Source organism: Populus nigra, chromosome 19 (assembly GCF_951802175.1).
Source record: "Populus nigra chromosome 19, ddPopNigr1.1, whole genome shotgun sequence".
In the NCBI taxonomy this organism is placed as follows: domain Eukaryota; kingdom Viridiplantae; phylum Streptophyta; class Magnoliopsida; order Malpighiales; family Salicaceae; genus Populus; species Populus nigra.
The window spans coordinates 4,819,524-4,944,701 of NC_084870.1; the positions used below are offsets into that span (position 1 = coordinate 4,819,524).

At 32.3% G+C, this 125,178-nt stretch overlaps 12 protein-coding genes, 1 long non-coding RNA gene and 2 other non-coding genes across 23 annotated transcripts; 8 read left to right on the forward strand and 7 right to left on the reverse strand.

Moving 5' to 3' along the window:
- The first annotated feature begins 7,716 nt into the window (after nt 1-7,716).
- Nucleotides 7,717-12,792, forward strand: LOC133679545 (uncharacterized). The gene is made up of 5 exons (XM_062102164.1): nt 7,717-7,942; nt 8,582-8,824; nt 9,527-9,612; nt 9,747-11,481; nt 11,860-12,792. The coding sequence occupies exons 2-5, from the start codon at nt 8,680-8,682 to the stop codon at nt 12,555-12,557; spliced, it is 2,664 nt and encodes an 887-aa protein (XP_061958148.1). The 5' UTR covers nt 7,717-7,942; nt 8,582-8,679; the 3' UTR covers nt 12,558-12,792.
- A 1,252-nt stretch (nt 12,793-14,044) lies between these two features.
- Nucleotides 14,045-15,054, reverse strand: LOC133679253 (uncharacterized). The gene is made up of 2 exons (XR_009836140.1): nt 14,463-15,054; nt 14,045-14,277 (listed from the first exon to the last, which is right to left on the reverse strand). It is a non-coding gene; the product is annotated as an uncharacterized LOC133679253 (long non-coding RNA).
- Nucleotides 15,055-19,462: 4,408 nt separating this feature from the next.
- Nucleotides 19,463-20,305, forward strand: LOC133679299 (metallothionein-like protein type 2). The gene is made up of 3 exons (XM_062101843.1): nt 19,463-19,634; nt 19,779-19,859; nt 19,954-20,305. The coding sequence occupies exons 1-3, from the start codon at nt 19,570-19,572 to the stop codon at nt 20,042-20,044; spliced, it is 237 nt and encodes a 78-aa protein (XP_061957827.1). The 5' UTR covers nt 19,463-19,569; the 3' UTR covers nt 20,045-20,305.
- Nucleotides 20,306-23,044: 2,739 nt separating this feature from the next.
- LOC133679438 (pentatricopeptide repeat-containing protein At1g07590, mitochondrial) lies at nt 23,045-27,631 on the forward strand. Of its 6 annotated transcripts, none has more exons than XM_062102040.1 (5): nt 23,045-23,279; nt 24,098-24,329; nt 24,448-24,852; nt 24,960-26,505; nt 27,111-27,631. In XM_062102040.1, exons 3-4 carry the CDS (start codon nt 24,526-24,528, stop codon nt 26,208-26,210), a joined length of 1,578 nt encoding a protein of 525 aa, XP_061958024.1. In that variant the 5' UTR covers nt 23,045-23,279; nt 24,098-24,329; nt 24,448-24,525; the 3' UTR covers nt 26,211-26,505; nt 27,111-27,631. The 6 variants fall into 6 exon arrangements, with proteins under 6 accessions (XP_061958024.1, XP_061958025.1, XP_061958023.1 ...); XM_062102041.1 differs by having other exon boundaries at nt 24,115-24,329; XM_062102039.1 differs by having other exon boundaries at nt 24,118-24,329.
- Nucleotides 27,632-32,563: 4,932 nt separating this feature from the next.
- On the forward strand, nt 32,564-37,042 carry LOC133679668 (methyl-CpG-binding domain-containing protein 5-like). Its single transcript, XM_062102336.1, has 3 exons — nt 32,564-33,049; nt 36,306-36,428; nt 36,527-37,042. Exons 1-3 carry the CDS (start codon nt 32,762-32,764, stop codon nt 36,758-36,760), a joined length of 645 nt encoding a protein of 214 aa, XP_061958320.1. The 5' UTR covers nt 32,564-32,761; the 3' UTR covers nt 36,761-37,042.
- A 4,552-nt stretch (nt 37,043-41,594) lies between these two features.
- Nucleotides 41,595-46,806, forward strand: LOC133679403 (triosephosphate isomerase, cytosolic). Its single transcript, XM_062101990.1, has 9 exons — nt 41,595-41,929; nt 42,087-42,162; nt 42,692-42,815; nt 43,329-43,413; nt 43,567-43,699; nt 43,969-44,063; nt 44,909-44,987; nt 46,320-46,402; nt 46,498-46,806. The coding sequence occupies exons 1-9, from the start codon at nt 41,891-41,893 to the stop codon at nt 46,546-46,548; spliced, it is 765 nt and encodes a 254-aa protein (XP_061957974.1). The 5' UTR covers nt 41,595-41,890; the 3' UTR covers nt 46,549-46,806.
- A 7,981-nt stretch (nt 46,807-54,787) lies between these two features.
- LOC133679740 (probable serine/threonine-protein kinase PBL9) lies at nt 54,788-58,301 on the forward strand. The gene is made up of 7 exons (XM_062102427.1): nt 54,788-55,003; nt 55,268-55,373; nt 55,993-56,318; nt 56,541-56,676; nt 56,770-56,912; nt 57,034-57,157; nt 57,283-58,301. The coding sequence occupies exons 2-7, from the start codon at nt 55,322-55,324 to the stop codon at nt 57,717-57,719; spliced, it is 1,218 nt and encodes a 405-aa protein (XP_061958411.1). The 5' UTR covers nt 54,788-55,003; nt 55,268-55,321; the 3' UTR covers nt 57,720-58,301.
- An 814-nt stretch (nt 58,302-59,115) lies between these two features.
- LOC133679741 (serine/threonine-protein kinase PCRK1-like) lies at nt 59,116-62,433 on the reverse strand. The gene is made up of 4 exons (XM_062102428.1): nt 61,707-62,433; nt 61,297-61,568; nt 60,833-60,955; nt 59,116-60,325 (listed from the first exon to the last, which is right to left on the reverse strand). The coding sequence occupies exons 1-4, from the start codon at nt 62,098-62,100 to the stop codon at nt 59,762-59,764; spliced, it is 1,353 nt and encodes a 450-aa protein (XP_061958412.1). The 5' UTR covers nt 62,101-62,433; the 3' UTR covers nt 59,116-59,761.
- Nucleotides 62,434-69,011: 6,578 nt separating this feature from the next.
- Nucleotides 69,012-69,914, reverse strand: LOC133680110 (serine/threonine-protein kinase PCRK1-like). The gene is made up of 3 exons (XM_062102933.1): nt 69,842-69,914; nt 69,221-69,615; nt 69,012-69,080 (listed from the first exon to the last, which is right to left on the reverse strand). The coding sequence occupies exons 1-3, from the start codon at nt 69,912-69,914 to the stop codon at nt 69,012-69,014; spliced, it is 537 nt and encodes a 178-aa protein (XP_061958917.1).
- Nucleotides 69,915-79,219: 9,305 nt separating this feature from the next.
- Nucleotides 79,220-79,600, reverse strand: LOC133680111 (flowering-promoting factor 1-like). Its single transcript, XM_062102935.1, has one exon. The coding sequence runs from the start codon at nt 79,598-79,600 to the stop codon at nt 79,220-79,222; it is 381 nt and encodes a 126-aa protein (XP_061958919.1).
- Nucleotides 79,601-81,290: 1,690 nt separating this feature from the next.
- TRNAK-UUU (transfer RNA lysine (anticodon UUU)) lies at nt 81,291-81,363 on the forward strand. Its single transcript has one exon. It is a non-coding gene; the product is annotated as a tRNA-Lys (tRNA).
- Nucleotides 81,364-84,160: 2,797 nt separating this feature from the next.
- Nucleotides 84,161-84,233, forward strand: TRNAK-UUU (transfer RNA lysine (anticodon UUU)). Its single transcript has one exon. It is a non-coding gene; the product is annotated as a tRNA-Lys (tRNA).
- A 2,947-nt stretch (nt 84,234-87,180) lies between these two features.
- LOC133679392 (expansin-A4-like) lies at nt 87,181-89,522 on the reverse strand. Its single transcript, XM_062101973.1, has 3 exons — nt 89,234-89,522; nt 88,700-89,018; nt 87,181-87,914 (listed from the first exon to the last, which is right to left on the reverse strand). The coding sequence occupies exons 1-3, from the start codon at nt 89,391-89,393 to the stop codon at nt 87,605-87,607; spliced, it is 789 nt and encodes a 262-aa protein (XP_061957957.1). The 5' UTR covers nt 89,394-89,522; the 3' UTR covers nt 87,181-87,604.
- A 12,611-nt stretch (nt 89,523-102,133) lies between these two features.
- On the reverse strand, nt 102,134-105,118 carry LOC133680351 (RHOMBOID-like protein 1). Its single transcript, XM_062103245.1, has 6 exons — nt 104,511-105,118; nt 104,256-104,419; nt 103,542-103,705; nt 103,174-103,433; nt 102,796-102,922; nt 102,134-102,339 (listed from the first exon to the last, which is right to left on the reverse strand). Exons 1-6 carry the CDS (start codon nt 104,807-104,809, stop codon nt 102,217-102,219), a joined length of 1,137 nt encoding a protein of 378 aa, XP_061959229.1. The 5' UTR covers nt 104,810-105,118; the 3' UTR covers nt 102,134-102,216.
- A 6,643-nt stretch (nt 105,119-111,761) lies between these two features.
- Nucleotides 111,762-117,838, reverse strand: LOC133680350 (telomere repeat-binding protein 5-like). Of its 4 annotated transcripts, none has more exons than XM_062103242.1 (11): nt 117,680-117,838; nt 117,527-117,593; nt 115,987-116,186; nt 115,019-115,874; nt 114,707-114,916; nt 114,547-114,609; nt 114,335-114,414; nt 113,881-114,122; nt 113,075-113,386; nt 112,785-112,848; nt 111,762-112,176 (listed from the first exon to the last, which is right to left on the reverse strand). In XM_062103242.1, exons 3-11 carry the CDS (start codon nt 116,065-116,067, stop codon nt 112,003-112,005), a joined length of 2,082 nt encoding a protein of 693 aa, XP_061959226.1. In that variant the 5' UTR covers nt 116,068-116,186; nt 117,527-117,593; nt 117,680-117,838; the 3' UTR covers nt 111,762-112,002. The 4 variants fall into 4 exon arrangements, 3 of the variants coding, with proteins under 3 accessions (XP_061959226.1, XP_061959227.1, XP_061959228.1); XR_009836297.1 differs by adding an exon at nt 112,517-112,623 and having other exon boundaries at nt 112,128-112,176; nt 117,527-117,838; XM_062103243.1 differs by having other exon boundaries at nt 114,547-114,582; nt 117,527-117,838.
- Between the last annotated feature and the right edge of the window lie 7,340 nt (nt 117,839-125,178).

The window sequence follows — 125,178 nt, forward strand, 5'->3', positions numbered from 1 at the left end:
CTAACTTCTTTTTACTGGGGGGCGAAAAATAATACTTCTCAAATAAATATCTTCACCAAAAGGTAGTATATATTATAATGGGTCATGGGATTTTAAAATGAAAATGAATTTTTAAATCAAAATATAGAAAATATCTTACAATTTCAAAATATTGAAACTTTACTAACAAATTAATCTGATTTTTACCTTATTATAATCTTCGAGTTTTTAATGCAGTTATTGTTTTGAGGTAAATTTAGGAACTGAAAAGTATACAAATTAACAGAAATTAATTGGTGCAGTAAAAGTACTTGAGCACAAAAGAGAAAACACTATTCGTGGGAATAGTGTGGTGATGATTTTGCCATTCTCCAAAAAAAAAAAAAACTCATTGATTTTGGTTTTGATTTTGGAGAAAAGATAATCTTTTCAAAAGATTTATTGATCATTATAAAGATAATTAGGGACAACTCATTCTTTTAAAAAAGATTCACAATTAAATGACATTATTATTTTTAAAAGCAAAATTCAATCAATTGACTTCTAGGGTATTTTCAAATTTTCTCTTTTCAATGACTGAATTAACTTTAAAAGTAAAATTTATTTAAGGGGATATCAAGTGGTTTTTTTATATATTTGTTTTTTAATAATTACCAAGTATAAAATGAGGTATTTTGATATTTTAATATATATAAAAAAAATAGTTGACAAATGTTTTGCACATGCAACAAGTAAGTTGCCTCGTTATATTTAGGTAAGTCATGTTATGGCTTATTGCGGTAAAAAAACAATCATACTTGGTGTTTTTTGATTCATCATGAATGGGTGGCATAAGTTGGTTTTTATTTTCTCTCTCATCTTTCATTTTTATGCTCGACCTTTTAAATTTTCACAATAGCCCTTCAATTTGTTTTTCTTTTAAATTTGGTTCTTGTTGTTTTAATTGTTATTTTTTTAATTCATTTACAGAATTGAAATCTGTTTTAAATTTTATCCTCCTTTAATTTATTTTTTGTTAGATTTAATCCATATTCTTTTTATTGCTATTTATTTTATTTAAAATTACTTTTAAAATTGGTTTTTTTAATGATTTTATCCTCTCTCTTTTTTGTATATGATTTTATCATTATTTTTTAATTGTTATTTCTTTACTTTTTAAAAAACATTTATTGAATATTTTTCTACGATTTCATCCTTCAATATTAAATTAGTTGAGAGTTGAGCTATTTTATTGAACTCGGATCTAGAATTTCACGAGTTATGAGTTTGAAAGATTGATTTAGGTTTAGGAGATTCGTCCGAGTTTACTTGTTTTTTCCTCCTTTTTTTAAGTTTATATTTTTTATTTTTATCTTTCAACATTTAATTTGATTAGAGATTGAACCTCATTATTTTTTTTATTTGCTTTCTATACGATTTTTTACTAATTTTAAAAGTTACCTGAGTTATCTCAGGTATTCTTATTTATCATTCTTTATTAAATTTATTTTTTTAAATATGTTTTTGAATTAAGTTGCCTTTTTTTATCATATAGTTAAATTAAATAAGGCTTAATAAGTCTATCAAGATCAATGATCTAGGTCTCGAATTGGTTTTGCTTATTTAAAAATACTATCATTACTTGAGCATCTTTTTTTACGTTATAAAGAATTTGATCTAACCCACAATGTAGCATAAGCCACCAGCCCAAATTTACTCGAGTCATTTTTTTGGATCATTTTTTTAATTGACTATTGTTTGCATTTTTGGTCTTTAATATTTGATTTTTTTAAGAAATAGACTTTTTAATTTGTTTCAATTTGTATTGCATAAGTGGTATCATAGTCTGTTGTCCCAAATCGATGATTTTGTAGGTTAATTATAGTTGACTCGAGACGATCAAATGTGTAACTATCTCAAAAAAAAAATTAAAAAAATATATCATCCAATATATCATCCAATATATCATTGTCTCAATAATTTAAACTTATTTCATCTGGCAAGCTTAAGATTTTTTACTTTCTAGTGTCTTTACATTTTTTTAGGATTAGAAAAAGATGACTCAACTTGCGACGCAGCACAAGCCAATTATTTAGTACTTTACCATATTAAGTTAAGAAAAACAAAAGGAGCTCAACAATTAATAGTTGCAATTGATGTAGCTCCTGATTTAATGGCATTGTGGATTTTGTACAGTGCCATATTTTATCCATGTAGTTTTTTTTTTTTTTGTCTAATTTGATCATTCTACATTGATTTTATTCATGATCGGTCTTGATAGCTTGTTCCGATAAGCTCAATGTGAGATTCTCACCAATTCAAAACAAATCTTATGGTTAAGTTGTTTCTCGAATTTGCAAAGAACTATTTTGATTTTCATCTTTCAAATGAATAGAACTAAAGTGACTATAATTGAAAATGAGCAAGAAATCCATGCCTTTTTTTGTCCATGAAGGAAAGTGGAAGAAATTTCATGCATGAAAAACAAGGAAAAGAAAGAGAAGAAAAATGTCATCGGAGCAACATTGAAGCTTCGTTTCATACTCATGTCACCTTGGAAAAATGGTAACGATGCGAAGCTTCTAACGACACCAATGAAAAGTGTATTTGGAGGTTGGAGGAGGTTGCTCATACGACTCCAAACTCGGTGACACTTCCCACACTAGTGCGCTAGCCTTTTTGGTCTCCTTGTTCAATTTAATCCATGATTTTTTATAATTGAGATCTCTTTACTTGAGTCCCAAAATCAATGCACCCCGCACAACCCAAGTCTTTATTTTATTTTTATAAGATCTCTTTAAGTGGGAATATATGTGTTTAAGGTAATTTAGTATCATGTGCTAGCCACGTGAAAAATACTAGTAGCAATTTGAACAAAAACCTAACTTTACTTAATAAAAAGATTACTTTTAAATTTTTTTTTCAAGGATTATCCGTGCTTAATAAATTTGATAAATATTATTCTCGTCTTGACCAACAGTTTAGGAACCATGACATATTTTACCCTGAAAAAATAAGGAAAAAAATAATTAATATTCTTGCGACGATATTTTGTTATATATATATATATATATATATATATATATATATATATAAAAAAAAAGTCTCCAAATTTATGATTGAGCCTTTTCTTTTTCTTTTTAATTCCTCCTCGAGGATTGCCTTGGTAAGAGTAAAACTGGGTGGCATATAAAGGTAAAATGGTTTTTAGTTACAAATTACAATGATTGCGTCCAACACAACCGAAAGCATTTTGAATATGGCGTTTGAGAAGATTAATGAATCGAGTCTCGAAAGAACCTGGGTGGGTCCTATCAAGTTAGTTTCCACTTTGGTAATAATAATAATAATAATAATAAATTAATAATAACGTTTGAGATTTCAAAACTGTCATCATTGAACGTTGCAAGTGGAGTCATAAGTATTATTTTATTTCAGTGTTATCAAAACCGGATCGGACCAATTGATTCAACCAGCGAGCTAGTGGTCAAAAGATTATAAGTGTTGGAGCTTGAATAGCCCAATTAATTTAATTTTATATAATTTAATTCGTGTGGACCGACAAAACCATCCATCTACTTTAAAAATTAAAGGGGCTGCAAGTCAATTTACAACTTTAACTTTAAAAAACCTTTAAAAAAAAAAAGTCATGGTTTTGAGTTTCACATGAGCCAAGAACTTAATCACTTCTCGTCACATGAGTGCACATTTGTCAACCTGGTGTGAAAAAGATTTGTGCTATTTTATCAATAGTTTTTATTAAAACACAGTATTTTTTTTTATTTAATTATTGATGTCTATGAAGTTAGGTTCAGATCATATTTGACAAGGTAATTAGGGCACTAAAATATATTTTATATGGCAAGAACAAATATATACCGACAACTATACACACAAACTTCAACAACGCTCGACGGAGAGAGTGACAGAGACTACACACTTTCCCTTAGCCGCCAACATCATGTCGAAAACAGTCACAGTTGAAAAAATGAAAAACTCCATTTTCATTCTGTTTTTAGCTTTCCACACGTTGAAGCTTTGAAGAACAATGGGAAATTGAAGAAGATTTTCCTTTTCTTCTTGCCGAGAAGAGTGCCATTTTTTCTCCATCTCTTATGCATCCATCATTCATGACTCGAACTCGGTAATTAGAGTGTTCGGTGATAATTATTAATTTATAAGCTATTTATCTCAATTTAATTCTTAATATGATGTGGAAGTTTATCCACACCACAAAGGTAGTTTTATGTGGAGATGCATCAAGTGAGTTTTACAGAAAAAAATAATAATAATAGAGTTTTTGCTTGTTTTGATCACCAGAAATTATTATACGGATCGGGTTTATCATCTAAAATAATATTATAAATAATTAAATTTATTCAAATCATATATTCAATAAATTATATTTAAGAGTGGTTACTTTTTGTTTAGAAATATATTAAAATAATATTTTTTTTAAATTTTTTTATATAGTATATTAAAATGATTCCAACACACCAGAAAAAAATAATTTTAAATTTTAAAAAATATTTTTTAAAAAAACACGGTTAAACTATAATGAAAAACTAGCATTAGAATATGGATTTGTTAGTATTTGATGATACAATTAGATGTATAATTATTAATCTTTTCTTTTAAGTTATTTTCTAAGGTGGTGCTCGAAGGAAAAACAAATGACGGGCCGGTCCAGATTTGGGCCTATAGAAGAAACTAGCATTTCTCAACCTTGCCGTTGGGCGGTCCAGCTTGGATTTGCCCACTGCTATTCTTACGAGTTACGTGGTTCTGGGCTGTTGATCGTTCCTCTTCGACTCATTCCATCCAAGCAAAAGCCAGGATTTCCTAAAATCACAGAGATGCAAGCTTATGACAAGCTCCAACAGTGCAACTCAGACAATCAATGGCGAAAATCAAGATTGCTGAAGCTCTATTTCGATGCGAGAATGATGATGCTGGCATGCAAACTCCACACACCGAGTGGACAAGGCATGGTATTTTCTTCGACAGGGATAAGCATTAAATGTTGAAGACTACACGGTCCAATATCTCGCCGTGTCAAATGTTGAAAAGGAGGTTAGAATCAGTCAGCATATAATGCAAAAAATATTCAAAGTCCCATATGTTTGTCAAATATAACTTACGGTTCAACGTTGTAATTCTAGTCTGTAGGGAATATTCAAAGCAATATTGTCTTGCTACACAATTATATAAGCTGGATGAAATACTGGAAAACCAGACAGCTTGCTGATTATTTGCTATAATGTTTTATTCTATGAATAAATCGTGTGTTATACTCTTTATTCAAGCGCTAACCAGGCTTCTTCAATGAATAATATGGAATGCATAAACCAAGCTTAATGTAAGCCTAGGAAGATTTAGAGGATACTTGGAATTGAGTTTTAATCCGCGTTTCTAAAAATATTGACTTTTATTTTTATGTTTTTTAATTGTTTTGATTTGTTAATATTAAATATTATTTTAAAATAAAAAAATATTATTTTAATATATTTTTAAATAAAAAATATTTTAAAAAATAATTATTATCATATAAGCTCGTGATAGCACATGTACCTGGGATTCTCTCTACAATTGTTGAATGACTGAACAAAAATCGAGGGACAAGAGAGGATGAACTGAAAAAACATGGTTAATTTCTTCAATATTTCTCGACTGAACATGTTATATTTGTGAAGGGGGGGGGGGGGGGATATTGTGCACAATTCTTTAATTAATTAGGCTAATCACTCGACTAGCAATCGTAATCCACAGCCTAACATGGATACATGAAGGAAGAAAGCGTAGCCTTTAGCAAAAAAACAAACAGAATAAAGGCATTCGAGAATGTCTCCAACATATTGACCTGCTTTATGTTAACTTTTCCGAGTAATCATAAACTCTTGTAGGCAAACTAAGGAACCTCAATTATTCCGTTCGCTTAAAGATAAAAAAAAAAGTGATAATGTAGGGGTTTTAACAGTATATTAACAGGCAATTTTTCTTTTCAAACTTGTTTTTTTATGATTATTTTTAAATTCAAACTTTAGATAGCATAAAAATGTAGGGGTTTTCTTAAAAAACAAATTATTTGTAACGTTTATATTATTTGAACAGACTTAATTCATTAAAGTTAGGTAATATGATATTACAAATAATAATTACTACAAAAAAATATTATAAATTAGATGGTCAGGATTTTTAAATCCTGTCAACCTGTAGATCCTATACTTATTTTATTTTTGTATTTGATAAGTTATGAATTGAAAATTTTATTTTTATTTTATTTAGAAATGTTTTAGTTTCAAAGTTATTATTAGTGAGTTTCATATTATGTTTCTTTAACGTAAAAAAAAAAAGAATTTATTTCTTTGTTGGAGAGCAAGGGAAGGTAACTGATTTACAAAAACATTTAGCTTCACCTAATATAACCAACTCTTTTGGATTCAAAAAATTTGAATGAATTGAATTTATAATTTGTAAAATATAAAAAATTATATTAGATAATATTATAATTCCATACTAAATCCAACTATATTCATAAACATCCCTGTAAAAATGTAAAAATATATCTATTTATGGACTATATATAAAAATTATTTTGTCTCAAAGGGTGAAGAGAAAACCTATCATAACAAAAATAAAAATAAAAAAGAAAATGAAACACGACAACCACTTAAAAAATGGGAATGTAACTACCACCTACAAATAAGAGAGAGGCAGACCAACTGCAACTAGAAATAAGTCAAAGTCAGACTCCGATTTTTATTTTATTGTTCCTTAATCCTTATCTTAATTAACAGTATCTCTATATTGGCGTGCCATAGTAAGGTTTGGTTATCCAAGCTAAGGTTTGGTTACCAACAAGCGTTCTTTCAGCTTGATTGGTAACACCCTCTTCTTTTACCATTTAAGGTTGAATGTTTCTAGTGTAAAATGTTTTTTAATTTTTTTTTTCACTTTAAAATATTAAATTAATATTTTATGTATTTTTTATATTCTTTATATGTCAATATTAAAAATAAAAAAATAATTTTATTATATTTTTGATTAAAAAATATTTTTAAAAAACAACCCGTGCAACATTATTAATTCCGTGTTAAAAATATCCTAGTAGTGATGTGGCCAAATAAAATAATCATGAAAAGTAAGTCTTGTGAGGTGTTCATTGAGTCCCTCCAAGAGTTCATTTGTTTGTGTGTTCAACCATGTAATTTACTATATAAAAAACATAAAATATAAAATGCATGCTTTTAACATGTAGTATATTGTGTTAATTATTAACTTCAAATGTGTGTTTGCTATAATGATATATTGTGTTTTTAAATTGTTTTTTATTTAAAAATATATTAAAATAATTTTATTTTTCAATTCTTTTTATTTTTATTTTTAACATCAACATTTTAAAATCATTAGAAACTATTAAAAAATATCTTTTTAATATTTTTTTAAGTTAAATATATATTTAAAATACATTTAAATATAATTACAACCGCAAAAATAAACAAACAAGTTACGCTGTGCTAATTAATTTAAACTCGGTTTTCTCTTTTCCATTAATTACCAAAAACTAAGATTAGCCGGATTAGTAATAACCCAACGGGTTATAAGGTATTTATATCCACGGATAAAAAAAAAAACAAGGATCTTATGCGTGTTCAATATTTGTGGCCATCCAACTCCAATCCTGGGCCCCAAGCTTATTTAAATGACTTATTATTATTATTATTATTATTATACCTGAAATTGGACCAGTCTTCGATAAACAAGACCTGGCTTGGCGGGTAAACTGCGTCTAGAACAACTTTCTTTTCTCCTTGTATACTATGATCCCTTTATTGGTACAAAAGGCCAACGACTTCTTGTTTCTTCCTGTACGTTAGATTAATATCTTGCCAAGTATATGCTGCCCGCTTTCATGATATTCTAAGCCTTCCATAACTGACTTCAGAGTTTACGAGCTATCTCTGAGCTCTTTCTCCTCCATCAGGTTGGTTTTTTAGGCTTTTCATGTTCCCATGATTGGTCTGATTCTTCTTTCTTTTTGTTGTTTAACATGTCAGAGTAAATACAAGAGCAGTCTGAGTTGGTGTTTTACAGCATAAAAGACTGACTTCATTAATTTTCTGAACACAATTGCCTTTGTGTTCTACACCTTGTATTGGGTATTCAAATAATCTCCCTTTTTATTTATGGATATGCCTGTTGAAGTTGAGGAAACTACATGCGCGTATTAAGTTCAGCTACCCTTGTTGATTTTCCAGTCTTAGAATCTTTTTGAACCTGACAGTAGACATACTCTCCACCATGTTAATTAGCTCTGTAAAGATGGGGTTCTGTTTATTGAAATCTTTTTGCTTGGAATAATTTGCGTGGAAAACTTGTTTGCAATTTTATATATATATATATATATATATATATATATATATATATATATATATAATTGCTATGGTGTCTGATGCTTATTCTGATCAAAGATGAAGATTTGAGAGGCTTTTGAGACGTGGATTTTTAGCTTGAACAGCAATTTCTCGACTTGTGTGCTTGGAGTTCGACTTCTAAATATTCACTAAAATATACTCATGATCATCTCTCTGTGTGATTTACATGGTTAGTAATGTTATTTCAGGATATCAAAGGTGTCTTCGTGGTTGAAATCAACTGTGGTTTGTGGGAGGACAGACAGCAGGAGGAGGATCAGCTTATATCTTGTCTGAGATTTTATTTATGGGGAGACAGTTGGAGCGCCAAGTTTCGGGTGTTGGATTTGAGGACTATCATCCAGGTTGCATGTGGGGAGTACTTCAAATTCTTGACTACCATTATTGGCACAGTACTAAAAAATCACCTCTGCGCAGAAAGCATGGCAGATGTAAGCCATCTTAATTTGCCTCATGCCCTCGTCCTGTCTCCACTTTTCCACTTAATTTTTGTCATCTTGACTGGAGTAAATAGAGAGTGTTTTTTATAGGTACTTGTAAAGTATTGGTTCTATGTTATTATCGAAATTGCAGAATTAGGTTCGTTAGAGTTGATTGATACTTGTCATGGTAGAAGAAATGAAATTGTCCTGTTTGGAGTTGGATATGATTTTATCTTGAAGACTCGAAGAGCTTTGGAAATCATTTTACGTAGAAGCTTGATGCGATTAGTTAATGGTCAGATCTAAGGATACTTATTCTGCACACACATAGTAAACTGTTGTTTCTTGATATTGAATGGCCCAGTCCTGTTTTATCAGTAAAACCTATTCGGTTGGCTGTGATGCTCTGATATGCAATGGTTCCACCTGATAAGTGGTATTCTCGCCACCAAACTGATACTACTAATAAATGACTCCATAATGGAGTGTATCCAGAGCCAATTCAATATAGTTTTTCTGACGACTGAGGTTTGGAGGGTTGAATGGCATTGGCAGCTGGTTCAACCTGGGAAAGATGTGTTCTTTCACCTAAAAAATGACATCTTTTTTCCCTCTTTTCGGAGTATCAGAAATCTATATCCTTGTCAATATGTGTAATGTGCTTTTCATCCCCTTTTATGGTCTGAGCAACCTTATTTCCTTATTTTGCAGGCTGCCAAAATCCAAAAACAATCTCTTTTGATCATTACTCTAATGAAGTACAGGAATATTTGAGTGCTGAAGCAGTCCCCTTACTGGTAAGTCCACTGTACAGATAAAATGCATGTGAATGGTTTGATATCGATGAGTGCATGTTACTTCTATCCTGAAAATTACTTCTTTTGTATGTAAAACTATGAAACTGAGAATAACTTGGTAATAAATTGGCCAGGTTGAACAGCAAACTACAACGACTAGCTCAACCAACAGAATTGCTAGAAAAGCCCAGATAAAAGCTTTAATTGCCAAGGAGAAATTTTCAAGAACACGGTCACAGAAAGCTGATCCAGTCCACCAATTAGAACCTTCAGAAAATAGCGTTGCTACAATAAATAGTGATTGGAGAAATCCAATCATTATTCTTCACAAAAGTGCTGATACTGCTGCCTCCAGATTTCAGGTTCCATCAGTGTCTAAGACAACTGAAGAACTAGTTGCAGACAATAGTACGTATCATCTGCCTGGCACTGTGAATGCCAATGACTGCTCAAAACAAAACCAGCTTTCTGCAGAGGATGCATTTTCCTTGGAGAACTGTGATAACTCATTAAACCTTTCACATGCTAAGCGTCTCAACAGAGAAATTTCATGCCCTCAGTTTAAGGAGAGGGTGGATTTTACGGAGATCCTTAAGGCAAATGAAAAGCTGTTGGAAATCCTACAGGATCCAGGCGTTCAGAACACCCATGTCCAGCAGACTTCCAAAGCAAAGGTAAGATTAAGGAGGTCAGGATCATTTCCTGCAGCTGACTGTTCACACATTACATTTGTTAGGCCTAGTACAATTGAGCACAAGCAGAAGGAAATTTGGTCCTTTCCAAATGGAGTGAAACCATCCATTGGGAATCCAGCACCAAGGTCTACTGCATCCAAGTCTTTGGAAGATTTTTATGGGAAGTCAATAGATTTAAAGGTTAGCAATCATGGAGTCACTTCTAGTGATCAAGAAACACAGTTTTCTTCTCTCGAGTCATCTCAGGGATTACATAAATACAAGTGGCATCTTTCATTTATGAGTCCTTTTAAAGGTCTTAAGAAAAAAATAAAGTATGCACTCACAGAAAGCAAAAGGGAGAGTGACCATGAATCAACAAATACAAGTCGCTACGAAGTTCCTTCTGGATACAAGTTTTCCACCGATGAGCAAGAGATGTCTAAGAAGTTGAAGGAAATCACAATTCATCAGGATGGTGTAGAAAATCCCACAAGTTTTCAGGAGACGAATAGTTTCGATAATGATCTCAGCAAAGCTCAAGCCCCACGCATAAGAAGAGGATCCTCTCTAAAGGAGTCACTGGATGGTTATGCTCGATTGTTTGAGTACAGTTTCAGTAAACAGGTCAAGTGGAACCAGTATCAATCTAAAAGCTTAAAATTGTCGAGTGAAGATAAATCTCAATCAAGTGGTCTGAAATCCTTCAGAAGGAGACTCTCTCTTCCAGATATCGAGTCTATATATCTCATTCCAAATGAGTCCTCAAGTGATGCGCTTAGTTCAAAGATGTCAACTACGACTGGAATGGACTATGATGCAAATGTTAAAACTGACATTCTTAATGACTTGGAGTCCGTAAGCACTCCTGAAGTTAGAAAACAATTCAAACGACTAGATACTGTTGAAGAAACTGAACTTCAGAGCAACATAGAAGAAAGAGCTGGCAGCATGGACAATAATGAATGTTCAGGTGGTCTAATGGCAAGTATGAACGAAGGAAGTGCTATTACAAGTGAACTAAATCAGGATACAATGGGACCTGAAAGGGGAGATCAGAGTTCTCTGAGTAATCAGGGGATTGGTTCAGCAATCACCTCCATTAAAGAGCATGAAGAACAAAGTCCGATTTCAGTTCTTGAGACTCATTTTCGAGATGATATAACTTGCCTAGTAGAGTTCCCAATGTCAGAAGGTATGGCATACTGTCTCCTCTTCCAAAATGCTTTTATACAAGCCTTAAAATTTGTCCTTTTTTTTTTTGCTGGGGATATTTTGTTGAACCAATACCATGTATTATTGGCTTTGCAAGATATGTGAACAGCATTGACTGCATAGATTTAGTGAAAAAACATTCTTTAGACTTGCTAATTTGACCACTCCTGTTATTCAAATTATTTTTCTGGAAAAAACCATCTGATAAGTCGAATGTGACAGACTGACCATAAAAGCTTTCTATAATGGAACTTGATTTCCAGAAAATGTCCATAAAAAACTCTCCCCAAAAGTATATACTATTCTTCTGGCAGTATGATTGTATTGGTAGTTAACTGGTTCCCCTAAATTGCATCAGGTTCAGAGCTGCATCCTGGGCACATTTGTGTTGATGAACCAGATTCTCCTGTCACTTTACAAGACAGGTCAACCGGAGATTCCTTGGAAGAAAGTCGCAGCTCTACCAGCCATGCGAATGCAGAAAATGCAAGCACAATGGTTGGTGCTCGATTCCTTCATTTTGAATTGAACAGGCCAGAAGATGATGCTGATTTCAATTATTTGAGAGATGTGCTTGAGGTGTCCGGCTTCATTGGGCCAGAGTCCCTTGGAACATGGTATTCATTAGAGCAGCCCTTGAGTCCAACATTGTTTAAGGCTTTGGAAGCTTATTTGCACAAAGGACTTGAATCTTCCTCGGAGGATGTTGCCTACAATTGTGATCACCTGCTTCTGTTTGATTTGATTAACGAGGAACTGCTCGACATATATGAGAGCTCATTAGCCTACTTCCCCAAGCTCTTCTCTTTCACTCAACGCGTCCGTCCACTGCCCAGAGGAAATAATGTTATTGATGAAGTCTGGAAAAGAATTAGCTGGCACAGGAGGTTAACCTCAGAAATGGAGGAATCAATAGAGGATATAGTAGCTCGAGACTGCGAAAAAGGTGATGGTTGGATGAACCTTCAATTGGATGCTGAGGATGTAGCACTAGACCTGGAAGATTTGATTTTCGACGAGCTTGTAGATGAAGTTATATGTTCATATACACGGTAGACAGTTGAGAGGTCAGATGAACCAGCCTTGCCAAGAAGCCGTTCTGCCTCAAGGCTGGCTCTGTACATAATAGTTTAGTTTCCTTCCAATTCATGTTTACTCTGCCTTTAAATTCCATGGTTTATTGATTGCCTCGAGAGAAGAATTAAGGACTGCCATTGTTAGCTCTGAAAAGTTTCCATGTTTGGAACAACTTGATTTAGAAATAAGACCATAAGACTACTATTATCGACAACCCTTGGATTTTCCAATAATATTTTCACATAAAAAATAATATCAAGTCAAGATATTTAAAATGGCATCCATTATTAGTAATATTAGTATGTTTTTTTCATAAATCCAATTTTAAAAAATATGTCTCAGATCTCATACAATACTAATTTTGCTATTCTCACCACCGCCTCCCTCTCTGGCTGCTCTGTTGTGTACTGAAGGACATATTCTCCAGGCTGCGCTAACATCCTCTCTCTCAAAGCAAACACCAGGGCAATATCTTGCATTTGTATTTTATTGTATTGTATTCTTTTCCATTCGTCTATATGGCTTTCAAAGTTGTAGAAACTATACCGCTAATAGAGCACAAACTGTTCGTGAGAATTACCGAGTGAAGAAAATAAAAATCTCCTATTCAATGAATTATGCAATTGGGGTCAAAAATAAGCTTTGAAGTTGTTAGGTTAGAGATAAGAAGATTATTAGTGATGAAGTCCGATTTTAGCCGAGACCTGGTGTACAATTATTAATCTCTTGTTTTTAATGATCTAGCCCATCTTTTCTTGGTCAATGAATTATACTTAATACATGTAAAAAGTTCATTTCTTAAAGTTTTGAGATTCTCTAATAATTAAATTAATATCATATAAAAGAAAATATACTTTTTTTTCCTGAAAAAATACCCTAAAAATAGATATATATTATTCATAGTAAAGAAAAATTGAACCTGTTTTGTGGAGTACATTAGTTTCTTTTATAGCTTTTAAGATCCTCTCTTTATGAAAAAAAAAAAAATTTACATATCAGTCAAATATTCATGTCTTGTTATAATAAAATACTTGTAACTTATTAGAGTAAAATATTTCTGATCATGAATTTGACGGTTCACCTAACTCACATAAGCTTGAGCTCAGCGCTTAGTTGAATTCAAAAACAGCGATTCTGGTAGTTTGTCAAACCAACACAGATTTAAGCTCAACACTTGACTAGGTTTAAAGATAACGGTATCTAAACTTTGATATTTGTTCCAAAAATGAGGATTTACGAAAAACAAAGAATGTTAATGCATCAATTAGTGTGAACAAATTAACTTCTTAAGGTTTGGGATGACTTTAGAGTTTTACTTTAACTGTTTGCAAATAAATTACATTGCTATTTGTTGAATCAAGATTGACGACGTGTATGAAGAAGTATCCAGTGTGTGCTGTCTTGGAAGAGGGGCTGAAAGTTGGTCTTAGGATGCTCATAGATAGTGGAGAATCACTGAGACTGAGTTTAGAAAATATTGATTGTTATTGATAAGTTTGATGGAGATACTGAATCTAAAGTTATAACAGCCTACTATAGAAAAACTTGCCTAGCAGAAGCTCGGTAGCAGCTGAATTCCTGGGTTTCTTCAGAAGTGCTTTTTTTTTGTTGCAACTCATTGTATAGACTGCTGGTGATTGAAGGTTCTGCTGGAATGAGTTTTGCTTCTCTTTGATTGTTTATCAATTGAAACATGGATCTGTAATTGCATCAAGTAGCTGTCAAGTTTATGTGCCTAATCGACATTCTCTTCATATCTAATGCAGATCCAATGATTTTCAAGAACTACCTCCCGGAAGGTTTCTACATGACATATATACTTTATCTATGATAACCCACATATATTTCCATATTTTTATTAGCATGGAAGAAAGTTTCACTTACGGTGCTTGCTCCTGCAAAGTTCAGTCTATAGCTTTTAACATAGAAGGCAGCAGAACGCACCATGACAGATTTTCTTGGTCTGTGTGCAGGTTTCTGCCTCTGGATGATAGCATTTGATGTTAATTGTTCCTCGATTTTTGTCTGGTCTCAGTTTTTGTTGAGTTTCCAATATATCCTTGGTTTCTGTTGTTATAATGGTATGATGAGCTAGTAACAGACAGTTTACTTTACTATGAGAGCCTCCCTATCTGAATAAGAGGAAGCCCCATGCCAGAAGCTCGCAGTAGCTGAGCTAGTAATGGACAGTCCTGCGTTCCAAGGTCATAGCAGAAGCTCCGAAAGCAATTTTGCCATCATCAGATGCAAAGGCATTGATCATCAGTAGTGGATTTCATCATCGGTCTCTGCCTCTAGTCTATATGATTCAGCTCCACTTCTATCTTAAGCACATGGACGCATTGCAGATCAAGAATATTGTATTGTGAACAGGGCCTCTAGTCTACTCTGCAATCCTGGGATTCTTTCCTCTATCTTATTACTAATCAAATTTATCTCTTTAATTTCTCAAAAGGCAACAGGAAAACATATAGAAATAAGCAAAAGCTAGCTTTTTTAAAAAATATACAATGCAAAAGGGAAAAACAAATCAGGCCTTTATAGAAGAGAAAAGAGTGGCAGACAAAATTTGGAGTTTGACGCGAGAATAATTCGCTGACAAAAGCAAACTCCACTATGGAAGGACACAGGGCATTCAAGCCCCACTGCACACTAGCAATGGAGATCATTGCCTCTCTTTTCTAAATCGTAGCATGCCTGTCAAATGGCTTGAGAAGCGCAGTGCCCAAAGCATCCACAAATCCTTGACTCTGTTTCACTTTTTTTTTAATCCAATTTGATTTTTTTTAAGTGATTTATATTTTTTTTATTCATTTTTTTAAATTTTTATATTAAATTTGATTTTTATTTTTTTTATATTTCTTCTAATTAAATTTTATTTTCAATTTAATCCTTTAAAATTTAATTTTATTTAATTTTTATATCAAATTTGTTCTTTATTTTATTCTTTTGATTGTTCTTTATTTTTTTTTAATCTTTTTCCCAATTAAATTTTATTTTTAAGTTAATCTCTTAGCATTTAATTTCAAAATATTTTTATATAAAATTCAATTCTTATTTTTTTATTGTCATTTCTTTTATAGTGGAGCTTTTTTTTTGTTGTATTTTTTTTCAAACTCATCCATCACTATTTTATTAATTTGTAATTTTACTTATTTATTTTTTAGAGTTTATTTTTTATGAGGTTGATTTCTTACTCATGATCAGAGTTAAGGATTTTAGAAGTTGAAGTTGAATTTGAATTTGGTTTATTTTAGATTCTTTTTAATTATTATATTTTCATTCTCATACATTTGATTTATTAGAAATTGATTTTTGAGTTATCTCAATCTTATACCATTAATCGTAGGTCAACGGGTTGACATAAATATTTTTTTCATTGTTTTTTTTTAAATTAGTTTTTTTTTTAATTTTATATTTAAGTTGTTTAATAATTAAGATTTTTATTTTTATTTAGTTTATTTTAAATGAGATTATCTCAGTTGTAAATTAGCTGATTTCATTAAATCTATTTGAATCAATAATCCCGAATTTGAAGTTGATGATATTTATATATATATATATATATATATATATATATGAAAAAAATTTAGCAGACCCATAGCGATGAGATATGCGAGAGAAACATCAAGGCCAGACATATCATTACATTACAGACACGCCAGTCTTTATGGAGCAAAAGTGAAGAGTGTGATCTCATAGTGGATTCTCGGACACGAAGTTCTCTGCTTCCATGCAGTACAGTAGCTAAGCTGTCTGAAGCCACAATTCCACTATCCTTCCGTTCCATAATTGCCCTACAACCCATTGTTGAATTAGACGTACGTCCTTTGTAAAGAAGACGACGATCCACCACAAGAAACAGACTTGGGACATCCAACCAAGTAGTAGCTTGTAACAAAATATAAGGACCAAATTGAACTAATATTTCTCACGAGACTCCACCAGCAGCTGCAATCGTCAAAGTTGATTTATAGCCTATTAATTTTTGCATTTCAATTTTTATTTTTATTTTTAAATCGTTTTAACGTGGTGATGTTAAAAGTAATTTTTAAAAAATAAAAAATATATCATTTTTATATATTTATTAATGATAAATATTTTAAAAAATAATTATTATTATAATCCGAAACAAGTCTGGCATGTGATGATCATACTCAATCGCGCAACTCGTTTGAATAGCTGGGGAAAAAAAGTAAAATCCAAGAAAGAAACAAGTTGGGTTTTTTAAGAATACATGAAGCTCCTCTTTGTATGTATGAGCTTCATTCATTGACCGAATTATAATTTTTGCTTCACCAATATGATGAAAGGACACTAATTAATTATATGTAAAGCAATGGTATCATCGGTGGTGCATGACTAAGAATATTTAATGAAGTCGATCTAGACATCTAATGTCTAAATCAAAAGGGAATATGTCAAATGTTGCTAGATGCTAAATAGGAACTCGTTAGTTTTTATTTTTTAAAAAAGCAATTTTTTTAAAAAAATAAATTCAAATTAATATATTAAAGTCAAAAATAATTTTAAAACATTTAAAAAAATAATTACACCGTATTCATATTTTTAAACGGCCACTAAATTACTCGATCTCCATAACATCATGCATCATGCTTTCTTGCTTCTCCCCGTTTACTTTCTTGTAAGGCATTCGATGAATTGGTGAGTAATTTATTAATTTCAATTATATGATAATGCTACGAGCGAATCCTTTTCATGTGGACCCACCAAGGTTCGATATTACCATAGTGGATGAAAAGAATATCTCCTTTAATTGCTCTTTTTTTAATAAATCTCTATCACCTGATTTTTCCCAAGGAGAGAAGAAAAAGGGACTCAAATTATCTATCAAGGAGTAGGAGTGGTCCTCTCACCTTGATTGGACCCCTCACTCACTCATTGTGGGTTAGACTTTTTCTTATTGGAGTTTTCGTTTTTTCTCTCTCTTTTTTCTATGTATTTATATACATATATATTTTAATATTGTATTTTTATTTAAAGGCCAGTAGACTGTTTGGTTAATCAAATAATTTGTATTTTTTACTTTGAATTTTGTATATAATTGTATTTTAAATTTTGATTTTTTTAAAATTAAAATAATATTTTTATTTATTTATTTTGCATAACAAGATTCATGTAATATTAATTTTAACCAAATAATTATTTTAAACACATTTTAGTATAGTATTGGAACCAATATTATCAAAAACGTGTTTTTGACTTGTAAAATCATATGATTTTACGAGTTAAAATATATAAAACGTGTAAAATCAGGTTAAAAACTTGAAAACTAGTAAAATCAATCAAACCCGATCAAACTCACGAAAAATCGATGCAACTCGTTAAAATTATTAAAAGCGGACCGATTTCATAATTTCAATGTAAAAATTACAAAAACTGCTAATTACTGCACTTTTCTTTCCCCATGAGTCCCCACTCCCTCGCCCGACATTCCATCCATTCCCTTTCCCCTTTCTCTTTCCCCTTCCCCTTCCCAAGGGTTTTAATTTGTTTTAATTTTGGAAAAAAAAGTCTTTTGTATTTGTTGTAATGCTTGTCGTTTTCATGCATGATAAATTTTCATTAAACAAAGAGATTACAATTACTTTTATTTTTGTTTTACCTGATTTTCGTAGCACAAAAAGTATTTAAAGCTTAAAAGAAAAAAAATCACTAGCAATAAATTATTTTTATTTGTATCGTTGTGATAGAGGCGCTTGAATTAAAAAAAAACACCTTAATTAAAATATTTTTACTTAATAATATTATTTAAAAATATTTTGATAAAATAGTATTTTTCATCTTATTATGCTTAGTAAATACAACATGTAAATATTATTTTTAAAGATAATTATAAAAATTTAATTGACACCGCCACATACTTTGAATCAACATCAATAAAATTAAATGTTTGGCCTAACAACCCAATGTATTTGGGCTTGTTAATGAGTTTTTTTATTCTATTTTTTTAATTTTTATTTAGGTGAAATATAAATTTATTAAAAAAAAATTATAAGGTCTAATTAACTATTAATATGAATCACTGATTTAATGATCTGTAACATAATATGTAATTTAGTTAAAATATTTTTTTACTTGTAATTTTATGATTTTATGATTTGAATTTACAATTTTATTTTATATTATAAATTTCATGTTATATTAAAAAAATTTCTTTGACAATCTTGATTCGAAACATTCTCTTAACCTGTCCATGAAGCTTTATATTTTAATGGCATCTTCGACAGTATTTTTCTATGAGAATTATGAGAATTAAGTATATTTATTTAGTATCATCAGTAACACATTATTATATTATAATTAAAAGCTTTATATTTTATAATTTAGCTAGATGAAGTGAAGGAAAAAAACACACCATTATAACCAGTAATTTTCATAATTAGTACATGATAATTAAAAATAATAAACACTATCAACTCACATAAAATAATTATTTTGAAAACTATTGTAAAACTTTAGTCTAATTCAACAGTCATATAAAAATTTATATCTTGTTTAATTTTTTATTCTGGTCTGTGCAACTAAATTTTTTTATATACCTGAATTTATATTTTTAGTCCATAAATATTTCTGTTAGTTTAGATAATTTATTTAAGTCATATCATTATTTAATTATGATAATTACATATTTAATTGTTCAGAGATATCAATTATCACAGGCTCTACTACTTCAAGCCAATTATATGAGATTTATAACTTTGATGACGGGCCGGAAATTAATGTAAATTAATGTGAAAATTGCTTTATAATTCGATGTCAAGCACAGGTTAAAAACAACCAGACGCTAGTAGCCTCAGATATAACCACGTGTATGGTGGATATTAACCGCCTTTTGCCTGAACTACACTATAAATAACAGCTAAGGGCAGAACCTGATAAATCATCCTGAGTACTTAGCTTGAGTTCATTCTTCTAAGTAAAGGAAATCCCTTAATTTCATCACACTTTCCTTCTTTTCCAACAGAAAATGTCTTGCTGTGGAGGAAACTGTGGCTGCGGCTCTGGATGCAAGTGCGGCAGTGGCTGCAATGGGTGATTCTTTCTTTCTTCGAAAAAATCAATTTGCTATTATTCTCTTTCATTAATTACTTCTTTGTAGTGCTGATGAGATTTCAAATGAATCTGACACTCAGCTTTTCTGTTTTTGTAATATCTTCCTCTGCATGTACATGGCAGATGCAGCATGTACCCAGACTTGAGTTTCTCCGAGACCACCACAAGTCAGACAATCATTGCTGGTGTTGCTCCAGTTAGGATGTACGTGTCAGTCAGTCACAGTACTGCAGATGAACTGTATAGTCTTAGAACTTGTAGGGGATTAAGGACTAATTACTAGCCACTGCTGCTGCAGGTTCTACGAGAGCTCTGAGATGAACTTTGGTGCTGAGAATGGCTGCAAATGTGGATCAAACTGCACCTGTGATCCATGCTCCTGCAAATGAGAGAACGTCGCCGCATGGCTCCAACCAAGCAGTTTTATGGAACTATAATAAATAAAAAGAAGTCTGGCCACTCCATGTTTGTCTAATATAGTATTTGCTGTAAATTAAAGTACAGTTAGCTAGCCATGGCCTCCTCAAATCCTTTCTACAGGATCTCATTTGATGGCTAGTAATCTGTAAGTGTCTTGTATTTCCTGCTGCTTTGTTGGTTCCATTCCAAGGAATTATGTATCTTTAATCGGAAGCTTGACTCTGCTTTTATGTTTGTTGACTTATTTCTTCTCTTTTTGATTCATTTCATAGACTTTTCGTTTGCTTTTACACTGTTGATTTTGTCATTTCTAATCCCAATGAGATAACAATCTAAAATTAATGAAGCAATTCCTAGCATTTGACTATCTTGGATAGCAATCATTATTATATACAATAATTCTATCCTCCGTTTAAGCAGAAGTACTTTAACCACGCATCCAAGACCTTAGCCACTCTCTCCCCCTTCGCTTTCTTATCCGTGGTTTTCCAAGCTCATATGACAAAACATAGCTTGCTTGATTAGGAGTCTTTATGTTTCCATGAAAACATGCTTTTCTTATTACTTGTTCTTAAACTGATCAAGATATATTTTAAAAATATATAATGTGCGGGTTTTCACTGTATTTATTGACATAATTTAAGATGGATTGCTACTGTAAAATTATCTTTTTACATCTGAGCTGGGAAAAAAAAGTGTTTTAGTTCTAAGAATAATTTAGTCTTTTCCAGTTATTCATTAGCTGTTAAGAGATTATTTAGAAATATGTTAGTATTTTCCATTTTATTTTTGCACAATAAAAATATAATTTTATTTTTAGAGTTGACAATTTATTGAACTGTTAACTAAGGGTTATTTAGTCTTTTATAAGACTTTAAAATAGTTAAAATATTTTTTACTCTTGAGGTCAAAGAAATTAGAGTTTTTAACCGAGAGCTTTGTTTTTTCTTTTTACATTTTAGAATATAGTATAAATACAATTACACTCTTAGAAAAGACGAAAACCAAGGCATGTGTCTAGGGGTGTTTGTGTACTTTCATGGTGGTTTTTTTGTGATTCCTAGTCTCCTTAAGGGTATTCTAGTATTTTTATGTTGGAAAATTATTATTTTATTTGAAAAGATTGTTGGCGCATGATGCTCACATGCAGACAGGTTGGTGTCGTCCTCGATGTTTGGGTGGTGCGTGTGGCGCTTTTCAATGGCTAAACTTACCCTTTCATTGTGTCTTTAGATGCGTCGTTGTGTTATCTTCCTTATGAGATGAGGCATGGTGTCGGATGATAGGAAATTTATTACCGGTAGTCATTTTTTTTCCCTTTTTTCTCTCTTCCAGAGAAAATGCACTTTTGTCCTCTTTTTTTTAGATTTGTCAATTTCAGTCCTTATATTTTTTATTGTTTATTTTCATCCTTGGTACTATTATAAAAGTTTTAAGTATTTTTGTTTAGTTCTTAAATTATAATTTATCAGGTTTTATTTTTTCAATTTAGTCCTTGTTCTTTTAATTTCTCATTTTTTTCCTTGGCTTTTTTACTAAAACTTTGTTGATTTTCAATTTTATCATTTAATCAAAGTTTATGTTGTTTTATTGTTTTTAATTTAACCATCATTCTTTTGATTTATTTTTCTTTTTGTTAAAGTTTATTTTTTTTTAAATTAACCTCCAATTTATTTATTTTTATCTTTTCTTTAGATTTTTCAATTTCAATCCTTATATTTTTTATTGTTTATTTTCATCCTTGGTACTATTATAAAAGTTTTAAATGTTATTAATTTAGTCATTGAATTACAATTTATCATATATAATTTTTCCAATGCAATCTTTATTTTTTTAATTTTTGATTTTTTCCCTTAACCTTTTTTGTTAAAGTTTTGTTGGTTTTTAATTTTATCCTTCAATCAAAGTTTATGTTGTTCTATTGTTTTCAATTTAGCCTTCATTCTTTTGATTTATTTATTTTATGCTAAAACTTATTTGTTTTTAAATTCACTCTCCTCTAATTAATTTTTATTTCAATTTTCTCTTTTATTTTTTTAATCATAATTTTTGTGTGTTTTTTTTATAATTTCATCATTCAACCTTTGATTTTATGGGGAATAACCATCAAAGTTTTTATTATTATGGAGCTTCCAATCTATTGACTTGGGTAACGAGGTTGACAAAAGCATGACTGGAAGCGAAAACACCGTCAAAATAGCTTCTTTCTTTGTCTCCGCTAGACTTGTTTTGTAATAGCTTGATTTTTTTCATTAACAATATTGTTTTTTTTTTACAAAAAAACTTAAAGTAATAAAAATAAAATTTTTGTAAGAATTTAAATGATTATATATGATTAAAATATATTTCTTTAGCCAAAACACTCCTTTCATTAATCATTTATTTATTTTTTTAGGTTTTGACAAAAAAAAATATTTTTTTATCAAGTGTAGTTTTTCATGTATCATGATTGGTAAGATAGTTTTAAGCTAAGAAAAAAATATCTCATTTTTTAAAGCAACTATAAAAGAATAAAAAAATAATTAATTTAAAAAACCATAAAAAAATAAGAATAAAAAATATTTTAATCTCATTGGATATTCCTATGCAATTCGTTTTTTTAAATATGCATATTAATTTTAATATAATTATGTAAAAAAATTGAAAACATAACCATAAATTTTTTTAACTTTGGTTAAAAATATTGGTATAATTAAATAATTTTTGAAATATCATTCTAATTAAAAACTTGGTTGATAAGCCATCTAAACTTTATAGGTAGAAATAATATTATGAAACCCGACTTGATAAGATAGATGAACTTAGTTCTATATTTTAGGTTTTAAAAAACTATAGTTGGGTTGTAGGTTAATCCAATCGACCTATAATTACTCCCATAACTTAACTCAAGACTTAATTCATGAATAATATATAGGGTAATATAAGTTGATCAAAATAAATATAAAAATAACATGGTTTTAAAAAAAATTTAAAACATCATTTGTTTATTTTTTAATTAAATCAGATTTTTACGAAAGTTAAACTATCCTTAAATTTAAATAAGCTCCTCCTCCTCCGCTGAAAACCCGTTTGCACTCTCTGCCTTCTTCGCTGCATTTCCAGCAGTAGCACAAGCACTTTACCACCAGCGCCACAAAAGCCATGGAATTGGACGCCCATCATCTTTATTACAATTCGAATAGAAACCCAATGGCAAAATTTTAGGTTCGCTCTTATCTCCTCAACTGACAGCTTTCCTAACAATTTCTTTCTTTTTCTGTCCATTTATCTTTGTTCTTGGATATCCTTTTAATTTCTGTCGTTCTCTCTTTTCCCTTTTTAGTGTTTTCTCTTATTAATAATCAGCCATTGGATGCTTGGATTACCATTACAATTGCTTTGTGTGTGTTTTGCGTCTATGCACATAAGATGTTTGATGTTTTTTCTAGCAGTCAAAAAATGTAGTGCAAATTATGTATTTGTTCTTGGAATTTATTTTTTAATAATGATCCTATTGGGATTCCCTGCTTCTGTAATCTCATTATTCATAAGAAGCGAAAACAGCTTGTTTCCCTCTGTGTTGCGCGCTTGCTTTTATTTTGTGCATTGTGACTAAATCTTAACTGATTTGATGGGATTCTGGGATATGTGAATTCGGGCTCTGACTGGGTGGTGGAAATGAGCTCATGTGGTGCTTTTACAGAGGAGAGAGTATTTATTGGGGTTGCCACCCAGCAAGGGCTTCTTTTAGTCATTATGGAATTTTCTGTGTTAAGTTTAACAGCTTTGAATGACGAAGGATCCTTTAGGGATTTAGGTATAAGTGAGAGATTTAATATGATAGGAGCGAACCTTCAGGATTGATTATGGCTTGTTACAAATATGTAACATATTGATATAGAATCACGCTTTGTATGTATCTGTTTCAATTTTAGCTATCGGTGAGCTGGTGCACAAACAGAACTAAACACAAATGAGAAACTTATGCGTGTCAATTTTGTAAAGAACTTGTTACCTAAATAGAGATCTTACCAATTTTCCAGTTACTGTTTCATTGAAGTAGGTTGATCGCATAACACCACAGAAGGGTCAAGGTCAAGCAGAAAACTTTGCAATTCCTGTTTCAAGTATGTTGAGTAAGCAACAACTGGAACAAAGGTTAATGCTTCAGTTATTTATGTTCCCTACCATTTGCTGCTGCAGCTGTTATGGAGGCAATGGTAACTGAGTTGAGTTTTATTGTCTGCATTAGAGGGAATCACTTAGCGTTATCTGGTAAGAAGATTTTATATTAGCTGCTTCCACTATCAAGTAGGATATATATCCTTGTCAAAATTTTGATGCTGGCTGACTTTTGGTTTTACTTTTATGCTGCACCTGTTAACCTTTTCAGGCGCTAGTATCCAATTGGAGAAAAGGAAAAACCTTTATACTCTTCTTCTAGTCCACTTGTCCTGAAATACAGAAAAGCATGCAGGCACTAGCTCTTTTGAGGCATCGCCGGTTCTCACAAACAATTAATCAAACACTTTTTATCCCCTCTTTATCTGTCTATCAAACACCTTATACTTGCTTCAACTTTCTAAATACCCACACAATTGATAAATTTCCCAAGAAAAGCTTAGACCCAGAAGGACCGAAGTGCTTATCTTCGAGAATTGAGAAACTTCCAAGAGGAGAATCAGTTGGATATGCCTTTCAAAGCTGGATGGGCGAGGGTTTTCCCATTCATCGAGGTGACGTTTTTCACACTATTAATCGCTTAAGGAAGCTCAGATTAAACAAACGCGCACTTGAGGTGTGTTTATTACTGTTGTCTTTATAGTTCTTTGAGAACATAACTTAAATAGCAATGTTAGTTCTTGTCTAAATGCTTTAACGAGTTACACCACAACATTTTATCAGGTGATGGAATGGGTAGTAAGGGAGAGGCCCTACAGGCTCAAGGAACTAGACTACTCTTATTTGTTGGAATTCACAACCAAACATCATGGGATATCACATGGCGAAAAGCTCTTCTTGCATGTCCCGTCTGAGTTTCAGAATGAGTTGCTGTATAACAATCTTGTAATTTCATGCTTGGAAAAAGGTGTCATTAGGCTTTCACTTGATTACATGAAGAAAATGAGGGAACAAGGTCATCCCATTTCATATTTGATTTTCAACCGCCTTATAATCCTCCATTCCTCACCTGGCAGTAGGAAAATGATCCCGAAAATCCTTGCTCAAATGAGGGCTGATAAGGTGGTTCCCCATGTTTCAACATATAATATCCTGATGAAGATTGAAGCAAATGAACATAATATTGATGGGTTAGTGAAGGTATTTAATGATATGAAGAGATTTAAAGTTGAGCCGAATGAAGTATCTTTCTGCATATTAGCTACCGCGCATGCAGCGGCAAGGTTGTATACTGTGGCTGAAGCATATGTTGAAGCTGTGGAGAAGTCATGTAGCGGAGACAACTGGTCAACACTTGATGTTTTGATCATATTGTACGGACATTTAGGAAAGGAGAAGGAACTAGAAAGAACTTGGGGCATTGTACTAGAACTGCCTCATGTTAGGTCTAAAAGTTACATGGTTGCAATTGAAGCATATGGTAAAATTGGACAGCTTAGCCGAGCTGAAGAGCTTTGGTTAGAGATGAAGTCAATACATGGGTTGAGATCAACTGAGCAGTTCAATTCCATGTTATCCGTGTATTGTAAACATGGGCTTATTAAGAAAGCAACTGGGAATTTTAGGGAAATGGAGATCAATGGGTGCAAAGCAAATTCCATAACTTTTCGACATCTTGCATTGGGTTGTTTAAAGGCTAACTTGGTGGAGGAAGCCTTAAAGACTCTAGAAATGGGGAAAAACTTGACAACAAGCAATAGGGTAAAGAATTCAACCCCATGGTTGGAGACTACTCTATCAATAATTGAACTTTTTGCAGAAAAGGGTGATGTAGTTAACGTTGAGAAGTTGTTTGAAGAACTTGCGAAAGCAAAGTACACAAGGCATACATTTGTATTCAATATTTTAATAAAGGCTTACGTGAAAGCCAAGATTTACAGTCCAAATCTCTTGAGAAGGATGATTTTAGGGGGTGCTAGGCCAGATGCTGAGACATATAGCCTGATCAAACTTGCCGAGCAGTTTCGACCCTGATTTTGATATGCTCAAAAAGAATTGACAACAAGCAATAGGGTAAAGAATTCAACCCAGTGGTTGGAGACTACTCTTTTAGTAATTGATTTTTTTGCAGAAAAGGGTGATGTAGTTAATGCTGAGGAGTTTGAAGAACTCACAAAAACAAAGTACACAAGGGATGCTTTTGTATTGAATATCTTAATAAAGGCTTATGTGAAAGCCAACAATCCAAATCTCTTGAGAAGGATATTTTAGGGGGTGCTACCTCAGATGCTGAGACATATAGCCTGATGACAGTTTCGACCTGATTCTGGTATGCTCAAGTTGTTATTGCTGTACTTCTACATTTCATTCATTTTCCTTAACAAAAATTATAATTGTTTATTGTATCAATATTTGTGTGTGGAAACAAAAGGTGAAGGACATGAAAGAAATCGGGTGTGATCTTGTAGATAACAAGAAATAGTGTTCCTTCTGTATTTCTCGTCAAGTGTGTTCTATTCACAACAACTTGCTTTTAGAAATTAAATATGTTTGAACTTGTAGGACCTCATTTGCTCTCATACTATGCATCTCTACAAGTGCCTTTCACCGATACGTTCTTTATGCTAAATCCAAAAAAACAAAATATATAGTATAAGAAAAAATACCCCATGCGATTACTCCAGTTAACATTTGGTTTCATTTTTCTTCTTTTCGTGATTGTTATGCCCAGTGGAAATTCAGTTATTGCAACTTTTATTTTGATTGATTATAATTTGTAAGAAAAGATAGCGTCTCTTAAAGGGCTCAAGAGCAAACAACCTTCGAGCTGAATCACCCATGAAAAATGCTGTGAAATGTTCCTTTCTCTCAGCCATGGTTTTCTCTTTATGAATAATTAACTTGGGTTTGACTTTGATATTGTATTGATTGTAGTGACCGTCAGAAGATTTCATTGACGACAGTATGACATAAAGGAATAGTCCAGTGGTGGTGGAGAGATAAAACAAGAAGTCAATAATGCTAAGGGACGGTGGTGCAAGTGATGACTCCGAATATTTTTTTTGAAGGTCGGATCATTCATAAAGTTGCAGCTATAGCCAACTTACCAGGGTGCTGCCTGCTGCTATGATGCTTCTACCATGTTTTCTGCAGTTGGAGGCCGTCTGATCCTCTCGATGGGGCTGTGATATGATTGTGGGCTGCAATTACTGCTGTTTCCTGTGTTTTTCATCACCACAAGTGCTCTGAGCTGCTGCTATTGCAATTATTTATTTGTTGCTGCCGAAATTTTGTTGTTGCTATGTTCTCTTCTACAAGGGGAACTTAATGGTTCTAATCTGCTTTGATAGCTACCTGTGGTTTTCTGCTCTCATTGATATTATGGTTCGTCTAATTTCTTCTGGAATTCTTTCACCCAGTTTTGCTTCTCGTAATAAAAATTATGTTTTGTTTCTTGTGTTATCGAAACAAAAAATAATATAATATTTGCTAATTAGATTTAGTGTCAGAAGTAAACAAGTTTAATTGCCCCCGAGCGCTCCGTTCCGAGAATTGTATTTATCTAATTTTAAAAACTTTTATTGGGGAAAATTTTTTGATACATGAACCTGTCTAGGTACAGTAGTGCTGTTTGTTTATGTATTTTTTAATATAGAAAAATAATTTTTTCATTCATAGCATGACTTTTTTAATAAAAGCTTTTTATGATTTTAAAAGCAAGTTTCACTAAAAGAGAAAAAAATATGCCTTATAAAAAAATAAAGGAATAATTAATTTGAGAAAATTGTACCAAAACTTCAAAAAACCAAGATATTATACTCATTGAATATTTATGAGAAATTTGAGAAAAAATAATATTAAATTCATGTATAATTAATTAGAAAGTAATTAATAATATTATCATTAAAAACATCTAATCTCATTTGAAAAGCATGATATCATTGTATAACAAATATTAGTCAATTCTAATAATTGAAAATTTAAGGTTGAGTTTTTCAACTTTTCAAAACCTAATTTTCAACTTTTTTTTTAATCTAAAAAACATATTTAGATGATTAAAGATCCAAACAATTTTCATTGAACTCTTCTAATTCGTTGAACTCAAGATTTTTTTTAATGATTAGATCAACTAAAAGTTTTCTATCTCTTTTTTCTTTACTGAAGTTTTTTCTCTTCTCTTATATCGGTTAGGGACTGAAATGTAGAAAAAAACAAAATTTTATGAATGAAATATAAAATTAAGAAAAAAACAATAATAGAAATGTAGAAAGAAGCACCTCTTTCTTATTGTTAAAAAAGAAAGAAAAGCTTCTTTTTTGATTGTTAATCTCAATTCTTATTTTTTCAATTATTTTTTTTTAACGGAATCTTATAAAATCGAACCAATATAACTTGTAAGGATGAACATACAAAGAAAAAAAAATTAATGATTAAAACGCAAAAAAAAAAGGGATAAAAAAATGCTATGAATAGTAAGGGAACATGTCAATGAGTATAAATGTGACAGCACAATAAATTTAACAATTGGACTATGCAAAATAAAAGACAAACAATTAAAATTGAAAGGATAGACAAAACATGAGATGAGATGAAAATAGAATTGAATTTGGTAAAAATATATAATACATTATGATTAAATTTTTATTTTGTTTATTTAATGTTGGACAAAACATAATAAAATCTGGAAAAGTTTATTTTACCCTTGCTATGTATAATTATATATTTGTAACAATAATTAGATATTTTTATTTTTATTTTAGTTTATATTGAGTATTAAAATTTTAATTTAAATAATTTAAAAAAAACACAAATAAAATAATAAGTTGTTTTGTTTAATGCATTTATTTATCAATATAAACTAGAAATTATATAATAAATTATAATTTTCTGTGGCTACTAATTTTCTTCAGTATTTATTTGATGGAATGACAAAGGCAGTTTCGAAGAATAATAACACACATAAAAAAAAACATTTCTTAGAATAAAATATTGAAAAATACATAATAGACAAAAATAAAAATTTTTAACATGCATCAGTAAAGAAAAAAGAAAAGAAAAGAGCGAAGGTATTACTTAGACACCAGGCTTTGAACTAAGCCTCAGCTTGAAATTAAGCCTACATGTGCTGGGCAGGAATGAAGCCCGAGATGGACTAGCCGTTTGGAATACGTGTCATCCAATGGTATCTTCTTCAACCTTTCGTCAGTTTCTATATTTGTCCACCAAATTTCTTTGAAAATGCTCCTTTCAACACCCACAATGGTTTTTTTACTGTTTCTTTCTTGTTCAATTCTCTTCATTCACATGGGTTTTCTTTTCTCCCCCTTGCTGATAACTAATTACTGAACATTCTATTTTTATTTCCAAGCATTCCATAGATCCTCAACAAAGGTGTTTGAAAGGGCAACTTTTTATTAAGAGAGAAACCATGCCCCTACTGAAACTAGATCCTTGCATGAACCAGCAACGAAGTTTTATGCATGGTGAGGAAATTGAAAAACCAAAATAATTATAGCTGCGATAGTTTTATGGAGTAAAAAGTCCTGCATATTTACACGATTCAAACCATGGATCTTGTCTTTGAAAACATAGTTCGTAACACAGATCCTCCTAATTTGGCAAGACTCACTTGTTCGCTCTGGGTTGTCCTTGAAACTCATTACAAAAGTACAAATCATTTAGCGCAGGAAACACACTCAAGCGTTCCAGAGAGAAAGAAGGATTACTGAAAAGAACCAGCAAACCTCATTTTTGAAATTCAGAAAAAAGAAAAATGAACAGCAACCTTACGTGTGGAATTCTCTTATGACTATACTTGGACCTTTAATATTATATTAAAAAAACCATTAAAAACCTTTAATATTATTTGAAAAGCAGTATCATCGTATTGTATGATTCTTAAAATATCATTTTAATTGTTTTATATAAAAATAATTTTATTTTAGCATATTAGAAAATCTAAAATAAAAAGAAGGGTCACCAGACAAATTCTCGGTGTGCTTGGACATGATAAGTGAGGCCAATGCACATAGATTTTACAAAAAAATTATACTAGACAGGTTTGGGTTTGACAAGTCATACCTATATACTTGGTTCTTTACAAAAAAACCCAAGCACACATAGTTTTTATTTTTCAAAAGAAACCAACAACATATTATTTCCTGCAATAAATTTTGATCATCTTCAATAATAAAAAAAAAATATCAGTCCAATTGAGACCTTCAAAACTTAATTTTCAACATTTTTTCACCTATAAAATAAAATAAAAAAGTATTTTTAGAGACTTATAACCCCTTCTAAAAACTCAACATCAAATTAAATTTTTTATTCTTCAATTTATTTTTTTCAAGTATGTTTAGGTTGTGTTTGGTTAGTGTTCTATGATAGAAAGAATAAATATAAAAAAGATAAAAATATATTTGGTTGGAGGGATAAAAATAAAAATATAAAATAAATATATCTTTGTTATTATCAAGACGAACCTATTGATAACAAAATTGATATTTTTTATAACTGAAATATAATCAGTCAAAAATTCTCTCTTCTTTCATTTTCTAACGATTCTCTTTTCTTTGTCAATTACAAGAGACTGGGATGTAAGAGAGAAGAAATTCTATGTCTAAAATATAATTTTTTTTTTAAAAAAGGGACAAAGTGTAGAAAGACACTCCTCTCGAATAATAATTAAAAAAAACAACCCTTTTTTCCACTTAATTTTGTTTTTTATTCATTTAGTTATTTTTTAATTGAATTTTATAATAGTATTTATTAATAGTAATCTCTGATATAATGAATAAATAAAACTGAATTAATATAACTTGTAAGGATAAAAAAAGAAATAAAGTTTAATTATAAAAACATAAACAAAAAAAAAACAACCAAGAACTAAAAAAAGTAAAAAATATATGAACACTAGGGTGAATAGCATGAGTTTACATGAACAATGGTAAAATAATAAATCCCTTATCTATTTTAACTTTTCATATGTAGTGTATAACTAAGAAAATAATCACAAAAAAGATTAACTTATAATATAAAATTAGTATATTGGTTCGTACTCTACAGCGGGTCAATATCATTTAAAAAAAATATAAAAATTTTTTAAGAGCATAGAGAATGTTTTAAACCCCTTGAATTTGGCAGTCATGCGAGACTCAAGCGAATGGGGTCTGTTAGTCAATCCAGACTCAAGAGATTCAGGTCTGATGGCCATGCCAAAATCAAGAGTCGTGGGCCTGGAGCCATGTCAGATCCACGCCTGGGTCTGGCACCGAACATGATTGCCAAACCCAAGGCTCTTGAGCCTGATATTGTTGTCAGACCTAAATGAACAACAAACAAACAAATGATAATTGTGCATTTTAGTTGTCAAGAGAGAGAAAAAAAGAAAAAACATATGTCGACTATACCAGACCCAAGAGCCGTGAGTTTGGGGCCATGCCAAACCCACACCTGAGTCTGACAACCTTAGCATACCCTCGCCTAGTTCTGGCAATCATGACAAACCTCAACGCCTTAGTCACTTGTGCCTGATTTTGGCACCAAATATGATTGTCAAACCCAAGGCTCTTGAGCCTGACATTGTTGGCAGATCCAGGAACCTTGGGTCTGGCGTAGTACCTAAACTCAAGTAGCTTAGGTCTGACATATTTGTCAGACCCAAGCAAAAAACAAGCAAATAGAGAAAAATTATGCACTTTAGTTGTTAGGAAAGGGAAAAAAACACAAATAATTGATTATTGGCGACAATTCAACCGTGATATCTCTACACACACCGCACCTTATGGAAAAAGACATGTCTGTGCATCTATCTAAACGATATATGACCAAATTTAGGCACCGGAAGATGTCTTACACACCTCCTTAACAGAGTGGGCAACGCCCACTCATTGAGACGTGTGAAGTACATACCAACAGCTTTTTGAATAAAAAGTAGAAAAGAGAATGCGAAAAATACTAAAATACCCATCGTGGTCCTTTTAATTGTACACCATACATAAATAAATTTCACTGTCACAATCCTTAGTAATCTATGTCTAGAGCTATAGTAAAACCCAATGTTATTTAGCTTTTTTTATAACTAGATATGGACTTGCATTATTTTGTGGGTTCACATTATTATTATTATTATTATTATTATTATTTATACTTTTAATAAAAAAAATGATGTTAACAAAATATTAAAAATATTTTAAAAAAAAATTATTGATTATAAAAAAGTTATATCAACTCAAGCTAATACCTTACCAAAATAAAAAAACACAAAAAAAAATAATCACAAACCTGGTTAAAAAAAAAAAACAGCAACCGAAAAGTAGTGTGCTAGGAGAAAGTCTGAAATAGTGTTTCTCCGAGACCAGTTATATATAAATTTTTTTTTTAAAAAAGAGAGAGTTGAATATGGTGCGTGCCTTGGTTCGCTTCGGGCCTTGGATGCAGATTTTTTTGGATTGTTTGCTCCTGCCTATTATTTACTTTAGGTTGACTGGGCGTGATCCTTTATTGAATCCTTTTTTTCTTTCACCAAACCGAAAAGTAGTGTACTCGGAAATACTACGTTCATTCAGAGTCAAAATCTTCAAGCAATGTCAGAAACAGCAACTCCGGCTCAATTTCCGGGCACGGACCCGCCTGTACCCAATCAAGATGATGCCCTCTGTCAAAACGGCTCAGTTATCGACCCCAACACCCGCACCACCGCCGTTGAAACCCTAACCAGACCGAACAACAAAGGCAATCAACAACCGGTGACGCCTGTTCGAGCGAAGAGAAGATCATCAGAAACGACCATTGAGACGAGTTGGTTGCCGCCGGGATGGGTTGTTGAAGATCGGATTAGGACCTCTGGCGCGACAGCTGGCACCGTAGATAAGGTTAGTTGCAGTTCGTTCTCAATTAATTAGCATTTTTTTTCATCAAATTAGATTTTCTCTTTTCTGGGGAGATAAATGCATTAATGCTTCATGCTTGCTTAATCTTGGATATGAAAAAAAAAAAAAAACTGATAGACTCAGCTCCTATCTTACAAATATTTGTAATCTCATAAAACGAGACTTATTACAGCATTATCACTAATTTATGAAAATACTTTTAGGTTGTGAGAGCTAGAATTTTGTTGTAAAACTTTATTTTCAAACATTGAAGCAGTTGGGGATTTTTATTTTCTCTACATTCATTCATCGTAGCTTGCATCTAATATGAGAATATAAATGCTTGCGTATTGTAGTTTTAAGGGTTTCTGTAGTATGGGGCGTTTGTCAAAACTTGAGTTGGGTCAAATTCAAATGGTGTTTCAGTGTTAGCCACTTTGAACAACTATATTCATGTATTTAAGGGATAATAAGTAGTATTCAGCTCTGTTTTAGCTACCAACATATGTTTGATGGTGGAACAGCACAGCTCATGACATGGCTTCATGGACTTCTTCCGTAGTCATCAAATGCCTGTTAGTAACTCCCTGTGTTCAGGCTCTGGGATGTTGACCAACTCGCACATGCACGCATGCACATACTCACAGGATTTTTCTCCTATAAAATAAAGTAAAAGAATGTGCTAATATAGGTGACGAGGGTTCCCAACCATTTAGAGAAGTAAAAAAACTACACATAGATGCGGCGTTCTTTCTCCACTGATCATGGGCTAAACATGATTACTTATTCAGTCATGATGTGCCAAATCTTAACAACAAGCAAAGACGAGGAAATAGAGAAACAGGATAATAGAGGTCTGGAGGACAATTGATCCACCGATTCATGTGGATTGTTGAGGAAACAAAGACATAAGAGAAGACAGAGGACATTAGAAGAGGGAATGAGAAATAAACATGGAAAGGTGTGATGGAGACGAATATAGCGGTGAAAATAGGAACGGATATACATGTAGACTTACACTTTTATATGTTTTTCTAATAAATCATTACATTGAATATAGAAACAAATATTGTGTTTTAAAGGCATTGGTGATTTTAGAAAGTAATTGGCAATTAACTCCAAGGCAAAGGCAGATGCCTAGAGGGTAATATAAGGCCAAAAATGAAGGTGCTATTTATTTTTATTTTTTTTCTCATGGCCAGAAGGCACTATTTGTTGTTGAAAATTCATTTAAACTATCTTTATGAAGTGGATCTTTTAGCCTGTCATTATCTTTTTTAGTTTCCATTCATAGCAACTATAGTTTTTTTTTTATCTACTATATCTGATTACTTGTGACTAAATTTAAGACAACAAACTATATCTTTACCTAATTTTTTGTTTATAGTTTTTATTTTTTTAAGATTGGATCAATGTTTGAAATAGCTTTTTATTTTTTATTTTTCAATTTTGGATCTATCTGCTTAAATGCAGTGACATCTGGAAAGTCATTTATGGCCTTAATTGCATCTTATTTCTGAAAAGTTTGTTAAGTTCAAAACCTCTTTGGTATCTACCTTTGTAGAGGTTGAAGATACCGCCTTACAAATCAAAAGTCCTAATCAAACAAAGATATTCTTAAAATCATGGAGAAGCATATCTTTGAGGTCCTGAAAATCCAGTATGTAACTATAGAAAAAGCAATGAAGATGGTGTAGTGTTTTTCCCCTATTCCAATTGCTTCTGCCATTAAACTTGTAGCAATATAACTTTAGAGTCAAAATATAAAATGTCTCTAATTATTATAAGCTTTGTAGTAAGAATTTATGCCTCAGCCATAGCCATACTTTTGTGATTTCTTTTAGCTTATATTTAAATGCACAAATATTTGTTGTCTGTCGGCAACATTAAAAGTTATGTTTAGAATATCATATTTAAAAATCATGTAATCAATGACACATTGATATTGTGGAGCAAATAAAGAAATAATGTAAATATTTTAAACAAGTCTTTTTTTTCCCCTTACCATGCTTACTACCAAGTGGATTGAAAATTTAAAAACAACCTTGAAGCTTGATATATTTCTCTTTCTATTCTCAACAGCTTTAATTATCTATTATAATATCCTTTTCCTTTTCATTTGATTTTAGAGTTCTCTTTCATAGTTTCCATAGAGTTATATTTTTATATTTACTTTATTCTCCATGTCAATATTGACTGTAGATGAAAACTTATAGAAAATAACTCTAATGTTATACATATATTATAGTGTAAATATACGTAAAAAATCTTATAAAATCCTTCCCAGGTATTTAAGCATTTTTATTATATCCTGCATGCAAAGCACAGATTAATGACTGTACAAATAAAGTAAAAGAATGTGCTAATATAGGTGACGACAGTTCCCAACTATTTGTAGAAGTAAAAGACACTACCGAGTGCACTATCTATACAACAGATGAACAACATACAAGATTACCCATGAAACTTTAGAACTCCTCTTCATTAGTAAAGAAGTCTTATTCTGTGTGCCAATTGCCAAAAGTGCTGTGTTTAACCCAAACGCTCTCTGAAGAATATCTTCTCGTTAGATTGCTCTCTGAATTCACTCATTTTATGAAACCCAAAATACTGCTAAAAGTATACATATCCCACATGTCCTTTTTTATTGCACAAAACTCACAATCTCCAAGCATTTAGCTCTTCATCAACTAAATGTAAGATGTTGATAAATAAAGCTGCCTCCCTGCATGCTAAAAAAAAACAGAGAAAGAAAGAAAAAAAACTCTTTTGACCTAGATTTGTCCAATTTTCTAAGAATTGTTTATGGTTAGAATTGTTCCTCAAGCTGTCCTTATGGGAAAAAAAGGAATAACACACTTATAGACATGACATGATAGAAAAAAGCAAACTGTTTCTGTTCTCATTTCTCAAGTTCAGGAATGGTTGGAAGAAGCTTCAGTATGCATGGCCAGAATTAATAATTCAGAGCTATGCTACTCTTGAGATGAAGAAGCATTTTGAGAGTGATTAGATTTTGCTATTGTCTTTGCAATGTCAGATCTTACTTTTATTGTGTGGCTAGATTCAGTGTTATGATTCCATCACATGACATCACATAACTGTGGTTTTAATCTGTGTTTTTTTATTTCCTAGAGTAGATGTTAGAAGTCTTTCGGTAAAAGAGAGAATTGTATCAAAATTACTATTTTGACAAATGGACTATTTGTTTTGATAGTAAAATTTCAAGCATCAACTAAATGGTCTGTATCTCGTGCAGTATTACATTGATCCTGCCTCAGGTCGTAAGTTCAGGTCCAAGAAAGATGTTCAATATTATTTGGAAACTGGAACTTTAAAGAAGAAGGGAAAATTGACTGAGAACTCTGATGCCAATACTAATGTGAGTAAGAAATCTCTGTTTAGACTAAAGGATCGGCCCCTCCATTTCTCTTATGACATTTTGTTTTTCATCTGAACTAACTTGTATAATTTCGGAAGTCTGCAGGGAATTTAAAGGGTGATAAAAACAAGTCTGGCGCAAACACAAGTTTTGCTCTGAACTTTGATTCTTTTAATGTTCCTGATAGGACCGAATGGGTTCTTGCAAATGCAAAAGAAGATACCTGGACTCCCTTCATTGATGGTAAAAAGGTACCTCTATACGATAAGGAACAGTGGGATTTTGCATTTGCATCTCTGACGACAAGCAGTCATGGTAAAAGAAAGCGATGAGACTTGAAACTTGAAAGCGTGTGGAATGTAGCCCGCAGTATTATCGAGGGACAATTTTAAAGAGTCTGGGAGTCTTCATTTTCCTTTTTTTGTGGCCAATTATTTTACAGCTTTCTGTTCATGAAATTTATCCGGTCTAGCTCTAGCAACAGTCATAATTCAAATAGTTATTTTTTTTATATCATAATTCTAGTCACAGTAAATCAAATAGTTTTCTTTATCAAATCGATCCGGTCTAGTTTAATGTCACAGGCTCACAGCAATTCAAATAGCTTCTTATCAGATCTTGTCTAGTTCTATATTGGCTCCTGTTTGTGTTTTCTTTTAATTCAGTGTTTCTTTGCGGTGGCTCCTGAAAATCTCTCTTATATTTGCTACAGCCCACCAGCGGTTGCCTGTGGGCACTAAGTCAGCGCACTCTGCGCAAAGGTGCTGCGATTAGGATTTAATTTGTGACGAAGAAGGTATCGGCATTTTGTATATGCTTTTTAATATTATAAAAGGTTAAAATTGAGAATCGAAAAGATGATGCTTTTATTTTATAAAATAAATTAAAAAAATATAAATTTATATATTCTAGAAAGAGTTGTTAATGCCAATTAAAGTTAAAATATGTTAATCTTCATCGACATTTTACCTTGCAGTGTAGGTAATTTTTTGTTTTTGTATTTATTTTTATATAATAAAAATAGATATTTACAAGAAAGATAACAACTTTGGGTTGTATTTAACGATAAAATCTATAATATTTAAGCAATAACTACTGATATTTATTTTATAAGCCATTTTGAAAGAAAAAACAAATAAAAATAAATATCACATTTGGACCCACTAAATGTAATTAGAATATTTCTACTTGGGTTTAAATTATATATTTTTTAATTCTTTTTATCATGTTTCTTTCTTCTCTTTGTTTTTACCCCTTTTCTATAAATAATTAGTAGTTACTTCTTGAAGATTCTAAAAATTTATGTGTTTCATAGGTTGTTTTAGTAAAATAATGTATAAGTTTCAAAATTATTATTTTTTGTTATAATAATATGATAGAAAGGCTTGGCTTTTATTGTGCACGTAAAGACCTATCAAACTTTAAAGTGAAAGAAAAGATAATAAAAGGGCTCATTGAACTTTTAGTCAAATTTAACCCAACCCCTGACCTTTTATTTTCTTTTTATTTTGGTCCCTTAAACTATTAGGTCTCAGTAATCGACCTCCTCTGCTAAAAACATACGGTTGTTAATTGTTATAGCTGGTTCTGGTGGGGTTAAAAATATACGTAACAAGAACCATATAGTAGGAGGTCAATGGTAAGAGTGTGAGATTAAAAGATTTATTTTTTATGTTGTCTCAAGTTTGACTCTTATAATTGCTAATATGATGGTCACTGGAGGTTTACATGGTCATTAACTTTAGAGTCCATGAGATTAATTGAGGTACGCGCAAACTTTTTCAGATACCTATATTAATAATATAAAAAAAATTCGTAACAAGGCTATAATAACTTAGACCATAATAACTTAGACCAGTATTACAAAAAGTTCTAATAGCTGATTCTTAATATATTATTTTTTTAATTATTTATTATTTTTAGCAACAGATTTTTCATTTATAAATCCGTTGCTAACATTAAAAAATTAATATATACATAATCCGTTGTTAATTCATTGCTAAATCAACATCCCAATTATTTATTCCGTTACTAAAATCTGATGCTAATGACCCTCATTTTTAGTAATTTTTAGTAGTGAACAGAAAATGAATTTTCCAGCTTCGACTTGGTGCTTTCAAGTCGGGGACCGATGGCTGCGAAATCGTTGCTAAAAACGTCTTCGATGGCAACTCCATCGATGATCCCAACAGACAACTTGGATCAACTTCGACAACTGCAACACCTAATTCATCTGACCACCTTGCTGCAAATTCATCCAGCTCTTTGACAGAGCAACGATCCACTCCTCTCACACCTCCAAACACTTTACTGCCACACATATATACTCGCAGGTATAGCCCGTTCAGAAACACCCTCGTGCATCTAGACTAGCAAATCTTGACACCTGCTCCCCCTCTGGAACGAAAAGAAGACTCAATTTCAAAGACCCCACAGCAGGTTTACGTACTAAAGACCCTGCTCCTTTCATGCATGTGTCAATCACTCCTTATATATCCAGTATTGTTTTTGAACATTATTCACAACATTCATTAAAACTGCGACTGTTGCTTATGCTGGTCTCTTTAAGTTCTTCGCCTCTTTTTTTCAATACAGCCATCCCGGTTCACCACACACCGACAATCCTACCGTTGAAGATGAAAATATAGTGCAAGATTCAGCTTCAGATTCCCAGATTGCATCTCCGCAAGCATAGAGACAGCGAGGATCGCCAACATCTCACACTTAGATGAATCTTTCTTCTCATCTAATTATGTTGTTGCGCTTTCTTTTTTTCTCTGCAAAAAGATACTCATTAATTAATGTGACAACTCCTGCTGCTATCCCATGGACTACGACTCATCCCTTTTAAATATTGCATCAGTTTTCCCTACTGCTCCCCATGCCTTGACTCTTCTGTGATACAACTAAGATCCCTCTGTTTATACTCTTTTGTTTTCATTGGTTTAGCTTTTTCTTGGCTCACATGGACGTGTTCATCAAATTAATTTGCAGGCAACTCTCACTCTTCTAACTACCTTCGTTGCTCTAATACCTCCTTTCACCGTTACTTTCTTGCAGATATGCTGCTTTCCAGTCTTTTTTGCGTTCAGTGTGTTTTTCTTTTGTATAAACTGTACGTTGACCCTGTCCTCCTTGCTATCTGCTACATCTTCTGTGACCCTATGCACACCGCTTCTTTTTATTTTGTGATTCGTTCTTAATTATCTAGCTTTTCGGATTTCCAAGACAGCCCCGCGTTAATGGTCTTCAACTTTTTGCTTGGCCTATGTAAACAGCGAAGGCTTTGACTGTAGAAGACCAGCGCTAGCAGAACGGATGCACCTCATCTAGTTACAGTACAAAAAATAGAGCTTTTTTTTTTCTATAGCCCTCTCATAATTCAGTACGGATTCACACAATAAATTTATCAAATTAATTCTTGGAAGAGAGAAACACAAAGGCTAGTTTTTAGGGATATTTTTGAATTTTTACATGGGATATATTTGTTATCATAAAATTGGTGAGGAATATATATATTTTTTCCTTTCTTGATTGTCTAATGTAAAGTGTGAAATATCCTTGAAAATAGAGGGTAAAGTCCGAAATACTCTTAACTACCCATGTGAAGTCTAGCTTTTTGGACTTTTAAAATCTTATTGTATTGTTTTAATTATTTTTCTGTATTTGTTTTAAATTTTTTTATGTTTTTTTTTTAATTTTATTCTTTATTTTTTTTTTTTAATTTTATTTTTATGTCATATTTGGTCTTCTTTTTTAATTGATATTTATTTTTCTTTTCACTCTTTTTCTAATTGATTTTCTTTTCAATTTCATACTTATATTTTGTTTTAATTTGTTTCTCATTCTTTTCATTATAATTTCTTTCGGTTTTATTTATTTTTTTAATTTATTTTTTTTGGGTTCATCCCTCATTGTTTGATTTTATTTGATTTTCATGTCAAATTTTATCCTTATTTTTTCAATCTTGGTTTTTAATTAAACCCGACTCAGGAGTCGATCTCAGGCAAGTCCTAGGTCCCGAATTGAGTGAGTCGGCCAAGGTTACCCAAATCAACTTAACCTAAAAAAATTCAACAGGTTTTTAAAAATTTTCACAAAAAAGTTGCGTCTTTATTTTTTTAATCATGGTTTTTAAACCCGACCCTAAGGTCGATCCCCGGGCAAGTCCAATGTCACAGGTCGGGTGGGATGGCCAAAGTTACTCGAGTATCTAAATTTTTTATTTTATAAATACGTAAATATGACATTATTTTGGTCAAAATTTTACAAAAAAAAATTCAATGGGTTTTAAGACAAGTTTCAAAAAAAAAAAAGAATTTAACAAAGAAATTGAATCATCATTTTTTTTATCATGATTTTTAAATCTAGCCCGAAAGTTGACCCCAAGTATCTCCTAGGTCACAGGTCGAGTAAGTTGACCAAGGTTATCCGGAGCTGCTAATTTTTTTATTCTGCAGGAATGACAAAATTATATTTTTTTATAAAGATTTAACAAATAAAATCAACGGGTTTTGAAAAAAATTAACAAAAAATTTAGTTCTCATTTCTTTGATCATGGTTTTTAATTAAATTTTTTCTTGGTCCCTTAGCATTTAGTTCATTGAGGATTTTGCTTCATAAATTTTTTAGATTTGCTTTTCATAATGTGGTACCGGCCTCATAACCGAGGTGACAAGTTTAGAAGGTTAGCTTTAGTAGATTTCTATTGTTTTAGTGTTTTTTTTTTAAATTCTGTTTTCCGACATTTGGTTGGTTATGAATTAGTCTTTGTTATTTTTTTCATTTTGTTTTCTTTAAAGTTATCCTAATTTCATGTTCTAAGTCGCAGATTTGATGAGTTGATCCAGGTTAATTAGGGTCTTTTTATATTATCATTTCTTTTTATATCCCAAGTGTTAATTTTTTATTAATTTGGTTTATTTACTGTCATTATTTTTTTTAAGTATTACTAGATTAATTGAGATTATTAAATTTAGTAGACTCAATTCTATGAATTTTTTCAAATCCTGAGTTTAACATAGAATTTTTTTTATTTTCAAAAAAAGAATAGTTCAACCCGTGATATACAATGTAGCGTAAACTATCTAGTTTGAATTACTAAAACAAAACCTATTTTCTTTTATCAATGGAAAATCTTAGTACCTCTCCAAATCCGAAGGAAAAATAATCCTTTCCTCCATTGTCCACCCTAAAATAAGAAACACAAGGAGAGGATGGAAGAAGTGAAACCCGCCCGATTACCATTTACTGTAGGGTAGAGGAGTTCATAAAGCAAAATGAGGGTAAATAAAAAAAAATAACATCAGACAAAACTTGTGCCACTCACCTCAATAGGTTCAGACACGATAAATACAGGCAAGGCACTGGTTGTGTCAAGCAGACTCGTCCATAGTAAGCGTCTCTCTCTCTTTTCTCGATTTTCTGTCTCGTTTTCATCGCTGAACACAATCGACTCAACTATGGTCAGAAAATTCTTCGTCGGCGGCAACTGGAAATGTGTATGCTCACTTTTATTTACTTTACCATTACTTGTTACTGTTGCTTCTTTTTTTGTATCATAATTTGTGATCGCCATAAATACTTAGACTGTATTTCCGACATGGATTTTGGGTCTTAATTGAGATTAATTTGCTCTTTTTTTTGTCGGGGTTGCAGAATGGGACCGCTGAGGAGGTGAAGAAGATTGTCACCGTGTTAAATGAAGCTGAGGTTCCATCTGAGGATGATGTCGGCAAGTTTTTTTAAGTCATATTTACAACTCTGCATCAATTACATACATTTAGTGAAATCTGACTTTGTTTGGAAAGTAGAATTCAACTCAACTTGAATTTGGACTTGTGATTTTGTTTGAACCCCACGTTACTGTTTGCAATCTAAGTTGTGATTTGGGATCATTGAATTTGATGCATTGGTAATCCATAAATCTTCTCGTGATTTTTCCTTTTAAAAAAAAAAAATGGAAGTGAACAGATATTTTGAATCTTTTGGAACAAAAAGAAGGGCACAATTTGATTTTATACACTGAAGCCATGCATGTCAGCGGCCACGCGTTGGCCTAAGCTTCCATTACCTAACTTCATTTTATATTTAGGATTTAAACCAATATGGAGTTCCTTTATTTACTTCATTCCTAAATTCATTTTATATCAAGAAGTTGCTGTTTTTCTTTGTGAGCTGTGAGCTGTGTGCTGTACTATAATTTTGTTCACATTGCTCTAGTTTTTGATGGAGCAGCGGGCCTTTCTTTTTTTTATTTGCAGAGGTTGTTGTGAGCCCTCCATTTGTGTTTCTTCCTGTGGTAAAAGGTTTATTGCGACCTGATTTCCAAGTAGCCGCCCAAAATTGCTGGGTTCGCAGAGGTGGTGCTTTTACTGGAGAGATTAGGTATGCCAATGCTCGTTTAATCTGTATTTGGGTCAAACCATAAAGGTGCTGGTTCTAGTCTTGAGACTGTGACTACCAATTGCCATTTCATGTAAAAGTGCTAAAGATAAGGACTATCTCCATTTCCCCCTTCTTAATGCCCCATTTCTTTGGGACTGTGACTACCAATTGCCATCGCTTTATGGGCTAATATACAATATCATCTGAACAGTATTTTTATATATCTTTGTAGTTATCAATGTCATGTCTGTGACTAATAGTTTGTTGTGTTTGGATGGGAAAGAATAGTCCCAATTGGTTGACATGTGATGGTTACAAGATATGGTATAACAACGTTGTATGAACAAGTTAAATTTTAAGATGATCTTTAGCTAGAGAGGGACAGGTTTTATTTTTTGTTTTGAATATCTGTTCCTGAGAACTTTTACTTTTTAAGTACTAAGAATATATTTGATCTTTTTATTCTCATTTTTGTTGCCTGACTGGTGGGAAGTCTATGTCTCTTGTGGACAGCGCTGAGATGCTTGTGAATTTGGGCACTCCCTGGGTGATTCTTGGCCATTCTGAACGAAGATCTCTGTTAAATGAGTCAAATGAGGTAAACTATATGATATTGATGTGCATATCTTATACACTAAACATATGTTGTTTAGCATGTACAACTATACCTTCTATTAAGCTTTTTCTTTATTGGTGTTTCAACTGTATATTTGTGTATTTTTAAACCATATTCATATGCCTGCATCTGTAGTTTGTTGGAGACAAAGTTGCTTATGCACTTTCTTTAGGCTTGAAAGTGATTGCATGTGTCGGTGAGACACTTCAGCAGAGAGAGTCAGGATCTACAATGGCTGTTGTGGCTGCACAAACAAAAGCAATTGCAGGTAATTCCCTATTGTTGAGGTAACAGTTTGTCATTTAAAATTTTTGGTAATGTTGGTTCTGTATCGATTCAAGAATGCTTACTTGTAGGCCATGCTTATAGAGAAGTTATTGCATAGCTAGTTTGTAATGATGCCTTGCATTAGTAGAAAAATAGGTCCTTCTCAACAAAGGGAAAATAAATCTTTCCCAAAATACCTTTTCATTTACACCTCGATTTAAATAACTAATCATTCTTTCTTTGTTTTTATTGTGTCATATTCTCCTGCAGCTAATGTTTCATATTGGGACAATGTTGTTTTGGCCTATGAGCCAGTTTGGGCCATCGGTACAGGAAAGGTTGCAACACCTGCTCAGGCTCAAGAAGTAAGTATTATATCGGTTCAGTTGTCCTGCCAATATTTACACTTGCAAATTTGCTACACTTGAGCTCTTGTATTCTCTACAGTGTCATTGACAATTTTTGAAGTTGTTTGTGTGAGATTGTTAAATCAACAAAACTATTATTTATATCAACATAAAATCATTGGCTTCTGCAGTCTTTCAGCCAGAACTGTTATTTATATCATCTGTTTTGTGAGATCAACAATGTGATAGCTGAAAGATTATACATGTTATTGTAATGCTCCCCTAGCTGAAAGATTATACATGTTATACTTGAGCTCTTGTATTCTCTAAAGTGTCATTGACAATTTTTGAAGTTGTTTGTGTGAGAATGTTATATCAACTAAAACTATTATTTATATCAACTTAAAATTATTGGTTTCTTCAGTCTATTGGCCAGAGCTGTTATTTATATCAGCTGTTTTGTGAGATCGACACTGTGATAGCTGAAAGATTATACATGTTTTTGTTATGCTCTCCTAGCTATGTGATCTTCATCTAAGCAGTCTATATGATGGACTCTGGTTGAATGATGATAAACAGCTTAAATACTTCTTGACATGCATGTGTCCGTAAGTCCTTCCCTCTCTCAATTTCCCTAGTCTTTTGGAACAAAGTCAAGCCGCTTAACTAAATAGGCTATAGGTGACATGTACCCAAATTCTTGTCAAGTCTAAAGCCTCTGCTAGCGCGCGCGCACAAAAAACAATTGTTCCATAAATTATTTTACTAACCCACCCATACCATTTGTTTTGTCCATTTCAATGCTAAAATAATCTATCTGAATCATTTTTCATATTGTTTACATTATTCATTGGATATGCCAGGTCCATCTTGAATTGAGGAAATGGCTCCATGACAATGTTGGTGCTGAAGTTGCTGCGTCAACTAGAATTATCTATGGAGGTAACTTTGTCTATTTTTCACTCATTATGAGAACTCTTGCTGTTGTTAGATGTGTTATTGGATACTAACTAGAAAGTTTCCCACGCATTGTTGTGGATGTTTGGCCAAAGTCCTTTTTCTAGACAACTATTGCTCAAACTATGTTTTCTTGAGAATTTTATGGTAAAATTCACACAAGACATAATCAATGGGAAAATTAATATTTATCATATGGTAGCTTTAAGTGCAACTAATCATCCTTGGTTTTTATTGAATATATATATTGATGCTTGAAATTAATAGGCTTTGGTTTGGAATTTTCAAAACCTAATCTTGTTTGGTTCAACTTTGATTAATGACTATCTTTTAAAATAAATTGGTCTTAATTTGAAATATCCATTGGAGTCTTTAAATTTATCAATTTTGAAACAAAGATCTTAAAAATTTGCTATTATTTTTCTTGTTATATTTTATTTTAAAGTTCATTTAAAAAGATTAAATGTATATTAAGTTATTTTCAATTTCAAAACCCAAAAAATAAAAAATAAAAATCCCAAAACAAGCCAAAATCAAATCCAAGATGTTTTAAAGCTTAAAAAAATGATCAAAGTCCAAAGCTCAAACCCAAGACTGAAGTTTAAAAACAAAGTCAAAGCTCAAAATGCTTTCCAGGGCATAAAAAAGAAAGGGAAGCTGAGTAGAGAAAGGACAGATGGTAAGTCATGATTGAAAACTATCAAGCTCTTGTATATACAGTAATGTTGGTATTATTATTAATGTAACAATAAAATTATAAAATGGCAATAAGGGCTCTCATTGGAGACAGCAAATAACTCTCCAAATAAATATTGCTTACTCGTCAGAAGTTCAAATATCGAATAATAATTCAAAACAAGCTGTTTTCATTCACTGTCTAGAGAAAGTTGCCCCTTCCTCCAATCTCCCAGGACTAAATTATCTTGCTAAGCCCACCCTCTTGTCCATTCTTTGCTTGAATTGCGAATTGTGTTCCTGTGCATGCTTAGTCCATTCTGAACTTCTGGTTGTTAATTGTCACTCTCTCAACACTTCTTTAAATAATGGCGAAGGCAAAGGTCTAAAAAGAAGGTCTGAACTGAACTTTAACATTTGAATGAGACTGGTCCTCGCCATTATCATGTTTTATATAGCAAGTATTTAGTTAAGTTCTGTATTTGAAAAATTACAACAACTTTGATCTGGAAACTGAAGCATCGGCACCCTACTATTTTCATTCTTCTTATCATCTTTTTTACTCTTTTTTTAGATTGGTAAACTTGAGACGATTAAACTCTTGCTGCAACTGACTCATGCATCATCTGCACATGTTTGTAGGCTCTGTAAATGGAGCAAACTGCAAAGAGTTGGCAGGACAACCAGATGTTGATGGATTTTTAGTTGGTGGAGCTTCTCTCAAGGTGACTTGCTCGCTTGTTTTCTTATAGCTTCACCATTCTTTCTTATTTTAATACTCTGTTGTTTGGCTCTTTACCCATCTTTTCATTTTTGCCAGCCGGAGTTCATTGATATCATCAAATCTGCAACAGTGAAGAGTCAACTGTGAAGAAGATAAATTGGTAGAACTGTCCTGCTTGGTTTTTCTCCTGCGATGCCCTTAGTGCAACTAGCATTTCTGTGTTCTGACCACTCTGGAACAGATAGATACCTTCTCCGTTATGGTTCCAAAACATGATAAATCAAATCTGTTACCAGATCGTGGTCTGTACTCCTTAGGATTTGCAGCGTTATGTGGTTTTGATTCTGATTCTTGTTTTTCTTGGATTTTTTTGGTTATGGTTTAAGTTTTATATTGAGTTATTAATTGCAGTTTTTTATTCGGCAGTAAATCTTTATCCTACAGCCATGTTACGCAAAAAGCATACCTGCTGATTTTCGTGGCATTGATTATTTGCATCTTGACTATAAATATATATTCCGGGGCTTCATATAGGATTTGAAATCATAGAAACTTACTTTTATACGTTGTCCTGGTTATCCTGGAGGTGAGATCATCAGTCCAGTTGTAAAGGTAATATCAGTCCAATGTTAGAACTCGAGGTGTTAGCTATTATAGTCGTTGGGCATCAGTTTGAATGCTGTAATGCTAATCGAATTCCCACGTTGTTGGCTTTGGGTTTTAGCAAGGTACTAGATTATTAGTCTGCATAATGAACGGGCTGCATCATGACCATGAAAAAATATAGACGTTGTTAATGACCTGATATGATATAATTTATTTAACAGGTTTAAAATTAATTTAAATAGCTAATAAAAATATAATTTAACTTGATAAATATTCAAGATGATATTATTTTTTTATAAATATTAAAATGTTAACATATATGATTGATTTAAGATGAGTTAACTTATTAATCTGCCTATCAAATTAAAAAATTATGATAATTATATAATTTTTTAATAAATTAAATGTAGAAATAGAGGATTAAAAAAAATAATTTTAAAAAATATCCTAAAGCATTTATAGTGCCCGTCCATATCGTTTCCAAGCCCAGTCACAGAACTGCCACTCTTTTGACTAATCTCTTACTCATTATTCTGTCTGTGGATAAAATAATCATACCAATAAATTCCACATATCTTGTCTCTTTCTTATGATCACCTGTCACTAAACTCAAAGCCCTAGATTCCACATATCTCTTTAGGGTTTGAAATCCTGGGAGACAAGAAGCTCCTCCATCTTTTGAAGTTTTAGTCCACATTATTATTATTAATTCCAATCTCTACATAATCATGAAGTATAGATACTTTAATCCGATGTTCTTAGGTATGTATTGAATACTTTTCATATGTATTCAGACTAGTAAATAAATATATCCAGATGCTTTGAAAATCGTGCATATTTATTAGCTCAATTTCAATTGTTCTTTGTTTATTACTTTTTAATAGTTTGTCCGTATTTTAATTTTACAATATCAAACTAAGTTATTTGTATGTATAAAATACAAGGACCAAATCGTAATGATTATTGCTGAAGAAAATAAAAAATATATGATCTTACGATTCTTATTACAAGTCTCGATAAAAATAATTTGTTATTTGGAATTATATTTTAAATAGTTTTATTTAGTTTTATTTTAAGTAGTTTTATTTAGTTCCAAACTTATATATGTTGTTGTTCGGAATTTTGAGTTGAAAAATTGATTTCTTAATGTTTTAAAGTTACTTGTTAAGTGTCATGGTTAAGTGTTGTTAGTTGAAAATAGATTTAAAATGTTTTTTTAGTTCAAAAAACTCAATTTGGTTTTTTGACCATCTCTATGATGGCCGCTAACAAATAATGCATTATTTATTTTGTTTTTAAAAAAATAAAAAAAAATAGATGATATATTTTAAAAATTAAAAAACTAGACATGTGATGGCTTTTATTTTTTTGGTTAGTGAGGCATGCCACCCCTATCCTCTTAGCCCAAGAGTCAACAATTTTCTATGTTTTTTTTTTATCACAATACCCGTTGTCTCTCCTATAAATTTATATTTATATAAATTTATATTACAAAAACATGATTACTAAACATGGTTAAGTCCATGATTTAAGCTATAGGTTGAGTGAGTTAACCTAGTTTAACATGTGTCAATCTAAAACATCATTTTAATTTAAAAAAAACATTAAATCAACATTATTTTTTATTAAGTAAAGTCATTTTTTTGCTGAACATACTAGTTTGTAAAGTCTACTATATCACATTGGATCAAATCCTGACTAATTTACTTTGAAAACTGGCTTGATTTAGAAGCAAAAACCATAAATTACCATGTTAATTTAACAAACTTTGTTAAATTTAATAACATTGCTAAAAAGAAATTCCACTTCAACATGCAAGCCACATACTACTCACAAAAAATCTAGAAGGCATAAGTGATGTATTTTTGACCCTAAACACATTTTATCGTTCATTAGAACACTGAAATTACATATCAACACTTGACAAAGAAATTGATAAAGCTTGCAATTTAGGGTGAAATTGTCCTTTTCAAATAATATAGTAGTCGTTGCAAATTTGCAAAATTAATTGGACCGTTCTTTTTTATCATAATAAAATAAAAATTCAGCGTAGATTACCTATCTAGTTATATCTATACAAGTTTAAACACCAAAGTTACTATAGATTTTGATTCGATCTATAATAATCTCTTCCCAAAGGGTGACTTAAGACGCTAATTATAGTTAACGCAGCTTAAGAGCGGAGCCGGTCCAAATGGGTCCTATTATTTAGCAAGACTTTTCAGCTGAAAAGTCAAATAAATTGGATAATTACAACTAAGCTTTGTATTATTGTATATATTGTTGCTGTATTAATTACTTTATTAGCATGTTTTAAAAGTAGCCTACTTGTTTATAAAATTATTTCATGGAAGCTTCTACACGTCATTCTTTCTTTCTTTATTATTTATTTTTAATTTTAGTGATAATGGAGGCTACAGCACTGACCATGGTCCAGGGCCTGTCGTTGACCGTATACTTAGCGTACGCAACGCAAGCCATACATCAACTCACACGTCACTAATTTTTGTTTGCAAAAGTGAAGTTTTGGATTACACCCGCAAAGTCCCTCGTTAGGCACGTCACCACTCGCCAGCTTATTTGGTTCCAGATTTTTTATTACAAGATTCACCCTAAGAGTTTTCCAATTAAAAACATTATGTGACATTATAGATAATATATTTTTATATGATAATTTATTTATATTTATATTTATATTTTTAAAACAAAAAAAACTCAGAATCTCGTATTTTTGTTGTATTCAGAGTTAGTTTCAATGCATGAAAACTCCCTGATATAAAAACAAATCCCATGCAAGCAAAACGACAATGCCATGCCTTGGCAATTCACATGGTCACAATACATTTATGAAGTGATTGTCACTGCGGGATGCTTTTAGGCTTGCAATAGACGCTACAGACTGGGTATTTGAATGTATAATATCGGTTATTTTTTAAAAATATATTTACCCAAAACTATATAATAATAATATCTTATTATTATTATTTTAAAATTATTTTTAATATTAGCATATCAAAATAATAAAAAAATATTAAAAATATTAATTTTATACAAAAAAAATTCATTTTTCCAAGAACATTGTTTAAAACACAATTCCAAATGGTATCGGAAGGAGATCATCATATTACAGGAAAAAAGAGAGAAAGTTATCGGTTAGTACAATTATAACAATAAAAAGATTTTTTTAATTGAGGTTGGTTTTTTATTTTTAATTAATTTTCATTAATTTAAGCTCAATAATCACTTAATCTAGGTCTCTATAATTTTTGTATTTTCAGATATATATATATATATATATATATATATATATATATATATATATATAAATATAAAAGGTTAAAATAAGTTTTTTTAATGGTATTGAATGTATTGACAATATTTATATATTTTTTTAGCATTGACCAAAAATAAAATTAAGTTGACTCGTGAAGAAGCTGGCGCATGACTAGTATATGAAGGCAAAATATTTCTACCCATTGCCATCTTCAAAAGGTGGAAGTTTCCATGAAAGACGGTCTTTCTTAATCACAGCCTTGGAAAGACGTCCTCTAAACCATAAAGGGCTCTGTATAGTTCCTGCGTGCGATATTTCATCACAGCACAACACGTGCGAGGTAGAGCGTAAGTTTATAATTGCATCTATAGAGAGGAAAAACAGAAAGGATCACTTCTTTACCATTCTCTGCTTGCCCTTTTTTAGGTTCCGTACAATTCATATAATATTTAAATTATTATATTTGTACAAAGAACTTTCTCCAATCAATTAAAAAAACAAGTGTGCATTTTCAACCAATATATGTTTTTTTTGAAAAAAAATCTCTCATGATTTTAATAGAATTTGCAATACGGTGCAAACTGTATTTTTTAAAAGTTTTAATTTTTTTATTAAAAATTATTTTTTTATGTATTTTGAATCGTTTTAATACAGATCTCAAAAATAATTTTTTTAAAATAAAAAAACATCATTTTAATACATTACGGCATGAAAAACATTTTGAAAAACAACCGCAATCACACTCCTGAACAAGCTGTGTTTATTTTTTAATAAAGATAAATTAATTTTATTTTTTTAACAAAACACAATTCATTGAATAAAATAATCTAGAACTCCTCCACAAAATGTATAATATGTAATGTATTTAAATTTCACTCCGAGAGCTTTTCACCTATGAATAAAAAATATTTAAGAAATTATATGTTTTTTTTATTATTCTACAAAACAAAAAAAATATTACCATATATGATGGTGCAACACCAATTTTTGCAATGTAGGGACACATTATACATCTATAACTTTAAAAAATGTAGTTATGGTTGTTTTTTATGCCGAAATATATTAGAATGATATTTTTTATTTTAAAAAAATTATTTTTAATATCAACATATTAAAATAATTCAAAACACAAAAAAAAAATTAATTTTTAGTAAAAAATTTGAATTTTTAGGGAATATTTCCCAAACTCCTCTTAAACGATCACCAATGATAATTTTTTAAATATAATCACTGATATGAATAATTATTGTAAGTAATCTCACTAAAAAAAAATCCAAGGACCATCTCATGAAATTTTATTTTATTTAATGTACTTTTATATGATATTAAATCTTTTTTTGAAGGGTTGGATTTAAAAAACCTTCCCGTGGTTCTGAAAGAAGGACGGAAATGTGACTCTCGGCTTCAATTTGATATAGAAACTAAAATTACACTGTCAACGTATTAATTAAAGTTAGAAGGACCGCCGTGCACGGGAGATTATTCCTTAATATAGATTGTACTAGATCCTTCGCCAACATTTGTCACGAGTTTGATTCTTTTTTTATATATAACGTAAGAAATATATGTTTAACCTATACTAATATTTCTTCTAAAACAAATTTAATTTGAAATAACTCGATCATGTTGAAATGTTTAAAATCAAATTAAATGACTAATTAAAATATATTTTAACTTAAAATAAATATTTAAGTTGATATTTTTTAATAAACATTAAGACAATAATACATTGAATCGATTTTGATTAACTTATCAATTTACATACTAAGTTATGAGATCATAATAATCTCGTAAAAAATAAATTAAAATAAATTACAAAACCTAATTTCTCATAAATCTAATACTGAAATATGAAACTAAAAAGGAATAATTACAAAAGGATCCAAGAAAATAACATGAATCAACTTAGGTTAATCTTTCAAACTTGCGACCCGGGTCATGAGACCATGATAGCCCAACAAAAAACAGATTAAAACAAGTTATGAAACTCAATTCTTAATCAGCTTAGTGTTAAAAAATAAAAATTGATTTTTTAAAAAAAAATGACACAAAAAATGACTCGAGTCAACCGGGGTTAACTTGCCAAACCCTTGACCGAGTCATGAGATGGGGGTAATCTCATAGAAAGCAGACCAAATCAAATTACGAAGTTTAATTCTCAATCAACTCAATGTTCAAGGATAAAATAAAAAAAAATCAACTAAAATAAAAAGAAAAAAACTTGAGTCAAGTAAGTTAACTTGTTAAACTTGTGGTTTGGATCGTGAATATATAATAACTTTATAAAAAGTAGTTTGAAAAATATTATGATGTCCAATATGTAATAAATATAATATTGAATAATATATTAAGATAAAAAAAAAATAACTACAAGAAAAAAACACTATTATTTTTATTAGTGTTGTATGAAGAGAGGTAGATTAAAAACTCTTTCCTCGTTAGTTTTTTGTTATTTTCAATAACAAGAAAAAGAATGTTTGTTCTATATTACGTTTGAAACATAATGTGTTTAACTTAAAAATAAAATAAATTTAATGGTTTTTAGTAATTTTAAATGGTTTCAATGTATTCCTATAAAAAAATTATTTTAATATATTTTTAAATATGTTTTTTTAAAAACTCCTTGTATGGCAATAACAAATACATCAAAGGAACAAGAAAAACTTGGCACGTAGTGTACATAACTTGGCAAAGTCTATGTTGATCTGATTCAACTACTTTCCGCAATTTTCTTTCTTTATTTCTTTTTTTTATTCGAAATGTTTAAATTTCTGTATCCATACGCGGTTGTAAACAGAGCTCATTGTAGTAACAATTATTTTGTAAAATATATTTTTAATATCAGTATATTAAAATAATTTAAAAATTTTAAAAAATTAAATTAAAGTGAAAGAATGAAATCAAATCAAATCAATTTTTTTTCTTAAATATTTTTATAATATAAAAATAAACAAGCCCGAAAAAACAAATCTATGTTAGATATGGTCCGTGCAAAACTGTGAAGCTTTAACATCACATGGCGGACATGAACCAAAGAAGCAAAGAAACCAACTTGTGCTGTGGACGCTTGTTTTGGTGCGCAACTTGCATTTCACCCATATCGTCACGGGGTGCCTTGCACGTGACCAAGGAACCATCATCGTGCCTTCTTTCACGAACCAGAACCTCTAAATTTTCTTTTCTTTTTCTTCCCGATAAAGCCTCAACGTATAAAATTTATGAATAAATGTGTTAATATTTTTCTTTTTAGTTTAACATGGGTGTCCGGATTAGATTACACGCACCTCGACTAATCTTATAGATCCTGAAGTTAACGACCATATAAGCCTCCAGTGACCATCATATGAGCAACCATATGGCTCGAACCTGAGATCACAGAGAGTGCAAATCTCTTGATTCCAATCTTATTATTGGGCCACTACCTAGATGATTGCTAATATATTTTATTAAGATTCTAGAATATGCACAACACAACGCAAAACGAATCATGGTGATTATTGCCAAACCCTGGCTATAAATAAATAAATAAATACATATAAAAATATGTTTTAATTTTAGAGTGAATTTATATTACTTTAAAATAAAATTTTTTAAAAAGATTTATTTTTTATCCAAATTATTTCTATTTATATCTTCTCGGTTTTGAAATAATAATTAAACACTATTTAAAAAAAAACATAGCTAATGATTGCTAGTGCAGCAAGAGTTTATCTAGAAAAGAGAGTTGCATTAATAATTGACTACAGGGGTTAAATAATTAAGATTTAACTTAACAGATAATTAATTTTAATTGTTTGCTTGATTATATGCTGATTAATCCATGATCTCCTCTGATATCCTGTACTTGTTAAATATTGACTAGATATTGTACGATTCCATTCCATTAATAATAAAATAAAATAAATAAATCCAAAGAAAGAAAGAGGCGAGTAGCCAGTGAAAGTGCCGCTGACTGATACAGTGAGAGGCTGCTGCTGAATTCCAAAGCCGCTGCATGTATACAAAGCCATGCCAAGCCAAGCCAAGCCAGCTACAGTAAGCAGCACAAGCTTAGCTGTCTGTGGACTGTAGGATTCAGTCAGAGAAACAGAATCCAATGGCTGAGAGTTGATCCTTGAATGGTATTGGTAGGGAGCAGCCTCCCTTTAAAGGCTTATCTTCTCTGACCTTACTCTCAACTGTATCCCACTCCTAGAGTTAGAGAAATAAATAAATAGGAAAAAAGAATGAAAAGCATTTCAGTATTTTTTTGAGAAAAATAAGTATTTTCCAGTTAATTTTATGTTTTTAAATCACTACATTATTGTACTATTTTAGTTTTTTTTACCGTAGTTTTTCTAGTTTATTTTTATTTTTAATTTTCTAATATAAAGATTATAATAGTTTTTTTGATAGTTAGACATTTAAATGGTAGAAATGGAATATTTTAAATATCTTACTATAATTATATAATTACAGTATTATTGAATTTTTAAAACTTTTATATATAACAAAACCTGTAATTTTTCCCCCATGAATGCGTGAACAAGATGGCAAGACAAACTTAACATAACGTTGTGCTTAAAAGCGGGACCAGCCCGCCATTAATGCTATCCCTCTATCCTTTCTTATTGCCTCCTACCAATCAAACACTAAAGAGCTTAGCTCCGACCTGGTCAACTCACCCTCTCCCTCTCCCTCTTTTCTCCACTAAAACAAGTTGCTGAGTTAAGAAAACAAGAGGTGGGCTGTTTTGTTCTCTATGTTCTGGTTTATGGGTTAGCTTTTAGTTTTTTATTTAGAAACAAAAGTTGCTCTTTGATTGGTGCTTTTCTTTCTCTGATTTTTCTTTCTTTTTTGCAAAAAAAGGGTGCTTTTGTTTGAAAAAAGGAGTATTTTTTGTGTGTTTTGTTTTCAAACCTAGATCTGCTCCTTTTGCTGTACTTTCGAAACATCGTTCCTTTCAATGTTTGTAAAGCTCAAGTCTTTGATTTGATTGATCTGTAGGAAGGCAGAGAAGTTTCAAAAGGGTAGCTAGCTTGGGTTCTTGATTTAATTTTGATGGGGATTTGCTTGAGTGCCCAAATTAAAGCTGAGAGCTCATGCAGCACAGGTATTCTCTCTAATTCTCACTGTTTTTCTATTGAACCCCACGAGCATATATGTTTCTTGCTTCAGTGGTTATGGCTTTTTCTTTTTTAAGTTTGATTTCCCTCAATATTTTTGTGCCCCCCCTTTTTTTACTTGATTAGGTTACTGTTGGTTTTCCATTCATTACCTGATCAGGTTCTGAATATAATTAATTATTTTCTGAAAGGTGAGTTGGTTTGAGCTAAAATGAAGTGTGGGTTTTGAATCCAAATGTGGTATGTTCGCTTGGAAGTGGAATTGATTTTTTTATTTTTTTGGATAACTAGGTTTTTACTATTTTTGGGTTCGTATAGTTTTGTTGAGAACTTTAATTCTGTGAAATTGGACAAGTTTTGTGTTCCCGATTTGTCAACGGGGTCTGTTTGGGTTGCTGGCAAATAACATGAAAATAAATGGAGATAGAATCTTAAAGGCTTTTCAGGTTCACTTCAGTATAGGCAAAATGATCAGCTCAATCAAGGCTTTATCTTTACATAAGTAATGTCACTTGTTGTTTTACTAAAAGTAGCACTGGAAATTGTTTAGTGATATGGTGGCGGCAATCAATTTATGTAGAGTTTATATTTTAACTTGAGATGCAGGGTTGAGTTCAAAGAATGTTAGCACATATGGGACTGATCTGAGCAGTACGAGTAGCAAGGTCTCATCTCTTTCAGTGCCACCCACTCCTCGGAGTGAGGGTGAGATCTTGCAATCCTCTAATCTGAAGAGCTTCAATTTTTCTGATCTCAAGATGGCCACCAGGAATTTCCGTCCTGATAGTGTCCTAGGAGAAGGTGGTTTTGGTTCAGTTTTTAAGGGATGGATTGATGAGCAAACATTTGCTGCTGCCAAGCCTGGAACTGGAATGGTTATTGCGGTGAAAAGGCTTAACCAAGATGGTTTCCAAGGTCACAAGGAGTGGCTGGTGAGTTCATTTTCTCGTTCCTTTCACTTCTGTATTAAGCGGGGATATTTTCTGGAGTCAGAAACAATTAAAATTGTGACTGTAGAGTTGGATATCAATAAAATCCATTATGCTGGTAACTCCAAATTTCAGCAAGTTATTTCCTATTTGGGGTACATAATTAAGCCAAGTTTATTCTAGTTTCGGGTTTAGAGGCTCACTTATCCCGTGCTTTTACTGTAGGCGGAAGTAAATTATCTGGGGCAGCTCTATAATCCTCACCTTGTGAAGCTGATTGGCTATTGCTTAGAGGATGAACACCGACTCTTGGTGTATGAATTTATGCCTCGAGGCAGTTTGGAAAATCATTTATTTAGAAGTGAGTTATTCTTGTTTTATCTCGAAATTTTTTAGCCAAAATGGATGTTACCAATAATTTGAAATTTACACCTTTAAACTGTTGCTGCCCCAGGAGGTTCTTATTTCCAACCACTTTCTTGGAACCTCCGAATGAAGGTTTCTCTTGGTGCTGCAAAGGGTCTTGCATTTCTTCATAGTGCTGAAACGAAAGTGATATATAGGGACTTCAAGACTTCTAACATTCTGCTTGATTCGGTATGGGCGATGGGTGAAGCAGATTTTCATACCCCATGATATGGTTTTATTTGACGATTTCAGAAAATCTTTTCACATTCTATCTGTGCTTCTAAGAATTTCTTTTGCATTATTTTTTCAGAAATACAATGCAAAACTTTCTGATTTTGGGCTGGCCAAAGATGGGCCGACTGGTGACAAGAGTCATGTATCTACCAGGGTTATGGGGACCTATGGTTATGCTGCTCCAGAATATCTAGCTACAGGTATTAATCAAATTCAGATGCATTTTCCCAGAGCTTAATTATAATTGTCCTGTCTAATACTTTTCTGTCAATTTAGGCCATTGTTTTTTACTCATTTCTGATGGCCACTCTTCTTTCCTAACTAGGGCATCTAACTACCAAGAGTGATGTCTATAGCTTTGGAGTTGTTTTGCTAGAAATGTTATCTGGCAGGAGAGCAGTTGATAAAAATCGCCCATCTGGAGAGCACAATCTTGTGGAATGGGCTAAACCCTATCTAGCAAACAAACGCAAGATCTTTCGCATCCTAGATAGTCGTCTTGAAGGTCAGTATTCAATGGATGTTGCCTATAAGGTCTCTACCCTTGCGCTACGTTGCCTATCCATAGAAACCAAGTTTCGACCAACTATGGATGAGGTTGTGACAGCATTGGAGCAGCTCCAGGATTCCAAAGAAACTGGTACTGCCAATGGCCATGTGGGCAACAAGCCCCGAATACGTAGACGAAGTGCCAATGATGCAACTGGTGGAGGGAGTATTGCTGCATATCCTCGGCCCTCTGCATCCCCGCTTTATGCGTGAAATAGAATCATGGAACTTGACTACAGCAGCATCTTTTCATTTCTTAATACAGTGCTGGCAGTTTTGCAACTCACGTGGGGACCTTGGCACCAGCTCACGTATATTCATCCAATGATTGTATAGTTTCTTGTTTTGGCTAATGTATTCAAAGTCCTGCTGACAAATTTCCAGGTCGGCCTGGAAGAGGAGTGCTTTCGATGATGCTTGTCTTTTAGATTGCAGCACTTGGAAACGGCTTCGGAGTTGAGAATCTGAGAGAGGCAAGAGCTTTGGGACCATATATAGTTAGCTCCCGTTTCCTTATCCCAGCCTGGCTTGTTGTACGTGATGTATTTAATGTTAGTATTCCTTTTTTTCCTTTCCATATGGATCTGTCAACAATACCTTTAGATGTGTTGCAGTCGGTCGTTTGATTTTTTTTTTTAAAGAAAACAGAGAAGCTAAGATATGTTTAATGTTCGGTGGATCACTTCATCTAAGCTGTGATTATGTGCCAGTTCAAAAGCTGTGAATGCACCGTTGTATTTCTCGTGACTTGTACAATGCCTTAACAGAAAAGGGAAAGCGTTGCTCTTTTTTTTTTTTCCCGGCTTTTTGCAGAATTAAGCGCGAGATTTTCCCCTAGTTCTGCAACAAAAAACACTCCATCGTATTATTTAATTCTGTAATATAGCAATCGGATCATATGATAACATTATTATCGAATTCGGTAGCCATATAACCAAATCACATAGTTAATGCACTCATGCTGTGCAAAGTATGGCTAAAATTTGGAAAAAAATCTGAATTTTGGCAAGCATTATAGAATACACCTGGAGAAGTGAAGAAAAAAGGAGAGAATGGAAAGTTGAAGATAATCATGTCAACCACACCTTAGACTTCACTAGGAAAGTTGGGGGGAAAAACAAGGGGGCACACGTGGATACTATTGCTATGTGGTTAAAGTCCATGAAGCTTTTGATTTTTGAGCTGTGCAACAGTTAGTCCAACATGGCAATATCAGATAGTGCATGAGAGCCCTGAATTTCAAGGTTGTGGAAAATCTGTTTTAATGATGATCACGGGGCCCATGTTCTTGACACCCTAACAAAGCGCACCAACGGATGGCTAGATTGCGCCATATATTATGCAAGATGTTGTGAGATCAATGTAGCTCTGTGTCACCCTTCCAGGTTACTTGTGCTACTGTGCAATTGCCCATTCCTGAAGCGGAAAATCTGATGTGTAAGTACTTATTTCTCTAATAAACAGCAAGCTAAATGATTGGCAGCTATATGTGCTCATTGAGGAAACCATGCTGCATGTCTTTCGTCAATGCCTACGATCAGACTAGACATGCTCACCAGATCAGGGAGTTGTCTAATGTAGTTGGGAGGAGTGGGTTCAAGCTAATGTATTTGATCAAGTTATCGGGAAATAATATAAATGTGTGTTTATCTGGGGAGATAAAATGAAAATGTCATGCTTGATGCGACAATGAAGAGACAAATAACAATGATCCGCAAATTTGAAAAAGTTTTTTTATACATGGTAGCGGACCAGGTTGGGGACCGGGGAGAAGCGGGCTTGATGGTGCGGGAGGAATGAAACCGGCCGATCAGCCAGATAGTAATTCTGCAGAGTGCAGTCACATTTAGAGCCTCTCTAGAAAATACGCAAGAGTAGCTCTGCCAGAGGATCCCAAATCAGTTCTCACACGAGAAGACAAGGAAAGCCAAGGAAATGGAAAATAGAAACCTCATAGACCATAGTGCATCAGATATCACCATCCATCTTTGGGCAAAACTACATCCTTCAGAGGAGATGTGAATTTGTGCCTTGCAATATCACATGCATGCCACGCAGCTTTGAAGGCACGACAAACCTATATTACAGCCATCTTGCAAAAATAAAAAGATGATCATTGCCCTTCCTATTGTTTGGATTGCATGTGAAATATTCACCTTGTTATTTACCCCCCATTCATTTGCCATTCTCCTAGGGAGTTAGGACGTGTGCATATTTCTATTTACTGGTAGAAACTGAAATCTTATCTCGAAGTTCTAAGTTCTAACCAATCGTGGCGTCCAGTTTCTCCAATCTAATTTCCCAGTGGATCTATTTCTCAAGCTGACCATTTCTCTTATGTAGAAAACTTTTTTCCGGTAACTGTTCCCCGGTTTGGTAGACTCGGCCCCCGTCTCCCCAGTGGCCTCTTCCTTAACTTCCTCAATTTCAGAGACAGGTTCAGGGATCCCTTCATCTTGAGATGAAGTCTCACTGATTATGTTTCCCAATATCTCTACTGCCTCACTCATTTTAGGGCGGGACTTGGGCTGCTTTGCTAGACATCTGTTTGCCAAGGCTGCTAGTTTCTGAGCTGATTTGATGCAACACTGTCCTTCCAGTCGTGGGTCTACGATAAGGTGGAACTTCTTTGAATCGGATACAAATGGTTTTACCCATTCCAAGAGCTTTTGCTCACCCCGAGGCAGGTTTCTCTCAACTGCTCGCCTTCCTGTTATAAGCTCATACATAACCACCCCAAAGCTCCATACATCACTCTTAGCAGTAAGCCTGCCAGTCTGAACATACTCTGGAGCTGCATAACCCACTGTGCCCACAACCTTTAAAAATGTAATTATAATGCATAATTAGAGAGTAACTAGTTCTGCTTAACAGTAAAATTATAGGATTAGTTAAAAAAAAGAAGAGGCATGCTGCTTTTGTAGAGATCAACTCAAATTCTATAAACTAGTGTATTAATGGCACTTGAGCAGGTATAAATCTGCTAGAAGATATAACCACCAACAACATTACAAAATTTCCACTTGTATGATATTAACTAGGTACAATGGTGCAATACAATAACACTAATGTATTTCTCCATGTGTGATCAAAACCTTTCAAACAGGAACAGGCATGAAAATACAGTGAAAGACCGGGATGCTCTTGATATTATTCTCATATCATCAAGTTTCATCAACAAAATCTACATAAAATCAATGTCTTTCCATCTGCAAATCTCTTATTTATTTATCTTTCTTGTTTGAACTGATTCATCTTAAATACTCAACCAGGTTTTTTTTTTTTTTTTTAAAAAAAAGAACATGGAAGAGGAAGGAACTACTTACTGATGTTGAAACATGACCGAGTCCTTCAGGAGGTCCCTGTCTAGCCAGTCCGAAGTCCGAGAGCTTTGCATTGAAGTCCTCGTCTAGTAGAACATTAGACGCTTTAAAATCTCGGAATATTAGCTGTTCCAATGCATGGCAAACCATAAGCACACAAACAGCTGAGAAAACAATGCAATACATTACAAACCACGGCAGACACCTGACAGAACTCGAGGGAAAATCTCTAGAATTGTCAATTAGCAAGGATCACATCCAAATTTCATAAATAACGAAAATCTATAGAAAGCATGAATTCCCATTATTGTAAATTTTAAAAACACCAACAGATTAAAAAAAAAAAAACTCAATTCACGGATAGACAGTAATTTGAGCATGGCAAACAGAGAAAAAAGAAAAAGAAAAAGGCTTTGAAAGGTTTACGATTCTATAACCAAAGCAACACAACATTATATATATAATACCTGAAAGTCCATTTCTTCATGAAGGTAAGCCAACCCGCGAGCTGCATCTTGGGCAATTTTTAATCTTGTCATCCACGGAAGAGTTGTGGGTAATACCCTCGCTAATAAATGGTCTTCTAAGCTTTTATTATGCATAAGCTCATAAACCAAAAGCCTTTGAATCCCTCTTTCATCATCTTCAGCACAATACCCCAATAATTTAACAAGATTTGGATGCTTAACCACACCCAAGAAATTAACTTCATTAATCCATTCCCTATGCCCCTGTAATACTAGAAGAAAATTATCCAAAAACACACAAATTTCATTAATCATTTAGCAAAAAGAAACCCCATTTTTATTTAACTATGAAGTTCGAAATTAAACACTGTTAATTACTCAATTATAACAAGGAAGGCATGCCTGGAAACCGTGACGATTCAACTGTTTTATAGCAACATCCATCTTGGAACCTGATTCACGATCAGCTGGAACTTTAACGACGCCTCTATAAACGCAACCAAAGCCTCCCTCCCCAATAAGCAAGCCTCTACTGAAGCCCCTAGTAGCAGATTTGAGTTCGGAGAAACCGAAGACTCGCAAATCATTAGCTCTTCTCTGACTCAGTAACTCGAAGAGCCCAACCGAGTCAGACAAGTCCCTAGAGGAGTAGCAGTAGCTGTCTGAGTCAAGCTCGGACCGCCTTGTATCAAGACTGCTGGACGCCACGCTCAAGGACCTGGCCCAGGATACTCTGGATACCTTCGAAACCGGGGCGTCTTCATCTTCCCTTCTTTCCCCGTTTGAGAAATGAAAACACTTCATGATTCCGAATCCAAAAAAGAAAAGAAAAAAAAGAAAAACACAAGTTTTTAAGGAAATGAGGGAGATGGAAGGGGTCAAAAGGAGAGGGTGAGAGGAGGAATGGCTAAAATAGTAATTTGGTAAGGCTTTTGAAGGGAAGGAGAGATAGATGGGGACGGACCCAATTAAAATGGTAGAAAAAAGTGAGGAAGTGGATCACGAGAAAGAGCGCAGGAGGAGGACAGAGAGAGATCAGTGGTTGCTGAGTCGTCGTTGTTCTGTCTTCTTCTTCTTCTATTTCTGTATGGCCAACCATTTTTGAGGTTTGGTGTCTTCTCTTCTCTTTTTATTAGTTGAGTGAGGGGTTTAACCGCTGTTTATTTTTTTATTTATTTATTTTTAAGGATCATGCTTTGTTTTTTATATTATATTGTATTATATTGTATTATCAATAGCAATAATTTTTAAACAAAATAAATAAAAGGACTGAAGCTAAAGTCCTTCATTGGTTTTGGTTTTGATACATCCGGTGGTCCATCTTGGATCCACTGTACTTTCGAAATGGACAATTAAAGTTATTTTTTTTTTATGGATTTTATGAATTGATTTAAATTACTCTTTTTTAATTAAAAAAAGTTACAAGTATTATCTATAGAAATTATATTTCTTTATGTTATAAATTTTGATCAAAAGTTCAGATTTTTAACTTTTAATTTATAAATTATGATTTATACCACATTTATTTTTTTTAAAAAAATAAGTCGGTTTTTATCAAATATATTTCTAAATTTATTTTGGTTGGAACACTTTAAATTGTTTTAGAATTGTTATTTATTTTTTACTTTGATGATGTTGTTTCTACAAAACACAAAACATACATATAAAATCAATATTTTTTACTTTAAAGATATAATTTTTTACTCACACCCTAACAATTTTAACTTATTTTTATCACAAGATATTTATAAAAATGATTTTTGAATTATGAATTAAAGTCAAAATTCATGTTAAATAGACATCAAATCTTTGATATTTTGAGTTCGAAACAAGATGGGTCTCTCTCTCCGATTCCAACGTCAAAATTATGAGCTCAAGTGTGGAAAAATAACTGGTTAAGATTTCAATTAAGTATGGCTATTGATAAAATTTAATTGATGGGTGTTAACTTTAATGGAAATCGGTGTTATATTTAGATTTTATTTGGAAATGTTGTTATTTTTTAAAGTGATTTTTATTTAAAAATATATATTTTTTAAAAATTATTTTTGATATTAATGGATGATCTAAAAATAAAAAAAATATTAATTTAAAATAAAAAAATAAAAAAAATTAAAATTTTTTAAAAATACTTTTAAAATGTAAAAATAAACAAAGCAATTCTATTCCAAAATTGAAATGTCAAACACCTAATTGCCGTTTTTAGACTTATAGGCTTTCTTTTAACTCATTAATTTTTTTTTTAAAAAAGGTTTAGTTTAAATAACGTCTTTTGATTTTTTATTAAAAAAATTTGGAGTTCGATGCTTCCTGGCTTTATACCAGGTCGACTCTACCATTGAATTTTAAAACTATAAATAAAAAGAGTTTTTTATTTTTATTTTTTTATTTTTTTTATGTACATCTTGAGTTAATTCCTCGCTTAAATGAGTAAGAAGTATTAATTTTATAACCTACCACTATTACTGTGGAGTTTAAACGTTTCTTTCTTTAGAGTACCGCCATTGTCACAATCTTTTAAATTTCTCTTACAATACTGGTTAATATAAAAAAAATAGATTAAACTAAGAGATTTATCGTTAATTTTAGGATTTATAAAATTAATTAAAATATACAAAAATTAGCTTGAACATCCACATTAAATTTTTAAAAAAATATATAGTTTAATCTTAATTGATGTACAAATTGAAATGAGAATTTCTTTACTGTCCAATCAATAATAATAATAATATAATGTTTTCTAGGATGGGACGCACCTTTGATTTTCGATGGCTAAAATGCACCATCCTGTATATAGACCGACTCCATTTTGCGCAGCCGTACAATTTTAACATGGAGGACAATTTCAAGAGCCAATGGGTTGTTGTTGTAAAGAAAGAAAGATATGAAGAAGAAGAAAGATCAACCATGTCTTTAATTAAAATGTTGCTTTTGAGAAGGTAGGTAGCAACCTCGTAAATTAAATAAAATATATAATTCTATTAATTAATTATGCTGTTTATTCTCATTTCTTCTTTCCAATGAAGAAAAACTATAGTTAAGAATTTAATTTTAAATGGAGAAAAGTAGCAGCATCGCAAATTAAATAAAATATGAATGTCCAATATTCAATCCCAAGAAAGAACTATTGTTCTACATGATATCAAGTAAAAAAGTGAAAGGGAAACGAAAATGTAAATAACTTGAATGTAGAGAAAAGTTGCAGGAAAAGCAACGAGGGAAAATAAATTATAAGAAAGTTGTAAATCGCATAAAGAAGATCGTGTTGAAGGGATATGGTATCTTTTTCAGTAATTAGATGATCTATTCATACTAGTACAAGGTTCAAATCATACTTGAACTGCAATTCTTAACTCTATAAAAATTATTCATAGTAACTAGGATTCAGAACATGAATTATAATATAGTTTATATCCTAATCAACACTTCTCCTACATAGAAGTCATATGATTACTAACTATCTTGTGATTTTTACCAATATAATATGCTACATAGACCATTATACAAAGCCTGACTTGATCTTCTAGTCAATCATGTAAACCCTTATCTTTATGGTTTATTGCCTTTTACCGGTCAAGATTATCTTTTATTTCTCGTGGATGATCATGACTTCCAATTCCCTTGGTCAATCACTTACTAACATCCCTAGTCGATTTAAACTATTCCTAGTTGATTTTATTAATGATGATCGGTTTTATCCTTTCTTTCTCTATTTGATCATGAATAACTAATGTTCTTATTTATTTGACGCATGAATATTTAATTTAGTGTAAACAATGACTCCATAGTTTTATTTTATTTTATAACAAATGAAGGAATATCCCATGTCATTTAAATACTAGAATTGATCAAACAAGTCCACCATCCATGACGTAAAAAATGAGCATTGCTTACCTAAAAAAATCAACTAAGCTCTTTAATGTTGTCTAACATGTCAATCAATCAAATAATTTCAAACAAGCATGCTTTAACCATTTAGACGTGATGTTTAGAATTTCAATAACTATATCATAATCTTGATATTAACTCTTCAACTCTTCCCCTTTCATATGAAACCCTCGAATCTTCTTTTAAAAACTTATAGCTTATTAAAATAAGAAAATAATTAAGAACGCTATATCTCTTTCTTCTTTTTAAAAACACCAAAATGACATCCTCAAGCTCTGGTCTATCAAAATCCATGCTCGTTACCCGTTTCTAGAGTTGTGCAGATTACTTAATTCATGTCAATTGGTCGATAGTTAGTGTTGCAGCAAGAAACATGAATGAAGAATATATCGACCTAATTTATAAAGAAAAGAAAAGCAATAAGAAGAAGAAGATCACCATTCTACTTTGGATATCGACAGAGAAAGACTTTATTTGTATGATGACCATGTAAACCTCAATATATGAAGAAGTCAATCCCAATATATCATAGACTTTCTTTGCATGATGACAATGTAAACCTCAATGCATGAAGAAGTCGATTCTATTATAGCCTAGTCTAGCTCTATTGATTATATTAAATGGTTAAACAAGAGGCAATAAAGCTTTAGTGAATAATGAAAATGTCATAAGCTTTTCGATATCATTCAACTATCTAGAGTCACTACTAAGCTCAATAAAGAACTATCGTTTACCATTTCTCTCTTTTGCTCGAAATCAATAATGTCTTCCTATTCATGTATAGGATACAAACTATCAAATTATATAATTTCACCTTAATAGGAGGTCTATACCCATCAAATGAGGAGTTTTGTGCTTTCATACAAATGTTAACTAGTTTTTTTAAAGACTTAACATTTGGTGCACTTAAATTCAGTTCACTGATGAAAATAGAGAAATAAAAAATCAGCTTACCCTTTCATAAAGAACATGTGGCCTTTTTAGTATATTGTTCTAGGTCTAAAAAGCCAACCAAAGCATTTTTTAAGATGGCAATAACATTGGTTGAGGGTAGAATAGTTGCTCTAAGACCTTTTATGCTAAATCACATGTATAGAGCATTCGAATAATTCCGAGAAAGTTTTTAAGATCACCTTTTTATGATACAAACAAGAAACCATGGGCCCAGACAACCTGCCTCGACCCAACTATCCATAGGCTTAGGTGCCATGTCGAAGTCCAGCGCCCATAGGCCCAGTCAATGTGTCTTGACTAATTTTGGGCGCCAAACAGGCTCAACTATGTGACCCAAGCTCAGTATCCCATGAATCATCCATAAAAGAACAAAATTAATTTATAAGGGTGGAACGCCTTTTCATCCCCTCCATAAAAGAATAAAATTCATGGGTTATAAGTATCTCATTAATTATACAGGTAAAAAGTTCATTCTCTATATACATATTTTTACAGAGCTTCTCTTCCTAAAATATCATTGCACATTCTCTCTCTATATAGATACTCATTTAAACTTGTGAGAGTCCCATGATGTATAAAAGAAGACTTTTTACGAGTACTTAGCTTTCTATATTAGGCTACCACTCTTTTTAGCTAAGAAAAATAGATCATATTACAAGAATTAAATAATGAATCTATTATCCAACCACATAAATCTTATTTCTAAACGCCTTGAATTTCCAATAACTTAATAATTCTTGTTCATCAATAACTCAACAAAACATTTGTACAACTATATGCGATGTGGATGCATTTAACGAAAGAGTTTGGGGTTTCCATGTCTGAAAACTTTAAAAATCAAAACCTGAAACATAACTTTACTTTACTTAATATGTACCATCTATCTATACTGTACAAGGCGTCTTTGAAGGAGTTTGGGGTTTCCATGTCTGAAAATTTTCAATTTATGATTTCTTGCATTCTTTTTATTGAATAGATTTGTTGAATTTGGAAATAACTATGAAATGAGGTAATTTGGGGTTTTGATTTTTGATAGATTACGAATTTACGATCAATGATTTCTAGCATTTCCTTTTCATTGCTGGATTGATTATAAGCGTAGTGTCTTTCTCATGTTTTTTTACGCAAGTACAGAGGAAGAAGGGAAATTTTCCTTTTCTTTTGATAATTTTTAAGATTTTATTATAAACTATTAATGATTTTTTTTAATTATCTTAAAATACAACAAATTGAATTAGTTTTGGTTAATGTATTTTTGACAAAAGTCCACTTTATCTAACTCATCAGATGACATGGCAAGGCGTAATTTTAAAATTGGATGGAAACATGACAAATTAAGGACCATATTAGAAGGATTGTTTTAGCGGAGAGATCATATAAATTAAAATAAATGTAAAGGGGCCAGGATAGGAAAATGTCAAAAGTATAGGGCCCGTATGGTTTGTCCCCATACTGTTCATAAAGTTACTTCAAGATATTATAATTATAGTCCCTTCAAGTTTATGTAATAATAAGAGAATACTTGCGATACTATAAATATAACTGCGTATTAGTTTGTAATCACGTAAAGATGGTTTTTTACGGCTTAAATTTTTTTTTTTCTTTGAGGTAATTTTTTTATTGAAATTATATTTTTTTTTTGTAATTATCATGATCATAAAAAAAGTAGCTAAATTGTGAAAACATAAAATAATTTCTTATGGTGCATTAAATCAATCAATTTAACACTTCATTGATGAATGGCGGGTTGCGTTTATTTTTCACCAACTTTTGTGTTTATGGTCAAGTGTTTATTTTTCACCAACTTTTGTGTTTATGGTCAAGTGTTTATGGTCAAATAAACGCAGCAAGGTGTTTGGTAACAAATCAAATTATATTTTATACTGTGAAATCCGCTAAAAAATTAATTTTGAAATACAATTTTCATTTGCTTTTTTAATTGAGTTTCATAAAACTCTGTTTGTTTTTGCATTTCAAAAATGTTTTTTAAAAAAATTAAATTTTTTATTTTTTTCTTTACTTCAAATTGATATATTTTTGTTGTTTTCAGATCAGGTTGATGTGTTGATATTAAAAATAATTTTTTAAAAATAAAAAATATTTTTAATGCATTTTCAAGTAAAAAGCTCTTTGAAAAGCAATCACAACTACACTTTCACCAAACATTTTATACATATTTTTTGCTACACATAAATTTCAATCATAATTTTTATCAAACACGTAGTTAAATCAAACTAACCACAGCTAACTATATTTTTTTAAATTTATTTTTTTTAAATTAGAATCATAAAAATTTCCAAAAAAACAAACATGACCGGAGGATATTATTTGAGATAAAAATAAATAAATAAGAGTTAAATACCATCTAAATTCTCAAGTGACCACTTGTTAAGATTCCATAAATTATTATTCTTAAAAAGGATTAGATTAGAATAAAAGATGGATAAGAAAGCAAGTACGGGTGCAGGATGGTGATGTTAGCCTGTCAGTGTTGGAAAAGGAGATTAAGAGGTCAAGATTGACCAAGGAGGCCCTCACCATATCTGTACGACGTCGCAGAGATCTGACTCTTTATCCGCTTGTTGTGTCTAGTCACACTGTTTGTGAATTGTGATTCGGACCCGTCCCACCCAAGCATATTCTCTCTCTTTCGTACACTGCCGCTGTCATCTCTTTCTCTTCCAGCGTCTTTGAGATAAAGTTAGATATTGATTTTAGAGTTTATTTTTTATATATATTAAAACAGTTTTTTTTTTAATTTTTTTTATACCAACATATCACAACCATATAAAAACATAAAAAAATAATAATTAAAAATTAAAAATATTAAAGATTTTTAAATGCATTGTCTAGAAGCAAAAACAATACCCCCCTCATTTAACAAGATTTGGATGCTTAACCACACCCAAGAAATTAACTTCATTAATCCATTCCCTATGCCCCTGTAATACTAGAAGAAAATTATCCAAAAACACACAAATTTCATTAATCATTTAGCAAAAAGAAACCCCATTTTTATTTAACTATTAGAAGTTCTAAATTAAACACTGTTAATTACTCAATTATAACAAGGAAGGCATGCCTGGAAACCGTGACGATTCAACTGTTTTATAGCAACATCCATCTTGGAACCTGATTCACGATCAGCTGGAACTTTAACGACGCCTCTATAAACGCAGCCAAAGCCTCCCTCCCCAATAAGCAAGCCTCTACTGAACCCCCTAGTAGCGGATTTGAGTTCGGAGAAACCGAAGACTCGCAAATCATTAGCTCTTCTCTGACTCAGTAACTCGAAGAGCCCAACCGAGTCAGACAAGTCCCTGGAGGAGTAGCAGTAGCTGTCTGAGTCAAGCTCGGACCGCCTTGTATCAAGACTGCTGGACGCCACGCTCAAGGACCTGGCCCAGGATACTCTGGATACCTTCGAAACCGGGGCGTCTTCATCTTCCCTTCTTTCCCGTTCGAGAAATGAAAACACTTCATTATTCCGAATCCAAAAACGAAGAAGAAGAAGAAAAACACAAGTTTTTAAGGAAATGAGGGAGATGGAAGGGGTCAAAAGGAGAGGGTGAGAGGAGGAATGACTAAAATAGTAATTTGGTAAGGCTTTTGAATGGAAGGAGAGATAGATGGGGACGGACCCACTTAAATTGGTAGAAAAAAGTGAGGAAGTGGATCACGAGAAAGAGCGCAGGAGGAGGACAGAGAGAGATCAGTGGTTGCTGAGTCGTCGTTGTTCTGTCTTCTTCTTCTTCTATTTCTGTATGGCCAACCATTTTTGAGGTTTGGTGTCTTCTCTTCTGTTTTTATTGGGGGAGCGAGGGGTTTAACCGCTGTTTATTTATTTATTTTTAAGGATCATGCTTTGTTTTTTATATTATATTATATTGTACTGTGACTATTGTCAATAGTAATAATTTTTAAACAAAATAAATAAAAGGACTGATGCTAAAGTCTTTTTTTAGTGGAGAAGTACTATTCCCCCTTGAAAAGCAAGTCTGCGTATTGGTCTGTCTCAGGAAACGTCTGCGCCATAACATTTATTAGTGGAGAAGATGGCTGCCTACAGACCAATTTCTTCCCAGCTAAACAGCTGTTGTATGCTGAGCTGATCCTCCTGTCCTGTGTTTCGTATTTTTTGTTTGTATACAAACTTCAAGAATGTTAGTTGTGTCCTAGAAGCTACACAGGACAACGTCACGTGTCACTCTTTATAGAGAAAAAAAATTGTTACATAGATGCATTTGTCTTGGAATCTATTTGTCTTAGTCTTTTAACCTATTTTTTTAATCTAAAAAAACATTAAAAAGCTTAGATAAATCAAAGCCTTAGTTTTATGTCATTGACCCGATTGACTAATAAAGTAATTAAGGTGATCTTTTTTTCTCAATCCATCTCACCATGTTTTTTCCTAGTTGAAAATTGTCACGTTGCTTCCAATAAATGTATGTATATATATATTTTTAATCAATTTATATCAATTATGCCTCGTGTTTTTTGTTTTTTTAACTCAATCTTGAGCAGAGTAGATAACAGCCTTATAAATTAAATAAAATATATAATTCTCTAGGTTAATTATGCTACTTATTCTCGTTTCTTCCTTCCAATGAGAAGAAACTATAGTTAGGAACTTAATGGGGAAAAGTAATAGTATCACCAATAAAATAGAATATGGGTGTCGAATATTCAATCCCAAAAAAGGTATAATGTTCTAGATGATATCAGGTAAAAGGGAAAAAAGGAAACGAAAACATAAATAACTTGAATGTAGAGAAAAGCTGCAGAAAAAGCAATGAAGAAAAATAAATTATAAGAAAGTTGTAAATTGTATAAAGAAGATCGTGTTGAAGGGATAGGGCATTTTTTCAGTAATTAGATGACCTATTCAGAAATAGAGTTCAAACAAGCACACAATTACATTCTATGTAACTGTGATGAGCTGAGACCTTTTATTCAGTAAGTGTATATATGTGTAATACTAATTAAACTTTGTCAATAATATACTGTTAATTATATATTATAATATATTACACTCATTACCACTTGCAGGGAACATCGACAATAGTTGTTGTTCAATAACTCACAACTGATCAAATCCTAGATCTTTCAGTTACAAGATGAACAATTTGTCACATGATTCAGAACACATGTAAGTACTATCACAAACTCATTTTCACTTGCAAAATTATTGTATGCATGTCATTACATGATTCTTATTTACTGTTCATTGATGTACATTTTATACAAGGTTTATCAAATGAGAAGAAATGCTACTAAGTCATTGTCTTCACTAAGCCTGGGCCTTGAAAGAAAAGTTCAGTGCAATAAAGGGTATTTTATCAATGGATATGTTTTCCATACTGAAAAATACTAGTATGGAAGAAAGACATACAACAACGGTGTTTGTGTTAAGGGATCGACTAGTAGTGAGTTAGAAGTTGACTACTATGGTAGATTAGAAGAGGTCGTCAAATTACAATATCATAGCGAGCAGAATAGAGTATTTTTATTCAAATGCTATTGGTATGACACGACTGACAGAGAAATCAGAGTTGATCCGCACTATAGTTTGGTCGAAATTAACTTAAAAGCTAGACTCCGCAACGTAAATGATGTCTTTGTTTTCGCAAAGCAATGTCAACAAGTTTATTACACATACACCTCTTTTTTTAGAAAGGATCGATTAATAGTGGATTGGTTGTCCGTTTTAAAAACAAAACCCAGGGGTCGTGACGAGCTTGTTCAGGATGAGAATGAAGACACAAGTGTGCGAGATGAAGTCTTTCAAGTTAGTGAGTTGGTTGAACCATATTGAGTTGCTCCTTCGATTGACTTGGAAGAAAAGTCAAATTTTCATGTTTTCGATGATAGTCTTGTTAATGTTGACGCAGAGGAGTTGAATGTTGTTTTGAGCTCTAGCGAACAGGCAAATGTCGATGAAGATGATGATATCCATATTGAAGATTGTGATGAAGGTGATGACTATTCAATTGACGACGAAGAAAAAGAAAATTCGAACTAACTATCAAAATGAAACCCTGTGTAAAACATTTTTTTATGTAATATATATTATGGATGATATATTTTGTAACATGAAATGTTTATTTTATAAGTTTATGTATTGTTTAAGCATTGTTGTTATTATTTTGTGATATGTACAGTTTATCATTTAAGTGTTTGTAGGAAGGTAAATAGGCAATACAAAGATAATCTTTCATGCACAATGCCACTATTACCGACGGAATAAGGTTCGTCGACATTTCACAAAAAGTTCATCATTAATTACTTTAAATTCCACAATTATCGATGTCAATACTGACGGGATAAAATCCGTCGACATTTCATAGAGAGTTCAAAAATAATTACTTGAAATGCCACAATTGCCGACGACCCTACCGATGGAATAAGATCTGTCAGAATTTCACAAAGAGTTCGAAAATAATTACTTCAAATGCCACAATTATAGACATTTATACCGACAGAATAATCTCCGTCGGTATTTCACAGAGAATTCAAAAATAATTACTTGAAATGCCACAATCACCGACTATGTTGCTGACGAATTCAATTCCATAGGTAAGTTGTCGACGGGTCAATATTACCGATAAAATCATCGACGGACTGTGCGAATTCCAAAGGGTAGTGCATTAAATGCATCTCTGACCGCGTCATGTTGCCGACGGAATTACCGATGGACCGTGAAAAATATGGAGGGTAATTAAAAATGTTGGTGCGAAATTCAAAATTTACCACCGGATTTTCAAAGTGTCACCGACGAAATAAATTAAAATAATATTTTTTTAAATTTCATCGGTGAATCCGTCGGTAAAACTGCCCTATAAATCCTAGTGACCCCCCTTCAGTTCATTTTTTCATTCCTCCGTTCTTAATTTCCCCTCTTCTTTGATTTTTTTCCTCTCATTTCCTTCAAGATTTCTGCAAAGGTTACTAGTTTTATTGTTGAATCTTCATCAAATTAAAAGGTATGTGTTTCCTCTATTTCATTTTACTTTAAGGATTTTTTTTTTATTTTAGCTATTTTTATTTTAGGTATATTTTTTGTTTTGGTGTATTTTTATAATGTAGATAAAGTAATGAAATAAACACATTATTAAGGTAAGTATATTTCATTCCTAAAGTCTATATTTTTTTTTTGAATTTTTTGAATATATTTTATTGTTGTATTGGCATAATTATTGAATAATTTATTGAATTGTAATTGTTAATATTGAATTTACCTTAGAATTAGTAATTGAATATGTTGGAATAATTAGTAATTTTACTCTATTATTGCATGATTTGTGTTTAATTATTTCCATTGATTTTAATTGTTAGTCTATAGGTTTTTTTTTGAATTTTTTGAATATATTTTATTGTTGTATTGGCATAATAATTGAATAATTTGTTGAATTATAATTGTTAATGTTGAATTTACCTTAGAATAAGTAATTGAATACGTTGGAATAATTAGTACTTTTACTACATTATTGCATGATTTGTGTTTAATTATTTGCATTACTTTTAATTGTTAGTCTAGAGTTTTTTTTTGAATTTATTGAATATTTTTCATCGTATGTATTTATATAATGTTGAATATGTTGTTGATGTTGAATTTACCTTGTAATTAGTATGAATGTTATATGTATAGATATTATTTTATATATACAATATTAGTATAGATAGAGTCAATTGGTTGTGGCTTTTGTCAATATTTGCAGGTTTATGGATTTGGGTAGTATCCAGTATAGGGGAGGTGCTGTTGAATTTTTTTTAACATTCGAATTTAATTATATAATTATTCGTATACAATTGTATAGATGTGTCGAATAAAAACCACAGCTCGTCGCTCATGTATGGTCTCAGTTAGTTCTTCTAGCAACGAGGATGACGTATCCTTAGGTGCCTCTCAAGAAGAGGCACCTACGCCACCTGCAACGTCAACCAATGCTGCCCCTTCCAGTGCGGGTTCACAGCGCAGAGGTGGCGTGCCTTCGCAGCGGAATCAATTCATCCGTAAGTACGAGGCACAGTGGAAGTACGACCTTTCAATATAAGTTTGTTAAGGTTTTAGTTTTTTCTTTTAAATTATAACATAATTTATGAACAACTAATCAATATTTCATTAATTTAATTTATTTTTAGGTTCACAAACATTGAGGTCGCCCGAGTAATATCATCGACGTTTAAATCATCGATGGAGATTCCATTATTTCAATGGAGTCAGGTATCCAGACATCCTGAATGGATACCTCAAATCGATGTATGGTTTAACAGATTTGAGGTTGGCGTTAATTTCTAATTTCCAACTTACTTCTAATAATTTATTAATATAATTGTAAATAAATTATTATTTTTATTTATCTAATTATTTATACACAGCACAAATTCTCCTGGGATAGAGCGCATGACAAAGTTGTGAGGAGGGTGTGGGAAAATCACACTGCAACTAGGTAACATCGAAAATAATACAAGATTTTCTTAGAAAAAAATTTATGTTTCAACTTCTAATTTCTCGCTATGGAAGTAGGTTGCGTGATTTTTGGTATGAATCACAAAAAAAAAGCAAAAAAAACTACGAGAGATAGGGGTCTACAAGGCTAGAACGATGTGGCGGTTTGGAAGGATTGCAAATCGATATACATCCCGGAAGATATATGGCCGCACTATCTTGAGCATGTGACATCTGAGCGGTTCACACGATCACAGTCCGGTGCTGGCAACCGGAATCGGCCAATTCATGGATCAGTGACAATGCACATCGGCAGCTCCGTTTCGTTTGCTGCACATGCGAAATGGATGGTAAGATTAATTTAAATGAAATATATCGTTAAATTAATTTGTTGTTAATTAATCTTTTTTCATCATAGGCTACATCTCTTGGACGTGAGCAGAGCCCGATAGAGCTGTTTGTGGAGACACACGTTCAGAGTCAAGACCGCCAAAAAGGGGCGTAACAGTTCGTTGACAACCTTGCTCAACACTTCGTGGTATGTTTGTTCAACCATTTTATTTTGTAAGTTATTATTTTTATTGAATTAAATATGATGATTACTTTTTTCTATTTTCAGGAGACCTATAATAGCCGGTTGAGGGAGAGATATGGGGACGATACTTTGACCCTTCCGGAATTCGATCCGGATTTGTTGATGGAGATTGGATCATCTGGTTGACCTGATAAAAATTAGGTTTACGGGCTCTCCAACACTACGGCTGAGAGCTTGCGAGCGGCCCGTAATGTTTCAACTGTTGGGAGCTTCCAATCAGTATCGAGCACCCAATCTAAGGAGTTTGTGGCCTTTCAGCAACACACGGTTCAACTCCTCAAAAAATACGACCACCTATTAGCAGCGTATGCACAACTCAAAGTGGAACATGCACAACAAAAAGCGGAGGATGCACAACGGTATGCACAACAAAAAGCGGAGCATGAACAATTTCGCGAATTTGTCATGAACATGGCATCACAGAGTGGTGATACATGTGCGCTTCCTCCTTTTTGGCCGTATAACAACCAGCCTCCTCCTCTTCCTCCTCCTCCTCCAGCTCCACCATTATGTTAATTTGTAATGAATATTATTTAACTTTAATATTTTTTAAAACACATTTAGTTTATAATGAATATTATTTAATTTTATTTCTTTTCTTTTTGATGTTTAATAAAAAATTATTTGCATAATTGGTTTTTATTACCATTAATTTATATAATTTTATATTATGTATTCTAAATAATTTTTTAAAAACACATTTAAAAATAATCACAGAGGGTTTTACCGACGAAATATATCCATTGGCATTTGACAGTAGCTGCCACAGTCATCGATGAATTTACAGACAGATATATTCGGTCGGTATTATGCACTTACCGACAAATTTACTGACGGACTTAATCTGTCGACATTTGACAGTACCCGCCACAATGACCGATGAATGTATAGATAGATATCTTCGGTCGATATTCCAAACACTCACTGACAATTTTACCGACGGTATGAATCCATCGGTATGTCACACTATCACCGATGAGATAAATCCGTCAGTATATTTCAAGCGAGAAACTTTTTTTTTAGCGCGCAATTTCTGTTTGTAAAACCATGGGCAGATGTTTTTTTATTTTTCCGACAGATATAGCAACGGACTCTGGTATTACTGATGAAAGGAATGCCGACGGACGTAATTCGTCGATGAGGACGTCGGTAAATAAATTACCGATGAAATCTTAATCACATACCGATGGAATATTATCGTCGGTAAAACTGTAAAATCTTGTAGTGTAAACGATGGCCCTCATTATATGAAAAAGTGTATTTTTTTCTTTTGTTCGCATTATAGACAATTTAAAATTCACGGGTTCTTCTTAATTATTTGATCATACTATGTATCAAATTCCACTTTGATGTTTCATGATAAATCATACCCAAAACATTTTTCGAAGTCGAATCTTTGAAACTGGTGTTGGAATTGCTAACAAAATGATCCAAATAATACCGTTGAAATCCAATTAGCTCGGACCATTTTTAATCAACACATATTCATCTAATAATATACATATACCAGTATGACCACATTTAATGCATTGTTTAATATAATCTGAGAACTATAACTACTTGTAATTAGTTTTTTCTTCCACTGGAACAAAACCTAAAGGAAATTATCCCACTATTCACATCAAAACTAACTACAATCAACAACTACCCAATAAGATTTTGTATAGGTAGGTATCATCAACATTTATCAGTTGCCTATAATATCTTTAACCCTCAATTACAGCTTCAAATATTATTGTAACATCATCAAAATATCCATTATGATCCCACTAAACAACTATATTGGAATTTTATTCTTGGAAAGACCACAACAATCTAGGTAGAATTTTAAATGACTCCACTTGTGAATTAAAAAAGTCGTTTGAGAACCTCGTAATATGAGATATTGCCATATTGCATACTTATTGTTGCTTGGATGACAAAAATGTTTAATCTTATTTAACTATCACAATTATAGAAACCTTTGATGCAATAAATTTTAAATCAAGCTAATGATGGTTTTCTCTAATGAATGCATTGACATATATTTGAGGACCAGTCAACCCTGAAATCTTGAATAAATCTAAATTTTTACCACCCTTTATACATGTACCACTTGTTTTCTAGTGCATTCATAAGCATCAATTGGATAAAGCTCCTCAAATATCCTGATTTGTTATAAAATTCAACATAAAACCACAATTGATCTAATTTAAACCTAATTAATGTAATTTATATCATCAAGTGCTTCGATTAATACCTAATTATTTTAATTGGATAAAATTCTTGTATTATCCCTATTAGTCCTAAAATTCTACTTAAAATCTTAATTTGATCTAATATGAACCTAATTGATGTAATTTATAACATCAATTTCTTCACTTGATACCTACTTGCTTCAATTGGACAAAATTCCCCAATTATCCCTATTAGTCCTACTTAAAACCCTAATTAATATAATTTAAACTTAATTAATATAGTTTATAACATCAATTGCTTTGATTGATATCTAATTGGTTTGCTTCATGCCTAAATACTTTAATTGGATAAAATTCTCCTATTGTTCCAAATAATCATAAAATTCAATATAAAACACTAATTGATGTAAGTTATAGCATCAATTTATATCTAATCGATCTAAATTCAATCTAACAAAAAAATCCAAACAATAATCACTTAAATCCTAGAATAATCACAGAGTAACAACCAAATTTATAAAATTAAGAGTGAAATAGAGTGTTTACCTTGATTTGTTGAAGAAGAAGCGATGAAAGTTGAAAGTGACAGTAATTTTTAAATAAAAGTTTTGTATTTTTCAAAACATTGCAAATTATATGGATTGTGCTATCTAAAACAACATAATCTATATTTTTTAAAAACTAAGTTATAATGTTCAAAACAGCATAACCTGAAGTTGTGCTATTTTTTTGAAAATTTTAATTTGTCAAAAAAAAAATCTTTTTAACATGTATTAATCTCTATAGTATAACAAAGGGCAGCTGAAGATTTTGGTTATGAAATGTAGTTTTGATTTGTTTTTTTCTTTTTAGGATCATAACATTTTAATTGAATCCTTTTTTTATGTTATGATATTTCAATTCAATCCATACTTTAATTTTAGTGTAATGTATTATTAATCTAGTAGGTCGAATCAATGACCTCAAGCAATAGTTATAAATCAGGAGTCCATAACCACCATGGTAACAAGGAGTGAAGACTGCAGAACTACGGAGAATGTCGTCCCCACCCACAGCAACAAATACACGTACATACAACTGTAAATTTCAGGGGCTCGTGAGTGTTCAAAGTTAGGAAGATCATGATCGATCCTCTCCTGGAACCTATGGCTATGGGTACAGACTTTAGAGCCGTAATAATAATGATCTGATGTGGGCTGGTGTGTGTGTACGTACAAACACGGGATCTGTTCCATTGATTGAACATTATATAACAGTCTCTGCATGAAACTTCACCTTCTACTCGTAGACCTCTAGGTCCTCAACATGACTTAAACAAATAAAAAACCAACAAGTACTTCACCTCTTTCTTTTCTTTATTTAATTTTTATTATTGAGTATATTTCTTGCCTTTGATGGTTGGATTGCAATCGAGGAATCCTCTCCTTGAGCAGTTCAAACTTGATGCAGGTGTTTTACACAATCTTAATTATAGATGTAATATACAGTCTTCAGCTAACAATATTCACAACAAATTAAATAAGAATACAAAATTATAACTATAACAAGAAGCAGAATGACCAGCAAGAACAGGAATTAAAGAGAGGGAAGAGGGAGTTTCATGAACACTAACGCAGACTAGAACAAATTACATTAACCACACAACATGCGCACTCTCTCGAAATTCCCATCCCCTAAACAACACGCATTTTGCTTAGGAAAAAGAGGGAACCATGAAATTAAATCACTATTTATAATACTTAATTAAAGTCCTAATTTACATGTTATGGCTACGTACCAGCGCCTGCTAGACTAAAACAGTTATATAACCTTTTCTGTTGTATTTGAAAAACTGTTATGATGAAAGACAATACCGATACCTTAACTCGCTGCAGGATCTCGAACTTCAAAGAAAGATCGATTCTTCACGACAATATCATACATGTGGAGAGATTTGAAGCTATCGAAATCTCTAGGAAGAGAAATGAGATGGGCCGAGTTGTCAGACTTGTGAAATTGCAGAAGGTTGGGCTGGTTGGAGTTATAGTAGCGAGTCCAGCCAAGTTCTGCTAGTCGCTGCTCGAGTTCGGTGTAGGAACGGATCACATGGTTTGCTGGGAGATAGACAAGGATCCTGGGTCTAGCCCCAGGAGCCGTGGCTGTGCCTGGATGGGGTGGCTCCTTCTGCTCGAAAGACTCTCTTGTAGGATTTGTTATCAGGCGAGCCACTCCGTTCTTGTCAAATATCCAAACACCGGACATGGCGAGCTGAGAGAGAGAGGGAGGGAGGGAGCGAGGGAGATGGCTAGAGACGTAGAGCGAGATTGCAAGATGGGTGCATGTTCTGTGTGTGATGTATAAACATATACTAAGAAGTTGGGAGGAGAGCATGTGACTAATGTGATTTAGTTTCTTTCTAAGACGACCACGATAAGCTTAGATTAGTTAGAATCCTTGAAAGACAGAGAGGGAGAGAGAGAGAGATGCAGACCTAGGAAGCTGGAAATGAATAGTGCTGTACAATTACTACAAGGCCCTCTTTCAGTGCACTAGGAATTGATCAAAGATTTGTAGTACAAATCTCTGATGCTAGCAGATTGACCCCTATTTAGGCTAGTTTTACACCAGTACTCCACAACCCAGAATCAATGAATAATATTATTGAGTTCCTGTCATTATATTACAAGATTCAAAGCAAAAATCTAATAGAAGTATTTAGTTTCTTAAGTTTATATATATATATATATATATATATATATAATTTATTCAATAAAGTTATTTAATATTTACGTCTTTATTAATGGTTACGAGTTTTACATCCCTATCATATAATTTGAGTATTATGAAATTTGAGGTAGGATCTGTAAAAAAAATAAACGTCTAAAATTATAATGGATCATAAAGCTTAACGAAACATTCAAGATGTAATTATGGATCACACCCTTTTAGACATATCAGGTGACCCATTATATATTTTACTAAATCTGAGATGGTCAATCCAACCTTCTAGAAGTCTTATTAACATAACAAGCATATAACACCGATCTTTTCATTGGATCTAAGATGTCTATAATATCCAACAAGGTAACAACTTCAAATAGAAGACTTTTTAGGATCCCATCTAGACTCAATCTTGTACTTAAAAAACAAGACTTTTTAAGATCCCATAAAACTTGGATAGATTTTACATTGGATAAATTTTCACCATAGACCTGTGTCTCTAAGTAGTTTAAAATTATAGGTGACAAACACATTAACTAATATACTCATACTCTTGTATGGACACACCAAGTCTCAGTAGACAACCTTAAACCCAAGGTAAGGAAATCAACCTCTCTAAAAGAAAATAACACCTTATTTTTTTCAAATCTTTATTCTATAAACAAACACAATACAACTTTAAAGGCTCATTTTCTCCATCACCAATACCAACTTAAGCATTAAAGGGTCTTGTAAACTTGATTTGCAAGTGATTATGATATTCAAGTCCAGCATTCTCAACTTTTCAATTCATCAACCAACTTTAAAAGAAAACATAATCTTTACAAGGATTTTAATGAAACTCATTGATCATGCACTATATTTTTTTTTTAATCATCATCATTAATGCAGGTTTTTCAGGAGTGCTTCAATTAGATAATGTAAATCATGATGTGCCTATTATAAATCTAAGGAAAATAAATATTAGCTTAGAGCTATCGACTAATCAAAGTCTCAATAATTGCCTATAAATATACGAACAATAAGGTAACAAAATACACACACACCAATATGATAAGGTTGTTTAAGTAATTTAATTTTCCTTCTTATATTTTCTATCCATTTGTATGGACGGAGGCCATCGCGCAGGAGAGTAAATCTTAAAGCAAGACTATCTATCAACAAGGGCACTACTGGCATAGATTATTTTCGGATGGGTACATTAAGTATGTTATTTACAAAAACAGCGAAAGCCGTCTTAGCTCAGCTGGTAGAGCGCATGGCTTTTAACCATGTGGTCGTGGGTTCGATTCCCACAGACGGCGACTATTACTTACGTTGTCGATAATTTTTTAATTCTTCCTTATCGCAAATATCGATTTTGCCGATGACTAAGAGTTTCCATGTTACTCTTCCATTTTCGTTTAGAAAAGTCAACAAATATTAAAACTCAACTATTAAATGATTGAATAAATAAATCCCAATGTTTTAGGTATAAAATATATTAATTTCAAATGATGAATTACAATAATAGTGTTTGGTATGGTTCATGCAATCAGATTAAATTAAAATTTACGAGTAGTTTTATTATAAGTATCTATAAATCCTAACAATAACTTATTATATAAAGACTCATATAATTTTGTAGAAGATCTCATATTTTTTTTACAGTTTTTTTTCCTACTATAATAATAATTCATCAATTAATATCAAATGTATATTAACAATAACATTATTATCTATTCCATTCCACCGGACACTATTAATAGTCTCCATGTGTTTTATGCAGAATTGTTACTGAGCAATTTTCTTTTTTTAAAAAACAAAATTTGTCTTCGATCTCATTTTTTATAGCAAGAAATTATTCTCATTGAACCTCTTGTTCTTATATTTTATTTACAAGGTGTGGGAGTCTGGAGAACCTTAATTGATATGAAAACACTTAATTATTGGTAAATACGAGTGAATTAATAAGCAAAGGTTGTATTAATTAGTGGGTGCTGCTAGCTTGCCTAACAATTAATTTTGGCTTAAAATTTACCCTTGTGACACGTACTTCTCTCATTCACGATGTCTATTATATTTTTTAAAAAAGAATTTCAAACTAGGATTTATAAATCTGTTTTCAATCTTTATAATCATAATTTCATCTGACCTTGTTCAAGATTTGCAACAAGTTGTGTTTGATTCTGAGATTAAACATTGAATGCTAATATAGTGTTTGAAAAGGTGGGGAATGGGAGAAAACAAACAGCGGAGAGAAAAATGTAGGGATTGTTTAATTTTAGAGAATGGTTCTTCATTTTATATCTCTATTTTTTTTCATTTCCAGTTCTTATTTTCTATGGAAAATATTGTAAAATCGGTGAATATGGAATTTTTTTTTTACTTTGAAAATTGAAAACATGTTCAAATAAAAAATATTCAAGATTTTATAAATTTTGTACTTATATATGGAAGCTTGTTTAATTTTTATTGATTTTTTCTTATAACATCATACTAATTAATTTTAACATATTTTATTATCTATATGAACAAGTGATACGATTCATAATATTGTAATTATTGTTTTATGATCAACAGAAGAATAAAAAAACAAATGGAAACGTATTTTAAAAAAGATTGATGTGACTTGTACATCTCTTAAAATCCTAAAAAGCGGAAATAACCTCTTGTATTAATAAAAAAATACATATAATATGAGTTAAAAAAATTATATAAACAATAAAAGATATTTTTTTACCTAAAAAAAGATAAAAACACGTGTTTTCTATAAAAATAACATGAAAAAATAATAATGAGAGAAGTTGAATATATATATATATATATATATATATATATATATATATATATATATATATATATATATATATATATATATATATAAAAGATATTTTTTTGAGAATGATTATAAGTTGGAGAATTGAAAAGTCGTGTTTCCTAATTATCTAATTTGAAAAAAAATCTTATTTTTCATTTTCTCTGGAGATACTTAAAAAAACAAAAAGAGTTATTTTATACACGAATTTTCTTAGGAAACTTATTATGATTTAGTGCTCCCATCAACTTTTACTTTTCTTTTTAGCTATAAAAATTATTGTTGACACTTTAAAATACTATCAAGCGATTGGATATTTTTAATAATATCTAAGAGGGTGCTTCGTATTATAGTAGTGATTTTAAAAAAATATTTTATAAAAATTACTTTTAGTTTAGGTTGATTTGGTATTTATATATGTTTGGTTAAAATTATGGTTGAATTTGAGATTAAACAAAAAATAGTTTAATGTGTTTAGTTAAGAAATTGTTTTTTAAATTGAGTTTATATATATATATATATATATATATATATATATATATATATTGTAAATTTAACTATTGCAATTACATCATGAAATAAATAATATTTTATATAAAATATTTTTTATTGTTTAATTAAACTATTACAATTTCGTCACGTATGAAATACATCCGACAATGCTATAGTTTTCTTGATTTTTTAAGCGTGCAACAACATTAAGTAAAATATAATTAGGAATAAAATAGGGATTGCGATCAAATTTTGCAAATGTTACGTCATCAATAAAACACAATTAAAAATAAAAAATAAAATTTAATTTTTTTATTGGGTCAGGCTCGGTTCAATATATTTAGCTTTAGATTGAACCCGGTCCGACCGGAATCATGCACCACTGTTCATGTGATGTTTATGCGGTGAACTTTAAAAGCAGAAGCTACCGCGTAAACAAACACCTTATTTTTATTGTGGTTGCTTTTCAAAATGTTTTTCATATCGAAATGCATCAAAATAATATTTTTTTATTTTTTAAAAATTAATTTTAAGATCAACGCATCAAAACGATCCAAAACATACTAAAAAAAATTTAAATTTAACAAAAAAATAATAATAAATTTAAATTTTAAAAGAATACGTTCAAACAGTGTTCCCAATCACAATATATATCAATATTTTTTTAACGGGTCTCTTGAATGCACTCGTTAAAATATGAACTGTGGATCAATGAGGATTGAGAGGGAAAAAAAAAAAAGAGGAGGAGCACGGGCAGCATAGATGATTTGCTAATGGGTACATGAAGTATGTTATTTACAAATACAGCAAAAGCCGTCTTAGCTCAGCTGGTAGAGCGCATGGCTTTTAACCATGTGGTCGTGGGTTCGATTCCCACAGGCGGCGACTGTTACTTACCTTGTCGATAATTTTTTAATTCTTCCTTGTCGCAAATATCGATTTTGCCGATGACTAAGAGTTTCAATGTTACTCTTCCATTTTCGTTTAGAAAAGTCAACAAATATTAAAACTCAACTATTAAATGATTGAATAATTAAATCCCAATGTTTTAGGTATAAAATATATTAATTTCAAATGATGAATTACAATATCAGTGTTTTGTTTAGTATGGTTCAACCAATCAAAACATCTTCCTCTTCAAGTTTTATTTTATAAACAAACACAATACAATTTTAAAGGCGCATTTCTTCCGTCATTAATATCAACTTTAAGTATTGAAGGATCTTTTAAGCCAAATAAATAACTTGTTTTGTATGTATTGGTGATATCCAAGTTAAGCATTCCCAACCTTAAGTGATTGTTTAGTGTTGTGCTTGTAATTGATTAAAAAAAACAAGATTTAAACTTTTGGTTTGTCACTAAAATTAATCGAGTAAAAAGTAATTTTATTATACAGTAGTATGATTTTGGCATGGGTCGAAGTTGCATACCAATTAGATTAATGGTGGGCTTCGTCCCAGTATAAGGCTTGGGTAGTGCAAGGATGGACATAAGCAACGTGATAGAGCAAGTCCCCATTTCTTATTTCTTGGATGCCTTAGGAAGATTGGCTCAGTGGGCTCGGACCAAGGTATGCTCGCACTCCTTTCACTTGGTTAGTCTGTCATCACTTTTACAAGTCGCAACACTTGTAGCTCCTACTACTTTGATTCATCTTCGAGAACCCTATTACATCTAGAGCAATAGAAAATTGTCTTTGCTGTAGTGTTATCATGGAAACCTCATATACAATTTTCTCTTTTAGAATTTGGGTTCTCCTCCTCTTGTTAAAAAGTCAGCATAAAATCACTCATGGGACTATCACTAAATAATTTCCTAAGAGCTTGTTTTTTTTTTTCAATCTATTTTGTCAGATTTCTGATTATACATGGGTTGACAGCATTGCTGATATCATTCTAGGAGTAAGGCTAGGGTGGCTCGTCCAAGGTGATTCACCGTTCAAGAATCAAGGTTTTAATATATATATATATATATAAAAAAAAAAGCATGTTACTTATTCATGGACAAACTCTAGCTATAGGCTTCTTCTTCAATCAGTACTCTAGCACCAAAGTTACCACATGAAGGCACATAATGAGCGCATATCACGAGGGATCATTTGAGCCCCACAGCCGAACTGTGCAAAAAGAGGAGGAAATTTGTGCAAGGCAAGGTATCCAAAGTGGTGTTCGTTTTTCCTTTTTCAGGTTGTAGGGATCCGAAGGTCTATCTTTTGCGTCGTAAAATGGACAAAAGACGCAAGAGAGCAACAAGATTCTACTCACATGTAACACACAGCATTCACAGACCCAACCCCACTCTCCATGTGCAAATGTGTTTTGCTTAATGCAAACGCGTATTCAGCCTTCCTGTGACGTGACTTTACATGTTGCTGCACTTGCTGGTAAAGAACTTGTTACTCGAAGGAAATGGGATTCACACCTCCATAAATGTTGTTCTGTGACTTCTGTCCTCTCCTGCCAAATGGGTACAAGATCACATCTTCGAATCCCAAAGTTACTGGACATGTTTCTAGTTGCTGGTATCTATTACTAACGGGCTAATTGATTATGTTCCAGCGGAGGAAGTTGATTATGATCCTGATGAAGGTGAGGATCAGACCCAGATCAATTAAGATCCCTTGGATATGAGTTCGTCCCTTCCAAATAGTCGAGCTCAGTTCCTACAGAAATACCCTGGCTAATGGATAGTTAAGTGAACTGGTGCTTTCTTAGATTCTTCTCCCTTTCGTTCCTTGTCTTTTTCCCTGCTGTCCTTCGAAAGCCTTGTACCCGGGTTTACACCCAATTTCCTCAACAGAACATAACGCAATAGCTTATTCTTGGATGGAGCAAAGGGTTAAAAAAATAATAAATTAAAGACATTTATGAACTTTCTCTTAAATCTGGGAAGCCTTCATTTGTCCTACCTGTGTTCTATGCGATCATGTGTAATTCTTGTATTTTTGCAATTAGTTTGGTTTCCCTTCATTTATATATATATATATATATATATATATATATATATATATATGAAAGGTTGGATTTTGGTAAATGACGCTCACCCGCAAAAACCAACTATACGGTTTAGAAGGGGAAATGTTTTTCCTAGTCACTAGTTAAATGTCCCACGCTTCATTATATATCAAATCTATTTTATTAAATATATAAAAAAATCAAGAGTAGGGAGAATATTTTAGTAATATTATTAAACTTAACTAAATGAATTAATAATGACTTCTCGTAATTTTATTCGAGTTTTTAATTAAACTGTATAAAAATTAATTTAAAAAAATTAATCTAGATAACAAATAAAAATATGGTTTAACTCGAGATTTTTTAATTAAAATATTAAGTTTTTTTGTTATTTTTTTTTTAATTACACATGCTGAAGATGCTAATGTTTTATGTAATCAAAATTTTTATGCACACTTATATCATTGAATTTTATGGAAATGATATTCCTAAATATCATTGATTTTATTATGATTGTTTTTAACTTTTTAGTTTTTTGCACTTAAAACTATGCGAGATACGTATATATGTACATTTATATAAAAATATAAAAATATTGATATAATATATTTTGAGTTGGATTTCACGGCAGAAAAAATGTCTTTGATTTCTTTTTAAATGAGCATGTTAAAGCTGTGGTACCACTTGTGTACTAATAATAGATGTACACATAAAACAAACATTTAGATGATGGTTCCTTCGTATGCATCCTTTATTCCTTTTGTAAATTGCCTCATCGCAATGTCCCAATCATGCTTTATTTGAAATGTAATTTGTTTATTTTTTTCTGGGCAAAAAAAAAAAAAAACAAGGAACACAGGAACTGTTAACAACATGGAAAAACAAACCAAATATCCTTGCAATTGATCAACTACTATAAATTACTACAATACACTTCTCAAAACGTATACCATCATCATACATTACTTACTATACGTATATATATAGTATTAGTACCAGCGGGCTAACCATCGTTTGCGCAGCCGCCTCCGCCTCACCACATCTTGAAAGTCGAGAAACACACCATTCAGAGAGTAAAAAAAAAGAAAAACAAACAGTCCCCCAATTTTCACCTTCCATTTTTGAAGTCCCTACTAATTATAGCCTCACCTTTTACTTTCACATCCCCAACAACAACCCACCGGAAAAAAAAGAGCCGAGAAGGGTAAAAACGGAAATAAGAAATTATGGCGGGAAACTTGAATTTATAGGTTCTTGACAGTGGGGATAGACGGTGGTAGTTAAATAAAAAGTAAGAAAGAATTAGACCCTGAAATTCTTGCCGGTAAAAGTCTGACCAAACTGCCAGTGGGCAGGGACAATGTTCCATGATGTGGAAGAGCGTCTGTCACTGGCCCTGACCCTGAAAGAGAGTGACTGACCAACCAGAACGGCGTTTGACTGCCAGTTTTGACCCCAGTTACGGCTCATGCTCATCCAACCAGTCTTCGAACCTTTCACGCTCACCTGCACGATATCCCCTGCACCCGCCACGTTGCTGATCAATACCAAGTTGAAGTAACGGAACCCGTTTATTGTGAACCTTATGCCTCCTCTCTTCCGGCATGGCACGCTGCATTGCACGACATCAGCACTGTCGGGACATTTTCGTAATTGCAAAAAATAAAAACATATAAATTATAAAAAGGTTCAAGCCTAAGCATATATCCCGGGGCGTGATTTTAGCAAGTAAACACAAACTGTGATGGGCAAGGGTGGATTGGTACTTTTAGCATTAAAGATGGGCAGTGAGAGTCAAGACAAACCGCAGAAAGTGACCATAAACTGTCCCATGGCTAAAATAAGCAAAAAGACACAGCACAAGTTGTTGAGGTCTAACAAACCCAACAGGATTTGTGTGATTATACCACCAGCCTGAGCCTATCCTGTTCGGGTCACAATAAGACTTTAAAGATAGGAACTTTGTTGAAAAAAGCGATAACGTCCCACCAAAAAAAGGGTGGGTTCCGCTCATATTCTGGATCTCCCTTTACCAACATTTTGAATAATTTTTTATTGCTGTAGAACCATTAGGGTTTATTGGGCCAAATTACATCTTGGCATGGAAGTTTTTCTTGCTAGAAGGAGTCCTGTATATCCATATATATGGAGAAGAAATGATGTTGCAAAGGGGATGACGACTAAAATGAGTGGTAAAATTAGTGTATATATTTACAGAGTCCAATGTATCCAAATTCGGATGTTCATCGAAATAAAAAACCAAAACTCTATGTAGTGTAAAGTTAGAAAAGAAGGTGGTAGTGTTGTTTTCCGAGTGTTAACTGAAAGAGTTCGAATCTAGAGCCATATGTAAGCAGGGCAAGAACAGAGAAAAACAGAGTTTAAAAAGTCACTGACCGGCGGTAGGCAACAGGGACGATACCGGCATGATACTCTGCGATCTTAAGGAACATGGGCATGGCGAGGTCGAAGTGGGGGCGAGGAGGGTTGCACCAGCCTCCATTGTCGCTAGGAAGTGCATAATTTGGTGGGCAAAAGTTGGTTGCGGTAATTAAAATAGATGGACTGCCTGAGTGGCACCATTGTGGGTCATCTGCGCACTTTATTTCAAAGCAAGCACCGCAACTTAACCCGTTGTTGAACAGCGCAGTGCTTAGAGCTGCAGTGCTCACTCCATACCCTTGGCTGTATAGATTTCCATATCCGCAAGCTCCTCCTGAGCACAAATACAGATTAATTACTCTTATTAACATCTACTGGTAGCTAAAATTGTACGTGCACGTAGCAGCTTCATTTTCAGACCGATGCATCCCACATTATGAGATTTCAAGTCCAAAACAAACTGTTAAAAGCTAATTAATCGAGATTAAGACCTAGCTCAATTGATCGGGTTTAATTAATGTGGGTAGTAAGATAGATACAGATACATACCCATGGTGCCAGAGGCGTCAGCACCACCATAGAAGGTAGCATGAGCAGTTTGCCAAGCACCCCCACTGTAAACACCAGGGATTCTAGCTTCACTCTTCCACATCAATGACATCATTATCAGTAGACTAGTTGTAAAGCAAAGCAAACTACTCATTGCCATTTTCCCTCTTCACTACTACAGAAACACCCTTCTACTTTAGTCAGAAAGAGAGAGGAAAAGGGGAGACAGAGGGAGAGGGAGAGGGAGAGGGATAATGGGAGGGTGTGAAGGGCTCAGGGCATGGGAGCTTCACTACTTAAAGAGGAGGCAAGGCAGGCTAAAAGGGCACCACTTGGAATTTTCCAACAAAACCATCATTAATCTACTTCTTCGTGTGTGAAAAAAAGAGAGGAAGACAGCAACAAAATTAACTCCTCCAATCCCTCTTTCTGGCACGTATCTAATACTCTATCCAATTATAAACCTCATACGCATATGTGTAGCGTTTTCCTCAAATTTGGAAGCCTGTCTCCGAATTGACTGGAAATTATATTTTACAAGCTCTTAATGCTAAACTTAAAAAAAAAAAAACTAGTGCTAGTGATTTCTTTTTATTTACCGGTATAAAATCAGGAAAAAAAAAGAATAATAAAATAAAATAAAATGGGGTTTGCTGGCGAGCACTGTGTTATTTAAATTCGATGATAATACATATGTTAGTCCTACTATTTGCACACCATGATACATAAATGCCCTTGATGGCTACTGTATTATATGCTGAGTTAATAGGGATGTCTCTGGAATCCACAGACCGAGTTTTTTTTATATATGCATATTCTATTTATTATTTATAAAATAATGAAATTCATATATTATTTATCAAATTTTGAGTATCAATTATTTTATTATTATTTAATATTCAATAAAATATTAAAATTATATATATATATATATATATGTCTGTGTGTGTGATCTTAATATTTGTCAAAAAATCATCTTAACCAAATAGTTTAAAGCTTTAAATTAATATAATTTATATTATTATATAACACATTCTCCAATTAAAAACTTTTTAAACTTTAAATTTGCACAGGTTCATGTTAACTTGTGTCTAATTTTTATTAAATAAATAAGGATAATGAGATTTGAAATCGTGACTATTTGGCCTTCAAGACTCTAATATCATGTTAAATAACCATCATAACTCAATAAATTAAACTATTAGATAAATTCTCAATATATAATTTATATTATTTTACGTATCTCAATTAAATTTAACAATATTTATATTTTATTTATTATTTATCATATAAAAAATTAATCCATTCCTAAATTGTCATCTCAATGACTTAACGTGACATCAGTGAAGAAATCAAAAGGATAGTACGTGGAAAAAGTAGCCGTAGTATTATTAGCTTAAAAAGGTACAATTCCGTACATGATATAAATGTAATGTAGGCGTTTGTTTCCAAGGTCACATCATGTTTTTTTCTTAAAATTAATTTTTTATATTTTAAAATTATACTAATGTACTAATATAAAAAATAAATTAATAAAAATAAAAAATATTCTTTTAATATATTTTAAATAAAAAAACATTGTAAAAAACAACTATTCACACGGTATCGAACACCACATGTTAGATAGCATTGCGTCAAGCAGAAGTCGAGGCGTGATCAGCGGTTGTGATTTCCAGTGGAGGCCTATAAGAGATTTGATGGGGTCGGAGATGGATCCAGTCCAGGCTAAACCCCATTAAGAAAAGCTCAAACCTAGCTGCAACACATTGTTCATCTCTTATTTCCAAGTCCAGTGAGAGACAGAGAGGTATAGAAAGGCGAACATGAAGCATAATTTAATCCCAATTCCAGGAATAATGATCCAAATGTCAAATTAACTTTAAGAAATAATACTACTGCTAGCAATTAGCATTATAATCTTCCTCTGTTGTGGCCAAAGAGTCTGATCTATATTTTAATGGTGTTTAGATTTGTTTTAAAAGTGCATGTTTGCTGGTATGTTTTTCCTTTTATTTCAATTTTGAACCATGTAGTTGTTAATATGATAATCATTGGAAGTTTATATGGTCGGTAATTTCAGGACCCATGAGATTAGTCGAAATGTGCGCAAGCTGGCCCGGACACCCACGCTAATAAAAAAAAGTGCATTTTTGTCTTGAAAAAAAATATTAAATTACTTTTTGTAATATTTTATGATGGTTCTAAGTATTTATATTGAAAATAAAAATATTATTTTATTACATTTTAAAATAAAAAATACTTTTAAAAATACATTACACGTCATGTTAAGCACGCGCTATCTACATCAATGCTCTTGTTTTAAGTTGTGTCATTTCATCAACTTTAAACCTATTTTACGTGCCCACTAAACTACCTTTAATTATTAGCTGCGGAGATTATCTCCGATAATTTGAAATTTGGCGGAAAGAAGGAAAAAATTAGGTGGAGTTAAAGTTGACTTTAAGATCAACCAATTAGTAACTTTATGGTTAAAAATTATTTTTAAAAAAATTTATTTTTTTATTTTTTATTTTTAAATTATTTTAATGTGCTGTCATCATAAATATTTTTTTTAAAAAAAATTATTTGAATACACTTATAAATAAAGAGTATTTTGAAAAACAACAATTAACACAATTTCAAATATTATCAAACTATATAGTTTAAGGGTTTTTTTTTAATTCCCATCAAATTAATAATTTATGAAAATATTACATTTGGGTAATCAAACTTTCTCTTACACTGATTTCTTCTTGTGCTAGGTGTTTGAGAAAATTTTATGGTGCTATAAAAATAACTAATGTAATTCTATTAGTTAATTTCTAAATGCACTTAGAAGAAAGAGACAAGATAAAAAAAATTTAAAATTCAAGATTCACTAAAAAATAATAAGAATATCTTTATTTAAAATTTTTTTCTCCTAATTATATCAATTTTTTAAAATAAATATAAAAAATAATTAATAAAATATCACTACGAGGACAGTAAAATTATTCAAGTGTTAGCTAAATGAATTTTTATCCTTTCTTTTGTTAAATATGAAAGGGAGCCGGACAATTTACCGTGTAGCATGTCATGTGGAATTATGATCCAGTACATAGATCCATAAGTCCACCATCCCCATGTGCCATCTATTGGCAATTTGTTTTTTTTTTAAAAAAAAAAAGTTTTGGACATGGACCAATTACGCTGGTCCACGTAAGAGGGACACGTACGGTTTGATCCACACGGACCAGCCTGCCACTGGGTCCATGATTGCCTGCGATCAAAGCGTGCCTGTTTCGCAACCATCACCCGCCCATGTGACTTCCAATCATTTTTACTTGATTCATAATCTCCCCTGACCCCTAGTCAACAGTCAACACCTAAACTAAACAAAAGGGTTTTTTCCCCGTTTATTGACTAGTGATTTAATTAATTAAATAAATGTTGTTTTCTAAAAGTATTTTTTTAAAAAAAATATTTTTTTATTTTTTAAAATTTTTAATATGAAATGAAAAGAAATTTAAAATTTTTCAAAATTATTTTTCTGATTTAAAAAACAAACATGCTCCAAGTTTAATCTCCAAGAAAAAATTGATATTAAAAAAATAAAAGATGATAACTAATTGTAACCGAAAGTCCAATCTATATATCTAACTTCAACTACACTTTGATGCAGTCAAATCCTACAAAATTAGTTGAATTTAGATAGTATATTATTTAATTAGATAAAATATGTGTTTGACCATGCATTGACTTAAAACTTGCAGGTATGGGGTGTTAAAATAAACTCCTTCCTCACGGGTGAACATCTTCTCATAAATTCTCATATATATATATATATATATATATATATATATATATATATATATATATATATATATAAACTTATAATTCTGAAGTCATGAGTAAAACAACGATGAGTATAGTACTTAATGATCACGTCTCTTCATTCAAAATAATTTTTAGCTTCAATGTACGTTACTTCAGCGTTTGACAATCTTTTACATATATTTTTTTTTTGATTGGTAGAAACTTCATTCCTGAAAAATATATTTTACTGGTTTAGATAAACGAGTAAAATTTTAATTATTTCAAGCTCTTATAAAAAATACACGTCCTAACTCAAACTTGAAACCTGCTATGCAGATCTCAAACTCTTTACCATCACGCTATGTTCCTTGAAGACTGACAATCTTTTACATGTTTATGAACTTGAACCAAGTTAAGCTAGTTTTTTTATTTTTTTTTATATTGTTATATTAAAATATTTTTTAAATTTTAATATCAACACATTAAAACAAAAAAATATATAAAAACATATTAATTAATTTGATACATTAATTTTCAGGACATAAACAGTATAAACAATACTTTAAAAAACAAGTTAGACAATAATTGATGTCTTTTTAATGTTGTTATGCGAACAACTTTGATTTAACAATGGGGGTATCTGGTTTTTGTCTAATTAAGGTGGTTTATTTTGTCCTAAATCACAACATTACATGAAATATAAAGGAGAATCTCTCCTTGGAATGTTGCTATTTGGTTGTTATTAGGTTTGACGCATGCATTTTTGGGTATCATGCTTTCAAATTAATAATCTTTATTGTTGTCCTTTTCTTTTTGGGTTAATTATTTGCATTTAACTCATTAATTTGTTTGTTTGTTCAACTTTTTGATTCATTGTGCTTAATTTTTCAATTTCATGTATTATTTTCGGACTAAACTTCCCTTGAATTTCTAACAACATGAAATTCAAAACCTTTTATTTGCATTTATAAGGTTAAAAATCCGTTAATTGTTGCTAGTTAGGAGAATATGGTTAAATATTTTAAAAAATTGATAGTTATTTTTTTTATTAAAAATTGATTTCAAAATCAATATATAGTTGGAGGTTTACTAGCATGCATGATATGTCATGCTACCATTAACTTAATATTCTCCTCTCCATTATGCACGAAATTAATCTTCTAAATGTTTTCAATTTCAAATGTTATTAGAAAAGCTTGTCAATCTGGGATTTCTAATTAAGAGTGAATGAGCTTCGCCAATCTGGGGTTTCTAAAATCAAGTGGCTTTAGTTCACTAAGTTAAATTTAACTCCAATAAAATAAGGTAAACACATAATTAAGAACTTTAATTAGAAGAAAGGAAAACAAAAAAAGTAATTAACAAGTAGATTATGGAATGAGACAACGACGTGCGGCCTTAATGTTATCGTGTGGTCCAAATTAAGCTAGAATAAAATAAAATAAAAATGGTTAATTAATTTCTTGTGATACGTACCAACTATGATATTGTCGACTTCTCTTATACGTGATTAAACATGCAACGTTAATTTGTACCTAAACGTTTGAATATATATATATATATATATATATATATATATATATATATATATATATATATATATATATATATATATATATATTAGATTAACACGGATATCCGAGTCAGCTTGTTTATATTTCGACTAATTTCAAGGATCCTGAAGTTAAGAACCATATAAGCCTGTAGTGCTTCTAAGATTTATGAGACTCGAACTAGTGATCTCTGTGAAGCAAACTCAGGGTCTTACCAGTTAAACTAAACTACACCGGTACACCCCTTATAGTTTTCTTTTTACTTCAAGGGCTGTGGTTGTTTTATGCATGCAATGATTATTTACGGTGTTTCACTTTATCACAATATAATAATAATTATTTTTTAAAATATATTTTTTAAAAATATATTAAAATAATTTTTTTTATTTTTAAAAAATTATTTTTAATACAAAAATATTAAAATCATTTGAAAAATAATAAAAATAATAAAATAAAAAATAAAAATATTTCTAATATCTTTAAAAATACTTTTAAGATGTAAAAACAAACTCCTTTCAGTAATGCTTTTGGTAATGGCATCTGCCTCTTCTGCTGACTCTGAGTTGCAGTTTCTTAACGAGGACTTTGAATGTGCCTAATCTTGCTAGTCCGTCTTCCACACATAAACCATCGATCTCACATGAGATCTGAGTATTGTCATTTTTGTCAAGGAGAAATTTGGGAGCGTTAACGTTGTCATAGACGAAGCCACCAGTTTAGGCGTGATTGTTGAAGACGATCACTTTTGCCTTGAACTGGCTTGCAAATGTGGTCTAATTTCTCAAGCTCCTTTATGATCATGTGTCCCCTCTCCATCAACATACCTTTTTTTCTAGGAGGGGTCAAAACTAAGTTTTACTATTTTTAACTTTAAAATTTAATTTTTCTTCTTTTTTACAAAGGCATGATATCATATGCTGTGTCACATAGAGAGAAAGAGCACAAATCTGGGTTAGGAAAAGGATCCCCGGGCTCAGCAAGATTGATTGCATTTGGGCATAGAAAACTTGGCGAGGATATTGACAAGAAGATGCGCCCTTACAATCCTCAGCTATGATCTATACATACACATGGTCGACCTTCACTCCCATGTGATCTTCTAAAATATTGTACCACTAATATAAATACTTGAATGCATATCCTGAAATTAATGTGGAGGGCTGTGACCTCATTTGTTTTAACAAAAAAAGAAAAAAAAAGAAGAAATTTCCTTCAATTTGGATCATATTGGATGGTGAGGATATATCTTTTCTAGTATGAACAGATGTTGATTTCTTTATGCTCATAGCTAGAAAAGTACACGAATACTTGAACGGTACAAAAGTGTGTGAATCCAACTAGCAAGATTGAGAGAATCCCACATCGATGCATTGGTGAAGCACTGGAACAAATTATGCAGATGTTGAGCTGTTGGGTTACAAAAGCGAACCAGACGAGCTGATTTTCTGGAGCAAAGCCTTTCACTTTAATTAGAATATATGGACAGGGACATGACTCCTTCCTTTACAGAGCCAGTTTGACTAAAGAGGTAGACAAGAGTGTCAGCAATGTCGATGAGTACTGATTCTTCAAAGATTGAAGACATGAAATCTATCATGGAAAATCTAACTGCTGTATTCTGCATTCTGTGGTCAAAAACCAGAAGGCATGGCCAATGGGGTCACCAAACTTAATCTGCAGCCTGCCAGGCTCAAGTCCAAAGTTTTGGCAGAATCAAGATTAGTAGATTCTTTTTACTGCTCAAATTATTATTGTGGCTTAGACAGTTTGAGACCAGGGAAAACAATGTTGAACTGTTCGTCAAATTTTAAATCATTAATCCTTTCCTTAATTCTAGACAAGGGAATTTGATTTGGTGAGATTTAAATGGGGTTTTATTTATTTATTTATTTATTAGTGTGTTATGATCAGTTTATGGGTCCACACGATTAAACATGTTGGATAAATTGATTGACAGATGTAAAATTATGTTTGATTAGTATTTTAGGATAAAAAAATAAATATAGAAAATATAGAATTATGTTTAATTGAGGAAGCATGACAAATTTTTTTTTTTTTTTGTCTCAAGGACCAAAATGAAGTAAACTTATGTTTTTTAAATTGTTCCTAGCATGTGAATTGATAATAGTTCTTTTCTAAAATTATCCCTTAAAAACAATAGCAATTCCAACTTCATTTCTAATCTTTAAATTTCAAAGAGTTAAACCTAAGTTCTAGACTTGAAAGAAAAACCAATACATAAAATGACAAGGAAAAAATTAAAATAAAATAAAAAAGAATATGAAAAAATCTCAAAAAAAAACTTGTGTTGGACTCTTCCCTTGCCTTCTTTTTTTATAGTAGATCTTAAAAGTTAAAATGCTTAAGAATTAATTCTTATTATCATAAAGTAAAAAATTATTCAGATTTGTAACATACAATATAATGAATAAAAAAAAAATTCATGAATCAGATCCAAATTCAAATCTCAATTGGCAATTGTGGCCTAAAGTATTATTTTACTATATATTGAAACCCATACCCAAGCCTAGCTAATTTACGGGTGAGTTTAAACCCAAAACCTACTTCGTCTAAAATATATTTTTTATAAAAATTTGGGTGTGTTTTGAGTTTAATTTTAACTTTTCAATTACTCACTTTATAAATATATAAAAAAAATTTGTTTTTTTAATGAGATAGAACTCTTTAAAAGGTTTTAAGTTTTATCAAAACATGCCAAACAAAAATTTTTTTAGATCAATTTCTCATTCATTCATAATTTATTTAAAACATATTAAAGAACTTATGTTAAAAATTAAATTCCAATAAAATTTTAACCTAAAAAATAAATAGACTCCACTTTTAATTTGATCTCAAATATACTCAATAATCATGTTTTAATAAATTTTCCAACATCTTCATATATTGAAGCATTTTTATGCCAATTTTCCCTTTTAAACATGCCCATTGATCATGTTGTAACAAATTTCCCAACATCCTCGTACGTATATGTGAAGCATTTTTATGCCAGTTTTCCCTCCTAAATGTGAAGAAAATTAGAATCCAAAACAATAATTACAAATTGAAACAATAAAGATCTTGGATAGCAAGTGTACTGACGTTAGCATACATGTTATGATGGAGAGACCCTTGCCCAACCTAATTTACTTAGTCTTTATCACACTGTTAGTTGAATTGTAGGGACCAAACAAATTAATCATGCATTCTAGTTTTGATGAAACACTGCATGCTTGGAGAGATTGGTTTCAGCTATACTCCATCTCTATGTCAAGCTTTTATGTTTCTGAAGCAGGCAGAAAATGGCATCATTCCTGAACATATATAATTTGCCCCCAAGTGCCCACTAGCACCTGCATTAATTACGACTGATCTATTCTTTTCCGAAGCCGTAAAGTAATTCCATTTCTTTAAGCTCAAGCCTAACATGTCTTGAATTACGCAGTCAAGTGTGTAATATTCCTTGATTCCTAGATCCCATCACATAATCTGAGATCTCTAACTAAAGATTCTAAGATTTAGCTGCTGGGACGTCTCCAGGACAAGATGTAAAGTTATAAGCAGATTGTTGTTGTTGAATTAGAATTATGTGAGCAGAAGGAAAATGAAGCAATCATTACTCGACGTAACTGCAGGAGTCACCTCCATTAACGGGCTTGTAGACTCTTTTGCACTTCGGCAAAACAAGAGAAGGCAAGATTTCAGTTTGAGTCCACTTTATCAATCACTTCAATTCAAAAAAAGAAAAGAAAAAGACAACCACAAGTTCACAACAACCAACTTAACTACCCATCATGATGTTTAAAAGAGCAAGATCTTCCGAGCTCCACAAGGAAAATCTAAATGGGGAGGAGGAGTAGGAAAGGATTTAAGGCATAGGAGATGGTGCTGTCAATGATGAGGAGTCACCAGCCACATGCATGCAAAAGACAACATGTCCAACTCGCCATCATTTGCCCTCTTCATTGGGAAAACTTGATTTTTGAATAAAAACTTATTCCTCCACGGCTCCACCACCCACCGTCGTGGGTGCATTCAGAATTATAATACCACCCACATTTTTATTGACATTTGTTTTTTTGTCTCGTGGTGCAATTTCTTAATTATTTCTTACTACCACTTTGCTTCACTCTTCGAGGAGTATCGTAGTCTTTTTTCTTCATTTTTTTAAAGTTCTGGAACTAGAAATCTTATTTCCAAAGGGAATGAGGAGTTGTTTGAGACGAACTGAGAAAATCTTTATTCTTTTCAGCCCGGGTTAAAATTCTTAAAATACACACAGTATTTTTAACAATTTGCTGGCCTAATTCGTGATTGTTCGAGAATTAATCGCCTAAATAGAACTCTGGTATTCCATGGATTCCCCATCACAAGACGTAAGACAATGTGTTGTGCTCGTCAAAGACATACATACAAGCAATTCTCTGAGGCAAATTTGAAAACCCAAAAAGAACTATTATTTGCTTCCTCATCTTCGTAACTCCTTTTTTTTTTGTTTAACTTGTCAAAGAAACATCATGGAGACAGGGCCGAAAGGGCAGGCCCAGACAAAAAAAGACAGGTTTAAACCTGACCCGAATCAGACAATTGTTGTCCGGTCAAGCTTTTGTGCCAGAGGCTCAACGGACAAAAAAACATTAGAGAATTGCTTGTAGAGAGAAAGGAATAAGGCATCGGAGCGTCATTGTGGCTCTGCATATTATGACTAATCTAACAATATCAAGAAAAATCATTATTAAAAGTTAGGAGAAGCTACAAGCATCACCTAAAAATTATGGGCTTTCCCACGAGTTAAACCCAATTTCTTTATTTTTTTTTTAATTTAGTCCTTAATTTGTTAACAACTCTTCTTTAATTTAATCTTGAAATTAGCCTAATCTAACAACATGTAAGCAAAAGAAGAAGAGAAGGAAAAACAGAAAAAAAAATTGTGTTGTCATGCATCTACTGGAGCCAAACAAAAACCTATCACTACTACATGACGGATGCTTTGATTCTTCATTTTATAAGCTATCAAAGACATCATATAAATATCAATGTAGCACCTACCTTCCCACCATGATGCCTATCCTATCTCACAAATTGACAATACGATATATTTATATGAACACTTGATTTACAAGTTTACAAGTTCTCTATGCAATAAAGGTGATTATTTTTCATGATTACTCCGCACGGTATGTTTGTGACTTCACTCTACACTAGATAATTTTATGTAACTGAAGGTGTATAAATACTTAAGGTCAGGTAATAACACAGATCACAATACAAATAGACACAACAATCACAATATACATTTCCCAAGTTCTCATTCTCTTTGCTACATATTCTATTTCTTCTACGATTTATTAACTTAGGTATTTCCAGTAGAAGACTTGTTTTGGAGGAGTTCATAAGCCATAGACCCAGCTTGATTTAAAAAAAAATTCCTTCAAAACTCATTGCAACAGTTGTGGAAAGGTCTGGGGTTTATTTTGAGGTTTTTTTAATTTCATCGCATGGTATGTTGAAAAAGAAAAAGAAAAAGAAAAGAAGAAGAGCTCCCAAGGTCATTGAGTATTTCAAACTCGGTTTCCATTCATGGAGATGCTGGCGCCTAAAAACAAATGAATAATGAAAAGAAACATAGGACGTGATGCTATTAAAGGAGTGAAGAGAAAGCAAGGAGTCCTTGGAAGGATGCACAATGCGCCAGACTGCCAGTTTTAATCAGTAACATCCTGGATAATGAATAAGGCACCAAATCGGAACAGTTTTAGTGTCTGATGGAAATGTTTTACAGGCATCATTTCCCAATTTGTTAGATGCTTTGAACGTTCGTTGGGGGAACTGTAGTTTCTACTGCGGCAATTGACACTATCCCGTCATATGAATAACGAAATAGAGATTTGGGATGCTTCCAATACTTCTTATTTTGTGTCAGAAGATACCAGGATCTAATACTGATAAACATGTCCAAGAAGCCAATACTCTGGCTGCACAGTAGTTGGATCAAGTGATGATTCCGCACGCACGACGGTAATCCTATAGCAGGCCAGGCCAGTGGCATATGATATATCATGGTACAGAGGACGACCGCGGTGCAAAACATAGGGATCACACTGGTCAATCTCCTCTCGATAACGCTGAAGGAGTGAGTTCCTTCAATGTTTAATCTGCACTCGACGCCTCAACTCCAAATCAAGAAATTGCTCAACAAGCGGATGCCTTCTATAAACTTTCATTTCCAAGGTCCCTTCATAAGCATATGGACGACGGAACAGAGGAGCCGATAGATGGAGTGGAGGTGGGTGTCACCTTTGAGGTGCCACTGGAGATGCATATGCTTTCCTTTCATAAGGATCACGACCTTCTATATACAACCTGTCCCTGGAAAAAGCACAGTGCCTCTCTTATTCTCGATGTCGCTTCCTAGTCGTGTTAGGGTCCCCGGGTGTAAGTTGTTATGCTTTGCGACGCTGCTTCCTAGTCCCCTCTCTGCCTGTAAATGAATGGGTTTCTGCTCTGGAATTACGGTGCAAGCATTTCACCTTGGATCCCTTGCTGGCAGCAAGGGAAAGCTCACACAAGTTGCTCACCTATTGAGCAGTATAAGATGTATCCATCGCTTATGGAAAACAAACAAGGATGTAAGAAATGAAAGAAACGTTATGGATTTGATGAAATGATTATTTAATGAGAGTCACAAATGAGAAAAATAAAGCCTTTTAACTTATTTCAGATCAGGAATCAAGAGTTCCACACAAATCAGAAAAGAAGAAGAAACTTGGGTCTGTCCTAACAGCTCGGGGAACTTCTCTTGATCTGCATTTATTGCGGGCTTCGGGAAAGGAATGCATTTATTGCAGTGCAAAACTTCAGTGATACGATAGTGCTTACAGAGTTACAGAGTTGTTCTTCAACAAGACACGGCAATTTCTACGAGGAAGAAATTTATCAAACTATATGATCGAACATCGCCAAAATAATAACTAAAAAAATGAAGAAATAATAAAAAGCTTATGAATCTAATCATCTCCAAATTTTTAAATTGCAACATAAATATTATTGGTGCAGTGATAAATACATATACAAAGGGGACTCGCCAGTTTCTGCCATACTTCAAAATCAACGGAACGAGCAGAGAGAGAGGAGATTGTTTGCAGCTGCAAAACTTTTAGGCTGGGCTGGGAACTTGCACAGGGTAATTCCTGAAACACATCCCATGACACTGTACCGACCACGCCACCAGTAGTAACTGGTGGAGGCATATTAAAAGCCACTAACTGTACGACATTCAAATCAAACAAGGAAAGGGTTCTTTTGGTTGCGGTTGATATCATTCTATCGCGAGTATTCTAACTCAGAATTTCAGAATTTAGGTCCCCACCACTGATGGTTAACTTTGTGATGCTCTCTAAAGAAGAGAAGAGGAAATGAGGTCCTGATTTCAAGGCCTACTCTTGTCATCCAAGGAATCAAAAAGAGAATTTTTGAACTACTCAAAGTATAGAAAATCCATGAGATTGGTACTGTTAGTGGCGACCATAGATAGATTTTTTTTTTAACATTTGCATAAATGAATCATATGTATATTAACAAATTTGTTAAACAACATAGTTCAAGCAATCTTGTTCATCTCTTGTTTATATATGCAGATCAACTGCAAAGTTGAGCGCACAGCATCTGAACTTTGGAAGAGTCATTATTAGACAAATCATACATGTTGCTTTTCCCGTTGCTCAAGCACGTCAACTTCAATTGACTTCCAAGTTCCATCGACTAGAAAAACAACACAAACACGAACACAGGAATTAAAAGGCACGATACAACAGGAATCTTTGCACAATGCACCACATAGATAAACACACAAACACCAATACACAGTCAGATATATATCCACTTTAGAAATGATTTTTGTCAGTTTGAAAATTTATAATGTCATTAATGAGAATACAAAGCAGGAGCCTTCCATGCTATTCTGTTGAAAGGCTATGCGCCCATACCTAAATTCTCATACCAATATATGTTTGGTTTCCAATATTATAAATGGCCACAAGCAGTAGGAGGATTTTAAACTATTTTTTTTTCAAAAAAAAAACTTTTTTAGCTACAGCTTTATCCACCAAAGTTTAATCCGACACTTATCACTATCAAGAAACATATCCAAATAGAAAACTAAACTGATGAAGAGAATACAAGAAAAGGAAGAGGTGTGGTGGGAAGGGGTATAGTTACCTGACAATAAACTTGCTGTGATTTGCAGCTCCATAACGAAGTAGGGACGCAGCTCAAATAATGACACCATGAACAGTTATTATTCACATTAACTCCTCGAAACAGTGCTACCAGACCAAGAGTAAATCTGAAATAATTGCATTATGCTTGATAAGAAGACTTCTAAATTTAACGATGCTTTACATCTGAAAGCAAACTCAAATGAACCCATTACATACGGTGAACAACACAGCTAGAGATGCATTCTCTCCACATTTTGTTGGTAACTTAATAGGGGACCAAGCATGGTAAATACAATACCTCTTTTAATCATAGAGATGCAACCACCAACATTTACACAAGCACATTTCAAAATCCAAACAACGAAAAGTAACTTACCCAATGATGAGTACTATCAGAGATATAACCCACAGTACATACTGATATGTCTGGTGTTTAGATTGAGCTGGGGGTGCAATGTATCCTCGAGGACATGTTTTTTGGTTAATCCACTTAAACTGGGGGCGAATTAAGAATACAAAACCCAGAAAAAACCCGGAAAGAAATCCTCCAATATGAGCAAAGTTGTCCACATGTGGGAGGAGTCCAACTGCTAGGTTTACTGCAATGATGCAAAGGAGAGTCAACAGTGCTGCGAACTGCACACAAAAATCTGCAAGCGTAAGACAACTGGGCTACATATATGGCGAACTCAAACCTGAAAAATTACAAGGAAACCCTTTTTTATTCTAGGCAGTCAAATGTACCTTATTTGCATATATGGTCCAATTGGTAATCAGCTCTGAAAGCATGCCTCCTAGCAAACCAAAAAGTGCACCAGAGGCACCAACAGAGATACCAGTCTGAATAAACAAAGCCGACAACAAACTCCCGCCGAAGCCAGATATGACATAGACCAACCCAACTCGCACTGTAATAATGGAAATTGAAAAGGTAAATTATAATTTTGAATCATGAAAGTATAACTAAATAACAAAATGAAGCAATTCCATTCGTGAGCTCAGGGATTCTTTCCCACTGCTTATTATTTCTTTTAGATTATCATCCTCCATAAAAATCATTACGCACATTTATTGAACATCTTCAATTAGAATCCATTCAACTGCTACAGAAAATTCCTAGCATGACTGCAGTCATCAGGCAATTAAACATTGAAAGAATTCATTTTGAATTTTTCGCTTCGCACTGTAAATACATAGAATTATCAGTGGCATTCCAGAGATGTTTTTAAAAGCTTTCTGCTCAAACCAGGCAACATCATAAAATTAAGATGTTTTTATAAGTATTTCAATCCGATTACGTTTCCACATTGAAAAGCAAAAAGGAACATAATTCAATGCTGTCTTGAGCACATTTACAAACACATGTCCCGTGGTGAAAGTTGTGATCTTCGGAGAAACTTGTTGACTTAAGCAGACATATGATTCGAACAAAATTAACAACAGAAGTAAAATACATACAGAACCCAAATTCTTGCTCAAGACGAATTCCAATGAAGAGAAGACTCAGCATGTTGGCAAGGACATGGAAGACTCCAGCATGTAACCATATGCAAGAAATGAGGCGCCAACTCTGGTGTTTATGCACCACTCTGTTCACATCTAAAGCTCCCATTTTCTCCAAACTGCCCAAAAAAGAAAGAAATAAACAAATCCATTCAAAATCTTAATAAAAACCCAAGAAAACATCCTGATTAATATTTAGAGGGGACTCACGTGGAAGAGGAGGGGCCAAGAAGGGGATTTTCTTTCAGAGGCTGAAAGGAGAATCTGCCCAAAGAAGGAGCAACACAAGAGCCAGAATTGGAGGGGCAATCATTGACATACATGACGGCAATAAAGACAGCAACGTTAGCCACCACAAATAAAGGGACAAGCCATGGCACCCAATTCTTGAAAACAGATTGGTTCTGGAACTGGCTCGGGTGCGGTGGTGAGCCTGCCGGGGTGTTTGCCTGCCTTGGATGCACCTTTATCTCCACACTGTCGTTCCCTGCTTCCCCTCTCCCCATCATCTTTTTTTTTTAAAAAAAAAAATGTTGAATTTGGGGTTTTCCTTCAGCAGAAGATCGACATTGTTGGTACAGATGGAGAGGGATAGAGGGTGGCCGGGTGGGTAAGGTTCTGTGGTTTGGATTCGGCTTTTTGTTTTTGGCAGTGAGAGAAGAGAAAACAAATTAATTTGGTTAATTTATTGGGTGTGTAATAATAATCGGTTTGCTTCAGCTTTCATTAGTATCTTTGTGTTACTCATTCCACACGTTTTCAGACAGATTTGCATTTGCCTCGCTGTGTTCTTGTTTTTTCATTGAATGACAAGGAATAGATCCGTCCAAATTAAGACAAAATATTTCTCTCTCTGAAAACTTGTCTGAACGTGTGTGGAAGTCTGTTTAATTTTTGAAGTATTTTTTATTTAAAAATATATTAAAATAATATTTTTTATTTTTAATATTAGAACATTAAAATAATTTGAAAATAAAAAAATTATTTTTTAAAAAATACCTTTGAAACTTAAAAATAAACATTTTATTATATATAAAAAGGAAAAGACGTGTGAATGGAAATCTTGAACCACAAAATAAGATTTTGATTTATTTAGGAAAGCAACACTACTATAGATCAGATGTTCAATGTTTGATTCTAAGGCAAGTCTGGCTGCTCAAATTCTTCGGAATTCATATGGGTCAAGCAAGAATTTCTTGCATTTAAATCTTAGCAAACAAGTTAAATTACTTTCAAAATGGCTAAAAAAGAAGAAGAAGAAAGAAGACACGTTAGTAATTAAAGAATTCGTTTGGAATCGCGATGCACACTACGTTTTTTAAAAATTTAATTTTTGTTTTGTTAAAATTTAATATGGTTTGTATGTTTTGGATCGTTTTAATGTGTTGATGTCAAAAATAATTTTAAAAAATAAAAAAATATTATTTATATATATCTCAGTACGAAAAGTTATTTAAAAATTAACCGTTATTACACTGTTAAACATACCGTTTGTTTTTTGATTTTTAGGTTCACCCAAACCTTGCCTAAGACACGTTCCTAAAAATGTGGTCTGTTTGACTAATCACTAGACTGCGAATCAACATCTACTCATAATAATGCATAGTTAGTGGTGCGAATTGAAGGGTAAAAATTATAGAATACACGTAGAAAAAAAATAAAAAAATAAAAAATAGATTTGATAAATAAGAACTTGACATAATAATATATAAAAATTATTGAAATGAAACCCATATTCAATGATTATAAAAAAATCACAAATAAAAATTAAAAAAAATCACGAATATAATTATTTTTTTTGATAAGTCAAGATAATTCAATGAAAAATAAAAAAAAATATAAGTTTTGTTCTCATATAAATATTATTTTGAAACCAAAATTATTAAAGAAAATATAAATACGAGTTAAATAATAAGAAAAAATATTCAACAATACTAAAAAATAATTATTTTTTTAATCAAATAAAAAAAACCTTAAATTAACTTGGAAACTAATATAAATCTCACGGTAATTTCTAGGTTTTATTCCAAGCCTTTCCAAAAATAAAATGAATTTAAACACTTGGATGGCAGATTCATTGATTTGGCTAATGGCTGATTCTTTGGTGCATTTCCTGCTGTTGCGAATCCTTTCAATCTCTTGCCAGTTCTTGCAGGAACTTGCCTTGTGCTTGACTTTGATCTGCCCAGCACATTTTACTTTTAGTGATGTTGGTTTCTGATAACTCTGAGCCCATTTTCTTGGTTTTGGTCCATAAGAGAGGATTGGGTCGGCTTCCACCACCCCTAGGGCTGAATTTCTTCAAGTGGTGGGGCTGTTGGTGTCAGTGGTGGTGGCGGTTCTGGTGGGGTTTACTGGGTTCTGATGGCCTTGCAAGATTGCAAATGGGTTTGGGCATTAATGTTAGATGGGCTCTAGAAGGAAAACATACTAACAAATCTGCTGATGGAGCTCTCCCGGTTTCTCTAACCTTTCATTTTGATTTTTTTTTTCAGCTTAATTTGAACTAATAACTCAATTCCTCGTTTTCTTGTTTAGTTCTTTTCTGTAGATCTTGAGGTTGATCAACTATATGGCCTTTTGGGTTCTGATGGGTCTGTGTGAAAGGACGGTGAGAAGAGAATTGTTGCTTTTTAAAAACTTGACAAGATATAAGGACGTTATTTTATAAAATCTTTTTTAAATAGTATTATTTTACCATTTATTTTAACTTGTTGTGATTTTTTTAAAAAATAAATCATTAGAAACAAACAAATTAATTATGATTAGCATGAAGGTATTTAGTATTGTGATTGGAATTGTATTTTATTCTAATCATAATTTTTAATCGTTCGGTAAACATTTAAAACATAAATTTTAGAGATAGATCTCACTAAAAATTAAGTTTGTATCACCAGTTTTGTGAAGTAGAAAATTACTGCCTTTCAATTCACTTTTGCCCATTTGCTGCCAAGGGAAAGAAAACTCAAGGGCCCATCTAATTTGTTGTTTGCTTTCTTCCTTCTCAACTCAAGTAGGAGTACTTCATTGGCAATCATCATCATCTACACTGCCAAGCAGACTTACCTAGCACTGTTCATATAAATAATATCAGGTTAATTAATTCAAGGGTTACTATAATGTTTATGTGAATAGTGTTCATTGAACCAAGTCCGATAAAAAAAAATTAATTTTTTTAAAATTATATTTTACTCGAAAAGCTAGTGTTTAATATTATTTAATAACACTACATAAATTAAAAGGAGATCGCATGATGACATAACATTTGTGGAATTTATTTGCAATTCTAATTTTGTTTCTGATGATATTTCACCTGATTTTGTTGCACGCTCTAAAAACCATGAAAATTGTAGTTCTTATCGGATGAATTTCATATGTGATGAAATTGTAGATAAGTTAATGAAACAATTAAAAATATTTGATATAAAATATTATTTATTTAATGATGTAATAGTGGTAGTTAAATCTACAATATTTAAATTAAAAACCATCAATATATATATATATATATATATATATATATATATATATATATTGATTTATAACCTCAATTTGAAAAGTATAGTTTTAACCAAACATATATAAATACTAAACCAACCTCAACCAAAAGTTGACTCTCTATTCCTTTCCTTTTGTATTTGCTTTTTGTTTGTGTGACTCTCTTTTTTTTTCTTTTTTGTTTTTCTTTCGTGTATCTTGTTTTTGGCTATCTTCTGGTTAGCCCTTTCAATATATCGACTTATTCTAAAAAACCTCAACCAAAAGTATTTTTTATAAAATAACTTTTTTCAAACCACAACTATAAAAGCTACCAAAGTACTATTTGTTTCATCATTGGTGAAAGATATTGTTTATATTGGCTATCCGATAGCGCATGGAGGCATAGTGGGTAAAATTGACCTTGAAACGATCTAAAATTTATTTATTTTGTTTATATTGGCTATCCTATAGCGCATGGAGGCATAGTGGGTAAAATTGATCTTGAAACGATCTAAAATTTATTTATTTATTTTTTTTAGATTTCAAGTTAAATTAAAAAAGAAAATATTAATTTCAATTTTTTAAAAGAATAAAACAATTTTATTTTAATAAAAATAATTAAATTAAGTTACTTGATAATCTACGGATTAAGTCGACAACATAATAATCTAAATTTTTTTAATCAATCTCTGAGCAGGTCTTACAAGTATACTGGTAGGTGTTGAGGATAGTTGCTGGGAGCACCAGCAAGCTGGGTCATGGCACGTGCTTGCTTGGTATTTGCATGAGAAAATATTCTAGGAGAGCGGCTATCGGCACTGTTTCATTGTCTTTTGACACAGCCTAACGTACCATTATCGTTAACGTACCACCGCCGGTATCCCTTATCTGAACCTTCCACCTCGCTCAACCTCTGCAACACCGGCCCTCAAGCCTCCCCCCACATATCCCAGATCGCTAATATCTACGCGCAACCCCATTTGAGAAAAGCACCCCTTCACCGCAGTCACTAAATGCCCCGCAAACCCCAATTCTATATGATCGGATTTTGAACCGGTGGGAGCGATTCTTTCTTGTCGAGACAATAAAGCAAAAGATTTTGCCATTCTTGAATGTCAAGCCACAAGAATTGGATTCTCTAGTCAAAGCACTTAGTAGTGCAAAACTAAAGCTTGATTTCTATATATAATCCTTTCAGTCATGTAAAATGACACGAGAGAGTGATAAGAATAATAGAAAAACTAAGGACTTCATTATGTATAATTTAAGCATTTTTTTTTATTTTTTAACTTTAAAAAAGTTAAAAAAACCAAACCAAGCTCAAACCGGAAAAAAAACCGAGCCAAAACCGAGACAAACCGGAAAAACCAAGCCAAAACCGGTTTGAATCATTTTTTATCCTAAAAAATCTAACCGAACCGAAACGAACCGAAACCGGTTGATTTGAACCGGTTTTGGTTCGGTTTTTGTTTTTTTAAAATAAATTTGATTTGGTTATTTTTTTTATAAAAACTAAACAAAACTGAAAATGATCACCCCTAATGAATTTAATAAGTTAAACAAAAGTAAAATAGTGTAAAAAAACATTAAACCATTTACAATTAGTTTCTTTTCAATTCATCTTTGTATGAAATTAGGCTCCTCACCGGAAAATCCCCATCTATTAATATGCTCGATTACAATGAAATTTGAACCACAAGCAAATATTCCATGAATATAAAAAACTTGAGCGGCAAATTAATGTGACAGTATTTTTTTTTTCCTTTCTAAATTAACCTTTTTCAATTATTTTTCGGCAAAAAATAGTCCTCGGAACTTGATGGCCTTACATTCGAGGATAGTCCTCCTCTGTTCTCGATAAGAAAAATATATATACCAACGAAAGACAAGTAAAATATATATACTCCTCTCATTTACAAATTAAATAATGCCTTTTTATGAAAGGATGGTGAGGCCGACATGACATTGGGAAAAGGGATGACGATAACACGTAATTCTTAAAATGATAACATGTAAACAAGAAGATAAGGAATATTATTGTCATAAATATAAAATATTTTTTTAAAAAAATAAAAAAGACAATTTTCCTTGCAAGGGGCGACTAACAAGTAAGAAAAATAAGGATGCGACTCGAAAGGATGGGGCTGGATCACCCTTGAACTAACAAATCCATACAAGCATGCCAAAAAAAACCTATATATATATATATATATATATATATATATATATATATATATATATATATATATATATATATATATAAAAGTATAGTAGATAATGGTTCTTTTTTTCTTGTATTTTCTCATCATATACTAGTAATAGAGTGGTTTTGTTCTCTTCTTCTATCATAAGACTTACATTCTCCTCAACCCTCTTGATTGGATTTCAATAATCCTTAGTATAATGATATGTCTTTTGACAATTATAGCATTTAACTTTTGATTTGTCAAACTTGCTGTCAAATTTGGATCTTGAATTGTTACTGCCAGTTGAATTGATCGACTGGTTCTCTTCATTCGATCGACTGTTTGATCAGTTGATGCTGCCTCAGCCTTCTCTTTCAAATCTTTCTTTTCCTCCTTCTCCATGAAATATCCATAATCATTTTACTTTGAAAAAAGTGCTTGTACATCTACATCTTCTTGAATCTCATTAACTCTTTTTTCATGGATTTTTTTATTTCCCCATGAGACCTTAAATTGAAAGAAAATTCATATTTTGCGACTCCTCTATCGCGACCATCATATAATGTAACTTCTTTTGCAGCGAGCATAGAATCTTCTCTACCATGGGTTTCTCTTCCATCCTCTCCCCAAATCTCTTCATTTGATTGTATATGACCAATACTCTTGCAAAGTATTCTGAAATATTCTCGGATTCAAGCATGTGTAATTTTTCAAAGTCACCATATAGTTTTTGTAAACGTACCTTTTTTACATTGTCAGCTTCTTGGTTTGATTCTTGCAAAACTTCTCATACTTACTTAGCAATGGTTGTGTTAGCAACTATCTCAAAAGTGGCGTTATCCAGACATTGGTGAATGTTGTTAGTGTTAGTTGATCCTTTTTTTGTTCCTTTTGCACGACCTATCTTTAAGTTAAAGTCAACATTGCTCCATCTATAGACTTTTTAAATCATTTTTTTAACCGTTTCTCATACATCTGAAAACCTAACCAAGTTTTTACTTAAATACACTAAGTTTGATAGTTGCTCTTTGTCAATCTAGGATATTGAAGTGGAAAAATTGAATTGACTATGTTAAATAATCAAACCTAAACTTTGATATCACTTCTTAGAAAAGAAGGATACGGTGTATAATACTTGAAAAAATAATGATTTTATGATATGGTTGTGTAATTAAAAAAATATTTTTTTAGATGGAGTATGATATTTGAAGAGAAAGTAGTACTTTTTTTTAATTGCAATTCTCAGGAAAATTTAAAAATTACTCCAAAACTTTCAAAAATAAATATAAAGCAGTCTGAGAATCATTGTTTTGGATAAGCAACTAGATTCCAAAATCCGTGGATGTTTTGTCAGAAGAGCACTGCGCATGAAAACCCAAATGGAACGCCACCATTTTCCAATGCGCACCTTAAATTTAAATTATTATGATAGCATGAATGCCATGACATTGCTCGTAAAGGCTGGTGTTTTGAGCAAATAATAGAGGTCTGATTGATCGTCCAATTTTGCAGCCATTGTACGAGCCAATACGTGTGAATCCACCCAACACAATAAGATATAAAATAGAAGGAACATCCCAATTGATTTGGTTACTGGTATAAAATTTATTCTGTTGGAGGAAAAAAGATAAGCTTAACTGATACCCAAGAATCCATCACAGCAAATCAAGAAAAGACTGTGAAGGGCTAGATTCTAGCAGCATTAGAATAAACAAGATGGAAGGAGATCACGAGACAGCACCATTCCATTCTTCAACCCAAAAAGGACCAAAAATAAAAAGATTACGAGAAGACATTTCTGTTACCAAATGATTTCTGTTAGGAAGCTCTTATTCAATCGACCATTTACAAGTGCCAAACCCCACCAAGCAGGAAAAGAATGGCGGCGAGCGCAACAATATCACATGGATTTCTTCAACACTTCTATTTCCCTTGTTATCAACTTTTTACAGACTGGCCACAGAATACATAAAAAAATTGAAATCAGTCTCTTAATCCACTAGTCTATGTTTTGTTCAAACACGTGCTACCAGCTCTCAGAGGAGAAGGCAAGTCTCTGCCTGCTGGTGTTTGAACTGTTGCCTGGCTTGCTGCTGGGACCAGTAAGCATGCGCAGCTAGGACCCTGTCTAAGAGCTCCTGGGGGACAGGCTCTCCCCTCCTTTGCTGAGGAGATATTCTTGCCGTGTGCACCAGTGTTTTCCATTTATCCTGTGTGATGAAAAGACACTCATCAGAAACAAAATCCACAAGCACATGGCTGCCGGTTCTTTTTAAGCAATCTTCCAAAACAACACAAAGAGCTTCTGAAATTGCCCTTTTCATTTCCAGGAAGAGCCAATTGAGCCATCTAGAACGTGAAAACTTGGGTAACACAAATGGGAAACTTTAGTGTTTCTGTAATTTGCAAAGGGCATGTTAGTCACGAGGAGAGGAGAGAGAGACAACTAGAAGAAAAGAGTACAAAGCGACAACGTGTAAGATTGGAATTGAAAAGATTCCTTGTGAGACACAACCCTGAAAAAGGTAAAAAGCCTAACTAAACATTTACCTGTTATACAAGCAACTGTTTGCTGAAGAGATTAAACTAACTACGTGCCATTGTGGACCCAGGCCATAAAGCCTTGAACTTTGAAACATATCTTAAAATATTGCACTCTGGGAACAATAAAGAACCATCATAAAGTAGCAACCAAATAGTTGATAGGACGCCCAATTGAATAAGGAAAAAGAACATCCAATATGCAGGAGTACATACTTGGCCAAGGCAACTGTACAGTAGTAAATTTGTATCAAGGCGACAAATTAGAAAAACCCACCTTCAAATCCACGTATGTCCGATGCTTTGCATTATCAAAGGCTCGCAGTTTAACATCACGCCATCTGCAGGTCAACAAGAGCATTAAGAATTCCATTTATACAGAATTGGAATGCATGAGCGAAAATCATCTTCTAACTGCAAGCACATAAAGTTGCTACGACTGGAAATAGCATTTTGATCAAGCACTGTACCTGGCCAATTGAAACATCATTAATGCAATATTCAGACAGTGCTCTATCTCAAAAAGATTCATGTTCCTTAGCTTTGTGCATCAAAGAATAAACATACCTTCCCGTTCCAAGTTTCTCAACTGCTTGAACCAATGCTTCAACTTCAGTAACAGAGAAAGGTCGACGAATTCGGCGCTGTGCAATCTCAGATCGTTTGGATTTCCGATGTGCCGGAACCACAGCTAGCGCCTCTACATTCATTGCTGGTACTGCAACCAGCGCTTTTGAATTAGTGCTTTTGTCCATTGAAGTGTCAGTAGGAGAGGGTGCTGAGTCATGGTCACTCTCAATATAATTCCCTAAATTGTTCACATGAGGCTCAGGAACAGCACAAATGCCCTGATGTACCACACCGGTAGTGTGAGGATACCTGGTAAAGAGCATTAAACCATCAGCTGATTAGCAACTGAGTTGATCCTTTAGATTTGGGTGAAGCTAAAGAGTCCATATTCAACCACACAAGAATCTGCTACAATGTCTTAATCCAAAATTTCAGAACTATTAGAAACATAAATTGTACTCATAATTACCATGTAAGATATATAAAAAAAAACATCCTTTAACTCTATCTAGCATCAGACTCTATTTCTTTACAATTCGACCTACTTTATGTCAAATCTGCCAAAAATCACAAGGAAGGCCATCAATTAAAGCATTTGCCAGCACTAAAGAAGTCCACTCCCTAGGTCTGAAGGACATCACTGACAGCAAGTCCCTTTCGCATTTTTGATTCTAAAAAAAATTGGGTGCTTATTGACCAAGGTTTTTTGGTCTCCATTTCTTTTTGTTTGTCCACCAAAGAAAAGAAATGCTACTTAAAACCTGAAAGGCTGATTTCTAAATAGGCAGAGAACTTCCAATTACCTGAGTATAGGCTGTGGTGTGTCACATTGAAGAAAAAAGGGAGAATCTCCAGGGCACAGAGAAGGGGGGATTTGTGAAGGATTAGGCTCCAAGCAAAAACCCAAAGCATCCAACTGGTTATTGCGAGAAATCCCAGTCTGCTGTAAGGTTTTATTGTCCTCCCTAACCTTCTTTCCTTGAAGAAGTACACCAACACGTAATCCACTACCAAGTATAGCAGTCACGGCCTCCATGACAGTCCTCTACAGAACTCATATCATTAGAATACACACTAGAGACCAAGTATTGATGAAAGAGATCTACCATTCACATAGCAAATTGCTATCACATAACCCATAGAAATAGATAAATGCCAATAGGGTTGCAATGTCTTGACAACACATATGCCTATAAATCAACCCAGAAGGATAAGGAAAATGCATCAGTCAAAATTATCATAACCAGTTATTGATACCTTCAATGAACCAACAGTTGAACTTTCTGGAATCTCAATAAGAAGCTCTGGCACACTGAAAGACTTGATCCTGAGCTTCACTGAGGAAAAGAAAAGACACCTTCTCGTAAAAAACTCTTTGAATGTCAGAAAACAATTAAGTCAAAAGAGTACATATCAATCACTCCATTGTTTATAAAAAAAATCAACCACTCCATTAATGGTTCTCATACCATGAGAATCCCTAGGTAGGAATGAAGTGTGTTGACCTGCAAAAGAAAATGATGTCCCGATGGCTGCTTAAGAATTAGGATTATTTAGCAAATGCTTACAGAGGGTAATAAATCCCAGAATCTAATATAACTATTAAAACAAAAAATCAAGTAAAGAGACCTCCACGCATTCTTGAACAGGAGACAGAAGCATCTTCATTGCTGCCCTTTTGAGATGAATCAGAAACAAACTCACAACTCATTCCTCCATCAGAATTTGATGGTGAACTATAGGCAAAGTGCTTCCTCTTTTTGAAAGGATATATCCTTTCAGACCTTTGATGTCTGTAACAGTTCTGCCTCTTGCGGAAAACAGGCTTCAAATCCCTATCTAGATGAATCAGAAAATTTTCATTTAAAAACAACCAACAATTTATCTTGGATCATAACGCAAACAAATAACATAAATAAGTGGGTATGTAAAACCAATTACCAGAGTTAGAAACTCTAGCATCCTTCAACCTTGGAGCTACTTTCCAATATTTAGAAGCCAAAATTTTCCTTATTCTTCGATCTCCAATCCGTGGTGCTGGCCTAAAGAACTTTTTTGTGGTGATAGGGTGAGTACACCCAGAGGAGTTTTCATCATCATCTCTACTAACTACATTTACATCATCCTGATTTGTGGGATAAGAACTATTGGGAATATGGTTCCCACACAGAGGCACCTTGGCACTACTATCTGAACTGACTAGTGCAGGAGGTTTTGCATCCATCACCACAGGGTCCTCTAAATTGCATATATTGGCCACAGTGCTACTTTGCACCATCCCAGACTTATGAGGCTCATCTTTCACTGCTGTTTTAGTTTCAGCCTCTAATTTACAGTCACCAAATTCTATGTACTCAGAGGAACCTCCCTCCACTTTGCTGGCAAAAGTTCCTATTTCACTCTTGCTTTGGCCATTCCCAAACTTCTCAACATTGGACCTCGCTGCACAATCAGGCTTTGCTAGTGCAGAAGCTAATCCTAAATTGAGGTCATTCTGGGTGACCAGAGATTCTTTGGAACTGCAACCTTGTCGATGAACGTGTGATAGATCAGAAACATAGATGTTCTTGTCAGCACTTCCCTGATCGCAAGCTTCTACTTTCAAAGATTTTTCTTCATCCTGCCATTCATTTTTTACAGCACTATTAATAACTGCACGCTGATCTTCGTCCGCTGATGTATCACTAGAACTGGGAGCACTTTCTTTATCAAGCAATAACTTTCCAGCTACAATGGCTAATAAGTCAAATGCACACATCTGATTCTCTTCATGTTTCTTCTTAAAGGAACTCCTCCTCTAAACAAAACAAAACAAACAAAGACCATGAGTATTGGCAACTGAGGAAAAATTAAAGGAAAGAAAAATATAATCAGAACATCTGGCATCCCAAGAAAGTAGAATACATTACCCTAGCTGATCTGGTAGCTCGGGGAATGGGAGGAACCTGATAGCCATTGAATCCGTAATCTAATCTCTTCTGCAACACCATACTCAGAGATCATACCAAGAAGGACACATCACGTACAGAGTAACAGCATTTGTGGTTCCAATTTTTGAAAATGCACAATTTTCCCAGTTACTCAAGCTTTATAATCCCAACAATAACACCTGGCAACAAATGAACGTAATCATCAAGGGATAACTTATTCAATGAATAGAATGTAAAACTTATAATTAGGTACAAAGCCAAAATCCATGGACGCAAAGCTCAACACAAGAACATAAACTTAAAAAAGAAGAGGAGAGAAAAGGACCAGGATAAAAGGAGTTCTCTCTAGCAGAAAATTTAGAAAGGAAAAAGGAAACCCATATGCTAGCATCAAACAAAGATCAATACTTAAAACCCTGCATACCAGATATTAATAATAATAAAAAAAAACCACTGCATTCATTTGCTCGGTAGCAATAATCAGAATTGTTTCTTCTGGTACGAATAAACACTATGAATTTGTAAATTGCAAACTTGCATCAGAATTTCGGCAACTGATCATGATTTTGAGGCCAGTAAGCCATATCCCTTGCAACCCATCTCAACCCATACAGAATCCGCCACACGCAAGCACAAAACTTAGAAAAAATACCTAATCATGTCCTCATGATCTAACAAAAAATCAGCAAGTGCACCACAAAAATAGCCCGATAAATCAGGGGAAAAAACATATTTGATGAAAATTGTTACAAGGAAAAGCATGAAAAATCCTCAGGGATCGATAAACTAAAACCAAATTTACACATGAAAACGACCAAAAAAAAAAAATCGAGACTTGATGTCATATTTGGGACATCAAAATTTTCAGTTTTACTTGAAAAGTGTATAATTAAACCACCATAGAAAAAACTAAAACCGCAATAAAACCCTGATCCAAGTAACAAAATCCCGAAAACTGAAATTCAGACACTTAAGAAGGAAATTCAGGGCAGTTCAGACCAAACGAATTCAGAGGATCTAAAACCCTCCAACAAGGATCAACCTTTAAGAAACGAAAACACTAGTTAAAATTAAATTTTATCATCACCTCTTAAATTTAAAGGATAAATTTTGTATTTTTGAAGCAAAAAATATCTTTTTAACAGTAAATCACTCAAGAGATCTCAGATCGAATCCGTTGAAAACAGAATTGTGGATTGAAACGCAAATCCTTGAAGAATCTCTATGAAAGAACAAAAAGTGAGAGGGACACGAATTAGAGACAACAAAAGAAACCCACTTGAAGTTTCAGATTAAACAAAGGAAAATGAGATAAAAAGTTCAAAACTTCGATTCATGTATGAACAATTCAGGCATCGAATTTGCCTTTAAAATCCCATTTTACATCAACCAAACCAAACAAAGCACAGTGTCATTAAAAAAAAACCTCTCTTCAAATCGTCAAAACCCACATTAAAAACACCAAATTTTACACAATTGGCGAAATAAAATCCACAAGAGAAATAAAATTGTCACTCACCTTCTATTAAAAAGCCAAAATTCTCTTCCTTTTCTGGTTCAAAGTTCACCCCTTTATTATATTTTGCCTTCACGTAAAGAAGGAAATTATGAAAGCGAATTTAGAAGAAGATGCAAAGATCATAGAAGAAAACACAAATGTCTTGTCCCTTACACGGCACTTTCTTTCTCTCTGTTTCTCTAATTTTCTATCCCATGTTTTCCTTTCACCGAGAAAACGTTGTTCTTTAGAACGCTACCCAATTTTATTTTATCTCTCTCTCTCTCTCTCTCTGATGGAAAAACCCTCTAAAAACCACCCAACATTTTTCTTAAACCCCAGTTCTTATACCATTGACTCTTGGCCACCGGACCTATCGGTTAGCGCTTCCAGGTGACTTACTATAGCCAGTAATGGCAACTTACCTCAAGACCGGTTCTTCGTGATTGGGTTACCCTTCTTTGGCATCCTATCATCCACAGGATGGAGAAAAACATTGGGTTGCTTCTCTCTCTTTTTGTTTTTTTTGTTTTTTTTTCGAATTTTTCTGGCGGTGCTACAAATTGACTCGTCCATTTGTATTTTGTTTCCATATATAGGAAATGCTGAAGTTGTCTGTCTCCACGTAAATTTCTTATTTGCATCATACAAATAATTGTTTGTTAAGGGAAACTTACTAAAAAAATTATCCTCTAAATATGGCTAAATCCAAACAATTTATCATCAAATGAATCCACCCTCAATATGACTTAAAAGCAAATGAAATCCAATACGCTTACTCTGCTCAAATTTATAGAAAGATTCCAGGTTAATGAGTTCTTCATTCATGGACTCTCGTTCGTTATCGTGCACCATGAAAGAAAACTCGTTGTCTCTAATCTTTTTTCCTTTCATCTATGAAAGCTAACTCGTCCATCAAAAATAAATCTCCAAATTAGATGTAATCTTGTCAAGTTGAATAAATAACAATTTAGTTATGCAAGTTAATTAGGAATTTTGTGAGCTTATCAAATTCTTTTTCCGGTTTAGCTGACAAAATAATCAAGAAACTCGCACGGGTTTTATACTCGAATCTCATTTTCTTAAACCATCGTTAAGAACAATGAAAAAAATATTTAAGTATGTTAAACTACTGCAAAACATTATAACCATGCAAAATGTGGAAATTCCCGCATTCATACTCTCTTTCCCTGGGCGTACAAATTAAAAATATTTCACTTCCTTGTTATTTTATCTATCGTTATTAAACATAATTGTTAGTTTTAGTTTTGCTCACGAGAGCTGATCTAAATTGAATTTTAAATAAATTAAAAAAAAATCTAGAAAAATAAGACAATACAAACTATCTAGTTATTGATTGAGGTTGATCTCTCAATAGCCTGAAAATCCATTTCTTTATCGAAATAATTTTTGAATAGATATGACAACTATACTATCACATATAGTAAATAGTAGTTATTAAAAAAATAGCAAAACGTTTCTTCCTTTTTTTTTTAGAAAATTTGGATTACAAGTTTAAAGAGTGTTTTTTTTAATGTATTTTTAATTTAAAATTAATTGAAATAATATTTTTTAAAATTTTTATTTTTAATATCATACATTAAAACCATAAAAAACAATTAAAAAACTGAATTAATATTTTTTAAAATAAAAAATAAATTCAACCATATTACCAAACACATTCCTATTTTCTAGACACGCAAGAGAACTGTTCCGATTTGTTCACCCAAGTTTTCTTACCGCCGCACGTTTTGGTTTGGAGATAACACGTAAGTTACAGTCAGCCTCTGAATAACTTGCTGCAGTAATTTCACACACGTGTCTACAGATCCATACACTGTTTTTTTCTTACTTCATTATCCAATCAGATGGCAGGGGACCTCAATCACAGATCTAAATTTGAAACGGACGGTCAAGGGCATATGGGTCATTAATCGAAAACGTAGACGTTTCGTAAGTTGTTGTGTGGATTCAAGCAGTTATCCCGATAAGCATGTTACGCTCTTTTTCACTTCTTTTTCTTCGGAAGAAACAAAAACTTGTGGTCTGTTTCTTTAAGTCCTTGCCACGTAGATAATAATAATCTAAAAGAAAAGCCTTAGTTTCGTACGTGGCGAAAGAGGAGGTCCCTATTGGTCGCTTTTTGGTCAGTATTATCTGAGAAGGGATTAAATTAAATTAATAAAAGTATTTTGAAAAATATTGCTGTGGTGGGCTGGGCACTATCAACAAGTAACGGCGAGAGGGGGAATCTCCGTAAGAGATAACGTTGATGGAGGGGTTGCGTGGAAGGTTGAGAGCCACGATAGGTAACGGCGTTGTGCTCGGGGATAAGGGGCGTGGGGATTACGGTGGGACCGAGAGAGGTGGTAGGCCCCATTAAATGGAAGATTTAAAAAGTGTTTCTGTCCAAATTTTGGTCCTAAAAGACATTAATTTTTTATCGAAAGAAAAAAAAAGTGTCAATTCTTTGATGGGAAACCGACACGTGCATGAGAGAAGGGCGGGTTGCCAAGAGAGATGATCCATGGTGTTTAGTTGGGGGTTTAGGTCTTTGGCTGGGTTTAATGTTGGTTTAGGACAAGAGACGGGAGGATAATCATGACACGTGGAAGATCAGGAATGGCTCCACACTACAAAATTTCTATTATCGTGCCGATTATTTAGTTTGAAGGGGTAGTTGAGTACATTTGGTGGATATGGTTGGCGAGTTAAGAGAGGATAATTACAGACATGTACCTTCCTCCCACATGCCAAACCGTGGAATTAGTGATAATCTAGTCTTGTGATAGCAAATATAAGATAAACTAGACTCGGTGTCTGTGTTTTTTTCGCAGGTTGGATTATTTTTTTTTTGAAAAAAGTAATGTTTAAATGTCGAAATAGAGTAAAAAACTGTATATAAAAAATCAAACATGACAAATAACAAATTACTGATCATGGTAATTAGAGGTGAGTTGGCCTAAGATATCCTACTAAGTTTGCAGTTAAAGTTATGAAATTAAAATAATTCAATAAAAAAAATAAAAAAACTTATAAAGCTCTTTTAAAAAAACAATTTTAACTTTTTAAAATTGTGGTCTAAGTCATTAGACTTGAAACACTTAATATGAATAAACCATAAAATCTAATTCTTGATCAATCAAATATTGAATGAATGAAATTGAAAAAAAAATTTAATTATACAAAAGAATAAAAAAAATAGTAATTAAAAAAATAAAAATCAAAATTAAAACACAAAATAAATTTTATATTTGATTGAAGTGTGAGATTGAAAAGAAAATTTAATTTAGTAAAAGAACAAAAACAATTAAAAGAATGAGGATTAAAATTAACATAAAAAATCAAAAAATGTTTTGGCTGGAGTGTAAAATTGAAAAAGAATAATAACTTTACAAAATAACTAAGAAAAAAAATTAGAAATCAAAACAATAAGAACCAAATTGGAAAAACATGATACCATCAATTTAAATTGAATGTTGAAATTAAAAATCAATAAAACTTATACAAAAGGGTCAAGGTAAAAAATTAAAAATTCAAAGAATGACAACCAAGTTGGAGAATATAATATTTGGTAAATTGGGATTAAAAGATAAAATTAAAAACAAATAAAAATTCTACAAAAGAGCCAAGATAAAAATAAAATCAAAAGAATAAGAAATGAAGTTGAAATATCAACAACCAAGAGTATCAAGCTGTAATTTTATAGGGTAAGAAAGAAAATAAGGGAAAAAAGAGAAGAAAAACTGCATAAATCACCTGAATGGCTCAGGCACCTCCCACGTGCCTCCAGGCAGTTATTCTTTTTTTTTTCTTTACACTTTTTTTTGAAAAAAAATATTATTTTTTATTTTTAAAACTTTGAATATTTATCACTGTACACTTGGACTATTTATATCATTATTTTTGTTTTTATCTTTATTCTTTTGTAATTTATTTTGTAATTTTTCTTTCTTTACATTTTTTTTGAAAAATTATTGTATAAAAACTAAGAACATGATATTTCACTGTAGCAATTGTAACATTTTTTTTTTTTGCTATTTTAAAAATTAGCTTTAGATCTTACATGTTTTTATTAACGCATATAATCTTTATTATATTTTATTATATATAAGCATCGACTTTTTCATTTTCGATTATATTTTTTACTCAATGTCAAAAAATATGTTAATAACACATGCACATTAATTCTTTTGCGTTAGAAAAAAACAATTATTCGACTTGTGTGAGGCGAGTTAAATAGACACGTTAACACTTTATTTTTTATATTTATTAATATAAATGATTCTCAATGTATTTAATTAAATGAATGCATAGACCTTTTGATTATAATTAGAATTTTTTAAAAAATACACATTTGAAAAGCTTGCATTTTTTTTCCAAAAAAATTATTCGACTGCTGCAAAACGCAAGCAAATGACTAGTAATAACAAAAAAACATTATGAAAAGAAGAGAATGCCTCTTAAAGCCAAGATTTTTTTTTTCTTATAAGACAATTTTGATCGTTTCACTATGCAATTGAGATTGAAAAAGATTTACTTGTCCCTAGTGAATTTTATGATGACTAACAGGCCCTGTGAAAAGACTTGAATGCTCTTAAAAGTCAGTGTTAAGTTTTTTGGATAGAGGGGTAAAATTATCATTATATTGTTTTAGTGAATAGTAACCATGAATATGGAGTTGGTTTTGTTTATTTTAATATTTTTTTTTTCAAAACACACAATAAACACATGAAAATAAAACTGACAGATTCCAACACTAATGATAATTTCAATAGCTTTGTGTAATTCATATTTCAATTTTTGTTGTTTTTACTTCATTTAAGCTTTATATTTTATTTAGGCCATGTCCATATGTTCGTTTTTTAAGTTATTAGTTTATGGAAGTATAAATACTCCTTTGAAAAGGAATGTAAGGCATGGAAAATTACAGACTTTGATGAATGAATTTTATGTGTGTTTGAGAGAGTTCTTACATTTTGGTTCTTGAATGAACTAAAAATCAACTTATCAGAGAATGATTGTCATCGTGGTGTCATCCTACACTTTTTATTCGTGAATTGCTATTTTTTAGGTGGGGGTTTAATATTCTAATAGTGTTGGTGTTTAGGTTCAATGGAATCTCTATGTTACACTTCCAAACCTGATTTTTTGGCTTTCCGGGAGTTATATTTGAGTATAGGTTACATGACCAAATGCTCATAGAGTTCGCATCACTATTTCACATGATTATTCATGTTAACACATCCATTCAACACACATTCTACTACCAATTTCAAGTTAAGCTCCCATTTCTCCCAAAGCTACTAGTTTTGGCCATCTAGGGTCACAATCCTCTAGAATTGGTTTTTTTTTCTAACACTTATTTTCACTATTCAAAATTTATATCTTAAACTAGATTATATATCTAAACACATCAAACTACATCAACCCTTTATTCCTCTCTCATGGCCAAGCATATCACTGTCATGGAAGCTATGGATTTGTTTTTCAATTCTTTCCAAATTCAATTATAAATAACATGTTTCCATTGTTAAACATAAATCAAGCACAATTATCCATCAAAATAAACAACTCAAGAACAAACTCAAATCTTCCATAATACTCATTTAACCAACTAATTCAATCCTTCTAAATCACTCATTAATACTAGAAAATCAAGGCTAAAATCACTTACCCAATGTTTTTTTATGGTTTTAGAGAGAGTTTTTCACATCAATTCTTTCAAATCTCTTATCTTCCTTCTTAGCTCCAAAGTTTTCTCTCACTACAATCTTTCTCTTTTCATAAGTTTTTTTCACTCCCCAAAACCCTTTTTGATGATGTTTCTCTCTCACTCTTGATAAACTCTCTTTAATCTTACTCATTTTTGTGAATTTCCTTCAAGAATTGGACAAGAAGACTTAAAGCTCTCATATTTTTTTTGCTATGCTAGATTGATTGGCCTCTTGGCTGTTTTAAAGGCAATTTTTCCATTAATTACAAATTTATCTCTTATTTGTGCCTTTTGTATTTTCCGCGTAAACTATCTAGTTTTTTGCATGAATCATGAGCCTTTACAGAACTTTGATTGAACTAAAATTTTAAACTAGATTAGGACAACATGTCAATAGACTCCATGAAACTTTCATCCCAATCTAACGGTTGGATTGAGAGTTCATCCCTTTAGCATAAAACTAGTCAATTCATAAAATTTCATAAAAAATCTAAATTTTCTTGTTCAATCTTCATATAAATCGTATAAATTATCCTTATAAACCCTTAATATCATTTTATTATTTCAAATTATATTTATTTTATATTTTACACCTTTATTTATTTATCAAGCTTGCACCTTCACTCTTGCTTTTTAATTGCATTATCCTTTATTATAGTTTATTATTTATTACCTCACTTATTCCATAGAATCATTTTCTCATTTTTCTTATTATTTTATCCATCAAAACAAGTTACTAGTTTTGTCATCGTTATGAATTCTAAATTAAAATTCATTCATGGTGGCCATCACCTCTATTACACATCACAATTGTTGTTATTGTCATCATTTATCTATTCTTTATTATCCTAGTTTTCATTACTCATCGGGGTTTTACTATTTTTAGTCCTACGTTTACACAGAGGTTTACTTCTAATGCTCAAATTAGCAAACTTGTGAAGAGGTAAATAACATATAGAAAAAAGAATAAAAATATAAGAGAATGTATTTTGTGGTTATTGGTTGTGTAGTTTTATGTGTTCATACCTAATGACCTTGAATATTTACACACCTCAGTTCATATGAAATTGCTTCATAGAAAGTGGAGTTACATACATACCAAGTAGGAGTAATCATGAAGAATAATTGCATTTACTGAGATAACTAGAAAAATGAGTTGTTCATGTAGACACGTCTAAGGCCCTTTTACTTATGACCACATTAACAAGCTACTCAAGGAATATTACCCCCGCTAAATGAAGCCAACTTGTAAGAGTTTATCCATTTTCTTACATATGGAATTTTCCCTTTTCATTTTAAAAAATTCTATTTTTTTAAAGTACAAAAAGAGAACTTGAGTTCATATTTAGCTTGTGAGCGGCCACGTCAAGGGGAATGCTTGATATATCAGAGGTCTAAAGGCAAAATTGTATCTTTGGGTATTGGAGAGTTTTATTAAGGCCTTTTCTTACCCGGAGTCTATAGCAGACCCGAATTTGGTGGTATCACTAGTATTTATATCATGAATACTAACCTTTTGTAACTCTTACACGATCAAGGTATCACCTTTTTTGGCCAGCCTTTTTTTGGTTAGGAGTTTTATAACAAGGTATCACATGCTAATGATGACGTTGATATCATGACTAAAAGGTGTTGTATTATAAATCCATATTAATCACCTTAAAAGTTTACTATAGAGTTTTTCACTTGGGATAATTACAAATGGTGATTGGTATCTTAATAATGCCATTTGCTAACATGTATTTTCTTTACATCTCAATCAAATATATCTTAACTAAAATCAACTTAAAGTTGTCACTACCTATCTTGCTCGTCACTTTCTAAAAGAGAATCTTAATTACGCTCACTTCTCCCAATACATTATATGGTTAGAAATGATGATAGTGATTATCAAGGCATATCTATAAGGGAATGTTACCATCTCTTCATCATCTAGAGTAAACACAATGGGCATGTG

Coding starts and splice junctions, on each gene's coding strand:
- LOC133679668 (XM_062102336.1), top strand. CDS start 32,762: ATGTCAGAAACAGCAACTCCGGCTCAATTTCCGGGCACGGACCCGCCT. Junction 33,050..36,305: donor CAGCTGGCACCGTAGATAAG/GTTAGTTGCAGT, acceptor TATCTCGTGCAG/TATTACATTGATCCTGCCTC. Junction 36,429..36,526: donor ACTCTGATGCCAATACTAAT/GTGAGTAAGAAA, acceptor TAATTTCGGAAG/TCTGCAGGGAATTTAAAGGG.
- LOC133679545 (XM_062102164.1), top strand. CDS start 8,680: ATGGGGAGACAGTTGGAGCGCCAAGTTTCGGGTGTTGGATTTGAGGAC. Junction 8,825..9,526: donor GCGCAGAAAGCATGGCAGAT/GTAAGCCATCTT, acceptor CTTATTTTGCAG/GCTGCCAAAATCCAAAAACA. Junction 9,613..9,746: donor CTGAAGCAGTCCCCTTACTG/GTAAGTCCACTG, acceptor TAAATTGGCCAG/GTTGAACAGCAAACTACAAC.
- LOC133679403 (XM_062101990.1), top strand. CDS start 41,891: ATGGTCAGAAAATTCTTCGTCGGCGGCAACTGGAAATGT. Junction 41,930..42,086: donor TCGGCGGCAACTGGAAATGT/GTATGCTCACTT, acceptor TCGGGGTTGCAG/AATGGGACCGCTGAGGAGGT. Junction 43,700..43,968: donor ACAAACAAAAGCAATTGCAG/GTAATTCCCTAT, acceptor ATTCTCCTGCAG/CTAATGTTTCATATTGGGAC.
- LOC133679740 (XM_062102427.1), top strand. CDS start 55,322: ATGGGGATTTGCTTGAGTGCCCAAATTAAAGCTGAGAGCTCATGCAGC. Junction 56,677..56,769: donor GGAAAATCATTTATTTAGAA/GTGAGTTATTCT, acceptor TTGCTGCCCCAG/GAGGTTCTTATTTCCAACCA. Junction 57,158..57,282: donor TCCAGAATATCTAGCTACAG/GTATTAATCAAA, acceptor TTTCCTAACTAG/GGCATCTAACTACCAAGAGT.
- LOC133679299 (XM_062101843.1), top strand. CDS start 19,570: ATGTCTTGCTGTGGAGGAAACTGTGGCTGCGGCTCTGGATGCAAGTGC. Junction 19,635..19,778: donor TGCGGCAGTGGCTGCAATGG/GTGATTCTTTCT, acceptor TGTACATGGCAG/ATGCAGCATGTACCCAGACT. Junction 19,860..19,953: donor GGTGTTGCTCCAGTTAGGAT/GTACGTGTCAGT, acceptor CTGCTGCTGCAG/GTTCTACGAGAGCTCTGAGA.
- LOC133679741 (XM_062102428.1), bottom strand. CDS start 62,100: ATGAAGTGTTTTCATTTCTCAAACGGGGAAAGAAGGGAAGATGAAGAC. Junction 61,569..61,706: donor AAAACAGTTGAATCGTCACG/GTTTCCAGGCAT, acceptor ATTTTCTTCTAG/TATTACAGGGGCATAGGGAA. Junction 60,326..60,832: donor TCGGTCATGTTTCAACATCA/GTAAGTAGTTCC, acceptor ACATTTTTAAAG/GTTGTGGGCACAGTGGGTTA.
- LOC133679438 (XM_062102038.1), top strand. CDS start 24,526: ATGCAGGCACTAGCTCTTTTGAGGCATCGCCGGTTCTCACAAACAATT. Junction 24,853..24,959: donor TAAACAAACGCGCACTTGAG/GTGTGTTTATTA, acceptor ACATTTTATCAG/GTGATGGAATGGGTAGTAAG.
- LOC133680351 (XM_062103245.1), bottom strand. CDS start 104,809: ATGATGGGGAGAGGGGAAGCAGGGAACGACAGTGTGGAGATAAAGGTG. Junction 104,420..104,510: donor CTTGGCCCCTCCTCTTCCAC/GTGAGTCCCCTC, acceptor TTTTTTGGGCAG/TTTGGAGAAAATGGGAGCTT. Junction 102,923..103,173: donor CTGATAGTACTCATCATTGG/GTAAGTTACTTT, acceptor CAATTATTTCAG/ATTTACTCTTGGTCTGGTAG.
- LOC133679392 (XM_062101973.1), bottom strand. CDS start 89,393: ATGGCAATGAGTAGTTTGCTTTGCTTTACAACTAGTCTACTGATAATG. Junction 89,019..89,233: donor TGACGCCTCTGGCACCATGG/GTATGTATCTGT, acceptor ATTTGTGCTCAG/GAGGAGCTTGCGGATATGGA. Junction 87,915..88,699: donor GTCCCTGTTGCCTACCGCCG/GTCAGTGACTTT, acceptor CGTGCAATGCAG/CGTGCCATGCCGGAAGAGAG.
- LOC133680110 (XM_062102933.1), bottom strand. CDS start 69,914: ATGGTTGGCCATACAGAAATAGAAGAAGAAGAAGACAGAACAACGACG. Junction 69,616..69,841: donor GCAACCACTGATCTCTCTCT/GTCCTCCTCCTG, acceptor GGAATAATGAAG/TGTTTTCATTTCTCGAACGG. Junction 69,081..69,220: donor TGAATCGTCACGGTTTCCAG/GCATGCCTTCCT, acceptor CTAGTATTACAG/GGGCATAGGGAATGGATTAA.
- LOC133680350 (XM_062103242.1), bottom strand. CDS start 116,067: ATGGTGTTGCAGAAGAGATTAGATTACGGATTCAATGGCTATCAGGTT. Junction 114,610..114,706: donor CTGTTCAAGAATGCGTGGAG/GTCTCTTTACTT, acceptor ATTCTTAAGCAG/CCATCGGGACATCATTTTCT. Junction 113,387..113,880: donor ACACCACAGCCTATACTCAG/GTAATTGGAAGT, acceptor GCTCTTTACCAG/GTATCCTCACACTACCGGTG.
- LOC133680111 (XM_062102935.1), bottom strand. CDS start 79,600: ATGTCCGGTGTTTGGATATTTGACAAGAACGGAGTGGCTCGCCTGATA.